Source organism: Pelobates fuscus, chromosome 1 (genome assembly GCF_036172605.1).
Source record: "Pelobates fuscus isolate aPelFus1 chromosome 1, aPelFus1.pri, whole genome shotgun sequence".
NCBI lineage: Eukaryota > Metazoa > Chordata > Amphibia > Anura > Pelobatidae > Pelobates > Pelobates fuscus.
The window spans coordinates 4,444,139-4,588,317 of NC_086317.1; the positions used below are offsets into that span (position 1 = coordinate 4,444,139).

The window sequence follows — 144,179 nt, forward strand, 5'->3', positions numbered from 1 at the left end:
TGGACTGGGGGTGAGTGCTGCGAGTTGTGAGCAGCCTCCCCTACTAGCCGCCCGCGGACCCCTGACACGGTGCACCTCCAGGTGGCTCAGAGGCACCGGCGTGTGTGGTAAGATAAGGGAGCCAGGAGCTGTAGCACAAACAGAGGCAGTTAGCAACGGGTGTCATTCTGGGGGGGACATTGTGGCTGGGAGTCACAGAAGGGGAAAACTTTCCTGCACTGAGACTCCCAGGTACAGAGGCTCATGGGATAAAGATCCCCTGGTCACCAGTTGGTGGGAAACCTCTTATAAAGCCTAGTGTGGCCAATAAAGTTGTTGTACCCCCAGGACTGTGTTTCGTCCACTTACTGGGTGGGAAATGGGTCTCTTCATACTATAATTGATTCCATTCCAGGGACAAGACGTGGTTGAACCAAGGCAACCAATTGGGTTGCTAGCAGGCACACTACATATATGACTTACTGTATAACTTATCTCACCGTGACATCCACACTGCCAAATGAGCCCTAGAAGTGCCCAACATGGGATTTGAACCTGGGCGTTTTATGGTTCTCAGACTGTGTTCCTGACTCTGAGCCACTTCGGTTCTTGGCTTGGCCAGAAACTTATCCTTGGCAAGTCTCCAGCACTGGGGGCTGGACTTAACCTGTGACTGCTCCTGTCAATCATGGTCCAGCTGTCAAGTATTACTGATTAGAAATGTATAAAACACTGCCTCTCCCTGAGGGCAGTGTCAGTTCATTGACTCTGGTTCCTGTGTTTGTACTCGTGATCCAGTGTTTTCCAGTTGGCTCCTGTAACGGATCACCTTCCGTTGATGGATGCTCCTAGCGCTTCCTGAGGACTCCACGCACTGCAGACGACACCACAACCACCGCAGACTCCACAACCGCCGTAGCTTAACTGGAGCCGCGCCGTCTTCCTTCCACCCTGAATGAACCTCCAGCATTCAGGACCGCGTGGGAAACACTCTCCTCCAAGAAGAGCGTAACAGGAACAAGAACTAAGTGATTAAAGCTCCAGGGAATATGCAGAGCATAGCAATCCCCAGTGTGATTGTAACGGATCACCTGGCACCCCGACTTGGTACCTCCGTTAATGGATGCTCCTAGTGCTTCCTGAGGACTCCAAGCACTCTGGCAGACACCACAATCACCGAATCCGAGAAACCTTTTAAATTCTCCCAAGCATATGAATGCTGTAGACCATTGAATAGGAACCATACGAATAGGCTTGTACTCCTAGCAGTCAACTGGAACAGCATACAATCAATCCTTCCCCCCAATAATGAGACGACACATCACTTTGAGGGTAAAACAGGAACTCCGGACTGGCTCATCCAGCCTGGCTTTTATTACAATAATCCACATACAGGCCACACCCAGGGGGAGGCATAAAATAACCAATCACATACATGGTTCAGCCCACACATCCCCTCCCCTCAGATAACATTAAACTCAATTATCCGGTACACTTTTTCAGCCAAGTTCTGGATGTACCCCAAAACCCGGGGGTACACCTTTAAATCCAGCATCGCTGGATAGCCCTTATTCAGGGGGACAACATATCCAAACTTCAAGTAATTCGGATGAATGGTTCGTGAGATATGGGGTTCCAAAGATTTGACCGACCGCATGGGTAAAGTATCCGAAAACAGTTCCATGCATTTTGGCCCTGCGGTCGGTCACAAACAAGGGAATGAAAACAGGCGAATTGCCTGTGTTATAGAGCCTGGAGAGGGTTTGAATGAATTCCCTTGTTTATGGTGCTCTTTCTACCGAACGGCGGGTCATTCGGTAGTTTCCATACGAATTTCTGGAAGTATGGAGGTCTCAGCGGTGTTTGCCTAGTCAAGTGTCCGATTTTAGTTCCAGACACTCGACGGCAAAACACCGCTGTTCGGTAGTTTAAGATGGCCGCCGCCACGTGTTTGCTTCCCGAATGGCGGCCACCCAGAGGACAAAGACCACACTGCACTGATTGCCAATTACCTGTTTGCAACATTGTTGCAAACGGTAATTGGAGGCACACTTATTCCTGGGTGGTCTGGTTGTTCGGTAGTTTCACTCAATATACTGAATGGAGTGATTCTACCGAACAATCAGATGAATGTTGCATACAAATCACCCAGGATAAACTTAACACATCTATAAATACATATATAATATTACAGGCAGTACACTCGAATATGCTTCACAGTCTTAAAGGGACAGTAGTCCCAAAAGTCCCAATATGTCCATAGATGCTGTTAAAAGGGCCAGTAGCAGCAATATACAGTACAATATGCCCCAAATAACCCAGGGGCCATAGTCAGTAGGTAGGAGGCTAGCAAACAGGCTTCTCCAGGGCCCAGTGGCGAGGTTGGTTTCGCCACAGTGATATAGCAGTTCCCTCCAATAACGAGACAAGGCTACGTATTGAGGGTCAAGAAGAACTCTGGTTTAATTACACACACTCTGCTTTTATGCAATTCTCCCCTGAAAGGGAGACGCCCACATCCAATTAAACATCACCCAATCACACGATGGTTGCATCCCACAGATTCCCTCCCCTTAGCCTGAGAGGTAACCCAATTATAACATACAGTTTAAACATACATTTTTATACATTTCTATAACTCCAAAACTATGCATTCGATCTTCATAAAAACCACATATTAATAATCAGCATACTTTACTTACATACATATCCAAAATTCAGCTAATTCCATCCAGGGGTTAAAGAGTTAGCTGGAAGTCCTTTATGACCGACCGCAAGCACATTTCCCTGCCCAAAACAGTTCCACAGATTCAGGCTGTGCGGTCGGTCTATTTCTGCCCTGAAAAGTTACAAAGTCCCATCTGAAGGCGGCGTTCGAACCGTCGAACTCACTTCGACTTTTGTCGAAGTGTCGAAGTGAAACCGGGGTTGTTTCCGTGGTGTTCTATTGTCTACCAGAGGTCTGTTTTACACCCAGAAATGACAAAGTCCCGTTCGAACGTGTGTTTGAATCTTCGAACGGGACTTAGTCTCCAGCCGCAGTGTCGAAGGGTAGGGGAAGGTACAGCTCACCGCTGTTTGATTAAAATGGCCGCCGCCACGTGTTCGACTGTAATGGCGGCTACTTTGACGGCTTCGGCACTTCGACTGCATTTGAAGTGCCAATTCAAAAGTTGGAACACTGCTCCCAAGTATTTAAAGGGCCAGGAACAGCATACAAACATCCATTGGGCCCAAATACAAGTCTCAAAGGGCAATACCTTCCAGGGCCATAGTTGCAGGGCAGGAGGCTAGCCATAAGTCCTCTCCAATGCCCAGTGGCAAATGGCAGTTTGTCACAGCTCCTGACCTTGGCTTTCTTATCATTTTATCCTGACCTCTGGCACCCTCTGACTTTGGCTTACCATCGTTTGTCCTGACTTCTGGTATCCTCTGACCTTGGCTTTCTTATCGTTTATCCTGACCTCTGGCACCCTCTGACTTTGGCTTACCCTCGTTTATCCTGACCTCTGGCACCCTCTGACTTTGGCTTACCATCGTTTGTCCTGACTTCTGGTATCCTCTGACCTTGGCTTTCTTATCGTTTATCCTGACCTCTGGCACCCTCTGACTTTGGCTTACCCTCGATGATTCTCCTGCTTGTGTCCTTACCTGTACTGCAACTTGGAGCTATATCCTGCACAGACTCACAGGTCAGGTGAATTCTTACCTGACCACCTCGGCCTGTGTTTGATTGCAAGGGTGAGCATAAATCTCGGCCTACCGGACTCCCAACTAAGGTAAGCCGTGACAATTATGTACCACAGCAAGTACCATATAACTTACTTTATAACTTTATAACTGCTGAATCTTCAGAGCAGAGACTGGGCCCCTTAAAACAGCATTAACACCCAGCACTCCCAAGCAACCAAGTCCTGCTGAATCTTCAGAGCAGAGACTGGGCCCCTTAAAACAGCATTAACACCCAGCACTCCCAAGCAACCAAGTCCTGCTGAATCTTCAGAGCAGAGACTGGGCCCCTTAAAACAGCATTAACACCCAGCACTCCCAAGCAACCAAGTCCTGCTGAATCTTCAGAGCAGAGACTGGGCCCCTTAAAACAGCATTAACACCCAGCACTCCCAAGCAACCAAGTCCTGCTGAATCTTCAGAGCAGAGACTGGGCCCCTTAAAACAGCATTAACACCCAGCACTCCCAAGCAACCAAGTCCTGCTGAATCTTCAGAGCAGAGGTATCATCTCCCACCTTCACTTCCTTTCTATCCTTCTGCTCCTAGCTGCTGGTGATGTCTCTCCTAACCCCGGCCCCCTCGCAACAAACTCAGCACATACTAACCCAAGGATCCACACTAATCTCATACCCATCTCATGTTCCTCTAAATCCTCCTTCAATACTGCCCTCTGGAACGCACGCTCTGTTTTCAATATAACTAAATCCACTGCTGTCCATGACTTCTTCATCTCTCGTTCTATAGATTTACTAGCCATAACAGAAACCTGGCTCTCCCCCTCTGACACTGCCACCCCTGCATCTTTGTCCTTCGGTGGTCTCCAACTTACCCACAACCCAAGAAACTCTGAATGTAAAGGTGGTGGTGTTGGGTTTCTCCTCTCCCCTCACTGCTCTTTTAAACCTCTTCCCACCCCCCCTTCTCTCTCTTTCCCATCATTTGAAATACACTCAATTCGCCTTTTCAAACCCTTCTCTGCTAACATTGCTTTTATTTACCGCCCCCCTGGTTCCCCTCTTCTCTTCCTTGACCACTTTGCTGCCTGGCTATTTCCTCTCTTCTAACATTCCATCCCTAATTCTCGGGGACTTCAATATTCCTATAAACCCACCTTTGACCTCTGCAGCCACCAAACTACTTTCCATGACTTCCTCCCTCGGGCTATCGCAGTGGGCAGATTCTCCCACCCATGTAGCTGGCAATACCCTTGACCTAATCTTCACTTATGCATGTACAGTATCTAATATCTGCAACACTCCATATCCACTCTCTGATCACCACCTCTTATCATTTGCTCTCACATACCCCCTCACCCAAAAACCTCAGCCTAACCCCCCTCAACTCAGGAGGGACCTTAATTCTCTTGATCTCCAACAGTTGTCAGCTGACATTGATTCACAACTGCTGTCCATCCCTTCCCTCTCCTGTCCTTCACAGGCCATCTCCATATATAACTCTACTCTTACATCTGCCTTGAACACTGCAGCGCCACTCCAAACAAGCACCTCGAGGAGGACCCGCCCCCAACCATGGCATACTAAATCAACGCGCTACCTGCAAAGATGCTCCCGTTGTGCTGAACGCTCCTGGAGGAAGTCTCGTACACAATCAGACTTTCTCCATTATAGATTCATATTGTGTTCATACAGTGCAGCCATTGCCCTTGCCAAACAGTCCTATTTTTCCACTCTCATTAGTTCATGTTCCCGCAACCCCAGGCGTCTCTTTCACACCTTTAATTCTCTTCTTCGCCCTGCTGTGGCCACCCCCAAAACTAACCTTACTGCTGATAACTTCGCATGTTACTTCACTGACAAGATTGAACAGCTAAGGAAAGAATTCTCCCCTCCTTGCCTTTCTGTTTCTCAATCACACATAGATCATGCCTTTCCTACCCTTCAGACATTCTCCCCAGCTACTGACCAAGAGGTGGCTGCTCTTCTTTGCTCCTCTCGCCCCACCACTTGCCCGCTCGATCCTGTCCCATCTCACCTTATTAGATCTCTCTCCACTTGTCTCGTGCCTTCTCTAACACACATCTTCAACTGCTCGCTCTCCTCTGGCATCGTCCCTGCTGACCTTAAACATGCCACTGTAGTACCTATACTAAAAAAACCATCCCTCGACCCATCCACCCCCTCTAACTACCGTCCCATATCCCTGCTCCCTTTTTCCTCAAAGCTTCTGGAAAGACTTGTCTTCACCCGTGTGTCTCATTTCCTCAATTCCAACTCTCTCCTTGACCCTCTTCAATCTGGCTTCCGCCCTCTCCACTCTACAGAGACTGCGCTTATCAAAGTTACTAACGACCTAATCGCAGCTAAATCCAAAGGCCACTACTCCATACTAATTCTTCTTGACCTCTCAGCGGCCTTTGACACCGTTGATCATGCTCTCCTTCTTCAAACTCTTCAATCGCTTGGTCTCTCTGACTCTGTCCTCTCATGGTTTTCCTCTTATCTCTCCCAACGCTCATTCAGTGTCTCCTTTTCTAATGATACCTCCTCCCCTTGCCCTGTCTCGGTTGGAGTTCCCCAAGGCTCCGTCCTTGGTCCCCTTCTATTTTCTCTTTATACTGCCTCTCTTGGCAAACTTATTACCTCTTTTGGATTTCACTACCACCTGTACGCTGATGACACCCAGCTATATCTCTCCTCCCCGGACCTCTCCCCTGCCGTCCTGCAACGTGTCACTGCTTGCCTTTCTTCCATCTCTGACTGGATGTCCTCCCGCTTTCTGAAACTCAATCTCTCAAAAACTGAGCTCCTTGTCTTTCCTCCTCCTAATACTGATCCTCCTCTTTCGCTCTCCCTCCAAGTTTGTGGTACCAACATCAGTCCATCCTTGCAAGCGCGCTGTCTTGGCGTCATACTTGACTCTGGTCTCACCTTTGAGCCTCACATCCAGCATGTTGCCAAATCCTGTAGATTCCATCTTAAAAACATAGCCCGCATCCGCCCCTTTCTTGCACCAGATACTACCAAGGAGCTTGTCCATGCTCTAGTAATTTCCCGCATGGATTATTGTAACCCTCTCCTGATTGGTCTCCCCAATAGCCGTACTGCACCCTTACAGTCCGTAATGAATGCTGCTGCTAGATTGATTTTCCTCTCTAGTCGTTTCTCTCACACCTCACCCCTCTGCCAGTCCTTACATTGGCTTCCTGTATGCTATAGGAGTCAATTCAAGGTACTAACTCACACCTATAAAGCACTGAACAACTCTAGCCCCTCTTATATCTCCTCACAGATCCATAGGTATGTCCCTTCTCGGTCTCTCCGTTCTGCCCGTGACCACCTCCTGTCCGTTGTCCGCACTCGTACGGCCAACTCGCGCTTGCAGGACTTCTCGCGGGCGGCTCCCTTCCTATGGAATAGCCTGCCTACCGCCATCAGACTCTCCCCTAGTCTTGCATCTTTTAAGAAGTGCCTTAAAACCCATCTCTTTAGGAAAGCTTATGGCCTCCAAGACTAACCCTTACCTCACATACCTGTCTCTTGCCCTCTCCAAAAGGGCAGCCCACCTTATTTGATTGTAAATTCCTGTCCTAATGTGTTTTACACCCCACCTCCTATAGAATGTAAGCTCGTTTGAGCAGGGTCCTCTTCAACCTATTGTTCCTGTAAGTTTATTTGTAACTGTCCTATTTATAGTTAAATCCCCCTCTCATAATATTGTAAAGCGCTACGGAATCTGTTGGCGCTATATAAATGGCAATAATAAATAAAATAAATAACTTACAGCATCACTTACCGCATTAATTATTGCATTATTTACTGCATCACTTACCGCATTAATTATTGCATTATTTACTGCATCACTTACCGCATTAATTATTGCATTATTTACTGCATCACTTACCGCATTAATTATTGCATTATTTACTGCATCACTTACCTCCTAACTTTCTGCGTAACTGACTGCATACCTTACCACATTAATTACTGTATCACCTACTTACATCGCTTTCCATCACTCCAAGCAACGCTCCTGCAGTTCTCGTGACACCTGCCATGGAGCCCAGTGTGTGGAGGGGTATGTGCTCCCCAAAGCCTGGTCCTGATTAGTATATAGACAGAAAGCATTACACTCCCAGAGCATGTCTGTCACTTTGTCTCTGATTCCTTCTGCTAATTCCTTGCAGATTCATTAATTACAAGGAAGTGGATGTTTTGTAATATGAATGATTGTCACCCTGCCCCTCCTCCTTGCTCTGAGTGTACTGCACACTACTGATCTTCAGTGCAGCACATCCACCGAGAGACCCACAGCTTGTGAACTTTCAGGAGATGATAGTACGCAGTTTGGTGGTGGTGGCCGTCTGGATCTGTCTGAGCCCTCTCCTTTGTACAGGTAAAATCTGAAACAAACTCAGTGGAGTATATCCGTATGGAGAATATTGGCTCATGAGCTTACAATCTAGAGGCAAAAAAGAGCTTGACTCACCAGCTTACAATCTATAGAGAATGGAGAATGGGGAAACACAAGGTATGGAGAGAGCTTGGCTCACAAACTTACAATCTATAGAGAATGGGGAAACACAAGGTATAGAGAGAGCTTGGCTCACAAGCTTACAATCTATAGAGAATGGGGAAACACAAGGTATAGAGAGAGCTTGGCTCACAAGCTTACAATCTATAGAGAATGGAGAATGGGGAAACACAAGGTATAGAGAGAGCTCGGCTCACAAACTTACAATCTATAGAGAATGGGGACGGGGAAACACAAAATATAGAGAGAGCTCGGCTTACAATCTATAGAGAATGGGGACGGGGAAACAAGGTATAGAGAGAGAGAGCTCGTCTCACAAGCTTACAATCTATAGAGAATGGGGACGGGGAAACAAGGTATAGAGAGAGAGAGCTCGGCTCACAAGCTTACAATCTATAGAGAATGGGGGACGGGGAAACACAAGGTATAGAGAGAGAGAGAGAGAGAGAGAGAGAGAGCTTGGCTCACAAGCTTACAATCTATAGAGAATGGGGACGGGGAAACAAGGTATAGAGAGAGAGAGCTCGGCTCACAAGCTTACAATCTATAGTGAATGGGGGACGGGGAAACACAAGGTATAGAGAGAGCTCGGCTTACAATCTATAGAGATAGAGTAGAGGACATAAGGCACACAATGTATTCTTAGTTTGTATGAATTCTGAATGTTTTCTAAGCTCGTATCAGGACAGACAATTCAGAATTATTCTGCAGTATCTGTTGCAAACATCTGTATCTGATAAATAACCGTGAAGCAATGACTGTAGCTACAATCCTGAGCAAAATCTAAAATCATTTCGCAGTGAAAGCCGAATCAGAGAAAATGTCCCATTCCAGCCGAATCAGGAACGCAAGCGGTCAGGTATTCGCCGTTACAGATAGCGTCACTTTACCATATTGCTAATTCTACATATTCAACATATCCTGCATTGGCCGAAGACAGTATAATATATTATTTTATTGTTTTATGAAACGTAGACACAGAATTGGGAAGGAAATGCTTAAATGAAACGAAAGCTCTCTATAATATTGATACTTTAGAGAGAGTTCAGAGAAGGGCTACTGTATGTATAGCTTGGAGGAAAGACGAGACAGGGGGGCTATGATAGAAACATTTAAATACATAAAGGGAATCAACACAGTAAAGGAGGAGACTATATTTAAAAGAAGAAAAACTACCACAACAAGAGGACATAGTCTTAAATTAGAGGGACAAAGGTTTAAAAATAATATCAGGAAGTATTACTTTACAGAGAGGGTAGTGGATGCATGGAAAAGCCTTCCAGCTGAAGTGGTAGAGGTTAACACAGTAAAGGAGTTTAAGCATGCGTGGGATAGGCATAAGGCTATCCTAACTATTAGATAAGGCCAGGGACTAATGAAAGTATTTAGAAAACTGGGCAGACTAGATGGGCCGAATGGTTCTTATCTGCCGCCACATTCTATGTTTCTATAAACCATATTATAACCGGAACAGCTGTATTTATCACATACTATAGGAAAATAATATCAATTGGCTGCAATTATTGATATAGCGCCAACATTTTCCACGGCGCTGCACAGCAGGAAACAAGACAAACATGTAATTTAACAAAGCATGCTGGACAATCATACAGGAACAGTAGGAGCTTACAATCTAAAGGGAAGAGGGTCGAATACACAGAGAGATGTGGGGGGATCAAGCGATACAATGTGACCTTATGACAATCCCACATAATGGTACGGATTATGGAGCTGCTGTGTTTAGTAGATAGCTCCCTAATTTGGTAAATTTAAAATGTTGTAATCCTACAGAAGGGAGCTATCTACTAAACAGCTAAAATATCAGAATTAAGAAAAGCTCTTTTCACTATTTTGCGCTTTCGGTTCCTTAGTAGATAAATCCCTAATTTGATCCCCTTATTTATGGCAATTCAGTGTAAGGATACCAAATTGGGGCGCTATCTACGAAACAGCTGAAAGCAGACGTAAAGAAAAAAAAAATCAATTTTCTTAATTATGTAGTTTCAGTTGCCCCTAATTTGCTATCCTTCAAAAAACGAATGGACACAAAATAATTAAATTTGTTACAAATTGCTTGTTTTCGTTTTATTTAGTTTTGTAAAAAATGTGGAAATTCAGGCACTTCTGAATTGCAGAATTTGGAAATGTAATTCGAAACGAACTGCACGTCTGATTAATATAATATTGTGATGTAACACAGAATTGGCAATTCTAAAGAGAAATCCAAAATATGACACACCGTGACGGTCATCGATTAGAAAACAGCTGCTTAGAGCGTGTGATGCCTGCAGCCAATCAGATGTTGAGATTCAAATAAATGAACTATCTAGCGCCCAGAATTCCCCGTTCAGGAATGGTCAACTGACAAGAGTACCAACTGCTCCGTAAGGAAGGATGTGTCGATACATGATGTCAGGAGTTTATTAGAACACATTACTGAACACAATTAAGCAGGGCCTTCTGAAATCTCCACATTGTAAATCAGATTTCTGGACCTCGGCCGCAGTAACTGACTCCCTTTATGGCGCAGCGTCACTCCTGTAGTAATGAGAGCTTTAATACAATGCGCAGTCACTGCTACAAGAAATGGTGGCTGACCAACCTCTTCCAAGCTGTACCATGGGGGCTCGCGGGTCACAGCAGACCTAGCTCCAATAACCTAGTGTAATACAGTCACAATAAGTGAGCACTGGCAGCTCGACATGCACTCACAGGATAGACGATAACTATGTTATTGTAGCTCAGCCAGCTGTAGTCCTTTTTGTTTCTGATATTGTGGATGTTGTATAAGGGGACACATGCTGGGCTACGCCTTGGGGAAAGCTGAACAAAACGCTATTATCAGAGATGAGTGCATTTATTCCACAACTAACGCTAAGGGTGTGTCTCACAAAGAGTTGTCGCTGTAGAATTGCTGGTCCTAAACCAAGACTAACCCTCATCCCCTCCACTCGGAGACCTCCGAAAATGGCAATTACTGATAGTGTGCGCCGGCTGTGCCCCACGGTGCTAACCTGCTTCAGGAGCTTGATAGACTAACTAAATCTCCTCCTCCACCACAACAACCATCATACTGGGCCTGACCGCGACTTCCAGCTGGGTGATCGGACGGATCATCACGCCAGCACTGCCCACCGTTAGGGATCCATAGCCAGGAAACGTTTTTATCTTTACATTAATACAGACGTTACGATCTTTGTAACATTTCCATAAACTAATGAAATCAGACAGCCTCATAGAACGCGTTGGTGGCCGAACTTTTCATAGATCAACATTGGTTTCATTTCATTCAGTGTTTATAGTTCTTTCACATGCTTTGACCCAGAGCATCGCTATTCATAAAAGATAATATTCACATTTTGTTCAGATATTTTCACGCTTATTAAACAAACATTAAGCTACTGGATAGCAAGCTTTAATCCAATGCTGATAACGGTCTTAGAGCATTTAATAATCAGAATACTGGCTTTTTTCACAACTCTATGGAATGTAGCAAATTAAAATCCAAATTGCATAAAGCACAATCCTTCTGCTCCTCGACTCTCATCACAGACTGGATATTTTAGGAAAGCGTTTCCCAAACCAGTCCTCAAGACCCACCAACAGTCCAGGTTTTGTTAGTATCCCCATTGGAATAAAGCCGGGAAATACATAAATCCTGGACTGTTGGTGGGCCTTGAGGACTGTTTTGGGAAACACTGTTTTAGGTTAAACTATGCCGTTTGGATTTAAATTCATTCTAATATTAAGTTCAGTGAATAACCCTGGCTGTCATAGACTGTTTGGGAGCGGCAGATCTACGTGTATAGCTGCTGCGGACGTGTTACGGCTTTGCTATTCTATTTCCTTAGAATGCCCCATAAAGGGTTAATTGTGACTCTCTAAACCTCCTTGTATTAAGGACCTGTGGCCGTGGTTATTGGTGTCTCCACATTGCTAATTAGGACATTGACTACCTTATGTGCACGTTGGATCTTATAAAGGGTGAGATCCTAGTTCCCTGTGTTTAACCCCTGACGAGCCATTTTATGGGGCTGTCTGAATAATGACTGCTACCATACTGTGAGATTGAGACCGCAGTCGTGCATTATTCTTGTTCTGGTTAATGGGGTTTGAAGATATTCTCTCTCTCCTAGTAGCGCGAGTCCTTTATTGAGTAGAATTTAAATGTAACGGTTCAGAGTTTAATTAACACGTGTCTGGGGCACAATAATCAGACGATGGTGATAAATAGATTCTCATCTGAGATTTAAATATTTGTCTGAATTGAATATTTAGCACATTCTCTGTAAGGGAAAACTGAGGGGCCATTCTTTATTGCGGGGAATTGGATAAATGAATAAAGGGAGTTTAGTGGCATATTGGCTGTTTGTGAATAGCCGTTTTACCAAACTTCCACCGAGTCTGCTGATTTTGGTATAACAGGTAGCAAAAATCATGTTGAAATAACTAAATGTGCCTTTTGTGGACAATTCAATGGGTTATATTTAGTACAAAGATGAGAACAGATTTCTAAATACACTGAGCCACAAAGACTGGGACACGGTTACTAAAACTGTATAGATATCATGTTATGTTTTCTCTATCGTCACTTGACAGACCGAGATTCTGAGAGAATGACTTTGTACTATCTAGCCCTGGCCTTGATTTCGTTTGTTTAGATCGGCATTAGAAACTATTTCAATCAGAGGAAACGTTACAAACAATGTATCTACATACGTTACCAGTATGGGAATTTCTGTAGATACATTACTTGAAAAATGTTCTTGAACTGAATGGAATGATTTCTGTATGTTATAATTCTGAATATTTCATACCATGTGTTAAATAGATTATATGCACTTGCAGGTCAATTTATTACCCAAATCTTGTATTTTTTTTACCTGTATTTTATTCTACGTTTGTATATTCATTGTCCTACACAATTACTTCTAGTCTGGGCTGCTTGTCCTCTTCTAGTCTGGGCTGCTTGTCCTCTTCTAGTCTGGGCTGCTTGTCCTCTTCTAGTCTGGGCTGCTTGTCCTCTTCTAGTCTGGGCTGCTTGACCTCTTCTAGTCTGGGCTGCTTGACCTCTTCTAGTCTGGGCTGCTTGACCTCTTCTAGTCTGGGCTGCTTGACCTCTTCTAGTCTGGGCTGCTTGACCTCTTCTAGTCTGGGCTGCTTGACCTCTTCTAGTCTGGGCTGCTTGACCTCTTCTAGTCTGGGCTGCTTGACCTCTTCTAGTCTGGGCTGCTTGACCTCTTCTAGTCTGGGCTGCTTGACCTCTTCTAGTCTGGGCTGCTTGACCTCTTCTAGTCTGGGCTGCTTGTCCTCTTCTAGTCTGGGCTGCTTGTCCTCTTCTAGTCTGGGCTGCTTGACCTCTTCTAGTCTGGGCTGCTTGACCTCTTCTAGTCTGGGCTGCTTGACCTCTTCTAGTCTGGGCTGCTTGACCTCTTCTAGTCTGGGCTGCTTGACCTCTTCTAGTCTGGGCTGCTTGACCTCTTCTAGTCTGGGCTGCTTGACCTCTTCTAGTCTGGGCTGCTTGACCTCTTCTAGTCTGGGCTGCTTGTCCTCTTCTAGTCTGGGCTGCTTGACCTCTTCTAGTCTGGGCTGCTTGTCCTCTTCTAGTCTGGGCTGCTTGACCTCTTCTAGTCTGGGCTGCTTGTCCTCTTCTAGTCTGGGCTGCTTGACCTCTTCTAGTCTGGGCTGCTTGTCCTCTTCTAGTCTGGGCTGCTTGTCCTCTTCTAGTCTGGGCTGCTTGACCTCTTCTAGTCTGGGCTGCTTGACCTCTTCTAGTCTGGGCTGCTTGACCTCTTCTAGTCTGGGCTGCTTGACCTCTTCTAGTCTGGGCTGCTTGACCTCTTCTAGTCTGGGCTGCTTGACCTCTTCTAGTCTGGGCTGCTTGACCTCTTCTAGTCTGGGCTGCTTGACCTCTTCTAGTCTGGGCTGCTTGTCCTCTTCTAGTCTGGGCTGCTTGACCTCTTCTAGTCTGGGCTGCTTGACCTCTTCTAGTCTGGGCTGCTTGACCTCTTCTAGTCTGGGCTGCTTGACCTCTTCTAGTCTGGGCTGCTTGACCTCTTCTAGTCTGGGCTGCTTGACCTCTTCTAGTCTGGGCTGCTTGACCTCTTCTAGTCTGGGCTGCTTGACCTCTTCTAGTCTGGGCTGCTTGACCTCTTCTAGTCTGGGCTGCTTGACCTCTTCTAGTCTGGGCTGCTTGACCTCTTCTAGTCTGGGCTGCTTGACCTCTTCTAGTCTGGGCTGCTTGACCTCTTCTAGTCTGGGCTGCTTGACCTCTTCTAGTCTGGGCTGCTTGTCCTCTTCTAGTCTGGGCTGCTTGTCCTCTTCTAGTCTGGGCTGCTTGTCCTCTTCTAGTCTGGGCTGCTTGTCCTCTTCTAGTCTGGGCTGCTTGACCTCTTCTAGTCTGGGCTGCTTGACCTCTTCTAGTCTGGGCTGCTTGACCTCTTCTAGTCTGGGCTGCTTGACCTCTTCTAGTCTGGGCTGCTTGACCTCTTCTAGTCTGGGCTGCTTGACCTCTTCTAGTCTGGGCTGCTTGACCTCTTCTAGTCTGGGCTGCTTGACCTCTTCTAGTCTGGGCTGCTTGACCTCTTCTAGTCTGGGCTGCTTGACCTCTTCTAGTCTGGGCTGCTTGACCTCTTCTAGTCTGGGCTGCTTGTCCTCTTCTAGTCTGGGCTGCTTGTCCTCTTCTAGTCTGGGCTGCTTGACCTCTTCTAGTCTGGGCTGCTTGACCTCTTCTAGTCTGGGCTGCTTGACCTCTTCTAGTCTGGGCTGCTTGACCTCTTCTAGTCTGGGCTGCTTGACCTCTTCTAGTCTGGGCTGCTTGACCTCTTCTAGTCTGGGCTGCTTGACCTCTTCTAGTCTGGGCTGCTTGACCTCTTCTAGTCTGGGCTGCTTGTCCTCTTCTAGTCTGGGCTGCTTGACCTCTTCTAGTCTGGGCTGCTTGTCCTCTTCTAGTCTGGGCTGCTTGACCTCTTCTAGTCTGGGCTGCTTGTCCTCTTCTAGTCTGGGCTGCTTGACCTCTTCTAGTCTGGGCTGCTTGTCCTCTTCTAGTCTGGGCTGCTTGTCCTCTTCTAGTCTGGGCTGCTTGACCTCTTCTAGTCTGGGCTGCTTGACCTCTTCTAGTCTGGGCTGCTTGACCTCTTCTAGTCTGGGCTGCTTGACCTCTTCTAGTCTGGGCTGCTTGACCTCTTCTAGTCTGGGCTGCTTGACCTCTTCTAGTCTGGGCTGCTTGACCTCTTCTAGTCTGGGCTGCTTGACCTCTTCTAGTCTGGGCTGCTTGTCCTCTTCTAGTCTGGGCTGCTTGACCTCTTCTAGTCTGGGCTGCTTGACCTCTTCTAGTCTGGGCTGCTTGACCTCTTCTAGTCTGGGCTGCTTGACCTCTTCTAGTCTGGGCTGCTTGACCTCTTCTAGTCTGGGCTGCTTGACCTCTTCTAGTCTGGGCTGCTTGTCCTCTTCTAGTCTGGGCTGCTTGACCTCTTCTAGTCTGGGCTGCTTGACCTCTTCTAGTCTGGGCTGCTTGACCTCTTCTAGTCTGGGCTGCTTGACCTCTTCTAGTCTGGGCTGCTTGACCTCTTCTAGTCTGGGCTGCTTGACCTCTTCTAGTCTGGGCTGCTTGTCCTCTTCTAGTCTGGGCTGCTTGACCTCTTCTAGTCTGGGCTGCTTGACCTCTTCTAGTCTGGGCTGCTTGACCTCTTCTAGTCTGGGCTGCTTGACCTCTTCTAGTCTGGGCTGCTTGACCTCTTCTAGTCTGGGCTGCTTGACCTCTTCTAGTCTGGGCTGCTTGACCTCTTCTAGTCTGGGCTGCTTGACCTCTTCTAGTCTGGGCTGCTTGTCCTCTTCTAGTCTGGGCTGCTTGTCCTCTTCTAGTCTGGGCTGCTTGTCCTCTTCTAGTCTGGGCTGCTTGTCCTCTTCTAGTCTGGGCTGCTTGTCCTCCTAATTGATTGAATGCTGGAAAAATTCAAACAAGCATTACTACTTTTTAAAATTTATTTTTAAATGCATTTCATTTACATTTTATTTTGGATCAAATACATTTAACAAATGTACTTAAAAAGGATAAGTGAGCAAAGCCAGATTACCAATTAGGCAGCATTGGCCTCCTCCTAGGGCCCAGGCTCAGACAGGTGACTGTTTGCCTCTGTCTGGGCCTAGAGATACGACTCTAGATTAAGCCAGCAGGGAAATCAAAAGAACGCATTTGAGGGAGCTTGCAGTCTGCATCTGTTGTGTGTAGATCACCTAAAGAGCACCCTCGCTGTCCCACCGACGCTTTTCCATGACCTAGAGCAGCCAGCAGCACAATCTATGGTGATACCTGAAACTGTAGCGGAGCCCTAGTCCTAGCAGGGACTCTCCTCCACTGGGTACTCCAATATATACTTAGGAACTAGTAAAACAATCCAATGGAACAGCCAAACACAGTAAAATAATCCAGGAATCTCCCACCGTATCCCCAGCAACTGGACGACACTCAGCTTTGCGGGTATAATTGAATTTTTATTCACACATACACGGCTTTTATGCAATCTCCCAGGCAAGGGGTTTCACAGGCAGAAAATGCAAGGGTTTCAATCCCTTGTTTCAATTCTCTCAAGCACAAAAAAAATCCCCAAAATATCCCGTCCCCCATCCATACATAGGAACCCCACAAAATGTACATTCCCTGATAGCCCTGATCTGAGTGACCAACATATCCAAGAATCACTCAGATTGGTGGAACGGCATCGAGTGGAAGATTTGACTGGCCAGACACGAGGAGGTAGCCGAAAATAGTTTCAGGAAAATAAGTGCCCTGGCCGGTCTCTGTTCGTGAGTTTTCTGTGAAAAAAAAGTACAAGGGAATCTCTTGCTTTCATGGTATGAATGCTACCCCTGTTCGGTACTTTACATCTCCCAAACGGCGTTCAAGTAGGTGGTCGGGAACAGGAATGGGCAGCGGTCAACAGTTTACAGGTGTTCGCGCGTGCCAAGCCGAAAATAGTTCCAGTTACTTGATGACCAAGTACTGCTGCCCACATTTGGGAGACAAGATGACTGCCATTCTTCCACCCAGAGAGAGAAGCACTCATTAATTGTTTCACACTTAAGTGCTTGGTGTTAACATTCTAATGGGGTACAGGGGTGGTCCTTGTTCGGGAGACAAATTAATTCCGTTCGTATGAAGTCTCCCGAACGGCCAAAGAAGAACCACCGAAATACTGACAGCCAATATAGGGGATAAAAAGTAGCTTGCAAATGTCCATTCCGCTACACTGCTCCCCTGTAACCACAAGCCGGCAAACAGTCTGATCCTCCACGGATTGGCTTGGGGATGTCTGGGGGTACTCACAAATCATTTTTCCAATTCTGTCTGCCTAGACAGCCCGTCAGCATTTCCGTTTTGTTTCCCGGGCCGGTAATGTACAGTGAAGTCAAAAGGCTGCAGCACCAAACTCCAGCGCAGCAGCCTGGTGTTGTCTCCCACCACTCGGTTTAACCAGACCCACGGGTTGGGATCCGTATAAATAAGGTTGCTGCATTTTCAGGGCCCACACCACGGGCAGGCATTCCTTTTCAATGGCAGCATAGCCTACATTTTGAGGTAACAGCTTGCAACTGATGTAAGCCACAGGATGTTCTCTGCCATCTGCTCCGACTTGGCTCAGTACTGCCCCCAATTCAAACATAGAAGCGTCTGTATGGACAAGAAAGCATTTAGCTGGATTGGGGGCGGCCAAAACAGGGGCATTTACAAGTGCTTATTTCAACTGTTGGAATGCCTGCTCACACTCCGGGGCCAGACTACTTGGCGGGGAAGATTCTTACGTGTCAGGTCGGTAAGGGGTTTGGCTGTAATTGGGCACAAAACTTCCTATAGTACCCTGCTGTCCCTAGGAAAGCTAACACCTGCATCTTCGTCCTGGGGGTTGGCCTAGCGGGCTCAGGCTTCTGTTGCCCGGATCCCAATCAGTGACTAAGGTACTGTACTTGGCCCTGTGTGGATCCATGCAGCCCGATCTCGGTTCTGGGGGCAATCCCTGCGCATAAGACCCATTTTTTTACAGATGTGGCACTGGAGAAGCGAGGCTGTGGGGCAGTAGCATTATTAAATTGCCTGTGAGGCACTACTGGACCAGGAGGTGCTGCTGCAGCCTCCTGGTCCAGTAGTGCCTCACAGGCAATTTAATAATGCTACTGCCCCACAGCCACCCACAAAACCACATCCAGTCTCTGAAGAGAAGAGTCTCTGCTGTCGGTGGGCATCCAAATACTTGTCCGCTCGCCGTGGGGTTACGGTTTCTCTCCCACTCCTGTATGTATGGAGCAGGGGGGGGAGGGGGGAAATACATGAAGGGCCTGGGAATGAGACATCGAGGGGCTGGAGGAGGGGGGTCCCAGGGCAATTTTGGCACAAGGGCCCGTGGTTTCTATTTACGCCTCCTACTATGGTGATACCTGATACTTTATTGTCAATGTGTGCCATTTTGTAGATCATGGCTGCTCACCACATGTGAATGCAGGCATGGGCTGTGGGTTTGGTGAGATGAGCAGAGGATGTGGGTTACTGTATTTCTGAGTATTGAGGACAAACACAATTCTCTCGTTTATCATTCCGCAACAAATGTTTTCCGTACGAAACATTTAACAACCTGTTACTTTCCGACTGCTGGAGTTTATTAACGTCTCCCCAGACCCACCTCAGGGTCGACATGGCGTCCTCATCACACACGACAGACATCCCAAGTCTCCCTGACAAACTCAAGTCTCATACAATATCCCGGAAATCACACACACTATCTGACATACAATATCCCGGAAATCACAAACACTATCTGACATACAATATCCCGGAAATCACACACACTATCTGACATACAATATCCCGGAAATCACAAACACTATCTGACATACAATATCCCGGAAATCCCAAACACTATCTGACATACAATATCCTGAAAATCCCAAACACTATCTGACATACAATATCCCAAACACTATCTGACATACAATATCCCGAAAATCCCAAACACTATCTGACATACAATATCCCGGAAATCACAAACACTATCTGACATACAATATCCCGAAAATCCCAAACACTATCTGACATACAATATCCCGGAAATCACAAACACTATCTGACATACAATATCCCGAAAATCCCAAACACTATCTGACATACAATATCCCGGAAATCACAAACACTGTCTGACATACAATATCCCGAAAATCCCAAACACTATCTGACATACAATATCCCGGAAATCACAAACACTATCTGACATACAATATCCCGAAAATCCCAAACACTATCTGACATACAATATCCCGAAAATCCCAAACACTATCTGACATACAATATCCCGAAAATCCCAAACACTATCTGACATACAATATCCCGAAAATCACAAACACTATCTGACATACAATATCCCGAAAATCACAAACACTATCTGACATACAATATCCCGGAAATCACAAACACTATCTGACATACAATATCCCGAAAATCACACACACAATCTGACATACAATATCCCAGAAATCACAAACACTATCTGACATACAATATCCCGGAAATCACACACACAATCTGACATACAATATCCAGGAAATCACACACACTATCTGACATACAATATCCCGGAAATCACACACAATATCCTGGAAATCGCACACACAATCTGACATACAATATCCAGGAAATCACAAACACAATCTGACATACAATATCCCGGAAATCACAAACACTATCTGACATACAATATCCCGGAAATCACAAACACTATCTGACATACAATATCCCGGAAATCACACACACAGTCTGACATACAATATCCAGGAAATCACGAACACAATCTGACATACAATATCCCGGAAATCACACACACAATCTGACATACAATATCCCGGAAATCACAAACACTATCTGACATACAATATCCAGGAAATCACAAACACAATCTGACATACAATATCCCGGAAATCACAAACACAATCTGACATACAATATCCTGGAAATCACACACACAATCTGACATACAATATCCTGGAAATCACAAACACTATCTGACATACAATATCCAGGAAATCACAAACACAATCTGACATACAATATCCCGGAAATCACACACACAATCTGACATACAATATCCCAGAAATCACAAACACTATCTGACATACAATATCCCGGAAATCACACACACTATCTGACACACAATATCCCGGAAATCACACACACAATCTGACATACAATATCCCGGAAATCACACACAATATCCCGGAAATCGCACACACAATCTGACATACAATATCCCGGAAATCGCATAATGAACAGGGGCCCGGTGGGGTGACTGACCCTTTAAGAGCCTTACACGACCCCTGCAGTACCTGCCAGCGGGGAGGAAGTGATAAACAGCCTGTCACTTCCTCCCAGCTAAAAAAAGAACCACGTGGGAGGGAGGAGGAGGGGGGAGCACACAGACAGCATGGAGACAGAGGCTCACTCCCATCAGCCTCAGCCAGGACACAAGGTAAGCTGTAGGTCAAATTATTATACCATGTGTCTAAGTATGTACATTTGTGTGTGTGTGTGCGCCAGTGTGTATCTACGTGTGTTTCTACGTGTGTATTTGAGTGTGTGTATCTGTATGTCCGTGTGTATCTACGTGTTTCTACGTGTGTATCTGTATGTTCATGTATATCTGAGTATGTATCTGTGTGTATTTCTGTGTATGTGCTAGTGTTTGTGTATGTATCTGTATGTCCATATGTATCTGAGTGTGTGTCAATGTGTATCTGAGTGCATGTGGTAGTGTGTGTATCTGTATGTATCTAAGTGTGTATGTGCCAGTGTGTATCTAAGTGTGTGTGTGTGTGTGTGTGGCGGAGCTCCAATACCCCAACTAGATATCTCCGCCGATACTTCCTCGAAGTTGTAAGAAGTGCTGTTGTGATTATAACCGTTATCCCCCAGCAACTGGGTGACACATAGTCCTGGGAGTCAACTCAGGTTTTTTGAGCCGCACTCTGCCTTTTATGCACAGAGCCCAGCATGGGGTCTCTATAGAATAGAATGCAAACCCCTCCCAGGCGTCTCTGAGAGATAATTGAGTCAAGGAAAGGATAACTCCATAATATCTCAGCTACACGAAACAATACAGAAATGCACAAAACACCCCAAAAACATATTCATAATATACAGGAACTCAACAAATGGTTATATCCCCAAATAGCCCAAATTAACTGAAGGGATCTGAGCGCTATTTGGACAACTTGGGTGCTGAGATCCGTTCGATAATACGGAATCGTCATATGGGCAAAGTTCTGACCGGCCAGCAACGAGGAACTAGCCCAAAATAGTTCCTCAGAAAAAGGTACATTGGATGATTTATTTTCAGGGGTTCCTGTGCGAACATCGACTAATGCTCCCACTGGCTTTCAGGGAGCGAATGCACCCCCCACGATCGTTTCTTCCGAACACCATTCTTCTAACTTGTCTAGAAGCTGAAGGGTACAGTTTTCTCTGGCGTTCGCAGGATCACGTAGCCGTCACAGAATTCCAAAAACTCGACGACCATGTACTGCTACCTGTGTTCTGGATACAAAATGCCCACCATTCACTGGAGCACATGTTTTAGGGTAGACAAATGGTGGACACCAAGGAAAAGCACTTGAGCTAATTACTCATTTGCAGTTAACAGCCAGGGGTGTTTGGTGTTCGGGGGGTATAAAAGGTGGTACCACACACTCTTCTGTTCGGGACCCGTAAGAGGGAGTACGCACAGCCAAACAAAGGGAAATAAATCTTGTAGCATGACCACATTTTGCTACAGTGTGCATCTGTATGTCCATATGTATCTGAGTGTGTGTATCTAAGTGAGTGTATGCAAAACTGTGTGTATTTGAGAATGTGTATCTGAGTGTGTGCCAATGTGTGTATCTGTGTTTGTGCAAGCGTGTATCTGTATGTGACAGTGTGTGTGTCGGTGTCCGTATCTGTGTATCAGTGTGTGCATGTGTCCGTGTGTAAATAGTTGTTATATGTAAATAGTTGTGTTCTGTCATAATAAAATATAATATCCTTCTTCATACATGTTTGGTGGCTGTTTGTATGTTTATGTTTTGGTGTGAGTGTGGGAGCGCGTACGTGGGGGGTGCAGTTGCTAGTGAAGCCACCTCCCTGAAATCAGCTTTTGCATGTTGGGATGTCTGCACACAGCATTAATGAGGAATCCTACAGCTCCAGTTAGACTGCTTTCATTTTATAACAGTAAATGTAACTGCTATATAAGTAATAATAATAATAATAATAATTGAATAATTTCTGTAGCGGTACCCCCGCTAAACTGGCAATTACCACTGTTATCCTGCAATGTGTGTTACTTTCCTGACATCCCATGTGTGTGTTTTCCCTATCTTGACCCTGTCTTCCATTCTTTGTGTATGTATAACTGACTGCTCCTCATTTTGGAGTGCCACCATTAAAGGACTCCATTCACCTCCCAGTGTCGAGGTTATCACAGTGGTGGCAGCGGTGGGATGGCGGCCTGGTGTGAGGAGAAGCAGCTCAGAGACACCGGTAACGGGTGGAGTTACAAATAGAGGGATAGAGCTAGCTACCGTGCAGCGTCCCTATCTACAACAGCATGGAGCGAGCAAGACCCTGGATAGAACCCTGTGAAGAGCACCTCAAACTGATACGTCGCTACGAGGGCGACGCTTACCTTGAGGAGGTAAAGAGGCGGTTGGTCTGCTATGGCCCAGACCTTTCGAATGAGGTGGTCTCCCAAGTAATGTGCCAGTTGAGTGCTGAGAACCATGCGGCAATGGACTTTGAGCAAAAACTGTGGAGGTTGAGGATATGGACACCCAATCTCCAGCGACAGTGTGCGCCCCAGGGAGCTGAAGGTGTCGTTCTTCCTCCCCAGCGGCGGTGTGAATCCCAGGGAGCCGAAGGTGTGGTCCTTCCTCCCCAGCGGCAGTGTGAATCCCAGGGAGCCAAAGGTGTCGTCCTTCCTCCCCAGCGGCAGTTTGAATCCCAGGGAGCCGAAGGTGTCGTCCTTCCTCCCCAGCAGCAGTGTGAATCCCAGGGAGCCGAAGGTGTCATCCTTCCTCCCCAGCGGCAGTGTGAGTCCCAGGGAGCCAAAGGTGTTGTCCTTCCTCCCCAGCGGCAGTGTGAGTCCCAGGGAGCCGAAGGTGTCGTCCTTCCTCCCCAGCGGCAGTGTGAGTCCCAGGGAGCCGAAGGTGTCGTCCTTCCTCCCCAGCGGCAGTGTGAGTTCCAGGCGTTCTCACCCCCCCCCCCCCCCAGCAGCAGTGTGTCCTACAGGGAGCAGAGACAGTTGGTCTCTTTCCCCAGCAGCAGGACAATGTTACGGGAGTGTAGACAGTCAGTCTCCATCTCCAGCGGCAGCCTGTGTTTCAGGGAGAGGAGCACAGCGCCCTCTCTCCCCAGCAGCAGCTTTCCCTACCAAGAGGAGACACCAATCTTCCAGACGGCGCAGATGGGACCGTGGCCTATGTGCCTGACCCACAAGGATGCTGGACAGCCTGTCCAGATCCTCCAACTACCCTCACAGGGACACCAGGAGGAGGGGGTAAGTACTATTTCCCTTCCCCAGCCAAGGCCTAACCCATTTGCCACAGCAGAAGCACTGGCATCCCAAACCCTCACAGCATGTTGCCCAGTGACCATAGAGGAATACCCAGGTGCAGTAACTGTTTGTTGTGGGTGGGCTGCTCTTGCACTTTGCTGTTGTGGGTGGGTTGTTCGACTAACTCAGGCACCGACCGACAGAAGGTCAGGTACCTGGATAGTCTACCCCCCAAAGGGGAGGTATGTGGCGAAAGTAACCTTGCCACTGGTTTTTGGAGGGGTCTGTTTGCCAGCCTCCTGCCCTGCGATTATGCCCTTCTAGGAACTGATTTGGGCATAATTGATTCTTATATTGCTGTTTCTGGCCCTTTAATTCCCAGAGAAAGGATTTGTACTTTTTTAAACTGGCACTTCGGATGCAGCCGAAGTCGTCAAAGTGGCCGCCATTCGAAAACCGAACATGTGGCAGCAGCCATTTTAACTCATTCAAACTCGGTCAGCTGTGTGTGCAGCAAAATCTATGGAACTGTTTTCGGCTACCCAATTGCACGATCCCGTACCTTCTACTCTACTTCGACACTGCGGCTGGAGACTAAGTCCTGTTCGAAGATTCGAACGCTTGTTTGAATGGGACCTGGTCATTTTCTCAGTGTAAAATAGACCGACCGCACAACCCAAATCCGTGGAACTGTTTAGGGCAGGAAAATGTGCTTGCGGTCGGTCAAAAGTGACTTATACCTATCTCCCGAACGGCTGAACGGATTTGAATGATTTTTGGGTATGTTTGTATTTGAAATGTGCTGATTAATAATATGTGACTTTTATTAATATTGGATGTATAGTGTTAGAGTTATGAAAGTTAGGTAAAAAGTGTGTTTTTAAACTGTACGGCTTATTGTGTTACCTCTCAGGTTGAGGGGAGGAAATCTGTGGGTTGTAATCATTGTTTGATTGGCTATTGTATAATTGTCTGTGGGCGTCTCCCTTGCATGGGAGAATTGCATAAAAGTAGAGTGTGTGTCATTAAACTAGAGTTCTTCTTTACCCTTAATCTAGAGTCCTGTCTCTTATTGGGGGAATTGCTATATCACTACAAGGGATTGCTATGCTCTGCATGCACTTCTAAGCTCTTGTAAGAGCTTGTTCCTGCTTCCCTCTCTTGGAGGAGAGGTTTGTGGCGGAACCAACCTCGCCACTGTGCACTGGAGAAGCCTGGTTGCTCGCCTGCTCCCTTTAGACTATGGCCCCTGTTCTTTTTCCCTGCAGAAAGGCTGGTTTGTGCCTTTCTGCAGACTGTTAAAGCCATGCTACCCCAGATAGCTATGCCATGGAGCCCAGCCGTACAGGGCCGGTGCAAGGATTTTTGCCGCCCTAGGCAAAAGTAAAGTTTGCCGCCCCCCCCTCCCCTCCCCTATGACATCACAATGCCCCATGTTAACTAACGCAAGTGCTGCAGTGCCGCCGTGTTTACATTAAAAGGCCTGCAGGGACAGGCTATAGACACCAGAACCACTACATTAAGCTGCAGTGGTTCTGGGGACTAAAGTGTCCCTTTAATGTGAGGTAAATTAGAGATTAGTGCCACGAATAATATACTAGATTGCCTACTTACAATCAGATGAGGATGGTGATGGGCTCTAGCTGCAGTCTGGCTCCACTCGTCTGGTGTAGAACAGGCTCTCTGGAGGCTGTTTGTGTTCTGGGAGAACGGAAAGCAGCTCCATTTTTTTAAAGGCCCTTTACACAGCTCATGGTCTGGGCCCCAGGGTCCACCTTCATGTTCCACCAAATAGTTTGTTCACAGGAGTAGGGGATGTCCTGATATGTGTGTAAGGAATGCATTGTGTGAATCTGTGTTTGTATGTGTAAGGGCTGCAATGTGTGTTTCTGTGTATGTACGGGATGCAGTGTGTGCGTCTGTAAGGGGTGCATTGAGTGTGTGTAAGGAATGCATTGTGTTTCTGTGTATGTAAGGGATGCATTGTATGTAAGGGTTGAATTGCTTGTGTGTGTGTGTCTGTGTGTGTAATGCATTGTGTGTTTTTTCTGTGTGCAAGGGGTGCATTGTGTGTGTGTGATGGATGTCAATCTCTCCCTCCTCCCTTGTCACTCTCTTCTCCCCCTCTCCCTCCCTCGTCACTCTCTTCTCTCCCCCCCTTGTCCCTCTCTTCTCTCCCCCCCTTGTCCCTCTCTTCTCTCCCCCCCTTGTCCCTCTCTTCTCTCCCCCATTGTCCCTCTCTTCTCTCCCCCCCTTGTCCCTCTCTTCTCTCCCCCCCTTGTCCCTCTCTTCTCTCCCCCCCTTGTCCCTCTCTTCTCCCCCCTCTTGTCCCTCTCTTCTCTTCCCTCTTGTCCCTCTCTTCTCTTCCCTCTTGTCCCTCTCTTCTCCCCCTCTTGTCCCTCTCTTCTCCCCCCTCTTGTCCCTCTCTTCTCCCCCCTCCCTTGTCACTCTCTTCTCCCCTGCGTGTCCCTCTCTTCTCCCCCCTCCCTTGTCACTCTCTTCTCCCCTCCCCACTCTCATTCCCCCTCCTAACCCCGTCAATTCCACTCCCTGTCAATTACTTCCCCCCACCTTGTCAATTTATTCCCCCCACCCTTTCAATTTATTCCCCCCCACCCTGCCTGTCCATTTATTCCCCCACCCTCCCTGTCCATTTACCCCCCTCCCTGTCCACTTATTCCCCCCCCCTGACCATTTATCCCCCCCCTCCCTGTCCATTTATCCCCCCCTCCCTGTCCATTTATTCTCCCTGTCCATTTATTCTCCCTGTCCATTTATTCCCCCCCCTTTCCATTTATTTCTCCCCCCCCTCTCTCTCCATTTATTTCTCCTCCCCCACTCCCTCTCCATTTATTTCCCCCCTCCCTCCCTCCCTCTCCATTTATTTCTCCTGCCCCCCCCTCCCCTCCCCCTCCCTCTCCATTTATTCCAGCCCCCTCCATTTATTTCTCCCCCCCTCCCCTCCCCCCTCCCCTCCCCCCTCCCTCTCCATTTATTCCACCCCCCTCCATTTATTTCTCCCCCCTCTATTTCTCCCCCCCCCCTCTATTTCTCCCTCCCCCCTCTCCATTTATTTCTCCCCCCCGCCCCCCTACCTGTGTTGTAGCGTGGCCGAGCTCTGTACTGTCCGCGGGTACAGGGAGTTTTTGTTTCCTGTACCCGGCCGGACTAAAAGGAAGTGAACACTCAGTGTTCACTTCCGGTTAGTCCGTCCGGGTACAGGAGACAAATGCTCCCTGTACCGGCGGACTATACAGGGCTCGGCCACGCTACAGTGAGGGAGTGACAGGAGGGAGCGCTGAGCGCTTCCCTCCTGTCAGCCCCTCTCCTCATGCTGCGCCCGGGCGGTGCGCCCTCATGGACGCACCAGCCCGGGCGAAGCTGCAGCCGCCTGAGGCGCTCTACAGAGCGCTCGGGTGGCTGCAGCATTAGGGGGGCCGGCGCTCCTGGCGGCGCCCCTTCTCAAGGGGCGCCCTAGGCGGCTGCCTAGTCCGCCTTAATGGTAGCGCCGGCCCTGCAGCCGTATACTGAAAGACTGTATGAAAGACTTTGGCTCCATGGCGATTGAACTGTATGTATGTGATCTGAGCGCCATCCGGTAATAATGTGCGCTCAGATCTAAGCTATCTGGGGATAGGTAGAATGTCTGTATTTTATGTAATAAATGTAACCTTGTGTATTTTATTGTATTTTACTGTCTTTTTACTGCCATGTGCTTAATGGAGTTTTGCCTCTGTCCTTGGAGATAATTGGATTACTTCTCAATTATCTCCAGGATAGAAGACTCTGTGGAACTGGTTTTGGACAGAAAAGCCATGTTGCATTTGGTCACAAAGGACTACGATCTATCTTTTGAACCAATGGACCAATTTGGATGATTTTGACATATGTTTGTATTTGGAGTATGCTGATTCGGAAAATGTAAGTGTGAATTATGTGAATGTGATGCATACTTTCAAAGTTATGAATAATGTGGAAAAACTGTATTTCTCTGCCTGTGATAATTATATCACCCATTGTGTTCAGTAATCATATCACAGGCAGAGGGTAGGATTTTGTGTGGGAGTGTCTGAGTGTATTGTACGGATTGATTGGTTGTTCTGTAAAACCCTGTGGGCAGTACTATGTTTCTGGATTGGGAATAAAAGAGGCTGTATGTGCCAGTACAGTCAGACCACTGCTTGACCCTCAAAACGAAGTGTCGTCTTGTTATTGGGGGAATTGGATTGTATGCTGACTGCCAGGAGTGTAAACCTTTCATATGTTTTTTCCTGTTTGGCTGTTTCCAGGATTCGTGAAGTTTGCAGTTCGGGAGATTGGTGCTTACAGTAGCTGCCTGTGCATCTGGAAAGGGGAATATCACCTAAACGGTTTTAACCTCTTGTGTGCAAAACGGTCCGTTACAAGGTTCATCCACTGGAACCTGGAGCCTTGTCGGAGGTCCAGGGTGGGAAGGAGACGGCGAGACCCCAACCAAGCTGCGGCGGTTTGTGGGATCTGCGGTGGTAATGTTGTCTGCTGGAGCGCTTGGAGCCCTCAGGAAGCGCTAGGAGCATCCTTCAACGGAGGTACCCAGTCGTGGTGCCAGGTGATCCGTTACACTGCCAAACTGGTACCACCACGAAATTTAATTTAGAATGTTGATATAGAACGTTCACACCTCGCAATGAGGTTTTAAAAGCGCAAACCGCAAGGGAAGCCTCTGCGCGTGCATCCCCTGTGTGGCAGCCCATTCATTACACAAACGCCATCCAGAGGGAACATTCGCGGATTGCTTCCCACCTTGTTCGGTACCTGAACGAGGACGTCCCCAGCGCCCTTTGGAATGTTCACACCAATCAATTAGAATGTTGGCAGCTCACAACATAGCGTAAAACTGCATGGGAAACAATGAGTGATTCCCTGTTCGTATAGACGGACGCTGGCCAGGGGGAGCATTCGCGTCCAAAAGTAGATGCTTCCTGTTGGGGATAAAATCAGCCCGGACCCTTTGTGGATGATGGATATTTGCCAACTCATTCAGAGCTCTGGAAATTGGAAATGAATAGCAGAGACTTGTTCAATAACCAATTCAAAGTTTATTATACAGTCATATGCATTTATACCCCATTTTCATGTCGGTGGGGGCCATGAGCATTAGTGACATCATTTGTTTTTCACAAGTTATAAACAGCTGTTTCTAGTTATAATCTTTCGTCATATAACGTATCACATATTTGATTAAAACCAGATATTTACAAATACCGATATATTGGACAATTAACAAGAACATTTCGAAATCAGTATTTTTCCAGCAAAAAGGATTTTATACAAATCCTTTTTCCGAGAAATAAAGATGAAATGCCAAATTCATTCTTTGTTCAAATTAACTCTTATATGGACAGCTAGGATAGATATCAAAATGGATATTTGCATCTACAGTTCCCCTCTTAGATCATATCATGATCTATCTTACGGTAAATATCCATGGGAGGCCTGCGGCAGAGAAACAAGAGGAGGTATATTCAGACGTGCTAATCACGTCTGCGGGACTTTCATTATTTCTTCACCTCGATTTCCCCCATTTGCTCTGTGCCATAGGTTTTCCCTTAAAGAGGAGTTCAAGCTGTTGATTTCAGCTTTTTCAATTATCTGCTGATCTTTTAAGTGTACATCATGTTATCTGTATCTTGAGTCTTGGGTCAATATAGGCAAAGTGTATTTGTGAAGGCAAAGTGTTATTCCCAACAACGGGAATATTATTATTATTACAATTCAAAATGTAAGCTCGTATAGTCAAAACGGGAATAAGATCCATCCCCTCTTTGGACCAGGGTCCTGGATTACCATTCCACCCGGTGATCTGGGGCCAGGTCAAAAAACCCAGTGGCAAAAACTCATATTTGAGGAAAAAAGCACATCTGGGGAAACTCTGAGTGAGGGCCATCGCCTCACGTTGACAGCATTAGTGACTTATAAAACCCTGCATTTGTAAGTAAATAGCTGGGTATCGGGATTGGGAAACATTTCTTGATTAGTTTCAAAAGGCCCATTTACATATTAAATCATGAGATAACTTATAATCAGTTTGTAATTCTAACAATAATCCCAATCATGACCTTGCATCCTATGTCTCCTAATTACATCCCTATTTCGATGGTCCAGTCATATCCACACTTAATAAATAGGAATCCATCCTTGGTACACTCAACATACATCAATGACACACATAGTACATCCATGCCTGAATAAGTTAACACTTCCTCTCTCTCCGGCTAACTCTACAAAAATAAAAATAACAAAATAGTTCAATAGTCCAGCATAGTCCAGCATAGTCCTAAAAAATAGAATAAGTCTTTCAAGGAGAATAAAGAATGTTAGACACCATAAACATTGTTCCATAATCTTAGACACCATAACATAGCTAAGGGTAGCAATATGGCTGACAACAAGACAATGTCAGCTTCCACATAGTTCTTAATTCTTCTGTTTGCTGGATGTTCACCACAATGCTCTGTGCAACACCCCAATTGTTGAAAGGGTTAATACAGACATAGCGGCATTAGACAGCACTGCACCTTCAGGACTTTCCAAGTCAGTCTATGTACTCATAAGTAAGCATCTTAGTTTCTTCGGCCAGCATGGATTTTGACCAAACAGATTTAATTGCAAAAAAAGGTAGGTAGGCAGGCAGGTAGGTCAGCCAGAGAGATTGGTGTGTAGTCCCAAATATCAGGCGGCACAAATACTCCAGTATGGTCTCTATAATCATACAAACACAAGGATCAGTACGACATCAATAAATTAATTATCTAGGCTAAACTCAAATTAGAGACTAATGTTAAACCCTTAACTTGTGTAACATGTACTTCTCTTAGCTTTGCTTATATTTCATTGCATTGTCCTTTATACAATTGTAATACATAATTTCCCTTTAGAGATGAGAGAAGCACTCATTCTATATAAATGCTTGTTGAGTACTAAAACACTAGCATATACATATTGGAATAATTCCTAATAATTCCTAATAAAATACTGTTCTTAAACTTAAACCTTAATTTGATAATCCCAATTAATTACTTTAATAGAATTGGAATGCTGAATTCTGTCAAAAATGTTGTGGACCCAGGTAACATTTTTTTAAACCAAAGCCTTTTATAGATCCCGATGTCCAAAAAGCCACCAGTTCTGTATGTGTGTGATCATGTTTAATACATGGTGGAACCTCCATAGAGTTATCCCACTTAAACAATATTTATTTTTTCAGAACAACTAGGAATGAAATAGGAGAAACAAAATGAATTACTGTTGTTGCAAAGTGCCTTGTTTAATACAGAGTTGTCTTGCTTTGCTAAAATTGCAAGTGGTCTCTGATAAGGAAGGGGCAGCAAACTGTAGACATATGTTATATGAAGTTGCCCTCACTTGTCAGGTCTTGTAAACTCACTTATTTTATTGCAGATGCCTCTATGATACCACGTTACAAATTGACTAAGCATACTTATTATTATCCTATTTTATTTTAGTTATTTCACATTGTGCAGCCTTTTGCAAACAATGTCTACATCTCAACTTCAGCTTATACTTTCCCTAAGAGCCAGCATTAATACTGTTTTATCTATATATAAAACATTAAGAACATGAACCATCTGTGTACTAGGCTGAGGTTATTGGGTGTGGGTATAGGTTGGAAGCTGTGGTTGGTATTGAGGAACCTGCCAGGGTGGGTCCAGGAGCACCACAGGCACCAGGGAAGCCAGGGGCACCAGCAATACCAGGAGTACCAGTGGGGCCAGCTTGACCGGGTTCACCACGAGTACCTTGGGGTGAACCCCTGCTCTCCACAATTAAAACAATTAAAACAGTGCTGAAGTTGCCACCTCTACAAAAGTTAGACCCTTTGATAAAATTCTCTACCTCTGCCTCCAAAACTTGTCTGATTCAATCTCCTATCACCTCCCAAATGTCCTTGTCTCGTCTGCTTAAGATCACAATCCTTTGTGACCGATACAACATACTTTTCCCTCTTTCTTTATATCAAAACAACTTGCCGTATCTTTCTCATGAAGCATAACAAAACAACCTGCCGTATCTTTCTCATGAAGCATAACAAAACAACCTGCTGTATCTTTCTCATGAAGCATATTCCATATGCAGGTCGAGATTACCTAACTCACCTAACTCACACCCCCTCTTTGTGTACACTTCTTAGTGTACCACACAGATATAATATTAATAAGCTTTTGAAGAATTAGTACATAAACAGTGAAAGCAGAGTCTTCCTACAGGGTTTGCAATACTGACAGTCTGGGTCATAGGTGTAATGCAGTTAGTTACTTTTCTATTGTTAGAATACATTGAAAACATATATTGCAAATATTAAAATCATATTGCATATCAAATATATTGCAAATATTGCAAATATTAAAATCATATTGCAGCCGTTTCCTACACCTATAAGGTTATGGTTGTTATACTTCAATTGAGTTCAAATTGAGTATCAAAAGACTAACCACAAAAACTAAACTTTATATGCTTATCAAAAATGAGTTTAACCCCTTAGAGAGTTAATAGGGTGACCTCTTCCCATAGTATGGTTCCTTTTAGAATTATTATATTATTTATTCTCTTCTGGGTCTGCAAAATGCTTTCAATATACCAATACAAATATAAGTAGTTTAGAATTGCCTCAAAATAAATTGTCTGATCTCTATTAAAAATACCATTTCATCATTTTGCTATAATCAATGAGGCATATTAGATGAATCTTAATCTGGGAAAAAACGTATCCACTTCTGGTCATCCATTAATTTTGTACTTGTTAAATATATAATATAACAATTGTTTATGTTAAAGATAACGCTAAATACTCCCCTAATAATATGAAGAATGAGAGATCCACGATTTTGAAAAGCAGATTTTTTCCAGGGGCCCCTTTTTCGTGAGCTGATCAGCATTTAATCTGTTGTAAAAAGACACTAAAAGCTTGCGTTAATGACATGCAAATATTCTTTAAATAGTCTTCATACTCATTGTAATATCACACATGTCCTCTTATAACACAGAACACAACGAATGTAGCAGATATCCAGCAGACATCCCAACACAAAAACCCATTAATGGACAGGCAATTAACTCAATCCAAAATAAATTATTAAATGTCACACCCAAAAGAAACACAGACATAATGTAGGTTTCCCTTGTTTGTGCATTCTGCAACTATGCAAGCAGTACTGCTTTAAGATCAGAAAACCTGGCAGCTGGACTAGAAAGTCGAATTTTGGCAAGAAGTCCATTATTACAACAGAATTTTGGAAAACAGCTAAAACTTAGCGTGTTTTTTTTTTTTTTTCTTTAAGGATTACAACTCCTATTGCTCTTGGACTAGTATTCAATAATAAATCAGTTATTTAATAGATTATTAGATTATTACGCTACCATTTCCAGCTGTATCAATACTGAGACAAATTTATTCAAATATAATTTAGAATAGCACAGCAAATTACCCATTAACATACATGACAATCAAACTGCATACTTTAAAATGAGTAACCAAAACACATTTATCACAATCACCATTTACACAGAATAAACTTTTAACAGCTGTATTCAGAACATATTATTGTATATTTTCTTTATTTTTATTTGATTTTATTATTTAGGAGTTCTGGTACCAATGGTTTTCTTATTAAAGAAGGGATCCCGTATGGCCATATAACGCGTTTAACTTAAACATTTGTATAACACTTGCATTAACCAGTTGCAACATATGTACCTTATCAATAGAATTTCTCTCCTATACGCTTATAGAACATTTGGACCAGATTACACAGACATGGTATCACCTGCATTTGTCAGAACTCTCAAACACTCAAAATATTTATACTACTCCATGTTAAAAGCATGGGAAATTTTGACCGGTCAATTTGAGTTCCCAAAAGTCATAAAAACACAGGTAAAAACCTTTGTCCATGGTTTCTGATCCTACATTCTATGACCAAAATTTCAAACCCACTTCTGCACAGGGGGTCCACCATTTGGGTCACAATCAATAAAATCTCTGCATCCCCAGACAACAATTTACAGATTTTCACAATTCTACAGAATACATACAATTTAAAGCATTTACAACATGTCAGGTACCTGTAGCAAGCAAGTTAGTTTACAGCACGAAATGAAGCATGTGCTGAAAATATACATTTCATATTAATTTATAATCATCTACATTTACAACATGAATTTGTAGACCCCCTTAATGAACCTCTATTTTTTTCTTTTATTTATCATCACCTTTACATGTACTTTTGACATTCCCTCAATTATTTTATTCCCTTAATTCTTATACCTGGTTTAGACACCCTCAGGGCTTCAGAGGAGCTGCCAATCCTTTCTTCCTGGGCAGGTGGTAAAAGGGAGCTTTATGGAGCAGTGGGAACCCCTTGTTCCTGCTTGGGTAGGTCTAACTTATCACAGCAAGGATAGCACCCAAATCATTATTGTCTTTAGGGGACAGGCTGGGTATAATCAGGAGGGAGTAATGGTTTGGAGTTGTTAAAAACAGCCTCATTCCCATTTTATTTATCTTAACCCCCTTATCACAGACTTCATGCTTAAAATCAAAGTTGCACAGTCAAATAAAACAGCACATAAAGTAGCAAGCTTGAGTAATGCCAAACATCCATCATACAGGGTTAAAACCACTTTTTTTTTTTTTTCGTTAATAAACTTTCTTTGCAAAAGTGACATGTACATAAACATGTACATAAACTGTTTGCAAAAGTTACATGTACATATACAACAACTCAGTCTGCCAAGACTGAAAACCAGTTTTACAACCTACAAAAGGCAACCCTTACAAAGAGGGACCATGGGACGTCTCCCATACACACTTTTACCACCTGCCAAAGGTGAACCCCTAACAAAGAGGAAAAGTCCAGATAATTGTGCACAAAACCGCCTGCCAAAGGCACTCCTCCTACCAAAGGAGTTAAACAAGTCTACCTGAGACTTAAAAAAACCATGTCTACTAAAGACATTATGCATTGAAAATCCCCTTTAAAAAATTAAAATAGTAAGAAACCCCAATAAATAACAAAGCAATGTGTGGGTGATAGGAGATGCAGGTAAAGAAGGTCTTCAAAGAACCCCTTACCTGACATCTCCACTCCGACCAATTGCCCCCAAAACTTCTGACACCAGTTTGTTGGGGATAAAATCAGCCCGGACCCTATGTGGATGATGGATATTTGCCAACTCATTCAGAGCTCTGGAAATTGGAAATGAATAGCAGAGACTTGTTCAATAACCAATTCAAAGTTTATTATACAGTCATATGCATTTATACCCCATTTTCATGTCGGTGGGGGCCATGAGCATTAGTGACATCATTTGTTTTTCACAAGTTATAAACAGCTGTTTCTAGTTATAATCTTTCGTCATATAACGTATCACATATTTGATTAAAACCAGATATTTACAAATACCGATATATTGGACAATTAACAAGAACATTTCGAAATCAGTATTTTTCCAGCAAAAAGGATTTTATACAAATCCTTTTTCCGAGAAATAAAGATGAAATGCCAAATTCATTCTTTGTTCAAATTAACTCTTATATGGACAGCTAGGATAGATATCAAAATGGATATTTGCATCTACACTTCCCTTGCCAGGTCTCACCCAGGGACTCGTGAATGGAGGCCATTCATGGCAGTTACCATTCTGGGAGTCCCTGAGGCTGGGATATCCTTTGAGGACAATGGTGGAGGTTGGCAGGCACTCTGTCATTGGGAGGTGAAGTGAGGGAAGTTTCCAGTGCTATGACCCCCAGATACAGGGACTTCTGGAAAAAAGACCATGGGTGGGGGGGGAGGGCCCTGGGAGGGGACACTAAGTGGCGGAAACAGATGACAAAGGGACTGGAGTTCCGTTTCCATCAGGGGACTCCTGGGAGTGGGAGGGGCCTGGGAGGGGACATGGAGTGTCGGGAACAGGGGACAAAGGGTTCCGTTATACGACCCTTGGATGGGGAGGATCGGGGGGGACATTATCGTCATGTATGTTCCACCCCTTGCATGGGGAAAGTATAAAGCCGAGTGTGGCCAGTAAAGTTGTTGTTGTACCCCTGGAACGGTGTGTTGTCCAGTTACTGGGGGGGAAATGGGTCTCTTCATTTAGTAATAGTGGAGGCAACCAGTTAGGTTACCCAGTGTTCGCTACAACTGGTGGCATGCAGCGGGATCCTACGTCCCTGCCAACAGACCCATGGCCTATCATTCTATAAAAAGACAAACCCTACAAGATTTGCTGGAAGCGAGAGGGAAATCCGCCGGCAAACGTAACTAAGCCGACCTGATTGCTGATCTAAAGGAGGATGACCAGCGAAGAAATAAGGCAGCTGCCCCACAGCTGGAGGGTGAAGAAGAGGCCTTCGACAAGGCAATCAGAGGGCGCTTGGCCTTATACAAAGAGCCTCCCCCAGCGGAACTCCTGACCAAGCTCATCGCTGGCACCCAAGCCTTGGGCTCAGAAGCAGGTGGTGGTAACCACACTACCCGAGGAACAGCGGACAAGAGAGGGGCCGGCTACCCCTGCACACAAACCGAAGCTGCCCTATATGGCCTTCAAGGAAGCAGAAGAGGGCATTGAAGACTTCCTGCAGGACTTTGAGTGGCAGTGCCTCTTGCTAGAAGTCAACCATGCAGACTGGGTCGCCATTCTGGGCAGTAAGCTGACAGGAAGGGCGGCGGAGGCGTATCAAGCAGTAGAAGAGGTCCTACTGGCCAGGTATGTCATAACTACGGAGGCATACCGGCGGAAGTTCAGTGGGACAAGAAAAGGGGAGAAGGACTCCCATACAGATTGGGCATGCCGCGTGCACAGAGCTGCCCAGAACTGGGTGGACTCGGAGCAAGCGAAGTCCCCAGAGGAGGTTCTCCAGTTGTTCATGCTGGAACACTTCTATAATGGACTATCCACCGAAGCCCAGGAATGGGTGAGGGATAGACAGCAAGACCCTTGCCGAAGCTGCCAAGCGGACAAGTAGAGGCATCAAGAAACATAACTTTGCCATAAACACAATACACAAAGGCTACAGGCAGACCCCTATACACACTTCAAGCAGCTACCCCATACACATACGGTCCCCGACAAAAATGCATACATGCTCACAGAGACATACATTCACACAAGGATACTCTATGTTCCACCTCTTGCATGGGAAAAGTATAAAGCCGAGTGTGGCCAGTAAAGTTGTTGTTGTACCCCTGGAACGGTGTGTCGTCCAGTCACTGGGGGGGGGGGTTCGAATGGGACTTAGTCATTTTCTCAGTGTAAAATAGACCGACCGCACAGCCCAAATCCATGGAACTGTTTTGTGCATGAAAAATGTGCTTGCGGTCGGTCAAAAGAGACCTATATCTATCTCCCGAACGGCTGAAGGGAATCAAATGATTTTTGGGTATGTTTGTATTTGAAATGTGCGGATTAATAATATGTGACTTTTATTAATATTGGATGTATAGTTTTAGAGTTATGAAAGTTAGGTAAAAAGTATGTTTTAAACTGTACGGCTAATTGTGTTAGTCTCCAATCGCAGTGTTGAAGTGGAGTAGAAGGTACGGGTCAGCAGTGTTCGTGTAATTGGGTAGCCGAAAACAGTTCCATAGATTTGGCTGCACACACCACTGACCGCGTTCGAATGAGTTAAAATGGCCGCCGCCACGTGTTCGTTTGTCGAATGGCGACCACTTTGACTACTTAGGCACTTCGACTGCATCCGAAGTGCCAGTTTAAAAGTATAAATCCTTTCTCTGGGAATTAAAGGGCCAGAAACAGCATTATAAAAATCCATTATGCCCAAATCAGTTCCTAGAAGGGCAATACATCCCAGGGCCATAGTCGCAGGGCAGGAGGCTGGCAAACAGGCCCCTCCAAAAAACTGTGGCGAGGTTACTTTCGCCACAACAGGTAAACAGTGCATCAATGTGTGTATGTGACAGTGTGCATGTATTGCAACTCTATTTTTTTCACTTTGGTGTTAGTGGGGCCTCATGTTTGAGTTTCGTCTAAGGCCTCGTAAAGTCTAGAGTTGCCTCTGGATGAATGCATACACAGACTGCTTAACCCCTTCCCGACCGAAGATGGAAATTTTCCGTCAACCTTGTCCTTGCGTTAAGGACTGTTGACGGAAAATTTCCGTCATTTACTAAAGTTAACCCCAGATTGCGGGGTTAACGCTCATCCGGTGAGGCAGACCGGGAGCACCCGATCACGCTGCCCCTGCAGCAGTGATCGCTCTGACAGGCTGTCAGAGCGAGCACATGTGCTGCAGGGACTCACCATCCGCCTACCTGCTCTTCCGCCGTCTGTTTGAAGTGCAGGGAGACGGATCAGTGCTGATCCTCTTCATCCTGTGTAAAAAAAAAATTACAGTTAAATCCACCCGCCACCCCTTTTCCCCTGCTTTAATAAAATTAGCTACTTCCCTGCCAATTGATCACTGACTACAGTGATCAATTGGCAGGGATTACATTTTACTGTCATCTGATTTTTATTTTTTTAACCCTCAAAGGTTACATTTATTTTATGAATTAATTTAAATATTTTAAAATTATATATTTAGCTAGATGGGATAGGTGGAAGTTAGTGGGGAATTGGGGGATTTGGTGTTGGGCTTGCTAGGGGTTAACGTTAAAAAAAAGTTTTAAAACAAGCTTTAAAAAGTAAAAAAAAAGCTTTAGTAACATTTAAGCAAAAAAAAATATACCACCCCCTCCCCCCTTACTCAGTCCAAATTAAAATTAACCCCTTCCTTGCCAGTCGATCACTGCCTACAGTGATCAAAATACAGATCACAGTATTATACTGTGATCTAATTTTTATTTTTTTAACCCCTGAGGATTAACTTTTTTTTTTTTTTTTTAACCCACAGGGTTAACTTTATTTAATTAATTTAAATATTTTATAATTATATATTTTGCTAGCTGGGGTGGGTGGGAGTTATGGGAAAGTGGGGAGTTTACCGTTAGTGCTGCTTACTGCTAGTTAGGGGTTAACTGTAAAAAAAGGTTTATAACATTTTTTTAAAGTGTAAAAAAGTTAAAGTTTAAAACATTTAATAAGTAAAAAAAAAATTTAAAACTAGTTTTACAAAGTAAAAAAATACATTTAAAAATGCTCATTACCACTACACTCGGGAAATACTAGCGAAAAAATGATCCCACGCTAAGGTTCAAAATATGCCTTTTGAAATACCCTGTGATGTCTTATTTAAGAAATGGTATGCCTTTATGGTGTAGTTGTAATATGTAGCCTGCTCAAGTGCTCCAAAGTGGGACACGGACGCATCAAAACCCTCCATGAAAATTCACACTTAAAAACCTGAACTTGTCACGTCTCTTTTACAGCACTGTAACTTCACAAAATACACCACAAACATTGACATAAATTGGTGGAAAAAATGGTGACCTGTTAAGACACAATATACACCAAATAAGATACCTGGGGTGTCTGCTTTATCAAATGAAAGCCCTTTGTGGGTTATTTGAACAGTCACACTGCTATAACACCCTAAAATGAGACATAGGCCCGTCAAATCCATCTATGAAAATTCTAACTATAGAAACTGAAATAGCCTTGTCTCCTATATGGCACTGTAGCTTCACAGAATAGTGCCAAAGGCATACAATGGGGGCATCGTTATACTCAGCAGATGTAGCTGAACACAATATGGGGTTCTGTACAGGGATAGCACACACCAGCTTTACGAAATACACATTACAAAAATCTTGTTATATGTGTATATGCAAAATTAAAGAAAAAACTAATTTTTACTCCAATATTTAGCAGAGATTGGCTAATATATATCACTGTTACTGCTCCCACTGGAAGGCTATTCCTGGTATCTACTACCCTTTCTATATCACTGTTATTGCTCCCACTGGAAGGCTATTCCTGGTATCTACCACCCTTTCTATATCACTGTTATTGCTTCCACTGGAAGGCTATTCCAGGTGTCTACTACCCTTTCTATATCACTGTTACTGCTCCCACTGGAAGGCTATTCCAGGTATCTACTACCCTTTCTATATCACTGTTACTGCTCCCACTGAAAGGCTATTCCAGGTATCTACTACCCTTTCTATATCACAGTTACTGCTTCCACTGGAAGGTCATACCATGTATCTACTACCCTTTCAATATCACTGTTACTGCTCCCACTGGAAGGCTATTCCAGGTATCTACTACCCTTTCTATATCACTGTTACTGCTCCCACTGGAAGGCTATTCCAGGTATCTACTACCCTTTCTATATCACTGTTACTGCTCCCACTGGAAGGCTATTCCAGGTATCTACTACCCTTTCTATATCACTGTTACTGCTCCCACTGGGATGCTATGCCAGGTATCTACTACCCTTTCTATATCACTGTTGGCTTTTTTCCATCATTGTGCTTGCTGCTCCATAAAGGGGCTCATAGTATTACGTTTTTTCAGATTGAGTATTTAAATTCTGTCAAGTTACTAATGAGATAATTTCATATCCCACAGCATCCAGTGAAGTGAGATATGTGGCCATCAACCAATCCGAACTTCTTAATATCTCAATGAAGGGCACTGACCATGTAGAGTGGAAGACTGATGACAACGTTTTAAGTAACAAAATGAAAAATTTTTGTGGCCCTATAATAAAATGTCAACTCTACCCAAATGGGTCCCTGCTGGTGACAGACGTGGAGAGCTTCGGAGAGAGGACCTACACATATACAACATATACGGACCGTGGAGAGAAGAGCTTGCAAGGGGAGTTCAAAGTCATCGTGATTGGTAAGAACATTCACATGGTAATGATATAAAGTAACACCGCGTTAAAAAAATATATCAAAAGAAATTCAATGCTGTTTAAAAAAAAAAATCCAATAACTTTAAAATAAATATTGAGTGTCCGAACTTTTCTTTTTTTATTTATTTTTTTTTTTTTTACATATAATAGGGATTCCAGTTTGCTAAAATATCAAGAAATACAATTAGCTAAAAGAAAGTGGAGGGGGTGATTACTTTCATATAAGGACATGGATTGGATATGTATTACACCAAGTGTATATACTAATTGGTTCTCTAAATGAACTTGCATTCATCGCTTTATGTATATAGTAGCAGGACGGATTATCCTCTTATCGCTGGACCGATGGTTTTTATTTCATTATATTTTGCCCGGCTTTGGTATATATGTTTGTAATTGGTTATTATGAGAATGATTTAGAATTGTTTTGAATTTAGAAATTGCACTGTTTTTGGATTGATACTGTTTAATTGATTATTGTAAAAAGTAAGCGTGTATATCTTTAAGCAGACCTTCCCTATAAATACAGAAATACAGGAAACGGTTTGCAGCGCGCTCAACTTGGTAAATCCAAATGTATCGGGCGAAATGCGTTAAAGTGAGCAGCATTGTGATACATCCTCTGTACTAAGGGACTTAATCAAATTATTCATATCTCCGATCCCCAGACACCGGATAACATCTCCCTTAATTTATAGCTTGGATTCCCAGACACTGACACGGGATATCATCTCACTAAATTCATAGCTCAGATCCCCATACACAGACACCCGGTGTAGTGGACCCCGGGTAACCCAACAGGCATGGGCGTCCGCAGGAATTTTTCCAGGGGGGGGGGGGCATAATTGTAATGACATCCATGCTTGGTCACTTTTTGACAGTGTCACGAAGGGGAGGAGCATAGTCATTATCACATAAAGCCAGGGTGAATAGCGTTTTCACAACTATGGTGTTAGGTATACATGTTTGTATTCCTGACACTATAGCAGTGATGGCGAACCTTTTTGAGCCCGAGTGCCCAAACCGCAATACATGCCAACTTTTTTTTCCTTAAAGTGCCAACACGGCAATTGCGTGTGGGGGGGGTGCGTGTGTGTGTGGGGGGGGTGCGTGTGTGGGGGGGGGGTGTTGTATGTGAGGGGTGCTGTGTGTGTGTATGAGGGGTGCTGTGTAAGTGTATGAGGGGTGCTGTGTAAGTGTATGAGGGGTGCTGTGCAAGTGTACGAGGGGTGCTGTGTAAGTGTGTGAGGGGTGTTGTGTGTGTGTGTGTGAGGGGTGTTGTGTGTGTGTGTGTGAGGGGTGTTGTGTGTGTGTGAGGGGTGTTGTGTGTGAGGGGGGTGCTGTGTGTGTGTGTGAGATGGGTGCTGTGCGTGCTGTGTGTTTGGGGGGGTGCAAGTGCTGTGTAAGTGTGGGGGGGGGGTGCTGTGTGTGTGTTTGGGGGGGTGCTGTGTGTGTGTGTTTGGGGGGGTGCTGTGTGTGTGTGTTTGGGGGGGTGCTGGGTGTGTGTGTGTTTGGGGGGGGGTGCTGTGTGTGTGTGTTTGGGGGGGGGGTGCTGTGTGTGTGTGTTTGGGGGGGGTGCTGTGTGTGTGTTTGGGGGGGGTGCTGTGTGTGTGTTTGGGGGGGTGCTGTGTGTGTTTGGGGGGTGCTGTGTGTGTGAGGGGGGTGCTGTGTGTGTGAGGGGGGTGCTGTGTGTGTGTGTGAGGGGGGGTGCTGTGCGTGGGGTAGGGGTGGTGTGTGTGAGACGGGTGCTGTGCTGTGTGGGTGTGAGACGGGTGCTGTGCGTGGGGTAGGGGTGCTGTATGTGTGTGTGAGACGGGTGCTGTGCTGTGTGGGAGGTAGGGGCACTGCTGGGGGGTATGGATACTGCTGGCGGGGTATGGGTACTGCTGTGGGGGGTAGGGATACTGTGTGTGGGGGTAGGGGTGCTGTAGGGGGTAGGGGTGCTGTGTGTGGGTAGGGGTGCTGTGTGCGGGGGGTAGGGGTACTGCTGGGAAGTAGGGGTACTGCTGAGGGGTAGGGGTACTGTGTGGGGGGGTAGGGGTACTGTGTGGGGGGGTAGGGGTACTGTGTGGGGGGGTAGGGGTACTGTGTGGGGGGTAGGCGTACTGTGTGGAGGGGTAGGGGTACTGTGTGGAGGGGTAGGGGTACTGTGTGGAGGGGTAGGGGTACTGTGTGGGGGGTAGGGGTACTGCGTGGGGGGTAGGGGTACTGCTGGGGGGTTATAGGGGTGCTGTGTGTGGGTAGGGGTGCTGTGTGTGGGTAGGGGTACTGTGTGTGGGGGGTAGGAGTACTGCTGGGGGTGGTAGGGGTACTGCTGGGGGGTAGGGGTACTGCTGAGGGGGGGTAGGGGTACTGCTGAGGGGGGTAGGGGTGCTGGGGGGGTAGGGGTACTGTTGTGGGGGAGGAGAGGTACTGCTGGGATGGTAGGGGTACTGCTGGGATGGTAGGGGTACTGCTGGGATGGTAGGGGTACTTCTGGGGGGGTGGGGTGGTGCTGTGGGGGGTAGGGGTGGTGCTGTGGGGGGTAGGGGTGGTGCTGGGGAGATAGGGGTGGTGCTGTGGGGGGTAAGGGTACTTCTGGGGGGGTAGGGTGCTGCTGGGGGTGGTAGGGGTACTGCTGATGGTGGTAGGGGTACTGCTGGGGGGGGTAGGGGTGCTGGGGGGTAGGGGTACTGTTGTGGGGGAGGAGGGGTACTGCTGGGGTGGTAGGGGTACTTCTGGGGGGGTAGGGTGGTGCTGTGGGGGGTAGGGGTGGTGCTGGGGAGATAGTGGTGGTGCTGTGGGGGTAAGGGTACTGCTGGGGGGGTGGGGTGGTGCTGTGGGGGGTAGGGGTGGTGCTGGGGAGATAGGGGTGGTGCTGTGGGGGTAAGGGTACTTCTGGGGGGGTAGGGTGCTGCTGGGGGGGTGCTGTGGGGGGTAGGGGTGGTGCGGGGGAGATAGGGGTGGTGCTGTGGGGGTAAGGGTACTTCTGGGGGGGTAGGGGTGGTGCTGGGGAGATAGGGGTGGTGCTGGGGGGTAAGGGTACTTCTGGAGGGGTGGTGCTGGGGGGTAAGGGTACTTCTGGAGGGGTGGGGGGTGCTGTGGGGGGTAAGGGTACTTCTGGGGGGTGGGGGGTGCTGTGGGGGGTAAGGGTACTTCTGGGGGGTGGGGTGGTGCTGTGGGGGCTAGGGGTGGTAAGGGTACTTCTGGGGGGTAGGGGTGCTGTGTGTCAGTATCCCCCCCTCCCTCCTTCTTACCTTTAATGAAGTGGGGGGGGGGGGACACACAGCCATCCCTGGTGGTCTGGTGGTGGCAGGCAGTGCTTCCGGTTCGGGAGGCAGGGGAGGGATCTGTGATGCTGAACCCTCTGTCTTCCCGCGCGATGCTGTGTGGAGCGTTGCCATGGTAACGCTCGGCAACGCTCCACACAGCATCGCGCGGGAGGACAGGGATCAGCATCACAGATCCCTCCCCTGCCTCCCGAACCGGAAGCAGAGTAGGCGCCTGCCGTTTCGGGCAGGCAGGTGCCTACTCTGCAGTGATGGCGGACCTGTGGCCGCGTGCCCACAGAAAGGGCCCGGCGTGCCACCTGTGGCACGCGTGCCATAGGTTCGCCATCACTGCACTATAGCGTTCCTTTAAGCAAATTAAAGGAACATTCAGGTCACCATAACAACTTCATCTAAATGAAAATGCTATGATGCCAGGAAGCCCCTGGGTGCTCTCTTTCCTTTAAGGGGTTAAACCGCTCTCAAATGGTTTAACCCCAAAGGCTTCCTCCAGCTCCAGATTTCCAGGTCCCTCAGTGGTATTTGGCTTCTGAAATGGAGTGTCAGAAAGTGCAGATTGACGTCAGGCATGGGTGCTGCAGATTGGCTAGAGTGGTCAGCTGACGCTCTAAGCAAATCGCTAGTTCCCGGTTCATAAAAATGTTTTACTTTTTTATGAATGGGGAGCTACTGATTGGCTTAGAGTGCCAGCTGACCGCTCTAGCCAATCAGCGACACCCCTACTCAGCGGCACTCTGTGCTTCCTGACACTCAGTAAATAAAAGTGAACACATTAACACTGATATTTTTTTTTACCTGGGGAGATGAGAAGGTCCAGAGATTCCCTGCCAGGCCCAGGTACCAAAGCCTTATGATGTAGTGTCCAGAATAAAGTGGAGGGATCACTTCATTTGTCTTTCCTGCTCCAATCTCCTTTTCTTCTCCTTCATTTGACAGTCTTCTTTTTCTTCTGACACTGTCTTCTCTCCTCCTTGGCTCCTTTTGCTCCTTTACCTTTCTGCTACTTTCTGCTTATTGTGCTGCCCCTTCTGCTCCTGTCTCTCTCTGATCTTTCTGCTCCTTCTCCTACTTTACCTTTGTGCTCCTTGCTGTCCCTTTTCTGCTCCTTCTCCTCCTTTATCTTTGTGCTTCTTCTGATTCTTTCCGCTCCTTTACCTTTGTGCTCCTTCTGTCCCTTTCTGCTCTTTGCAGACCCTTCCTTCTCCTTGCTGCGCCTTGCAGACCCTTCCTGCTCATTTCTGTTCCTTCGCCTACTTCACCTTTGTGCTCCTTCTGTCCCTTCCTTCTCATTTGTGTTCCTTTGTGCTCCTTCTCCTTCTTTACCTGTTGTGGTCCTTGCTGTCCCTTCCAGATCCTTGCTGCCCCTTTTTGCTAATTTCTATTCCTTCTCCTTTCTGCTCCTTCCTTCTCCATCCCTTACTTCCCTGATCTGTAGGCTATCTCTGCCCCCCCCCCCCATGCCTCACTTCCCTGATCTGTAGGCTATCTCTGCCCCCCCCCCCATGCCTCACTTCCCTGATCTGTAGGCTATCTCTGCCCCCCTCCCCCCATGCCTCACTTCCCTGATCTGTAGGCTCTCTCTCCCCCCATGCCTCACTTCCCTGATCTGTAGGCTCTCTCTCCCCCCATGCCTCACTTCCCTGATCTGTAGGCTCTCTCTCCCCCCATGCCTCACTTCCCTGATCTGTAGGCTCTCTCTCCCCCCATGCCTCACTTCCCTGATCTGTAGGCTCTCTCTCCCCCCATGCCTCACTTCCCTGATCTGTATGCTCTCTCTCCCCCCATGCCTCACTTCCCTGATCTGTAGGCTCTCTCTCCCCCCATGCCTCACTTCCCTGATCTGTAGGCTTTCTCTCCCCCCATGCTTCACTTCCCTGATCTGTTGGCTCTCTCTCCCCCCATGCCTCACTTCCCTGATCTGTAGGCTCTCTCTCCCCCCATGCCTCACTTCCCTGATCTGTAGGCTCTCTCTCCCCCCCATGCCTCACTTCCCTGATCTGTAGGCTCTCTCTCCCCCCCATGCCTCACTTCCCTGATCTGTAGGCTCTCTCTCCCCCCCATGCCTCACTTCCCTGATCTGTAGGCTCTCTCTCCCCCCATGCCTCACTTCCCTGATCTGTAGGCTCTCTCTCCCCCCATGCCTCACTTCCCTGATCTGTAGGCTCTCTCTCCCCCCATGCCTCACTTCCCTGATCTGTAGGCTCTCTCTCCCCCCATGCCTCACTTCCCTGATCTGTAGGCTCTCTCTCCCCCCATGCCTCACTTCCCTGATCTGTAGGCTCTCTCTCCCCCCATGCCTCACTTCCCTGATCTGTAGGCTCTCTCTCCCCCCATGCCTCACTTCCCTGATCTGTAGGCTCTCTCTCCCCCCATGCCTCACTTCCCTGATCTGTAGGCTCTCTCTCCCCCCATGCCTCACTTCCCTGATCTGTAGGCTCTCTCTCCCCCCATGCCTCACTTCCCTGATCTGTAGGCTCTCTCTCCCCCCATGCCTCACTTCCCTGATCTGTAGGCTCTCTCTCCCCCCATGCCTCACTTCCCTGATCTGTAGGCTCTCTCTCCCCCCATGCCTCACTTCCCTGATCTGTAGGCTCTCTCTCCCCCCATGCCTCACTTCCCTGATCTGTAGGCTCTCTCTCCCCCCATGCCTCACTTCCCTGATCTGTAGGCTCTCTCTCCCCCCATGCCTCACTTCCCTGATCTGTAGGCTCTCTCTCCCCCCATGCCTCACTTCCCTGATCTGTAGGCTATCTCTGCCCCCCCATCCCTCACTTCCCTGATCTGTAGGCTCTCTCTCCCCCCATGCCTCACTTCCCTGATCTGTAGGCTCTCTCTCCCCCCATGCCTCACTTCCCTGATCTGTAGGCTCTCTCTCCCCCCATGCCTCACTTCCCTGATCTGTAGGCTCTCTCTCCCCCCATGCCTCACTTCCCTGATCTGTAGGCTCTCTCTCCCCCCATGCCTCACTTCCCTGATCTGTAGGCTCTCTCTCCCCCCATGCCTCACTTCCCTGATCTGTAGGCTCTCTCTCCCCCCATGCCTCACTTCCCTGATCTGTAGGCTCTCTCTCCCCCCATGCCTCACTTCCCTGATCTGTAGGCTCTCTCTCCCCCCATGCCTCACTTCCCTGATCTGTAGGCTCTCTTTCCCCCCATGCCTCACTTCCCTGATCTGTAGGCTCTCTCTCCCCCCATGCCTCACTTCCCTGATCTGTAGGCTCTCTCTCCCCCCATGCCTCACTTCCCTGATCTGTAGGCTCTCTCTCCCCCCATGCCTCACTTCCCTGATCTGTAGGCTCTCTCTCCCCCCATGCCTCACTTCCCTGATATGTAGGCTCTCTCTCCCCCCATGCCTCACTTCCCTGATATGTAGGCTCTCTCTCCCCCCATGCCTCACTTCCCTGATATGTAGGCTATCTCAGCCCCCGATTTGCCTCACTTCACTGATCTCTAGGCTATCTCTGCCCCCTCATGCCTCACTTCACTGATCTCTAGGCTATCTCTGCCCCCTCATGCCTCACTTCACTGATCTCTAGGCTATCTCAGCCCCCGATTTGCCTCACTTCCCTCATCTGTCCCCCCCCCCCCATCCCTCACTTCCCTGATCTGTAGGCTGTCTCTGGCTGCATGTGCTGCTCCCCTGCGGATTCAGTCAGAGAGAAGCAGGGATAAGATGTAGCTTCCTATCCCTGTCTGTCTATGCACATCACCACCTACTGGCCGGTGCCGGTATTGCACTGTATTTTCAAACTCACATGAAAATTAGCAGAACAAGCTGAAAAGTGCCCCCCAACGCCCCCCCTGTGGACGCCCATGCCAAAAGGTTACCTCCGCTAATTCCTTCCCTCAGCCACACTGGAATCATTGACACAGGCGAACATCCCTCCCCTCTCCCCCCCCCAACACACAGCCCGCCCCACGCGTCTACTATCAGTGGACGTGTAAATGGCAGAGATTTTTAATTGTGGAATCACCTCCCCTTTTTAGGCCAAGGTGGGAAGATGCTTAGACCACTGGTATATTGGTGCCATCTTGGAGGATTTTTTTTGGGTTTGGTTTTTGAAGCCACAGTGCTGCACCAGTGGGCCTAAAAATTAGGCATGTACACATGCCTGAAAAATTTGGTATTGTTGCAGCCGCTGCTGTAGCAGCGGCCAGAAAAATTGATGTTTGTTTCACAGGCAGAAAGTGCCCTAAAACATGGCGGCTTGAACCCTAGTTGGTGGCGGATAAGTCACGCAAGTCAACCGGCATTCAGAGCTAAAATACAGCAGCGTGCGGACCATTTTTAGCCCAAGGCAGCTCATCTCATCAGGCCTTTTTTAAGCGAATGTATTGCCCACTGTCAGTCCCTTCGGGATCCATCCCTCATTCATCTTAATAAAGGTGAGGTAATCTAGACTTTTTTGACCTAGGCGACTTCTCTTCTCAGTGACAATACCTCCTGCTGCACTGAAGGTCCTTTCTGACAGGACACTTGAAGCGGGGCAGGCCAGAAGTTCTATCGCAAATTGGGATAGCTCATGCCACAGGTCAAGCCTGCACACCCAGTAGTCAAGGGGTTCATCGCTCCTCAGAGTGTCGATATCTGCAGTTAAGGCGAGGTAGTCTGCTACCTGTCGGTCGAGTCGCTCTCTGAGGGTGGATCCCGAAGGGCTGTGGCGATGCATAGGACTTAAAAAGGTCCGCATGTCCTCCATCAACAACACGTCTTTAAAGCGTCCTGTCCTTGCCGGCATGGTCGTGGGAGGAGGAGGAGGAGGATGACTTCCACCTCTCCCCCTGTTAGATTCCCGTTGTGCTGTGACATCACCCTTATACGCTGTGTAAAGCATACTTTTTAATTTATTTTGCAAATGCTGCATCCTTTCCGACTTGTAATTCGGTAACATTTCCGCCACTTTCTGCTTATACCGGGGGTCTAGTAGCTTAAACCAATTGTTAAAACAGATATGAGTGGTGGCACTGGGCAAGTAGGCACAGTATCCAATGTGAACCTCACACAGAAGCTGGCAGGCAGGCAACTGCTCTTCTATTACAATAAAAAACAAATTATTTATTTAAAATCTAAAGCTTAACCAATTGTTAAAACAGATATGAGTGGTGGCACTGACTGTGCAAATGGGCAAGGCATCCAACCTGACACAGAAGCTGACAGGCAGGCAACTGCTCTTCTATTACAGTGAAAACAAATTATTTATTTTAAATCTAAAGCTTAACCAATTGTTAAAACAGATATGAGTGGTGGCACTGGGCAAGTAGGCACAGTATCCAATGTGAACCTCACACAGAAGCTGGCAGGCAGGCAACTGCTCTTCTATTACAGTGGAAACAAAATTTTGGTTGTAAAAGCATGCTATAGAGACACCAGATATGAGTGGCAACTGTCAAAGCACGCTGGCAGGGTTGTGCAGGGCACACGCTGAAGGAAGGCCTGACAGAGCCGCTTGAAGGACACTGACTGGCTGCTATTAGCTTACACTGGAAACCTTTTTTCTTTGTAAAAGCACGCTAAAGAGACACCAGATATGATTGGCAACTGTCAAAGCACGCTGGCACAGGTCTGCAGAGCACACGCTGAAGTAGGCCTGACACCCAGACGCTTGCAGACAACTAACTGATCTTCTATTACAGTGAAAAAAAAAGGATTTCTTTAAAATCTAAAGCTTAAGCTATTGTTAAAACAGATATGAGTGGTGGCACTGACTGTGCAAATGGGCAAGGCATCCAACCTGACACAGAAGCTGGCAGGCAGGCAACTGCTCTTCTATTACAGTGAAAAAAAATGATTTCTTTAAAATCTAATGCTTAAGCTATTGTTAAAACAGATATGAGTGGTGGCACTGACTGTGCAAATGGGCAAGGCATCCAACCTGACACAGAAGCTGGCAGGCAGGCAACTGCTCTTCTATTACAGGGAAAAAAAAAGGATTTCTTTAAAATCTAAAGCTTAAGCTATTGTTAAAACAGATATGAGTGGTGGCACTGACTGTGCAAATGGGCAAGGCATCCAACCTGACACAGAAGCTGGCAGGCAGGCAACTGCTCTTCTATTACAGTGAAAAAAAATGATTTCTTTAAAATCTAATGCTTAAGCTATTGTTAAAACAGATATGAGTGGTGGCACTGACTGTGCAAATGGGCAAGGCATCCAACCTGACACAGAAGCTGGCAGGCAGGCAACTGCTCTTCTATTACAGTGAAAAAAATTATTTATTTTAAATCTAAAGCTTAACCAATTGTTAAAACAGATATGAGTGGTGGCACTGGGCAAGTAGGCACAGTATCCAATGTGAACCTCACACAGAAGCTGGCAGGCAGGCAACTGCTCTTCTATTACAGTGAAAACAAATTATTTATTTTAAATCTAAAGCTTAACCAATTGTTAAAACAGATATGAGTGGTGGCACTGGGCAAGTGGGCACAGTATCCAATGTGAACCTCACACAGAAGCTGGCAGGCAGGCAACTGCTCTTCTATTACAGTGGGAAAAAAATATTTATTTTAAATGTAAAGCTTAACCTATTGTTAAAACAGATATGAGTGGTGGCACTGGGCAAGTAGGCACAGTATCCAATGTGAACCTCACACAGAAGCTGGCAGGCAGGCACCTGCAATTACATTACACAGGAAAAAAAAACAAAAAAAGCAGCCTGATGTTATAGCCCTAAAAAGGGCTTTTTGGGTTGCTGTCCTTACAGCAGAGATCAGATGAGTCCTTCAGGATTGTAGTGGACACTGAATACCCTAGCCTAGCTATCAATTTCCCTATCTAATCATCAGCAGCTAAACTTTCCCTCCTCTCACTAAGCATGCAGCTTCAGAATGAATCGAAAATGGATGCTGGGAGGGAGGTTGGAGGGTGTGGAAGGGAGGGAGTGCTGCTGATTGGCTGGAATGTGTCTGCTGACCGAGAGGCACAGGGTCAAAGTTTGCCCAATGATCACGAATAGGGGGCGGATCGAACTGCGCATGTGTCCGCCCGCCGCGGTGAACGCGAACACGCTAAGTTCACCGGGAACTGTTCGCCGGCGGACAGTTCGGTACATCACTACTCCGTACGTTTGCAGTGACTCGAAAGGATTTGGAGAGATACCTGCCACACCTCCTGTTCCGCTTATCGGGAGGTGTCCAGAATCTACTGGGTTTTTCAAACTAATATTCGGGGGGAAAGTAAAGAGACCCCTAGACCAAGTCAGGGAGCACTAGGAATGGGCGTGAGAACAGGAAGGGATCCCCATAGTTCCTATGTGCTGGAATTTAGAGACCGGCTGGAGGAACTCACCCATCTGGTGTGGGAGAACCTCCAGGCGGCCCATAGGTACCAGGGCACTTGGTATGATCGGGCGCCAGGAGCCATAGATTCAAGTCAGGCAGAAGGTTTTGGTGCTGAAACCCATCCAACGCTGCAGGCGACCTAGCTGGGTCCATACCCGGTAGTGGAACAGAAATGTGACACTACCTATGTGATCGGCTCGGGTACTGGAGTCCGACGTCTGTTGCATGTCAACATGCTTAAGCCCTACCATGACCAGAGGATGTAGCCGCTATATGCGCTCCCGCCATGGAGGATTACGATATTCTTCCCCTGCCTGACCTCCTGGAGGAGGGAGCTCAGTCAGGGTCCATAGAGGAGGTCCACTTAGGGGACTGACTAACTGAGAGGGAATGCAGAGAGGCACAGCAGATGCTGTCTGCAAAGAGAGCAATGGTCTCCAATCTGCCGGAATATACCCCCTTGGCCACCCACAGAGTGGAGACCCCCGGGCAACAGCCTCTGCTGCAAGCCACATATCGGGTACCAGAAGCTGTACAGGGGAGTATGCAGCAGGAGATCCAAAAGATTCTACGGTTAGGGGTCATCTAACTGTATTTGGCCTCCCCGGTCGTCCAGGTCCCGAAGTGAGACGGTACTTCCTGTTTCTGCTTCGACTACAGGAGGCTCAACGACAAGACGGTCACCGATGCGTACCCTGTGGCGGGCCTGCTAGCAACCTGACTGGTTGCTCTGGTTCAGCCACGTCTTGTCAAATCCGTTATACACCCTGTTCCAAATTATTATGCAAATAATATTCAAGTGTCAAAGATTAAATATTTTGTTTTTCAGTTTAACTCATGGATGGCATTGTGTCTCAGGGCTCTTTTGATCACTGAAAACAATCTCGGACACCTGTGATAATTAGATTGCCAGGTGAGCCCAATTTAAGGAAAAACTACTAAAGGACACCCTCCACATTATTAAGCAGAGAACCATTTTCATGCAATATAGGGAAGAAAAATTATCTCTCTGCTGCCGAAGAGAGTGAAATAGTTCAGTGCCTCGGACGAGATATGAAAAAAATTGATATTTCACGAAAACTTAAGCGTGATCATCCCACTATTAAGAGATTTGTGGCTGATTCAGAGCACAGACAGGTTTGTGCAGATAAAGGCACATTGAGGAAGATTTCTGCCAGATCCATGCATCGGATCAAGAGAGCAGCTGCTAAAATACCATTACATAGCAGCAAACAGATATTTGAAGCTACTGGTGCCTCTGGAGTCCCACGGACATCAAGGTGTAGAGTCCTCCAGAGTCTTGCAACTGTGCATAAACCTTCTATTCGGCCACCAATGCTCACAAGGAGAAACGGCTGCATTAGGCAGAAAAATACATGGAGACTAATTGTCAAACAGTCCTGTTCACTGATGAGTGCCGTGCAACCCTGGATGGTCCAGATGGATTGAGTAGTGGATGGTTGGTGATCGCCACCCTGTTGCAACAAGGCTGCAACGTCATCAAGGCGGTGGTGGAGTTATGTTTTGGTCCAGAATCATGGGAAGAGAGCTGTTTGGCCTCTTTAGGGTCCCCGAAGGTGTAAAGATGACCTCCACAAAGTATGTGGAGTTTCTGACTGACCACTTTCTTCCCTGGTACAGAAGGAAGAACTATGCTTTCCGTAATAAAATCATCTTCATGCATGACAATGCACCATCTCATGCTGCAAAGAATACCTCTGCATCAATGGCTGCTATGGGGATAAAAGGAGAGAAAGTCATGGTGTGGCCTCCATCCTCCCCTGACCTCAATCCTATTGAGAACCTTTGGAGCATCCTCAAGCAAAAGATCTATGAGGGTGGGAGGCAGTTTACATCCAAACAGCAGCTCTGGGAGGCTCTTCTGACATCTTGCAACCAAATTCAAGCAGAAACTGTCCAAAAACTCACAAGTTCAATGTATGCAAGACTTGTGAAGCTGCTATCAAATAAGGGGTCCTATGTTAAAATGTAACGTGACCTGTTAAAATGTTTAAAAAGTTAAAATGTTGTTATAATATTGATTGAAATAGCTTTTGATTTCAGTAAATATGCTGCAAACACAACAAATGACAATTTTCAGTTCTTTACAACCTATAAAGTGTTTTGAAACTTACTGTGCGTAATAATTTGGAACAGTGCATTGTAAGTTAATGTTTATAAAAAATACTGTTATCATTAGGAGGTTTGTTCAATAAAATATGAATTCTACTCTTAATAGTTGATAAACATGAGAATTATGCTGACTGTTATTTACATCAATTATTTAGGTAAATGAGAACCCCCCCCCCCCCCCCCGGGGTCATATAACGGAACTGGAACCCCAATCCCTATGTACTCTGTTCCCGCCTCTCCATGCCCCCTGTGGCAGAAACAGCCCCGCCACTTGTGCCTGGAGAAGACTGCTTGCCAGCCTCTTGCCATGTGATTATGATCCCTGGGAGGTTTGGCCCTTGAAATAACAGATTTGGGCATATTGTATTTTATTATGCTGCTGCTGGCCCTTTAAGAACCATCTGGGGACATACTGTGGAGTTACTGGGTGGCCACCATTTCATGTATCAGAGGCACATGGTGAGAACAATGGATGAAGCACATGGTGAGAACAATGGATGGCGGACATTTTAACTCACAGACACTGTTTGGACTTTTCTACACGGTGCCATCTCGCCGGTATTTGGTGCACAAAGACATCGTGCAGTAGTTTTAAACTATACAACAGGGGCACATTATACAGTAATTATTTTTTATATAATCTGTATATGTTCTGCGGAATCTGCATTAAACTGTATCTTCCAAACTACTGAACGGATCTGGGTGAATTTTGGATATGTGGTTCACCCAGATCCCCCGGTTCCGAGGATATACTTTTTTTATGGGGTTATTGCATGTTTTGGGGTCTCTGTGATATGTTTTATAATACTGTATCTTTATGCCTGTGATAATTATATTACCCATTGTGTTCAGTAACATATCACAGGCAGAGGGGAGGATTTTGTGTGGGAGTGTGTAACGAAAGTATACCCCAACACGCAGGATTCAACTCAACAGAAGACAACACAGAGGGGAGATACGTCTACCAGACCTTAGAATGGCCGGACTCGACGTATATGAGAGGAGTACAGAGTCAGGAGCGATCCGAGGTCAAGGGCACAAAGAGACAGCGTAAACTAAGACTAGCCGGGGTCTGGTACACAGTAAACAGCAAGCCGACAAAAAGAACAGATAAGGATAAAGAGATAACGTAGTCAGAAACAAAGCCAAGGTCAATACGAAGGAACACAACTGAACACAACAAGCGCTAAAGGGAACTGAAACAGAAACCACGATACGGCAAGGAACTAAGGGAAAAAGGTGAGTATATATACCTTAACATCTTTTTTGATTGGCCCCTGTCATATCCACGCCCCCAAAAGGTAAGTGTATGGGGAGTGTTGCATGACAGGGACCAATGGGAGGCCTTTGCCAATTTAGGCTCCCACTGTCCCTTTAAGAGCTCCCATCGCATTTAAAGGACACCATTCACACTCTACAGGTACTTAACAATATAAAATGGGACGCGAATTTCCAACTAGTCACCAGTGATGTGACATCCCTATCCACTATTATTCCCCACCACATAGGAATTAAAGCAGTACAATATTTTCTAAATAAAGCCAATTTCCACGAAGATCAAATTCAATTTATTTTGGAAGGTATTTACCTGATTCTTACCAATAACTTCTTTTGGTATAACGATACGTTCTATCTCCAAATAAGAGGTACGGCGATGGGCACCAAATTCGCACCCAGTTATGCTAATTTATTTATGGCATACTGGGAAGAACACGTCATATTCTCTGAACATCCCTGGGTGTCGAATTTGGTGTGCTATCGCCGTTACATCGACGATATACTCTTCATTTGGAATGGCCTGAATTCTTTCCTGAGTGACAATGACTGGGGCATCGCACTAACTACACCACACAGCCAAACAGAAATTCACTTCTTAGATCTCCATATATTTATACAGAATAACTCCATTACCACCAAAAATTTCTTTAAAACGCTAATGGATATATCTAAAAAAATAGCTGCCACCACAAACCGTGGCTACAGAACGCACCAAAAAGCCAATTCTTAAGGATCAGACGAAACTGCACTAACAGTGACGATTATGTACAACAAGCCACAAAAATAAAAGAACTATTTGTTGAGAAAGGATATAAGGAGGAACAACTAACTTTAGAATTAGAAGAAGTCCAAAAGAAGTCACGCTCAGAACTTTTAACATATAAAAGAAAAAATACACAGACCAAAAAAATCCCTTTTATATGCAATTTTAATGGCCAAAATGGAAAAATTTGAAAAATTATTAATAAATATTGGCACCTTTTACAGGAAGACCCTATTTTAAAAGAAATGTTACCTATACGACCACAAATCACATACAGAGGAGCGCCGAATTTAAAAAGATCTTTAGTACTAAGTAGCAAAAACCCAACAACTACCAAACACAATTTTACACAGGGAAAAGGTTTCTACGGCTGCGGTACCTGCCTAGCGTGCAGGTCTACAAAAAGTAAAAAGAGACACCTCACCAATATACAACAACACATTAATAAAGAATTTACCACCAGAGACCAACTCACCTGTTTCTCAAAAGGTGTGATATATGTTTTAAAGTGCCCGTGTAACCTACTGTACGTAGGCCGTACCATTAGATGTATCCATGTACGTATTTCAGAACACATTCGAAATATAAGGAATGGGTTGGAGACCCATAGTGTTTCCAACCATTTCAAAAAATACCACAATCAGAACCCAGAGAACCTTTTTTTCTGTCCTTTGAAGTTTGTCAAAAAGACTGGAGGGGAGGCAACTATATCAAAAAAATAGGGTCAGAAGAAATGAAATTTATATTTGAATTCAACACTTTAATACCAAATGGTCTGAATTCAGATTTTGAATTGTGTCACTTTTTTAATCATATTCTCTATTTTAAATCACCTAAAACACTTTCAAGCACTTAAACACGGCACTTTAATTAAGTCACTGAAAGTAAGATTAAAGAATGCACATACAGCTGGTGAATATGTAAAACTTTTTATAATACTGCATTCTTATGAAGTTATAGTTTTATTACCTTTATTTTTAATAGATCCTGCATATATTTTATTCTTGTGTGATATTTTACTACATATGTTTAAATTATGAGAATATGAAAATAACTGTACAAATAGTCTTGTACAATACCTTGAAAGCATTCTTACTTCGGTATTGAACTAATATTGACAAACATTCTGTATACACAATATTGTATTATGATCTTCTTTCCTCCAAAAGAATTCCCACTTAAATATGTTTTAAATATACTATTTGCCGATTTTTATGCTTCTTCCCTTCTACTTCCGCATATCCACGAGTGTGGAACGCACGTGCGTTCCACCGCGCGTCTTAATGATGTCACAAAAGTGCCGAAACGGAAACCCGGAAGTGACGTCGCTGACTCATGGAACGCAACGTGCGTTCCAAATGCCAACATCAGAACCCGGAAGTAACCGCAGAAAGCGGTATAAAAGACCACCAACGACCATACAAGCCATCACAGACTGAGGAAGCCCCACACTAGGGGCGAAACGCGTATCAGGACCCTTGAGGACATTTGTGCCTACTCTACACCAGACTTACAAGGTGATTTACACCTGTTCCAGTTGCACTTTATATTCTAGTGCCTTTTATGGACTTGGATAGCCATCTGGCTATTGGACTTTGCTTCTTTTTTTAACCTTCTTTTTTATTAAGAGCAGTCCTGTACATATATATATATATATTTTGCATCAATAAAGAAAGAATTTCCTTCTCTGTCAGTCCTGTTACCTCCAGAACGACCAAAGGAAGGACAGGGACGTCCTATTAAGTGTCCCACTTCAAAACCCATGGGAGCCATATGATTCTATTTGGCTCCCGGCTTGAAGCCCTAAGAAGTGTGATCCACCATTGTATGTATAGTATTAGTAAATTTGGCTAAGAAACCAATTTAGGTCTTTCAGCCTTTTGGTAGATAGCTTCTGTAACTTCACCCCGGGCATAAAGGGGTTAAACCGCCGTTTAGAAGATCTTCCCCTTCCAGAGATACAGGCACAGCTACTGCAGAACACCATCCTCCCGAACTGAATACAAGGGAATGCTCCAAACTCCCGAACTGCATACAAAACTCCCGAACCGGAACCACACATATAGCTGCTAGCAGGAAAAGCACCCAAGCGGCTTACACTCCTGGCAATCAGCCTCTATCAGCATAAAGTAAATCCCCCCCCCCCAAGAACGAGACAAGGCTCCGTGTTGAGGGTCAAGCAGTGGTCTGACTGTACTGGCACATACAGCCTCTTTTATTCCCAATCCACAAACATAGTACTGCCCACAGGGTTTTACAGAACAACCAATCAATCTGTACAATACACACAGACACTCCCACACAAAATCCTCCCCTCTGCCTGTGATATGATTACTGAACACAATGGGTAATATAATTATCACAGGCAGAGGAATACAGTTTTTACAAAATATTAATAACTTCTAAAATATACATGTCACAAACATACATTTTCATAATCAGCATGCGAGAAATAAACACATACTCAAAAATCAGGGCAATCGGTTCAGGGGTTAAAAAGTTAAGGGAAAGTCTTATATATATATTTGGGCTGTGCAGTCGGTCAATTCCACACAGAAAAATGTCTAAGTCCCATTCGAATGCACGAACGGGACCATTCGTGCAAATAGCCCAGTCTAACAGTGCGTTTGAATTGTCGAACGCACTTCGATTCCAGTCGAAGCGCTGAAGTTCCTGAGAAGGTAACGGTTGGCGGTGTTCGTGCAAAGGTGTAACCGATTTTAGTTCCATAGATTCAACGGCACGCACCCGCGGCAAATTCAAACTTCGCGTCTAAACCAATCAGCTGAAAGGCACAAAACCAAATGGCGCCAATCAGCTCGCAGGGAGGAGAGGAGTTTTGCCACCCCATCATGAGAGGGCGCAAAGCCCTGTTTCAATGGGTGCTCCTTCTCTGATTGGTCGTCTGTGCCCCGCAGCAACCAATCAGCGCTCACCCGTTCCGACCAACCAGGAAAATGGCACAAACCCAGTTTGAATGGGTGCTCCTTCTCCCATTGGTCGGCATGGACCAACCTGGCCTTGTAGCTCCCAGGTAGGGGAAATAGTGATTATAGCTCCATTAGGAGCAGGTAGGGCGATCCCCGACTTAGTGACCTGAAACCATGTGTCAGGACCGTTCAGGAAACTAATGCTTTCCCTGGTTGGCGTTCGGTTATACGAACCGGCGGTCACCCTGGGGAAGCACGCACCATTTCTTTCCCTTGCAGTTTGTTGTTTTCACACCTTGTTGCCAGGTGTGAACTTTCTATACCAACATTCTAACTGAGGTATCGGGGTGGTCCCCGTTCGGGAGACTAACGGCTTCCGTTCGTATGAGCTCTCCCGAACAGGGAGCAGGTAAAACACACAAATACATCACAATTATATCGGAAACCCAGAATACAATATAAAATTGTGGGAATAAGCATTGGGAACACAAAAAACAAGGGCAAAACATATGAATATTTAGTGGGCAGTGGCGTACATACCAGGATCGATGCTGCGCCATGGCCCGGCCCACCAGGGGGCCCGGCCGCCCTGCAACCCGATATGTATGCCACTATAGCCAGCCTCTTCTCATGGGGGGCCCAGGAGCTGGCCACCTCAGGGCCCCCCCAAGGCTGGCCCTGGTGTCACCTGGCGGGCGTGCGAGGGAGCACTCTCCCCTGAGTGCTTCCTCTTCAGCTCCCTCGCGTGCCGCACTGATACCGGAGCCGGAATATGACGTCAGCTTCCGGCATCAGTACGTGGCGCGCGAGGGAGCTGAAGAGGGAGCACTCTGGGGATAGTGCTCCCTCGCACGCCCGCCAGACAGACAGCCCGCCCGCCCAGCAGCACCACCACTGGACCCCAGGGAATCCCCTCAGCACTCCCTAAGGTAGGGAGGCTGGGGGATGATTTTTTTTTTTTTAATTGTGTTAGTGTGTGTGTTAGTGTTAGTTTTTGTGTCAGTGTGTGTGTGTGTTACAGTGTTTGTTAGTGTGTGTTAGTGTTAGAGTGTGTGTGTGTTACTGAGTGTTAGTTTGTGTGTGTCTGTTAGTGAGTTTGTTTGGTGTCTGTTAGTGAGTGTGTGTTTTGTAAGTGAGTGTGTATGTGTCTGTCTGTCAGTGAGTGTGTATGTATGTCTGTCACGGAATGTGCGTCTGTCAGTAAATGTGTGTCTGTTAGCTAGTGTGTATGCGTCTGTTCGTGAGAGTGTGTGTCTTCAGCACTTACCTTTCTCCAGCACCGGACTCCCTTGGCACTTCATTGAGCTGATGTGATCCAGGTGTCTGTAGTGGTCCTTTAAGTGTATGTGTATCTCCATGCACAGGCGTTCATACCGCGGTCGCAGGGGTCGTAGCCCTGCGACCCCTGCGACCAGGTTCCCGCCGCCATGTGTTGCGGCCCCGGCCAGCGCAGAGTAAACGCGCGGGGGGGGCCACGGATCAGTTTTTGCACCGGGGCCCCATTGGTTGTGTGTCAGTTGGCATGGTACTTAGTGACGGTGGCCTGCCACAACTTCTCCCTTTACAAGCAAGCATTCTGCTAGCATTTCCTGCTGCTTTATTACATTGTCTGCCTACCTTTAAGTCATCAGAAATAATCACCCCTAAATCCCTTTCCTCAGATGTTGAGGTTAGGATTCTATCAAATATTCTGTACTCTGTAATTGTAGATTATGCTAGCTTTAGTGTACCTATAATCTTAATTTTATTAATGACAGGAGGCGAGTATTTGCTTAAGTCTCTCTTTACTAGAACTCCACAGCAGCACAGAAAACAACCAATCAGAAAAAAGTTAGGTACTATAAAACTCCCCTCCCCATGCAACATTTCCTCTTTCAAGCTGCGACAAAAACAGAATAAAAGGCAGAGAACATCATGGGGAAGAAACGAAGTCCTAGATACGATGAATATAACGATGTCCACCATCCAAGTGTAACCGTCAAACTAGATAGTGTAGATGGACTGTAAACTGAAACGAGAGAAAAACAGAATCGAACAGGTTGATTATCCAATGAAATGTACTCTGAATAAACATGTAGGTACTCAACGTAGCAACCAAAATTACCGTAACCTGCATAGATCCCAACCCGACTTATGAAAAAACACAGACATAAGGAACAAGCGACAGGTAGCAGAGACAACAAACAGTTGCATATGTACCTGATAATCTAAACTATAACATTAAACAAGGGAGGGACAAGAATGGGTGGGAAATACTCGCCTCCTGTCATTAATAAAATTAAGATTATAGGTACACTAAAGCTAGCATAATCTACAATTTTATAACATGACAGGAGGCTTCGTATTTGCTGTTTCAACACTCAGTTCACCAATCCAACGCTGTTTGTGTCGCTGGTAATTATTCCAGGAAATATCAGAGTAATCCTAATTGGACATTCCAAATACGATAAATGACAGCCGACGGGTCAAAGGAGATGCCAACCGACGAAGTCTCTCAAATACGGAAAAAAGCACCCTCCGCCGGTAAATCCATTGTACCTGGTGTAGCAACCTGTTTCCTAGAAGTCGGTCCATGAGCTGGCAAGCTGACCTATTAGCCACATTCCTGTAGTTGTATAACTTCGAAATCCGAACTAGGACTTAGGGTCGCGAGAAGAAAACTGACACCAAGTCTCAACTCATGACCCGTAAGGCGGCTCCTCCGATCGTGCCAGGGCCATTCGGTGATGCGGCCTTGCAGGGAGATCTCCAATCTCAAGGAATGCACCGAAGACCACCACCAAAATCGCAATAGAAACCGAGGAGGATCTTTCGTACCTTCCTGTCCTACCCGGTGGGATGTCTCATCCGAGCATAAATTCATAACGCACACAATGAGAGTGTGTCCAAACCAGCCGTATACTAAGTGATTCCAATAGTCCAAACGGACTGTGTAAAACCTCGGACGCCGTAGAGAAAGGGCTCCAAAGGACGTCCATTCAGGGTTCCGAACTGAACTTGAGTGGAGGAACGGAGGTCGACTATTCTGGGAATAGGGAATCCCAGAAATCTTCAAAGGAATGGGAAGTGCAAACAGGAACGCAGATTTCCATCCAGAAATGCCCTCGTCCAAGAGTGAAAGATGTCTGTGTAGAAGTCTGGGTATACCAGGTACCACCCTAAGGTCCCGTAGGTCTCCTCGACGATAGTTGAAAAGTAGGGTAGCGTGAATCCAACAAAATGGCTCCCGTGAGGAATAACTAGAGTATAGATGGAGGGTCCTCCATCTCCGAACCCTGATCACCAGGTATGCGTTTCGAGGAGACAGGGCAGTCCTGCCATCGTATCCCAAGATCTGAGGACCGGGGAGGTCAAGACAAACCGGGGTTTCCGGTCTTACCATGTGAACCATACGTACGTTTTTTTACCTTCAGAGCGGGTAATAGGCCCTCCTTAATCCTGTTACCCGAGCAAGGCAGAGCCCGCATGCTCCATGAAGGTCCCCGTATCACCTGCCACCTAAATATGGGAGAAAAACTGTCTGAGCAGTTGTTCACAATGGTCTGGATATCCAAAAACAGAAAGCAATCCTCTGTTCTTTATGGTGCAGAATATACCCAAACCTGCACTCACATAATACCTGGGTTCCATCCGATGGCCGTACCATCTCCAGGAATGTGTATAAATAAATGGGAGTCACCCCTCGTTATACCCCTGTGAGAATATCCCTCCATTACAGGAGATAGACTAGAGGGATCCAGTCTAAGTATGGATATCTTGCATGACCAGGCAGTCCTCTACATCGAAATCAGTAGCACGGACGTCAGATCTACTTGAATGCAGGAGGGACGCCCCTCCATGTAGTCATCGATGTCTTGCACAGGTACAAGTCTGTGTGATGAACAAATGGATGGCACCGTAGAGCGTCGAGTGTACGAGAGAGCCGCGCTCTCTACTAATGAGATCAAATATCGTGCTAACGTCCGGCTGATAGCCTGAGCGGGCCGCACCCGCAAATAACCAAACAGTAGAGTCTGCATCCGTGCCCGTTCCTCTCTAGGAGAATGCTTCCTCCAAACATGACCCCTGTATCCAGCTCAGTCTCTGGCTGAGGTTGAGGGAGGGCTGCGCCCTCTAATAACAAATCAGTGTCCGGTTCCGTATCTGAGAGGGGTACGCTCACTGTTCCAGAAGATAAAATATTCTCGGATCGAAGAGGTGGAGGGCCGCACCCTCCTGTGATCCAAGCTAGAGTCCCTAGAGACTCAGGGTGACCAACTATAGGGTACACCAAATACGAGTATCAGCCTAAGGCTGAGGGTAATCTACGGGAAAACGATGGAAAACTATCAACTGACCGTCCGGATCCCGTGTGCGCGCGCGGGGTCCAGGTGGATCGTTGGTAGTCTGAGGAAAGCTGGAGACGTTCTCCGCAATCCACGAGCACCCGGGAGGTCGGAGGAGGTCAAGTCAGGCCTCTCGACGACCCGAGCGAAAGGAAAAGGAAGTCACGAAAACTAAAAAGACAACAATAACGTAGAACGAGTAAAAACGCAAATCCTATCTCAGCTAGAAGGCAAAAGCAGGCCGGAAGGCAAGACAAGTAAGCCCCACCGAACAGGGCCAGGAGCTAACCTTACGCAGGAATAACTACCGATAGCTATATGGATACCGGGAGGCAGATACGGAGTTAGTTGTTAAAGACAAGGAAAACACCGCGTTCTCCTGTAGGTGTCTGAGTACCGGTCCTCACCAGTGCAAAGTTCTCCTTGGAGATGTGCCGTCGCCGGTCTGGCGCAAACCGCGGATGTGTGTCCGGGGTCTTCATAGGAAAAACTTGCCCTTCAGGTCTGAGGTTTAGGGCCTTCACCCTACCTACCATATCCAGATGGCCGTATATTGGCGTCCTCTTGGATAGTATGGCAACGGTGCTTGTCCGGACACCTGCCTATTTCCATGTCACTGGTGGGCACTGGCTTCTCCTCAGTGATATAGCCCCAGGCCTGCGGCCAAAGGGGGTTCGGCACCAATAGAGCAGGCCCAGCAGGCCAAACTAACGGACACAGAATAGTTGGTCAAGCAAATAGGCACCGACATAGGAGGACCAATAAAAGGGCACCGACATAGCAGGCCGTGCTTATGGGCACAGACATAGCAGGCCGTTCTTATGGGCACAGACATAGCAGGCCGTTCTTATGGGCACAGACATAGCAGGCCGTTCTTATGGGCACAGACATAGCAGGCCAATCTTATGGGCACAGACATAGCAGGCCATTCTTATGGGCACAGACATAGCAGGCCATTCTTATGGGCACAGACATAGCAGGCCATTCTTATGGGCACAGACATAGCGGGCCAATCTTATGGGCACAGACATAGCAGGCCAATCTTATGGGCACAGACCTAGCAGGCCATTCTTATGGGCACAGACATAGCAGGCTATTCTTATGGGGCACAGACAGAGCAGGCCATTCTTATGGGGCACAGACAGAGCAGGCCATTCTTATGGGGCACAGACAGAGCAGGCCTATCAATGGGGCACAGACATAGCAGGCCAATCAATGGGGCACGGACATATCAGGCCAATCCTGGGTCGTGTATATAGTTATATTATTATAACACGTTATTTATATAGCGCCATCCAATTCCGTAGCGCCTACGAGGGGTACTGAGTGAAAGTGGGGACCTCTGAGTTTGGATAGAGGCCCCTAAAAATAGTGGATCCTCAAAGCATCCTGTGACGTAGGACCCCTAGACACCAACCCTTTTAGACAGCGTAATGCCGTTGTAATAACCTGAACCTGGACTGGCGGTCCCCCAAGTGCCCAGCAGGGAAAAGTGGTATTCCAGCTGTATTGGGTAAAACGGAGGTAGTCCAGCGACCATCATGCCCGTGAATGGAAGATACACTGAGTGAAACTGTCCTTGAACTGTGAATAGGTAAGCATATGCTCTCACAGATCTGTAGGAATTCTAGCGTATTATATATTACCACCATCATACCACCTGCAGGGGTTGTGAAATCACGGACACTGCGAGGAGAGGGGCTAAACCATAGCCGGATTAATGAATTCCCCCGAGAACCTGATAAAATTGTATCGCATCAGCGTAGACTGGCCTCCCATACCAGTTTGAGACAGAGCCAGGACTGATAGCCATACTATACATGCCACGGACAGATAATTCATACCCGAGCAGTCCCATCTGAGACCTCATAGCTGGACCAGAAAAAATATATACTGAGAAGCAAACGAATCCGAGAGCTAACTGGCACTGTCTACACATGAACAGAGCCTGTACAAGCTGAGTACATACACACCTGTAACTCGCAGAACTCCGTGATACGCGCAGAAATAGGCGACATGCACTGTCCAAAATTCTCAGTGATCTGAGAAATACACTGCCAGCAAACTCACAGCGATCTGTGATTCACACTGACAGCAAACACACAGCAACTGAGACATACGCTGTCAGAAACGAAATCTAGAAATACACTGTCAGTCAAACGCGCAGCAACGGCGACATACACGGTCAGAAAAAAACAAATCCTGAAATACACTGTCAGTAAACACAGCGGTCTGAGAGATGCACTGTCAGCAAAAACCCAAAGCATCTGTCATAATTACTGTCAGAAAAACGAAGTCTGAGATATACAGCGTCAGTCAGACACACAGCAAACTGCATACACACGGTAGAAAAACTAAATCTAGAAATACACTGTCAGTAAAACATACAGTGATCTGTGAATTACACTGTCAGCAAAAAAAAAAAAAAAAACACAGTAATCTGTGCCATACACCTGGCAGCAAAATTCACAGCATCTGTGTATATGTGCCAAACAAACACACATCACTCTCAGATAGAAAATGCCACTAAGGCCCATGTAACATAAACACAGTAATTTCTGAGATATACATAGAAAGGAGAGCTAACAATCAGGTTAGACGAGAAACCGGAATGACCGTGAGGAGAGGGGTCGGGGGGGGCGAGCGGGTTGTAATTGCTCTCTCCTCCCCCGGCGGACACATGCGGCCGCGTATTGAGCCGGCCAGGGCAGGCAACCACATGCCGAGACTCCGGTCGGCGGCATCATAACACCGCGACCGGACCTGCAAACCGGCGGCCACGTGTAAAGCCTCCGGTCGGCGGTACCCTAACACCGCGACCGGAGGAGGAGAAAAACCGCAGGTGGGGCAGCGAATGCCCCCTCTTCCCCTTGCGGACCTGCAAGCAGGCGGCCATGTGCAAAGCCTCCGGTCGGCGGTACCACAACACCGCGACCGGAGAAGAAGAAAACTACAGGTGGGGTAGGACAAAGTCCCCTCTTCCCCCTGCGGCCATGCGGTCCGCAGACAAGGCAGGCAGCAGGCGGTCACGGGAAAGCCTCCGGCCGGCGGGTGTGAGCAATAACACAGAACCCCGCCGACCAGAGGAATGAGGTCCAGGGGAACAGAGAAGGGAAATTTAAAGGGGACAGAGAGGGAAAGAATCCCCAGGGAGATGAAAATGAAGCCAAAATAAACAAACTCCCCACAAGCCCCAGAGCAATATGCAGAGGAGAATAAAGTGAAAACACATAAACAAGTGAAACACTGAAAATATAATAAAAACCATACAGCCACCCACTAATATTAGCAGGAGGCAGAGGTACTCTGACCTGTACTGGTGCGGAGCAGCAAAGAAAGAGGCAATGATGCATAGGGAGGGGAGTTTTATAGTACCTAACTTTTTTCTGATTGGTTGTTTTTCTGTGCTGCTGTGGAGTTCTAGTAAAGAGAGACTTAAGCAAATACGAAGCCTCCTGTCATGTTATAAAATTGGGTTTTTACGTCCAAGATGCATGTTCTTGCAATGTTTGTAGAAACTATTAAAATTTTTAATATAACTAAAAATATTTATATTTTTAAAAATATTTTGTTACTTTGTAATATAGTGATATATTTTACTGATGGTTGAAAATGTTGCTAAAAATTATTTTAAAAAGTTTCCCACTTGGAAAGCTTATCCAACAATATTGAATAGAGGACAAGGTTTAGTCCTTGAGGGACCTGGCACCCAGACCACTTCATTAAGAGTGGTCCTTTAAATGTGTAATTAACATTCTCCCCTGTTTAAATCTGCAAATCAAACAGCAGTAACTGTGGGTTCAGGGGATACCCCTAATGTAGAGGGGACTTCCTCCATCAATTCTCTGCGTTTTTCATGTTGGGCCGAGTAATCGCACTGTAGCAATATTCCAGAACAGTTTGTAGTTTAGTGAAACATTGAATGCCCTCACAATAACCTCTTTCAGTCTGTCCCAACTCTGTCTTACAGAAATGGTGAAAACTCCAGAAATCTCCTATGAATGTTCCACCAGAAAACTCCAATGTGTTGTGCCCAGCGGAAATGTCTCTAACATTACCATTACCTGGAATGGGCAAAAGAAACCTTCTTTTAATGAACATCAAACTTTAATTCAACTAGAAATTTCTACAAAAAAAGCCATAAATGTGAGCTGCGTGGCCAAAGGCAAACTCAATCAAATGGAGAAAACAGTGTGGATCGACTGCACAAACTGTGAGTTATATCTCAACACCCTTCCCATAAAATAATAGACTAAAAAGAAAGGCCACTGTAGCAGGACCGCCGATAAACTGAATTGACCGGGTTGTTCTGTGATGTGTGTTACAGTCTAAGCATCCCTTTCGTGTATTTTCTCAATCTTAGTCATGTATTTCACCCTATGTGTTCAGGAGTGCAGCCACGAAGGGGGACCACCACAAAACCTCATTTAGAATGTTGATACAGAACATTCACACCTCATAACCAGGTGTCAAAACCACAAACCGCACGGTAAACCTTGGCGAGTGCGAACCCCATCCAGGGGTACAGACGAACGCCGGCCAGGGGGAGCATTGGCGTCCCAAAAGGAGACGTTTCACACAGACCCCGCGAATGGTGGCTGTTGGTGATGGTTACCGTTCTGGGGGTCCCTGAGATTGGTGAGGACATCCTTTGGGGATAATGGAGGTTGGGGGTTGGGGGTTCTCTGCCACTGGGAGGTAAAGAGGCGGGAAGTGTCCCGCGTTATGACCTCCAGATACAGAGACTTCTGGGAAGAAGACCCCGGTAGGGGGAGAGCACTGGGAAAAGGGGGCAATGGGACTGGGGTTCTGGTTCTGTTACAGGGCCCCTTTGAGGGGGAGGACCCTGGGAACGGATATTGTCATTATATGTGATCCTCCGCTTGCATGGGGAAAGTATAAAGCTGAGTGTGGCCAATAAAGTTCTTGTTGTGCCCCTGGAACAGTGTGTCATCCAGTTACTGGGTGGGAAATGGGTCTGGTCATTCATTAATAGCTGAGGTAACAAGCCGGATTACTCAGGGTCCGCTACAGCCACTATGAAAGATAATATTGTTGGTAGAAGGAACAAGGTGAGAAATTATATTGAAGAAAATAAATATATTACAAGAGAAGAAGCACAAGTAGTCACAGGGAGAGCTAGATCTAAACAAATTCTTAAAGAAAGTAAAATTGCAAAGTCTTCCAGGTAGCAGAACCAGCAGTAACCAGCAGTGGGAGCTATGTATAGTGTGATTAGTAGGGAAGGTAAGACATGTATTATAGGGAGCAGTACCAGCAGTAACCAGCAGTGGGCGCTATGTATAGTGTGATTAGTAGGGAAGGTAAGACATGTATTATAGGGAGCAGTACCAGTAGTAACCAGCAGTGGGCGCTATGTATAGTGTGATTAGTAGGGAAGGTAAGACATGTATTATAGGGAGCAGTACCAGTAGTAACCAGCAGTGGGAGCTATGTATAGTGTGATTAGTAGGGAAGGTAAGACATGTATTATAGGGAGCAGTACCAGCAGTAACCAGCAGTGGGAGCTATGTATAGTGTGATTAGTAGGGAAGGTAAGACATGTATTATAGGGAGCAGTACCAGCAGTAACCAGCAGTGGGCGCTATGTATAGTGTGATTAGTAGGGAAGGTAAGACATGTATTATAGGGAGCAGTACCAGTAGTAACCAGCAGTGGGAGCTATGTATAGTGTGATTAGTAGGGAAGGTAAGACATGTATTATAGGGAGCAGTACCAGCAGTAACCAGCAGTGGGAGCTATGTATAGTGTGATTAGTATGGAAGGTAAGACATGTATTATAGGGAGCAGTACCAGCAGTAACCAGCAGTGGGAGCTATGTATAGTGTGATTAGTAGGGAAGGTATGACATGTATTATAGGGAGCAGTACCAGCAGTAACCAGCAGTGGGAGCTATGTATAGTGTGATTAGTAGGGAAGGTAAGACATGTATTATAGAGAGCAGTACCAGCAGTAACCAGCAGTGGGAGCTATGTATAGTGTGATTAGTAGGGAAGGTAAGACATGTATTATAGGGAGCAGTACCAGCAGTAACCAGCAGTGGGAGCTATGTATAGTGTGATTAGTAGGGAAGGTAAGACATGTATTATAGGGAGCAGTACCAGTAGTAACCAGCAGTGGGAGCTATGTATAGTGTGATTAGTAGGGAAGGTAAGACATGTATTATAGAGAGCAGTACCAGCAGTAACCAGCAGTGGGAGCTATGTATAGTGTGATTAGTAGGGAAGGTAAGACATGTATTATAGGGAGCAGTACCAGCAGTAACCAGCAGTGGGAGCTATGTATAGTGTGATTAGTATGGAAGGTTAGACATGTATTATAGGGAGCAGTACCAGCAGTAACCAGCAGTGGGCGCTATGTATAGTGTGATTAGTAGGGAAGGTAAGACATGTATTATAGGGAGCAGTACCAGCAGAAACCAGCAGTGGGCGCTATGTATTGTGTGATTAGTAGGGAAGGTAAGACATGTATTATAGGGAGCAGTACCAGCAGTAACCAGCAGTGGGAGCTATGTATAGTGTGATTAGTAGGGAAGGTAAGACATGTATTATAGGGAGCAGTACCAGTAGTAACCAGCAGTGGGAGCTATGTATAGTGTGATTAGTAGGGAAGGTAAGACATGTATTATAGGGAGCAGTACCAGCAGTAACCAGCAGTGGGAGCTATGTATAGTGTGATTAGTAGGGAAGGTAAGACATGTATTATAGGGAGCAGTACCAGCAGTAACCAGCAGTGGGCGCTATGTATAGTGTGATTAGTAGGGAAGGTAAGACATGTATTACAGGGAGCAGTACCAGCAGTAACCAGCAGTGGGAGCTATGTATAGTGTGATTAGTAGGGAAGGTAAGACATGTATTATAGGGAGCAGTACCAGCAGTAACCAGCAGTGGGCGCTATGTATTGTGTGATTAGTAGGGAAGGTAAGACATGTATTATAGGGAGCAGTACCAGCAGTAACCAGCAGTGGGAGCTATGTATAGTGTGATTAGTATGGAAGGTAAGACATGTATTTTTAGGGAGCAGTACCAGTAGTAACCAGCAGTGGGCGCTATGTATAGTGTGATTAGTAGGGAAGGTAAGACATGTATTATAGGGAGCAGTACCAGCAGTAACCAGCAGTGGGCGCTATGTATAGTGTGATTAGTAGGGAAGGTAAGACATGTATTACAGGGAGCAGTACCAGTAGTAACCAGCAGTGGGAGCTATGTATAGTGTGATTAGTAGGGAAGGTAAGACATGTATTATAGGGAGCAGTACCAGCAGTAACCAGCAGTGGGAGCTATGTATAGTGTGATTAGTAGGGAAGGTAAGACATGTATTATAGGGAGCAGTACCAGCAGTAACCAGCAGTGGGAGCTATGTATAGTGTGATTAGTAGGGAAGGTAAGACATGTATTATAGAGAGCAGTACCAGCAGTAATCAGCAGTGGGCGCTATGTATTGTGTGATTAGTAGGGAAGGTAAGACATGTATTACAGGGAGCAGTACCAGTAGTAACCAGCAGTGGGAGCTATGTATAGTGTGATTAGTAGGGAAGGTAAGACATGTATTATAGGGAGCAGTACCAGCAGTAACCAGCAGTGGGAGCTATGTATAGTGTGATTAGTAGGGAAGGTAAGACATGTATTATAGGGAGCAGTACCAGCAGTAACCAGCAGTGGGAGCTATGTATAGTGTGATTAGTAGGGAAGGTAAGACATGTATTATAGAGAGCAGTACCAGCAGTAATCAGCAGTGGGCGCTATGTATTGTGTGATTAGTAGGGTAGGTAAGACATGTATTATAGGGAGCAGTACCAGCAGTAACCAGCAGTGGGCGCTATGTATAGTGTGATTAGTAGGGAAGGTAAGACATGTATTATAGGTAGCAGTACCAGCAGTAACCAGCAGTGGGCGCTATGTATAGTGTGATTAGTAGGGAAGGTAAGACATGTATTATAGAGAGCAGTACCAGCAGTAACCAGCAGTGGGCGCTATGTATAGTGTGATTAGTAGGGAAGGTAAGACATGTATTATAGGGAGCAGTACCAGTAGTAACCAGCAGTGGGAGCTATGTATAGTGTGATTAGTAGGGAAGGTATGACATGTATTATAGGGAGCAGTACCAGCAGTAACCAGCAGTGGGCGCTATGTATAGTGTGATTAGTAGGGAAGGTAAGACATGTATTATAAGGAGCAGTACCAGCAGTAACCAGCAGTGGGAGCTATGTATAGTGTGATTAGTAGGGAAGGTAAGACATGTATTATAGGGAGCAGTACCAGCAGTAACCAGCAGTGGGAGCTATGTATAGTGTGATTAGTAGGGAAGGTAAGACATGTATTATAGGGAGCAGTACCAGCAGTAACCAGCAGTGGGAGCTATGTATAGTGTGATTAGTAGGGAAGGTAAGACATGTATTATAGGGAGCAGTACCAGTAGTAACCAGCAGTGGGCGCTATGTATAGTGTGATTAGTAGGGAAGGTAAGACATGTATTATAGGGAGCAGTACCAGCAGTAACCAGCAGTGGGAGCTATGTATAGTGTGATTAGTATGGAAGGTAAGACATGTATTATAGGGAGCAGAACCAGCAGTAACCAGCAGTGGGAGCTATGTGTAGTGTGATTAGTAGGGAATGTAAGACATGTATTATAGAGAGCAGTACCAGCAGTAATCAGCAGTGGGCGCTATGTATAGTGTGATTAGTAGGGAAGGTAAGACATGTATTATAGGGAGCAGTACCAGCAGTAACCAGCAGTGGGAGCTATGTATAGTGTGATTAGTAGGGAAGGTATGACATGTATTATAGGGAGCAGTACCAGCAGTAACCAGCAGTGGGCGCTATGTATTGTGTGATTAGTAGGGAAGGTATGACATGTATTATAGGGAGCAGTACCAGCAGTAACCAGCAGTGGGAGCTATGTATAGTGTGATTGGTAGGGAAGGTAAGACATGTATTATAGGGAGCAGTACCAGCAGTAATCAGCAGTGGGAGCTATGTATAGTGTGATTAGTAGGGAAGGTAAGACATGTATTATAGGGAGCAGTACCAGCAGAAACCAGCAGTGGGCGCTATGTATTGTGTGATTAGTAGGGAAGATAAGACATGTATTATAGGGAGCAGTACCAGCAGTGGGAGCTATGTATAGTGTGATTAGTAGGGAAGGTAAGACATGTATTATAGGGAGCAGTACCAGCAGTAACCAGCAGTGGGAGCTATGTATAGTGTGATTAGTAGGGAAGGTAAGACATGTATTATAGGGAGCAGTACCAGCAGTAACCAGCAGTGGGCGCTATGTATAGTGTGATTAGTAGGGAAGGTAAGACATGTATTATAGGGAGCAGTACCAGCAGTAACCAGCAGTGGGAGCTATGTATAGTGTGATTAGTAGGGAAGGTAAGACATGTATTATAGGGAGCAGTACCAGCAGTAACCAGCAGTGGGAGCTATGTATAGTGTGATTAGTAGGGAAGGTAAGACATGTATTATAGGGAGCAGTACCAGTAGTGGGAGCTATGTATAGTGTGATTAGTAGGGAAGGTATGACATGTATTATAGGGAGCAGTACCAGTAGTAACCAGCAGTGGGCGCTATGTATAGTGTGATTAGTAGGGAAGGTAAGACATGTATTATAGGGAGCAGTACCAGCAGTAACCAGCAGTGGGCGCTATGTATAGTGTGATTAGTAGGGAAGGTAAGACATGTATTATAGGGAGCAGTACCAGCAGTAACCAGCAGTGGGCGCTATGTATAGTGTGATTAGTAGGGAAGGTAAGACATGTATTATAGGGAGCAGTACCAGTAGTAACCAGCAGTGGGAGCTATGTATAGTGTGATTAGTATGGAAGGTAAGACATGTATTTTTAGGGAGCAGTACCAGTAGTAACCAGCAGTGGGCGCTATGTATAGTGTGATTAGTAGGGAAGGTAAGACATGTATTATAGGGAGCAGTACCAGCAGTAACCAGCAGTGGGAGCTATGTATAGTGTGATTAGTATGGAAGGTAAGACATGTATTTTTAGGGAGCAGTACCAGTAGTAACCAGCAGTGGGAGCTATGTATAGTGTGATTAGTAGGGAAGGTAAGACATGTATTATAGGGAGCAGTACCAGCAGTAACCAGCAGTGGGAGCTATGTATAGTGTGATTAGTAGGGAAGGTAAGACATGTATTATAGGGAGCAGTACCAGTAGTAACCAGCAGTGGGAGCTATGTATAGTGTGATTAGTATGGAAGGTAAGACATGTATTTTTAGGGAGCAGTACCAGTCGTAACCAGCAGTGGGCGCTATGTATTGTGTGATTAGTAGGGAAGGTAAGACATGTATTATAGGGAGCAGTACCAGCAGTAACCAGCAGTGGGCGCTATGTATAGTGTGATTAGTAGGGAAGGTAAGACATGTATTATAGGGAGCAGTACCAGCAGTAACCAGCAGTGGGAGCTATGTATAGTGTGATTAGTAGGGAAGGTAAGACATGTATTATAGAGAGCAGTACCAGTAGTAACCAGCAGTGGGCGCTATGTATAGTGTGATTAGTAGGGAAGGTAAGACATGTATTATAGGGAGCAGTACCAGCAGTAACCAGCAGTGGGCGCTATGTATAGTGTGATTAGTAGGGAAGGTAAGACATGTATTATAGGGAGCAGTACCAGCAGTAACCAGCAGTGGGCGCTATGTATAGTGTGATTAGTAGGGAAGGTAAGACATGTATTATAGGGAGCAGTACCAGCAGTAACCAGCAGTGGGAGCTATGTATAGTGTGATTAGTAGGGAAGGTAAGACATGTATTATAGAGAGCAGTACCAGTAGTAACCAGCAGTGGGAGCTATGTATAGTGTGATTAGTAGGGAAGGTAAGACATGTATTATAGAGAGCAGTACCAGCAGTAATCAGCAGTGGGCGCTATGTATTGTGTGATTAGTAGGGAAGGTAAGACATGTATTATATTGAGCAGTACCAGCAGTAACCAGCAGTGGGCGCTATGTATTGTGTGATTAGTAGGGAAGGTATGACATGTATTATAGGGAGCAGTACCAGTAGTAACCAGCAGTGGGCGCTATGTATAGTGTGATTAGTAGGGAAGGTAAGACATGTATTATAGGGAGCAGTACCAGCAGTAACCAGCAGTGGGAGCTATGTATAGTGTGATTAGTATGGAAGGTAAGACATGTATTATAGGGAGCAGTACCAGCAGTAACCAGCAGTGGGAGCTATGTATAGTGTGATTAGTAGGGAAGGTAAGACATGTATTATAGGGAGCAGTACCAGTAGTAACCAGCAGTGGGAGCTATGTATAGTGTGATTAGTAGGGAAGGTAAGACATGTATTATAGGGAGCAGAACCAGCAGTAACCAGCAGTGGGAGCTATGTATAGTGTGATTGGTAGGGAAGGTAAGACATGTATTATAGGGAGCAGTACCAGCAGTAACCAGCAGTGGGAGCTATGTATAGTGTGATTAGTAGGGAAGGTAAGACATGTATTATAGGGAGCAGTACCAGCAGTAACCAGCAGTGGGAGCTATGTATAGTGTGATTAGTAGGGAAGGTATGACATGTATTATAGGGAGCAGTACCAGCAGTAACCAGCAGTGGGCGCTATGTATTGTGTGATTAGTAGGGAAGGTATGACATGTATTATAGGGAGCAGTACCAGCAGTAACCAGCAGTGGGAGCTATGTATAGTGTGATTAGTAGGGAATGTAAGACATGTATTATAGGGAGCAGTACCAGCAGTAACCAGCAGTGGGAGCTATGTATAGTGTGATTGGTAGGGAAGGTAAGACATGTATTATAGGGAGCAGTACCAGCAGTAATCAGCAGTGGGAGCTATGTATAGTGTGATTAGTAGGGAAGGTAAGACATGTATTATAGGGAGCAGTACCAGCAGTAATCAGCAGTGGGCGCTATGTATAGTGTGATTAGTAGGGAAGGTAAGACATGTATTACAGGGAGCAGTACCAGCAGTAACCAGCAGTGGGAGCTATGTACAGTGTGATTAGTAGGGAAGGTAAGACATGTATTATAGGGAGCAGTACCAGTAGTAACCAGCAGTGGGAGCTATGTATAGTGTGATTAGTAGGGAAGGTAAGACATGTATTATAGGGAGCAGAACCAGCAGTAACCAGCAGTGGGAGCTATGTATAGTGTGATTGGTAGGGAAGGTAAGACATGTATTATAGGGAGCAGTACCAGCAGTAACCAGCAGTGGGCGCTATGTATTGTGTGATTAGTAGGGAAGGTATGACATGTATTATAGGGAGCAGTACCAGCAGTAACCAGCAGTGGGAGCTATGTATAGTGTGATTAGTAGGGAAGGTAAGACATGTATTATAGGGAGCAGTACCAGCAGTAATCAGCAGTGGGACCTATGTATAGTGTGATTAGTAGGGAAGGTAAGACATGTATTATAGGGAGCAGTCCCAGCAGTAATCAGCAGTGGGAGCTATGTATAGTGTGATTAGTATGGAAGGTTAGACATGTATTATAGGGAGCAGTACCAGCAGTAACCAGCAGTGGGCGCTATGTATAGTGTGATTAGTAGGGAAGGTAAGACATGTATTACAGGGAGCAGTACCAGCAGTAACCAGCAGTGGGAGCTATGTATAGTGTGATTAGTAGGGAAGGTAAGACATGTATTATAGGGAGCAGTACCAGCAGTAACCAGCAGTGGGAGCTATGTATAGTGTGATTAGTAGGGAAGGTAAGACATGTATTATAGGGAGCAGTACCAGCAGTAACCAGCAGTGGGCGCTATGTATAGTGTGATTAGTAGGGAAGGTAAGACATGTATTATAGGGAGCAGTACCAGCAGTAACCAGCAGTGGGAGCTATGTATAGTGTGATTAGTAGGGAAGGTAAGACATGTATTATAGGGAGCAGTACCAGCAGTAACCAGCAGTGGGAGCTATGTATAGTGTGATTAGTAGGGAAGGTAAGACATGTATTATAGGGAGCAGTACCAGTAGTAACCAGCAGTGGGAGCTATGTATAGTGTGATTAGTAGGGAAGGTATGACATGTATTATAGGGAGCAGTACCAGCAGTAACCAGCAGTGGGAGCTATGTATAGTGTGATTAGTAGGGAAGGTAAGACATGTATTATAGGGAGCAGTACCAGTAGTAACCAGCAGTGGGAGCTATGTATAGTGTGATTAGTAGGGAAGGTAAGACATGTATTATAGGGAGCAGTACCAGTAGTAACCAGCAGTGGGAGCTATGTATAGTGTGATTAGTATGGAAGGTAAGACATGTATTTTTAGGGAGCAGTACCAGTAGTAACCAGCAGTGGGCGCTATGTATAGTGTGATTAGTAGGGAAGGTAAGACATGTATTATAGGGAGCAGTACCAGCAGTAACCAGCAGTGGGCGCTATGTATAGTGTGATTAGTAGGGAAGGTAAGACATGTATTATAGGGAGCAGTACCAGTAGTAACCAGCAGTGGGCGCTATGTATAGTGTGATTAGTAGGGAAGGTAAGACATGTATTATAGGGAGCAGTACCAGCAGTAACCAGCAGTGGGAGCTATGTATAGTGTGATTAGTAGGGAAGGTAAGACATGTATTATAGAGAGCAGTACCAGCAGTAATCAGCAGTGGGCGCTATGTATTGTGTGATTAGTAGGGAAGGTAAGACATGTATTATAGGGAGCAGTACCAGCAGTAACCAGCAGTGGGAGCTATGTATAGTGTGATTAGTAGGGAAGGTAAGACATGTATTATAGGGAGCAGTACCAGTAGTAACCAGCAGTGGGAGCTATGTATAGTGTGATTAGTATGGAAGGTAAGACATGTATTTTTAGGGAGCAGTACCAGTAGTAACCAGCAGTGGGCGCTATGTATAGTGTGATTAGTAGGGAAGGTAAGACATGTATTATAGGGAGCAGTACCAGTAGTAACCAGCAGTGGGAGCTGTGGCAAATCTAGCCACTTCTGGACTATATGCAGTATAGGTTGTCCGTAGGCTGACTGTATGATGTGTTCCGTTAAATGTGTATGTATTGTGCTATGGCCGTTCGCACGCTGGCAGCCGTACGCTGCCAGCGTACCAGCATTCGTACGACGAAAAACACGGCTATCCTGGCCATTCGCCGTACGAATACGGGCTCCCCAGGTCGACCACACACTCCCAAGTCGTGTGGTACCAAGTAACCGATTGCAACATTGTTGCAATCGGTAATTAAGGGCTCTCCTAGGTGGCCGTCGATCCACTACCGACCATGCGGCGGTCGGCCATCTTGGATCCTTTGTCTCTGCAGCGGTGTTCGGTCGTCGAGAGCCTGGACTTGAAAACGGCTACTCGATGATCCGAGCCCCGCTGGAGTTCCAGAGCGTTCGGGAGTCCCGCGTTCGGTACATTATATGTCCCGTACTTATTCGGTACTTTTAAACCAACGTTCCTGTTTAAATGTATTATGTGCGGCGTTCGGTCAATTCAGCTGGGATCGGAGCGGTATTCTCACAAAGTGTGCGCTCCGACCCCAGCTATCTACCGAACGTTCGATTATTCCAAAGTACCGAATATTATGTGAATTATGGATTTTAGAGTCAATTGTCGGTTTTGCTACACGAGGGGATAATCCACTTAGTCGTCCATTTTAGTGGGAGTATCCCTCTCGTGTCGCAATGCCTGTTGGGAAAGTCACAATGCATGTTGGGAGAAATCCCCTGGATGATCTGTGTGGAAACCCCTTGCATGGGGAACTGTATAAATACGCTGCTTGTGAATAAACCGAGTTAGTTGACTCCCAAACTGTGTTTCGTCCGGTTATTGGGAGGATTGGGAATATTGCCTTGCTTCCTACTCTGACTGTGGATTTCCTGAAGATACCAACGGATGTCGTGGACGATTATACCGCATACCGTTACAATTGGTGGCAAGCGACGGGATCCGAACCTTACAGCCGAAAAAGCAGCGTTCGTGTAAACTGGAACTACCGAACAAGGAAAGCAAGGGCAATTCGTATGGAGATTGACTACACCATACTGAAACGACAGACTTTAAAAGAGCTACTGGAAGCCAGGGGCAAGATAGCCAGCAACAAATCTAAGGCTGTGCTGATCGCGGAACTAATGGAGGGAGACAGAGCCCGCAGCGCTACACCTCCACCAGCCAAGGAAGAGACCCCATTCCAAAAAGAGCTACGAACCAGGTTGGAGTTTCTGCCGCAACCAGTATCGTTGGAAATGCTGACCGTGATGATATCGGATGTACAAGACTATCTGCTGGCAACCAACCCACCAGCAACCCCACCTAGGGCAGAGTCTGTTACTGCCTCCACCTATGGACAAATAAAGCCCAAAGTCCCACATCACGCCTTTAAAGCGTTTTGTGAAGAAAAGGACGAAATCGATGGGTACTTACAGGATTTTGAGCGGCTGTGCGATTTGCACGATCTGGAACCCGCAGTATGGGTACCGCTGCTGGCCGGTAAATTATCGGGTAGGGCAGCTGAAGCCTACCGTGCTGTACCTCGAGAGGACAGCAAAGATTACCCTAAAGTAAAGAGGGCGATCTTGGAGAGGTATGCTATCACCCCAGAAGCATACCGGCGCAAGTTCAGGGGCTTGCGCAAACCGGAGAAAGATTCTCACGCAGAGTGGGCACACAAGCTGGATCAAGCATCGCAAGGATGGATACAGGCCAGCAACGCCACTAATATGGAGGAGTTACGACAGCTTATGCTACTGGAGCAGTTTTTTAATGGCTTGTCCCCAGACGCACAAGAATGGGTGAGAGACCGTAAACCCCTCACCCTACCCGAAGCCGCTAGATTGGCGGATCAGCATTTTGATGCCCGGAGGCATCACGGATCACAGAATAAGGCCCTCCCTCGGATTACCGGGCCACCCCATAATTTTACTCCTACCGGCCCCACTGTACCCCTGCACAGGCCAGCACTGAATACTCCACCACCCCCCTCCCGATACAACGGCCGGGCTAACATTCAGTGTCACACCTGCAAGCAGTGGGGACACATTTCTCGGGAGTGCACCCAAAACCGGAGCCGGCAGGCTTGGAATCAGGTGCGACAAAATTTGGCACCAAGGGCTGCTGCACACCATTACCAGGTAGCCCCCGTCACCCAAGAATTGCTGAGCGCTCAAGTTGAGGAGCCGCTAGGGGTGCTCCACGAAGTAATGTCGGTCCGAGCCACCGACAACCGACAACATCATCGGCAGCTAGTAACCCTAGAGGGCAAGGAGGTACAAGGGCTCAGGGATTCGGGAGCCACTTTGACTTTGGTTGCACCACATTTGGTCCCGGGCGCAACCCACACTGGCGGGTCAGTGGCAGTACGGGTGGCCGGGGGAGCAGTATACCGGCTACCGACTGCCAAAGTACACTTGGATTGGGGTGTGGGAGAGGGGACTGTGGAAGTAGGGCTTATGCAAAATTTACCTGCAGATGTTGTGCTGGGGAATGACTTAGGCCAAATGACTTCCGCTTTTATTCCCCAGACTCCCTATCAGGAGGCACACCCCGTAACCACCCGGCAGCAGGCTCGCACCACGGCTACACCGATACACTCTGAGGCTCAGGTAAGAGACCATGCTCCCCAACCGACCCCCATGTCCTGGGATACCCCGACTACATTTGCGACCGAAGTCCAGACCGACCCCACCCTCCAAGTATATAGAGACCGGGCACAAACAGACCAAACCGGGCTAGAGGGGGAGCGGTACATCTGGGAGAAGGAGTTGTTATACCGTGTCACGACTAAAGATGTGGGGGGGTCTGTCACCCTGACTAACAAGCAGCTAGTGGTACCGCAAAAGTATAGACAGGAGCTGCTTAGAATTGCTCATGACATTCCCTTGTCAGGACACCTAGGGATGACCCGTACCCGGTACCGCTTAACGCATGCCTTCTTCTGGCCCGGCATCTCGCAGGATGTGCGCCAGTATTGCACCTCTTGCGACGTATGTCAGAGAGTAGGTAAACGAGGGGATCGCCACAAGGCCAAGCTATGTCCCCTACCCATTATCGCAGAGCCCTTCAGCCGCGTAGCGGTAGATATCGTAGGGCCCCTGCCAAAACCCAGTCCCTCTGGCAAAAGGTACATTCTGACTGTAGTGGATTACGCCACCAGGTACCCCGAAGCTGTGGCCCTCACTAATATACATGCCGAGACCGTAGCGGAGGCATTAATGAAAGTGTTTTCCCGGGTAGGGTTCCCCCAAGAGATAATCTCGGACCGAGGTACCCAGTTTACGGCCGAAGTTACTCAACATATGTGGAAGGTATGTGGCATTAAGCCAATAGTTAATTCCGCCTACCACCCCCAGTCCAATGGGTTATGTGAGAGGTTCAACGGGACACTGAAGCAGATGCTTCGGACGTTCGGGGAGACCCACAAAGACTGGGAGAGGTTTCTACCTCACCTACTCTTTGCTTATAGAGAGGTTCCCCAGGAGTCGACCGGATTCTCCCCGTTTGAATTACTATTTGGGAGGAGGGTGCGGGGACCCTTGAACTTAATTAGGGAACATTGGGAGGGAGAGAGTACTACCAACGAGACCCCTATCATATCATACGTCCTGGAATTCAGGGACCGTCTGGAGGCGCTCACTCAGGCTGTACACACCAACCTCCAGGCGGCCCAGCAACGACAGCGACGCTGGTACGATAGAGGAGCCCGAGACCGCAGCTTTCAGGTGGGACAGAAGGTTTTAATTTTAAAACCTGTCCGCACAGACAAGCTGCAGGCCATCTGGCAAGGCCCATACCAGGTAGTGGAGCAGCGATGCGACACTACCTATGTGATCGGCCCCTGCTCAGGGGTAGGGAAGAGACGCATGCTCCACGTGAACCTGCTCAAACCCTACCATGAGAGGATCGAGGATGTGACGGCCATCTGCGCCTCCTCCTTAGAGGATCAGGAGAACCTACCCTTACCTGACCTACTAGAACCCGAGGCACCGATAGAGCCCTCCCAGGGAGTTCAGCTGGGGGAGCGGCTAAGCGCCCATGAGCGTGCCCAGGTACAAGCGCTGATCGAAGCCAAAGGGGCTACCTTCTCCAATTTACCTGGTTACACTCCGCTAGCCACTCACCGAGTAGACACCCTGGGACAGCTACCTATGAGACAGGCTCCATATAGGGTTCCGGAATCCGTCCGTACCCATATGAAAGCCGAGCTAGATGAGATGTTACAGCTAGGGGTTATCGAACCCTCCGATAGCCCCTGGGCATCGCCGGTAGTCCTAGTACCGAAAAAGGATGGCACCACTCGGTTCTGTGTCGACTACCGGAGGCTAAATGACAAAACGGTGTCTGATGCCTACCCGATGCCCCGGATAGACGAGCTGTTAGATAAGATGGCACGGGGCCAGTATCTCACTACCATTGATTTGTGTAAGGGATACTGGCAAATTCCACTAGCCGATGACGCCGTCCCCAAGTCGGCGTTTGTCACTCCGTTTGGCCTGTACCATTTCAAGGTCATGCCCTTCGGAATGAAAAACGCTCCGGCTACCTTTCAGCGGATGGTAGATCGGCTACTGGACGGGTTCCAAGAGTATGCCTGTGCCTATCTAGATGACATAGCCATCTTTAGCCAGACCTGGGAGGACCACCTACACCACATAGGGGCGATCCTAGATCGTATTGGGGAGGCTGGGTTAACGTTAAAGCCTAGCAAGTGCCACATAGGTATGGCTGAGGTGCAGTATCTGGGACACCGAGTAGGGTGTGGGCAGCAGAGACCCGAGCCAGCCAAGATTGAGGCCGTAGCAAAGTGGCCTACCCCCAGGACTAAGACTCAGGTGCTGGCGTTTTTAGGGACGGCCGGCTACTACCGGAAGTTTGTTCCAGACTATAGCACCCTGGCCAAACCCCTGACGGACTTGACTAAAAAGAACCTTCCCCGACAGGTTGTCTGGGCCCCAGAGTGTGAGCAGGCATTCCAGCAACTCAAAACGGCTCTAACTAATGCTCCTGTGTTGACGGCTCCTGATCCAACTAAAAGATTTCTTGTTCACACAGACGCTTCAATGTTTGGATTGGGAGCAGTACTGAGCCAAGTGGGAGCCGATGGCGGAGAACACCCCGTAGCTTACCTAAGCCGCAAGTTACTACCGCGTGAAGTGAGCTACGCTGCCATCGAGAAAGAATGCCTGGCCGTGGTGTGGGCCCTCAAAAAGTTACAGCCATATTTGTACGGACAACCTTTTTCCTTACTCACAGATCACAACCCGTTAGTGTGGCTGAACCGTGTATCTGGGGACAATGCCCGGCTGCTGCGCTGGAGTTTGGCGCTGCAGCCCTTTGACTTTACCATTCACTATCGGCCCGGAAAACAAAACGGTAACGCTGACGGGTTATCCAGACAGACTGAACTCGAGAAGTGATCTGTGAGTACTCTCCCGGACATCCCCAAGCCGATCCGTTGGGATCAGACTGTGTATGCCGGCTTGGTTCTGGGGGAGCATTGTGGCAAATCTAGCCACTTCTGGACTATATGCAGTATAGGTTGTCCGTAGGCTGACTGTATGATGTGTTCCGTTAAATGTGTATGTATTGTGCTATGGCCGTTCGCACGCTGGCAGCCGTACGCTGCCAGCGTACCAGCATTCGTACGACGAAAAACACGGCTATCCTGGCCATTCGCCGTACGAATACGGGCTCCCCAGGTCGACCACACACTCCCAAGTCGTGTGGTACCAAGTAACCGATTGCAACATTGTTGCAATCGGTAATTAAGGGCTCTCCTAGGTGGCCGTCGATCCACTACCGACCATGCGGCGGTCGGCCATCTTGGATCCTTTGTCTCTGCAGCGGTGTTCGGTCGTCGAGAGCCTGGACTTGAAAACGGCTACTCGATGATCCGAGCCCCGCTGGAGTTCCAGAGCGTTCGGGAGTCCCGCGTTCGGTACATTATATGTCCCGTACTTATTCGGTACTTTTAAACCAACGTTCCTGTTTAAATGTATTATGTGCGGCGTTCGGTCAATTCAGCTGGGATCGGAGCGGTATTCTCACAAAGTGTGCGCTCCGACCCCAGCTATCTACCGAACGTTCGATTATTCCAAAGTACCGAATATTATGTGAATTATGGATTTTAGAGTCAATTGTCGGTTTTGCTACACGAGGGGATAATCCACTTAGTCGTCCATTTTAGTGGGAGTATCCCTCTCGTGTCGCAATGCCTGTTGGGAAAGTCACAATGCATGTTGGGAGAAATCCCCTGGATGATCTGTGTGGAAACCCCTTGCATGGGGAACTGTATAAATACGCTGCTTGTGAATAAACCGAGTTAGTTGACTCCCAAACTGTGTTTCGTCCGGTTATTGGGAGGATTGGGAATATTGCCTTGCTTCCTACTCTGACTGTGGATTTCCTGAAGATACCAACGGATGTCGTGGACGATTATACCGCATACCGTTACAGGAGCTATGTATAGTGTGATTAGTAGGGAAGGTAAGACATGTATTATAGGGAGCAGTACCAGCAGTAACCAGCAGTGGGCGCTATGTATAGTGTGATTAGTAGGGAAGGTAAGACATGTATTACAGGGAGCAGTACCAGCAGTAACCAGCAGTGGGAGCTATGTATAGTGTGATTAGTAGGGAAGGTAAGACATGTATTATAGGGAGCAGTACCAGCAGTAACCAGCAGTGGGAGCTATATATAGTGTGATTAGTAGGGAAGGTAAGACATGTATTATAGGGAGCAGTACCAGCAGTAACCAGCAGTGGGAGCTATGTATAGTGTGATTAGTAGGGAAGGTAAGACATGTATTATAGGGAGCAGTACCAGCAGTAACCAGCAGTGGGAGCTATGTATAGTGTGATTAGTAGGGAAGGTAAGACATGTATTATAGGGAGCAGTACCAGTAGTAACCAGCAGTGGGAGCTATGTATAGTGTGATTAGTATGGAAGGTAAGACATGTATTTTTAGGGAGCAGTACCAGTAGTAACCAGCAGTGGGCGCTATGTATAGTGTGATTAGTAGGGAAGGTAAGACATGTATTATAGGGAGCAGTACCAGCAGTAACCAGCAGTGGGCGCTATGTATAGTGTGATTAGTAGGGAAGGTAAGACATGTATTACAGGGAGCAGTACCAGCAGTAACCAGCAGTGGGAGCTATGTATAGTGTGATTAGTAGGGAAGGTAAGACATGTATTATATGGAGCAGTACCAGCAGTAACCAGCAGTGGGAGCTATGTATAGTGTGATTAGTAGGGAAGGTAAGACATGTATTATAGGGAGCAGTACCAGAAGTAACCAGCAGTGGGAGCTATGTATAGTGTGATTAGTAAGGAAGGTAAGACATGTATTATAGGGAGCAGTACCAGTAGTAACCAGCAGTGGGAGCTATGTATAGTGTGATTAGTAGGGAAGGTAAGACATGTATTATAAGGAGCAGTACCAGCAGTAACCAGCAGTGGGCGCTATGTATAGTGTGATTAGTATGGAAGGTTAGACATGTATTATAAGGAGCAGTACCAGCAGTAACCAGCAGTGGGAGCTATGTATAGTGTGATTAGTAGGGAAGGTAAGACATGTATTATAGGGAGCAGTACCAGCAGTAACCAGCAGTGGGAGCTATGTATAGTGTGATTAGTAGGGAAGGTAAGACATGTATTATAGAGAGCAGTACCAGCAGTAATCAGCAGTGGGCGCTATGTATAGTGTGATTAGTAGGGAAGGTAAGACATGTATTATAGGGAGCAGTACCAGCAGTAACCAGCAGTGGGAGCTATGTATAGTGTGATTAGTAGGGAAGGTAAGACATGTATTATAGAGAGCAGTACCAGCAGTAATCAGCAGTGGGCGCTATGTATTGTGTGATTAGTAGGGAAGGTAAGACATGTATTATAGGGAGCAGTACCAGCAGTAACCAGCAGTGGGCGCTATGTATAGTGTGATTAGTAGGGAAGGTAAGACATGTATTATAGGTAGCAGTACCAGCAGTAACCAGCAGTGAGCGCTATGTATAGTGTGATTAGTAGGGAAGGTAAGACATGTATTATAGAGAGCAGTACCAGCAGTAACCAGCAGTGGGCGCTATGTATAGTGTGATTAGTAGGGAAGGTAAGACATGTATTATAGGGAGCAGTACCAGTACTAACCAGCAGTGGGAGCTATGTATAGTGTGATTAGTAGGGAAGGTATGACATGTATTATAGGGAGCAGTACCAGCAGTAACCAGCAGTGGGCGCTATGTATAGTGTGATTAGTAGGGAAGGTAAGACATGTATTATAAGGAGCAGTACCAGCAGTAACCAGCAGTGGGAGCTATGTATAGTGTGATTAGTAGGGAAGGTAAGACATGTATTATAGGGAGCAGTACCAGCAGTAACCAGCAGTGGGAGCTATGTATAGTGTGATTAGTATGGAAGGTAAGACATGTATTATAGGGAGCAGAACCAGCAGTAACCAGCAGTGGGAGCTATGTATAGTGTGATTGGTAGGGAAGGTAAGACATGTATTATAGGGAGCAGTACCAGCAGTAACCAGCAGTGGGAGCTATGTATAGTGTGATTAGTAGGGAAGGTATGACATGTATTATAGGGAGCAGTACCAGCAGTAACCAGCAGTGGGCGCTATGTATTGTGTGATTAGTAGGGAAGGTAAGACATGTATTATAGGGAGCAGTACCAGCAGTAACCAGCAGTGGGAGCTATGTATAGTGTGATTGGTAGGGAAGGTAAGACATGTATTATAGGGAGCAGTACCAGCAGTAATCAGCAGTGGGAGCTATGTATAGTGTGATTAGTAGGGAAGGTAAGACATGTATTATAGGGAGTAGTACCAGCAGTAATCAGCAGTGGGAGCTATGTATAGTGTGATTAGTATGGAAGGTTAGACATGTATTATAGGGAGCAGTACCAGCAGTAACCAGCAGTGGGCGCTATGTATAGTGTGATTAGTAGGGAAGGTAAGACATGTATTACAGGGAGCAGTACCAGCAGTAACCAGCAGTGGGAGCTATGTATAGTGTGATTAGTAGGGAAGGTAAGACATGTATTATAGGGAGCAGTACCAGCAGTAACCAGCAGTGGGAGCTATGTATAGTGTGATTAGTAGGGAAGGTAAGACATGTATTATAGGGAGCAGTACCAGCAGTAACCAGCAGTGGGCGCTATGTATAGTGTGATTAGTAGGGAAGGTAAGACATGTATTATAGGGAGCAGTACCAGCAGTAACCAGCAGTGGGAGCTATGTATAGTGTGATTAGTAGGGAAGGTAAGACATGTATTATAGGGAGCAGTACCAGCAGTAACCAGCAGTGGGAGCTATGTATAGTGTGATTAGTAGGGAAGGTAAGACATGTATTATAGGGAGCAGTACCAGTAGTAACCAGCAGTGGGAGCTATGTATAGTGTGATTAGTAGGGAAGGTATGACATGTATTATAGGGAGCAGTACCAGCAGTAACCAGCAGTGGGAGCTATGTATAGTGTGATTAGTAGGGAAGGTAAGACATGTATTATAGGGAGCAGTACCAGTAGTAACCAGCAGTGGGAGCTATGTATAGTGTGATTAGTAGGGAAGGTAAGACATGTATTATAGGGAGCAGTACCAGTAGCAACCAGCAGTGGGAGCTATGTATAGTGTGATTAGTATGGAAGGTAAGACATGTATTTTTAGGGAGCAGTACCAGTAGTAACCAGCAGTGGGCGCTATGTATAGTGTGATTAGTAGGGAAGGTAAGACATGTATTATAGGGAGCAGTACCAGCAGTAACCAGCAGTGGGCGCTATGTATAGTGTGATTAGTAGGGAAGGTAAGACATGTATTACAGGGAGCAGTACCAGCAGTAACCAGCAGTGGGAGCTATGTATAGTGTGATTAGTAGGGAAGGTAAGACATGTATTATAGGGAGCAGTACCAGCAGTAACCAGCAGTGGGAGCTATGTATAGTGTGATTAGTAGGGAAGGTAAGACATGTATTATAGGGAGCAGTACCAGCAGTAACCAGCAGTGGGAGCTATGTATAGTGTGATTAGTAGGGAAGGTAAGACATGTATTATAGGGAGCAGTACCAGCAGTAACCAGCAGTGGGAGCTATGTATAGTGTGATTAGTAGGGAAGGTAAGACATGTATTATAGGGAGCAGTACCAGTAGTAACCAGCAGTGGGAGCTATGTATAGTGTGATTAGTATGGAAGGTAAGACATGTATTTTTAGGGAGCAGTACCAGTAGTAACCAGCAGTGGGCGCTATGTATAGTGTGATTAGTAGGGAAGGTAAGACATGTATTATAGGGAGCAGTACCAGCAGTAACCAGCAGTGGGCGCTATGTATAGTGTGATTAGTAGGGAAGGTAAGACATGTATTACAGGGAGCAGTACCAGCAGTAACCAGCAGTGGGAGCTATGTATAGTGTGATTAGTAGGGAAGGTAAGACATGTATTATAGGGAGCAGTACCAGCAGTAACCAGCAGTGGGAGCTATGTATAGTGTGATTAGTAGGGAAGGTAAGACATGTATTATAGGGAGCAGTACCAGCAGTAACCAGCAGTGGGAGCTATGTATAGTGTGATTAGTAGGGAAGGTATGACATGTATTATAGGGAGCAGTACCAGCAGTAACCAGCAGTGGGAGCTATGTATAGTGTGATTAGTAAGGAAGGTAAGACATGTATTATAGGGAGCAGTACCAGCAGTAACCAGCAGTGGGCGCTATGTATAGTGTGATTAGTAGGGAAGGTAAGACATGTATTATAGGGAGCAGTACCAGCAGTAACCAGCAGTGGGCGCTATGTATAGTGTGATTAGTAGGGAAGGTAAGACATGTATTATAGGGAGCAGTACCAGCAGTAACCAGCAGTGGGAGCTATGTATAGTGTGATTAGTAGGGAAGGTAAGACATGTATTATAGGGAGCAGTACCAGTAGTAACCAGCAGTGGGCGCTATGTATAGTGTGATTAGTAGGGAAGGTAAGACATGTATTATAGGGAGCAGTACCAGTAGTAACCAGCAGTGGGAGCTATGTATAGTGTGATTAGTAGGGAAGGTAAGACGTATTATAGGGAGCAGTACCAGCAGTAACCAGCAGTGGGAGCTATGTATAGTGTGATTAGTAGGGAAGGTAAGACATGTATTATAGGGAGCAGTACCAGCAGTAACCAGCAGTGGGAGCTATGTATAGTGTGATTAGTAGGGAAGGTAAGACATGTATTATAGGGAGCAGTACCAGCAGTAACCAGCAGTGGGAGCTATGTATAGTGTGATTAGTAGGGAAGGTAAGACATGTATTATAGGGAGCAGTACCAACAGTAACCAGCAGTGGGAGCTATGTATAATGTGATTAGTAGGGAAGGTAAGACATGTATTATAGGGAGCAGTACCAGCAGTAACCAGCAGTGGGAGCTATGTATAGTGTGATTAGTAGGGAAGGTAAGACATGTATTATAGGGAGCAGTACCAGCAGTAACCAGCAGTGGGCGCTATGTATAGTGTGATTAGTAGGGAAGGTAAGACATGTATTATAGGGAGCAGTACCAGCAGTAACCAGCAGTGGGCGCTATGTATAGTGTGATTAGTAGGGAAGGTAAGACATGTATTATAAGGAGCAGTACCAGCAGTAACCAGCAGTGGGAGCTATGTATAGTGTGATTAGTAGGGAAGGTAAGACATGTATTATAGGGAGCAGTACCAACAGTAACCAGCAGTGGGCGCTATGTATAGTGTGATTAGTAGGGAAGGTAAGACATGTATTATAGGGAGCAGTACCAGCAGTAACCAGCAGTGGGAGCTATGTGTAGTGTGATTAGTAGGGAAGGTAAGACATGTATTATAAGGAGCAGTACCAGCAGTAATCAGCAGTGGGCGCTATGTGTATTGTGATTAGATCAGGGGTAGTCAACCTTTTTCTACCTACCGCCCACGATGTTCTCGAATTTTAAACCCGTTAGTACACCCGAGATTTTGATCATCCTCAAGTCTCTCAGGGCATCGTCCTCATCGCTGGATCCCTGCACTGCTCAGCTGGTGAAGGATGCCGCTGATGTTTTGGCCCCCTATATTGCAGACATTGTTAGTATGTCATTTGCCACCGGAGTGTTTCCCGGCATTCTGAAGCAGGCTGTGGTTATCCCCCTGCTGAAGACTCCAACTGTGCCACGCTCCGAGTTGAGCAACAATCGACCTATTTCCACCTTGCCTTTTTTGGCCAAGATCATCGAGAGAGCGGCGGTATGGCAGATTCAGCCTCACCTGGAATCTAATTACATTCTGGATGACTTCCAATCGGGATTTCGACCTGGTAGAGGGACAGAGACTGCCCTGGTTAAAGTCCACGACGATCTCCTGTGGGCCTTGGACAGAGGGGAGGAAATTGCCCTGGTACTCCTGGATTTATCGGCGGCCTTCGATACCATCGATCATGATAGATTGACAGAGAGGCTACTTACTGTGGCTGGTGTGGATGACAGGGCGCTGGCTTGGGTGACCTCGTTTCTCCACGACAGGGTTCAAAGGGTAAAATTGGGAACATTTTACTCCTCTAACATCGCCCTGACGTGTGGAGTCCCCCAGGGTTCGGCTTTATCTCCAATCATGTTTAACATCTATATGAGGCCACTGACCCATATCATCCGCCGCCACATGCTTCCCTATCATATCTATGCCGACGATACCCAGTTGTACTTTCGCCTGGCCAAGAAAAAGGAGGATCAAATCAATCTTTCTTCCTGCCTACAGGATATCCAGTCGTGGATGGGAGCCAATTATTTAAAACTTAATGGCTCCAAAACTGAATGCATCATCTTCAGTAACCAGGAGGTGAATAGTATCTTTCCCTCATGGCCGGACTCGTTTTCTCCATCTCCGAGTCCTGCCACCAAGGTCAGAGATCTGGGAGTCATTTTCGACTCTAGGTTGACACTGAAGCCCCAGATCAATCAGGTGGTAAGCTCTTGCCACTACCACCTGAAGCTTCTGAGGTCTATTTTTAGATTTATTGCCCCCTCCGATCAAATCTCGGTGGTCAACGCCATCATCGGTAGCCGATTGAACTACTGCAATGTCCTGTACCTTGGACTGCCTCAGAACATCATACACAAGCTACAGTTGATACAGAACGCAGCTGCAAGGCTACTTACGGGTGTGGCCCGCAATGACCATATCACTCCATCTTTAAAAGCCCTGCACTGGCTGCCCGTTCGTGAACGGGTTCTGTTTAAAAATGGTTGTTTGGTATATAAGGCAATCCACGGTATGGGACCAGACTATCTGAAGGATAAATTCACACGCTATGCTCCCAGTCGATCCTTGAGATCGGCTGATTTAGCCTTATTGAAGATTCCAAATTTTAAAAAGAAAAAGTGCGGAGGGAGGACGAGTGATGTTCAGGGAGCGCAATTTTGGAACTCCCTGCCTCTGACATTAAGACTTGAGAATGATCTACTGAAGTTCCGCCGGAGCTTAAAAACAGTTTTATTTGCTCAGGCATACGGGATTACATGACATTTTTAACCTGGTTCAAATGCATGTGATTATAATGCTGTTGTGTGCTGGATATTGTTTTGCTTGTTTTTGATTGCTGGTATGCGCATCGAGACCCTATGGGTAATAAGACTGCGTTTCTTAAGAATTTTAATAAATAAATAAATAAATAATAATGCATCTTTCTTGATGGAAACATTTCCTTACCGCCCACCAGGTTTCGCGCAAGTGCAGAATATTTTTTAGAAAGGAGGGTGTTTAACCCCTTAACGCCATTACGGCGTTCTATGCCGTCGCGGTTTTAAAGGGCTTTAAAGCCGTTGCGGCAGCATAGAACGCCGTAACGGCTTGCAGCCCCTGGAGGTCCGGCATACTCACCTCCGCCGCAATCCTCTTCTGGGGGGCTGCCTGAGAGCCCAGGCAGCCCCCCTCCGGCAAATGAGGCCCCCGGGGGCCATGTGATCGCTCTCAAAGAGCGATCACATGGTCCCCATAGGTGGCTATGGATCTGCCAGCAGGGGTCTGTCTAAAATATTAGACAGTCCCCCTGCTGGCAGGTAGTGTAAAAAAATAAAAAATTAACATGTTTAAAAATAAATTAAATGCATTTTTATATATATAATATATGTATATATATTATATGTATAATATATATAAATATTATATATATGTAACGTCATACGTAATGTATTTTAATATTAATATTAGTATTAAAATACACTTAGAATGACGTTACATATATATAATATGTATATATATTATATATATAATAGATATATACACATATTAAATATATATATATAAATACGTATAATTACAATAATAAATAAATAAAATAAATAAATAAATAAAATATTGAAACAAAATGTAAAATAAATTATATATTCATATGTAATTTCATTCTAACTGTATTTTGTTATTAATATATATATATATTGGTAACAGAATACACTTAGAATGACATTCTATATATATCTATCTATATATAAAATGCAAATAACCGCAAATATATATATATAGAGATAAATACATATAATTACATAAAAGATTACATTAGTATACACGTAGAATTTAAATACCTTTAAATGCATATATATTAAAAAATTCTACGTGTAGATTTAAGTAATTTTTTAACATAATTATGTCATTTGATTAATTACAATTTGATTGACATGCCTGACAACACAGGGAGAAAGTGCAGAGAATTTAATTCGCAAGCACTATATTTGTCCCTGTAACTCTACAAGACACCCTAAAACCTGTACATAGGGGGTACTGTTTTACTCGGGAGACTTCGCTGAACTCAAATATTAGTGTTTAAAACTGGTAAATTGTATTACAAAAATGATATTTTAAGTAAAAGTGAAGTTTTTTGCATTTTTTACAAACAAACGGCACTTTTATGGACTATATTATTGTTGTAATATGTTTTACTGTTTTAAAACACTAATATTTGTGTTTAGTGAAATCTCCCGAGAATAACAGTACCCCCCATGTACAGGTTTTATGGTGTTTTGGAAAGTTAGAGAGTCACATATAAGGCTTGCATTTCATTTTTTTGACATTGAAATTTGCTAGATTAGTTATGTTGCCTTTGAGACCGTATGGTAGCCCAGGAATAAGAATTACCCCCATGATGGCATACCATTTGCAAAAGTAGACAACCCAAGGTATTGCAAATGGGGTATGTCCAGTCATTTTTAGTAGCCACTTTGTCACAAACACTGGCCAAATATTAGTTTTTTGCTTTTTTCACACAAAAACAAATATGAACGCTAACTTTGGCCAGTGTTTGTGACTAAGTGGCTACTAAAAAAGACTAAACATACCCCACGTTCAATACCTTGGGTTGTCTACTTTTTCAAATGGTATGTCATTATGGGGGTAATTCTCATTCCTGGGCTACCACACCGTCTCAAAGGTAACATTACTAATCTGGCAAATTTCAATTTTAAAAGGGAACGTTCTATATTTGACCCTGTAACTTTCCAAAACACCATAAAACCTGTTAATGGGGGGTACTGTTGTACTCGTGAGACATCGCTGATTACAAATATGGGCATTTTGTTGCAGTAAAACCTAACAGTATTATGACATTTACAGCTAAAATGTGAGGCGGAACTAAAAATGTAAAAACAGAAATTAAAATTTCTCACAGTTTTTTTTAATTTTATTCATAATAAATTGTTTCATATATAAATATTTTATATGAAACGAAAGCCCTGTTTCTCCTGAACAAAATGATATATAATAAGTGTGGGTGCATTTAATATGAAAGAGGTGAATTACGGTTGAACAGACATGTAGCGCAAATTCCAGTTTTTGTTTACGTTTTGTTTTGATCAGAACGTGTACTAATGACTCCGTCCTGAAGGGGTTAAAAAACAAAACAAAAAAAAAGCGTACATTTATCTTTTTATTTCTCCCTTAATATCGATAGACACAGACTTGCTTTAAGTGTCTTATTTTGGCTAATCTTGATTTTCTGTGTTTTTTGTCAATCCCAGTTTGGACGATTTACATGATTCTTGGTGTTACCGGAGGGGGAATCGCTTTCATCATTTTCCTTATTTTATTGATTTACTGTATAAAGCTCCGATGTGACAAGACACACGGGAGAGATGGTAAGACTTCAATCGATTCTGGAAATAAAACTCACAAATACTCACCCGACGTCTCATTATACTGCCCTCCCAGCCTCCACACTACCCATATATCTGCCCTCCCAGCCTCCACACTACCCATATATCTGCCCACCCAGCCTCCACACTACCCATATATCTGCCTTCCCAGCCTCCACACTACCCATATATCTGCCTCCCAGCCTCCACACTACCCATATCTCTGCCCTCCCAGCGCCCACACTACCCATATATCTGCCCTCCCAGCCTCCACACTACCCATATATCTGCCTCCCAGCCTCCACACTACCCATATCTCTGCCCTCCCAGCACCCACACTACCCATATATCTGCCCTCCCAGCCTCCACACTACCCATATATCTGCCCTCCCAGCCTCCACACTACCCATATATCTGCCTTCCCAGCCTCCACACTACCCATATATCTGCCTCCCAGCCTCCACACTACCCATATCTCTGCCCTCCCAGCGCCCACACTACCCATATATCTGCCCTCCCAGCCTCCACACTACCCATATATCTGCCTCCCAGCCTCCACACTACCCATATCTCTGCCCTCCCAGCGCCCACACTACCCATATATCTGCCCTCCCAGTCCCCACACTACCCATATATCTGCCCTCCCAGCCTCCACACTACCCATATATCTGCCCTCCCAGCCTCCACACTACCCATATATCTGTCCTCCCAGCGCCCACACTACCCATATATCTGCCCTCCCAGCCTCCACACTACCCATATATCTGTCCTCCCAGCGCCCACACTACCCATATATCTGCCCTCCCAGCGCCCACACTACCCATATATCTGCCCTCCCAGTGCCCACACTACCCATATATCTGCCCTCCCAGCCTCCACACTACCCATATATCTGCCTCCCAGCCTCCACACTACCCATATATCTGTCCTCCCAGCCTCCACACTACCCATATATCTGTCCTCCCAGCGCCCACACTACCCATATATCTGCCTCCCAGCTTCCACACTACCCATATATCTGCCCTCCCAGCGCCCACACTACCCATATATCTGTATTCCCAGCCTCCACACTACCCATATAGCTGCCCTCCCAGCCTCCACACTACCCATATCTCTGCCCTCCCAGTCCCCACACTACCCATATATCTGCCCTCCCAGTGCCCACACTACCCATATATCTGCCCTCCCAGTCCCCACACTACCCATATATCTGCCCTCCCAGCCTCCACACTACCCATATATCTGCCCTCCCAGCCTCCACACTACCCATATATCTGCCCTCCCAGCCCCCACACTACCCATATATCTGCCCTCCCAGCCTCCACACTACCCATATATCTGCCCTCCCAGCCTCCACACTACCCATATATCTGCCCTCCCAGCCTCCACACTACCCATATATCTGCCCGCCCAGCCTCCACACTACCCATATATCTGCCCTCCCAGCCTCCACACTACCCATATATCTGCCCTCCCAGTCCCCACACTACCCATATATCTGCCCTCCCAGCCTCCACACTACCCATATATCTGCACTCCCAGCCCCCACACTACCCATATATCTGCCCTCCCAGCCCCCACACTACCCATATATCTGCCCTCCCCGCCTCCACACTACCCATATATCTGCCCTCCCTATCCCCACACTACCCATATATCTGCCCTCCCAGCCTCCACACTACCCATATATCTGCCCTACAAGTCCCCACACTACCCATATATCTGCCCTCCCAGCCTCCACACTACCCATATATCTGCCCTCCCAGCCTCCACACTACCCATATATCTGCCCTCCCAGCCTCCACACTACCCGTATATCTGCCCTCCCAGCCTCCACACTACCCATATATCTACCCTCCCAGCCCCCACACTACCCATATATCTGCCCTCCCAGCCCACACACTACCCATATATCTGCCCTCCCAGCCCACACACTACCCATATATCTGCCCTCCCAGCCTCCACACTACCCATATATCTGCCCTCCCAGTCCCCACACTACCCATATATCTGCCCTCCCAGTCCCCACACTACCCATATATCTCCCCTCCCAGTCCCCACACTACCTATATATCTGCCCTCCCAGCCTCCACACTACCCATATATCTGCCCTCCCAGCGCCCACACTACCCATATATCTGCCCTCCCAGCGCCCACACTACCCATATATCTCTCCTCCCAGCCTCCACACTACCCATATACCTGCCCTTCTGGTCCCCACACTACACATATCTGCCCTCCCAGTCCCCACACTACCCACATATCTGCCCTCCCAGCGCCCACACTACCCATATATCTGCCCTCCCAGTCCCCACACTACCCATATATCTGCCCTCCCAGCGCCCACACTACCCATATATCTCTCCTCCCAGCCTCCACACTACCCATATATCTGCCCTACCAGTCATCACACTACCCATATATCTGCCCTCCCAGCGCCCACACTACCCATATATCTGCCCTCCCAGCGCCCACACTACCCATATATCTGCCTCCCAGTCTCCACACTACTCATATATCTGCCCTCCCAGCGCCCACACTACCCATATATGTGCCCTCCCAGTACCCACACTACCCATATATCTGCCCTCCCAGTCCCCACGCTACCCATATATCTGCCCTCCCAGCCTCCACACTAACCATATATCTGTCCTCCCAGCGCCCACACTACCCATATATCTGCCCTCCCAGCCTCCACACTACCCATATATCTGCCCTCCCAGTCCCCACACTACCCATATATCTGCCCTCCCAGTCCCCACAGTAACCATATATCTGCCCTCCCAGTCCCCACAGTAACCATATATCTGCCCTCCCAGTCTCCACACTACCAATATATCTGCCCTCCCAGCCTCCACACTACCAATATATCTGCCCTCCCAGCACTCACACTAACCATATATCTACCCTCCCAGCCTCCACACTACCCACATATCTGCCCTCCCAGCCTCCACGCTACCATATCTCAATATCTGCCCTCCCAGCCTCCACGCTACCCATATAACTGCCCTCCCAGCCTCCACACTAACCATATATCTGCCCCCCAGCCCCTACTCTATCTATAACTCAATAACTGCCCTCCTCAGCTCCCACACTATCCATATATCTGCCCTCCCACCCCCGACATAACCCAAATCTCTGCCCTCCCAGCCCCCACACTACCCAAATCTCTGCCCTCCCAGCCCCCACACTACCCAAGTCTCTGCCCTCCCAGCCTCCACACTACCCATATATCTGCCCTCTCAGCGCCCACACTACCCATATCTTCCCTCCCAGACCCAACACTACCCATATATCTGCCCTCCAAGCCTCCACACTACCCATATATCTGCTCTCCCAGCCCACAAACTACCCACAGCTCTGCCCTCCCAGCCCACAAACTACCCATATACCTTCCCTCCCAGCCCACAAACTACCCATATACCTTCCCTCCCAGCCCACAAACTACCCATATATCTGCCATCCCAGCCCCCACACTACCCATATATCAATATTTGCCCTCCCAGCCCCCACATTACCCATATTTCAATAACTGCTTTCCCCAGTCCCCCCACACTACCCAAATCTCTGCCCTCCCAGCGCCCACACTACCCATATATCTGCCCTCCCAGCCCACAAACTACCCATGTCTCCATCTCTGTCCACACTACCCATAGCTTAGTAACTGCCCTCCCTACATGGTTTATTAAAGCAATCCGCTATAATGTAGACATTATTATAATGTAATTGGTATGATATGTGGAAACCGATGACATAGAATATAAATAGCAGCATTATGCAGTAATTATCGTCTATCATTAATGGATCTTTAAATCAAATAGCAGTTAGTTATGTTGAGATGGCAGATCAGCAATGCGACGTTGAAGGATCGCTCTGCCGGTTACCAAAACGGATTTAGCAATTCACGATAAAAGCGGACGCTGAAACGGGGCTCATGGAAGAGTTGGTACCAGTTACTGCGCTTTCCAAATCATGAAATAGTTACAATGTAACTAAACAAACCCGTTCCAGCCAAGTTGTTGGGATATATTATTCTGCATGAATACATTCCATTCCCTGTCAGCGCTGACTCTATGTGTAGCCGGTATTTCTAAAACCAGGAAACAAAAACAATTCCGTGTACCAGCGTACCAAGTATATGACTTTACTTTATAAGTCAAAAAGCTGTACAAAGTATGACACAAATATACCTGAAAAGTGTACCTTTACATCAGAGTAATGGATATTTTAACTTAAATGGACTGTGTACCTTTAAGACCAATATATACAATAGTATAATATAATAATAATATATATAATATATAATAATATAACCGTGTAATGGTGTTATATAATGATCTTAAGACAATTGAACACTCACACGTTAATGAGCTAGACACTTAGCTCTAGTGGGAACAGCTTCGGAGCCCATAGAGGCGACCCTTCCCTTCTTCGTAGCACAATCCCTCTTAGCTGGTCCTAAATGTTGGCTCAGAAGAAACTCGAACATAGAGTAGTATAGCAATAATGAGTATCTGCTATAATTATAAAGTGGATACTCACAAAGGTGGAGCCAAACATAGGCTCTATAGGAACGCAATGTGTGATTTGGGACCACACTTCTTCTTTAGGAAAAGTTACCAAACATATATATATATATAGTGGGATTTATTTAAAGAATATGAAAATCAGTAAAAAAAAAAAAAAATAATAGTACTTAATGGCAAACTAAGGACACATTTAGCCACTCACATATAGGGCTTCATCAGCTGGGAAGTTCGATAGTGAGAGCTTATATTCTCCATCCCGCTTATATTCCTCTATATCTCTAAAAAGGGGATTATATAAATTAAAGGAACACTAACGTGTTCCAGAGCCCATAGTGCTAAACCCACCATTTAGGTGGCTTGCCTCCCCCTTAAAAGGAATTAAAACTCACCTTTTATTTTCAGCGCTGCACAGGTCTGCCGGCACTGGCCCTGCCCCCTTGGTGACATCATCATAATTGCCGATTTTTAGCAAATCCAAAGCATTGGATTGGCTAAAATCCACAAGGGGGCAGAGCCAAATGCTGTTTTGGCCAATCAGCACCTCCTGTGCAGCACTGAGCCAGGAAGCACCTCCAGTGGCCATCTGAGGTGTGGCCACTTGGAGGTGTCCCTAAGGGCAATGTAAATACTGCATTTTCTCTGAAAAGCCAGTATATGCATTAAAATGCCTGAAGGCAATGATTATACTCACCGGAACAACTACATTAAGCTATAGTTTAACCCCTTAAGGCCACATGACATGTGTAACATGTCATGATTCCCTTTTATTCCAGAAGTTTGGTCCTTAAGGGGTTAAAGAGACACTATAGTCACCTGAACAACTTTAGCTTAATGAAGCAGTTTTGGTGTATAGAACATGCCCCTGCAGCCTCACTGCTCAATCCTCTGCGATTTAGGAGTTAAATCCCTTTGTTTATGAACCCTAGTCACACCTCCCTGCATGTGACTTGCACAGCCTTCCATAAACACTTCCTGTAAAGAGAGCCCTATTTATGCTTTCTTTATTGCAAGTTCTGTTTAATTAAGATTTTCTTATCCCCTGCTATGTTAATAGCTTGCTAGACCCTGCAAGAGCCTCCTGTATGTGATTAAAGTTCAATTTAGAGATTGAGATACAATTATTTAAGGTAAATTACATCTGTTTGAAAGTGAAACCAGTTTTTTTTTTCATGCAGGCTGTCAATCATAGCCAGGGGAGGTGTGGCTAGGGCTGCATAAACAGAAACAAAGTGATTTAACTCCTAAATGACAGTGAATTGAGCAGTGAAATTGCAGGGGAATGATCTATACCATGGGTCGTCAACCTGGTCCCTACCGCCCACTAGTGGGCGTTTCAGGATTCCAGGTGGGCGGTAGGGATTTTCAATTTTTTTTTTATAAATTGGGCAGGCGGGCGGGCGCGAGCCGGCGGTACCACTGTGACTGGGTACCGCCATCACCACTTGCGGCCCCGGCGGCAAACCGCCGGGGCCGCATATGGAGGGGTCCATCGGGTGGCCCATGCTGTCAGGGCCACCCGATGGATGTGGATTGTGAGGGGGCCCGGTCAGCGCTGGGCGCTTTAACAGCGCGACCGGGCCCCCTGTGATGACATCAAATCTGCTGGGAGGAAGTGATTCCCCGGTCACTCCTCCCAGCATACAGAGAGCCGCGCGGGAGGAAGGAGGAGGAGGGAGTCAGAGTGGGAACTCTGACTCCCATGCACCTGAGCCACCACTGGACCCCAGGGAAAGTCACCCTCCTGCACCTTAAAGGTAGGAAACAGGAGGGTGACTTAAATATAATGTGTGTTTTTTTGTGTATGTGTCTTTGTATGTATGTCTTGTGTGTGTCTGTATGTATGTCTTGTGTGTGTCTTATGTAAGTGTCTTGTGTGTGTATGTCTGTATACATGTGTCTTGTCTTTGTATGTATGTCTTGTGTGTGTCTTATGTGTGTGTGTGTATGTCTGTATACATGTGTCTTGTGTTTGTATGTATGTCTTGTGTGTGTGTGTCTGTATGTGTGTCTTATGTATGTGTCTTGTGTGTATGTCTGTATACATGTGTCTTGTGTTTGTATGTATGTCTTGTGTGTGTGTCTGTATGTGTGTCTTATGTATGTGTCGTGTGTGTGTATGTCTGTATACATGTGTCTTGTCTTTGTATGTATGTCTTGTTTGTGTCTGTGTGTATGTCTGTATATATGTGTGTCTTGTCTTTGTATGTATGTCGTGTGTGTGTCTTTGTATGCATGTTTTGTGTGTGTGTGTTTGTATGTATGTTTTGTGTGTGTGTGTGTGTGTGTGTCTTTGTATGTATGTCTTGTGTGTGTGTGTCTTTGTATGTATGTCTTGTGTGTGTGTGTCTTTGTATGTATGTCTTGTGTGTGTGTGTGTGTCTTTGTATGTATGTCTTGTGTGTGTGTGTGTGTGTCTTTGTATGTATGTCTTGTGTGTGTGTGTGTGTCTTTGTATGTATGTCTTTGTATGTGTCGTGTGTGTGTGTCTGTCTGTATATCTATATATATGTGTGTGTATGTATGTCTTGTCTTTGTATGTATATGTTTCTTGTGTCTGTATATATGTGTGTATGTATGTGTGTCTTGTCTTTGTATGTATATGTTTCTTGTGTCTGTCTGTATGTGTGTGTGTCTTTGTATGTGTGCCTGTGTGTGTGTGTCTGTATGTATGTGTGCCTGTCTGTATGTTTGTTTGTGTGTCTGCATGTGTGCCTGTCTGTATGTGTGTCTTGTGTGTCTGTATGTATGTGTGCCAGCAGGGCCGCCATCAGCTCAAGGTCTGGGCCCCCCTTCAAGCCCGCCCACAGGGCAAGCCTCCAAATCCTGCCCACAGGAATACACACACACACACTAACAGATACAAATACTAAAACAGACATACACACATGCATACACACAGTGCACAAACACTGGCATACACACAATGGCATACACACAATGGCATACACACACAGGCATACATACGTAGGCATACACAAGCACACACATACACTGACATACACATACACACACATACACACACACATACACCTCATTTTCAGCCACCCTCCTCTCTTCCTTACCATTTCGTCGCAGGAGGGTGGCTGGGGATGATGTGAGTCGGCTGCCTCTCCTCGCGGCCTCTCTCTCCTCCTTCCCGCGCGGAGTAAACTGGGAGGAAGTGACGAGCTGCATTTTTTTTTTTTAAAGGGGCCCGGTCGCGCTATTACAGCGCTGACCGGGCCCCTGAAGATAATAGGGCCCATTGGGTGGCCCTAAATGCTTGGGCCACCTGATGGGCCCCATAAGCGTGTGGGCCCTGGTGCAGATGCACCGGTGGCAGTTCCGCTGATACACGTGGGGCCAGGGCCCCCCAGGGCCGCCGGGCCCGTGACAATTGTCACGGTTGTCATGTCCTGATGGCGGCCCTGTGTGCCAGTCTGTTATAGTGGGATACCTAGCTCAGCCTTCCTACTGGGCATTGCTATAAGGAAGGTTAAAAAAAAGGGAAAAAAAAAAAGGTGGGGAGGGGAATTGAGGAGGGAGAAGAGGGGAGATGACGCACAGATGAGAAATCCTATTATGCGCAAACAGAGAAGTCGTCTGAATATCACCGAAAGAGGAGACCTTCGTTTGTTCCTTACGAAAATCGAACCAGATATCAAATATTTAGTCTTGCAGCATCAACCTCAAGGATCTCATTAATCACTAGTAAAGGTAATTTCAATTTACTTTGTTTTCGCATTAAACTTTATAAAGTTAAAAACATTATAAACATGCATTAATTGGAAATAAAAAGATAAATGAACGTACATTTATATTTTTTTAAAACACCCTCCTTTCGAAAAAAATATTCCGCACTTGCGCGAAAACTGGTGGGCGGTAAGGAAAATTTTTCAACCAAAAAGATGCATTAGTGGGTGGTAGTTAGAAAAAGGTTGACTACCACTGATCTATACACTAAAACTGCTTCATTAAGCTAAAGTAATTTAGGGGACTATAGTGTTCCTTTAAGTTAATAAATAACGCGTTTCAAAGTCCTGATTTAAATTGTGGGGTTTAAGAGTATTGTAGCGCACCGTAGTTAACCCGCGGCGCCTGGTTACCTCCGCTATGAATAAATGAAGAGACCCATTTTCCCCCAGTAACACACAGTTCCAACGGTACAACAATATTTTATTGACCACACTCTGCTTTATACTTTCCTCATGCAAGGGGTCGAACACACAACAACAATGTCCCCTCCCAAGGTCCTCCCCTTCCTGAGGGTCACATAACGGAACCAAAACCTCAGTACCTTTGTCCCCTGTTCCCGCCATCCAGTGTGTAGCAGAATGGACCATGCTACCGTACTCTCATACCGGCTCCAGGCTGTCCGTGCCCCTTTTCCCCCTTCCCGTTGTCCCCTATGTTTGGGACGTACAATACATGTGCGAGACATTCTCCCCTTTGTTTGAAAACCTAGCTTTTCCCCTGTTTCACCTGGCCGTTCATCTAATTCCGTTCCCTTAAGTGGTTCGACAACCGAACAAACTACCGAACGGTAGACCACCATATGGAGTGTGCCTCTCATTAACACCGTTCACACCTCCATAAACCTCAATTACACGAACATTCTAAGCGGTCGGGTGGTCGCAATTCATATAGGCGAGCATGTGGCGTGGCCATCTTGGAAACCGAACAAAGACAGCGGTGTGTGGTCATCGAGTGTGTGGAACTAAAATCAGACAGCACTAACACCACTGGGACTTCCACCTTCAGTTACTTCATGAGAAAGCATACAAACAGAGCGGCATTCAGGGGGAGCAACCTCCTGAGCTAGAGATTCATACGAACGGACGCACAAACAGATTTCCATGTTCCAAATACATGAACAGCAGACGAAATAAAAGGATCGTGAGATTCACCAAAACAGGGGTTTTGTCACCCATCCCTCCCCCACAACAGTTTTCAGTGCGAACCTCCTCCGTTCGTGAACTCCCTGTGTTAAACCAGGCAAGGGAAGCGTCTCATTTCGGGATACAAATGCTCCCCCTGATCAGCATTTTCCCATACGAACGGCAGCCACCCAGGGGAAGCACTCGTTATTTACTTCCTGTGATGAAAGCACCTTCGTCACTGGGTTTTGGAGAGGCCTGCTTGCCAGCCTCTTGCCCTGTAATTTATTTTGGTGGAGAGACCCTTTCGAAGTAGTCAAAGTGGCACTTCGGATACAGACGAAGTGTCGAAGTAGTCGAAGTGGCCAACATTCAACATTCCAACATGTGGCGGCAGCTATTTTATTTAGTCGAACGGGTTCAGCAGTATTTTGTCGAGTTCATGGAACTCAAATCGGACACGCGACGGCACGAACACCACTGAAAAGTTACCTTCCAGGAAACTTCGACAATTCGAACGGGAGTCGAACGGCGTTCGGTGAGTTGAAGCCCACGAACAAGGGACACAAATTGACTATGCTCATTCACCATTCCGTTCGGTAATTCGAACGGTACTTTAACTGTTTAAAATAGACCAGCACAGCTTAATTCTTTGTAACTGTTTTGGGCATGCTTGCGGTCGGTCAAAGAGACTTCCAGGAATTTCCTGAACCCCTGCTCTGATCTGGGTGATGTTTGGATATGTTGTTCACCCTGAGCAGGGCTATCAGGGGAGGTGTATTTTGGGGTACTTGTTACATTTTATAAAAATGTGTGTTTTTTCTGCCTGGGAATAATTAAGTTAAAGCATTATCTACCTTAATTGTATCAGAGGTGGGGGGGGGTTGAGGGGGGAAGGGGAGATTGTGTGCAGTATGTGGGAATGTCAGGCATTGTTACAGTGTTTCTATTGGTCTGTACAATTTGTGTCCTGTGCTCCATCAGGTCCAGTGGGTGTTCCTCTGGCCTGAAGAATTGTATAAAAGCCAACCTGAACCATTAACCCCTTCAGGACCGCTGACGGTTCAGGACCGTCAGCGGTAAAACGTGCGTTTGGACCGCTGACGGTCCTGAACCGTCATAACGGTCTGGGGCTACTTACCTGATCGCCGTCGGTCCCACGGCGGCGATCAGTGCTCCACCCGGTCCAGGGGGACTGCCTGTCTGCCCGGGCAGTCCCCCCTCGGCAGATCAGGACCCCACGGCCATGTGATCACTCGATCACATGACCGCAATAGGGGTCTTTGTATCTGCCTGCAGGGGGACTGTCTGTGCTGACAGGCAGTCTCCCTGCAAGTAAAAAATCCAAAAAATAAAGTAAAAAAAAAACCAGTGTAAAATCAGTGTAAAAATAAATAAATAATATGTGTATATATATATGATATATATACATGTATTATATCTATATATAATATATGTATATGTATCATATATATATATAATGTCATATTAAGTGTATTTTTATATTTATATATACGTATATTAATATAAAAATACACTTATATTTAAATTACACACGAATATATACAATATATATATAATTGCTATATATATGGTATATATATTATTATAAAATACAAATAATATGTTAATAAAAATAAATAACAAAAAATAAAAATAATTTTTAATAATTATAAAAAAATATTTATATATGCAATTTTATTCTAACAGTATTTTGATATATATATATATATATTTATATCAAAATATACTTAGAATGTAATGATATATATATCTATGTATAAATAAATAAATAAAAACAATACGAAATATACATATGTCCATATACATAATTACATAAATAATTTCATAAATATACACATAGACGTCAAATATATAAATATGTATATATATAAAAATTCTACATGTGTATTTATGTAATATTTTTACCTAATTAAGTAATTTTAATGACTGCAATTTGAGGGACCTGCCTGCCAACCCAGGCCGAAAGTCCAGATAATTTAATTTGCTAGCACTGTGTTTAACCCTGTAACTTTCTATGACACCCTAAAACCTGTACATGGGGGTACTGTTTTACTCGGGAGACTTCGCTGAACACAAATATTAGTGTTTCAAAACAGTAAAACATATCACAGCGATGATATTGTCAGTGAAAGTGAATTTTTTTGCATTTTTCACACACAAACAGCACTTTCACTGAGGATATTATTGCTGTGATACATTTTACTGTTCTGATACACTAATATTTGTGTTCAGCGAAGTCTCCTGAGTATAACAGTACCCCACATGTAGAGGTTTTATAGTGTTTGTGAAAATTACAGGGTCAAATATAAGGCTTGATTTTACTTTTTTTTTTTATTGAAATTTGTCGGATTGGTTAGGTTGCCTTTGAGAGCGTATGGTAGCCAAGGAATGAGAATTAGCCCCATGATGGCATACCATTTGCAAAAGAAGACAACCCAAGGTATTGCAAATGGGGTATGTTCAGCCTTTTTTAGTAGCCACTTAGTCACAAACACCGGCCAAAGTTAGCGTTTCTTGCATTTTTAACACACAAACAAATATAAATGCTAACTTTGGCCAGTGTTTGTGACTAAGTGGCTACTAAAAAAAACTGGACATACCCAATTTTGAATACCCTGGGTTGTCTACTTTAAAAAAAATATGTACATGTTAGGTGTGTTTCGGGGATTTATGACAGATAACGGTGTTACAAGGTCACTATTGATACATTTAAAATATATATATATTGAAACAGCAATTTCCTACTTGTATTTATAGGCCTATAACTTGCAAAAAAAAGCAATAAAGCATGTAAACACTGGGTGTTTTTAAACTCGGGACAAAATTTTGAATCTATTTAGCTGTTTTTTTCATTAGCTTTTGTAGATAAGTAAAAGATTTTTCAAGTAAAAGTCCAAAAACATGTTTTTTTTTTAAATTTTTCACCATATTTTATTATTTTTTTTAAATACAATATTGGACATAATACAAATAATGGTATGTAAAGAAAGCCCCTTTTGTCCTGAAAAAAACAATATATAACTTGTATGGGAACCGTAAATGAGAGAGCGGAAAATTACAGCTAAACACAAACACCACAAAAGTGTTAAAACTGCTCTGGTCCTTAACGTACAAACATCGCAAAAACAGGCCGGTCCTGAAGGGGTTAAATGACCACTATAGGCACCCAGACCACTCCATCTAGGATTTAGGTCCATCTAGGATTAACCCTTTCTGCTGTAAACAAAGCAGTTTCAGAGAAACTGCTATGTTTACCTATGGGTTAATCCAGCCTCTAGTGGCTGTCTCATTGACAGCCACTAGAGGCGCTTCCGCTCTTCTCACTGTGATTTTCACAGTGAGAAGACGCCAGCGTCCATAGGAAAGCATTGAGAATGCCGCGCATGCGCATTCAGCCGATGACGGGAAAGGAGGTGGAGAGTCCCCAGCGCCGAGGGAGCTCGGCGGTGAAGAAAAGGCCAATGTTTTACCCCTTGCTGCCCCTAGAGCCAGGCAGGGGGGGGGGACCCTAAGGGTGGGGGGGACCTAGAGACCCTATAGTGCCAGGAAAACTAGTATGTTTTCCTGGCACTATAGAGGTCCTTTAAAGCTCAGATGATCTTGCACCTTCATGAAGATTTGGCACATGTTTGGGGGATTGGAGAACTACATACACTCTGGGGATTGCTACAATCATTATACTCCTCAGTGTCAGGGTACCTGAAGTCTCTACCTCGGAGGAGGTTAGACTTTCAGACGGCCGTCCTCTCAGGGGGGCTGACTCACCCAATCCTCACAGCTCTCATAGCCGTTTACACGCCGGCCGCGATAGCCCCGCCTCCTTTTATGACGCGGCGCTCAGGAGCTGACGTCATGACGGCAATCACGTCCCGACCTGTCAATCTAGTTCCGAACAACGAATCAGGGCTCGGCAGGGGCGGAGTCATCAATTAAAGAGCCAAGGTATAAAATAGGGATGTGTGTAATGGTTCATTGCCCTGTCGTGGTTCTAGCTTGTCTGGTCACTCAGTGCTCTTATTACTGTTTGTCTTTTTGGTTCTGACTCGGCTTGTATTTTCGTTCCTGCTTACCTCTCGTGTCCTTTGACCTCGGCTCGTCTCTCGCTTACCTGTTCTCTCATTCCCTCGACCTCGGCTTGTCTCTGACCATTCTTTGCTTTCTCCTTACGTTAGTCCGGCCATTCTAAGGTCCGGTATACGTACCTAGCGCCTGTTTGTATTCTGCGTGTTGGATCCCTGTCCCGATCCTGACACTCAGAGTATAATCACTGAACTCTTGTAAGAGCAGTTCCTGCTACGCTCTCGGGACTAAGAGAGGCCTTCCCACTGGAAGCTGGATCCTGGTCTTGAGTCCAAGGTGGGTGTAGGACGGCGAGACCCCAACCAAGCTGCGGCAGTTCGTGGGGTTTGCAGTGGTTATGGTGCTCCAGCGCAGTGCTTATGATACTCGTCAGTACTAGGAAGCAGCAATTGACGGAGGCATCTGGTCGGGGTACCAGGCGGTCCGTCACACTTCTCTTGCGGTTTCACACTTATGTTGCAAGATGCGAACTTTCTAATTGATTGGTGCGAACACCAGGGGCACTGGGGAGGTCCCCGTTCAGGAACCAAACTGGGTGGGAAGCAATCTGCGAATGCTCCCCCTGGATGGCGTTCGTCTAACAAACAGGCCGCCACCCAGGGTTGGCACGCACTGAGGCTTCCGTTGCGGTTTGCGTCGCTAACTAGGTGCGAACATTCTAACGAGGTGTGAACATTCCAAACAAATATTCTAAATGGGGTATCGAAGTGGTCCCCATTCAGGAGGCGAACAGAACTCATTCGTATGGGGACTCCCGAATGGGAAGTAGGTAAAACATAAAAATACACAAATATGCCGAGGCTTCTCTTGTGGTTTGCGGCTATTCATACACTCGACGAAAAAACACTGCTGGACAATTTAAGATGGCCGCCGCCACATGTTTGAAAGGGGCATTGTGCTAAGTCCCAATATGCACAAATAGTGTTTTTAGAAGGCAATACACCCCAGGGGCCATAGTCACAGGGCAAGAGGCTGGCAAGCAGGCCTCTCCAAAACCCAGTGGCGAGGTTACTTTTGCCACAGTTTTGATCTCTGTTCTTGATTCCTCCAGGTTAGTTTCATTATAACCCTTTTAAAAAAATATCCTGTTTGATGCTTAAATATTGTTCCTCCTATGTATCGGTATCTGTACAATTGCATCTTATCCTCAAAGTGTCCTTTTGGGGCATTTTCTAACCACGGAGAAACGTGGCAACTTTCCCTTGCTAAAAAGCTGTCAGCGTCTACCGACTTGTAATGATTTTTTTGTCTTAATCGATCCATTCTCAATAAAAATATATAAATCTAAAACACTTGCTTCTTGTTGACTCCATATACGGAATCTATTACCCCAAGTATCATTTAGAATGGATAAAAAGTGTATTAGGTCTTCTTCACTGCCTTTTCAAATGAGCAAAATATCATCTATATATCGACCATAGGTTACCAGCGATGATTGCCATCTAACATTTTATTAATTTTTTTCCCATCTATAATTTATCTTTATTTTTCTACCAATCCAGGTAGTAAAATAAAATCACTTACCGTGTCTCACCTCTAAATAGGCTCTCATAAGTGTTGCCTTTTTGGAGGTGAAACGCGTTAATTGATTTTTACTACCTGTATTGATTTTATATATACCTATTTTGTCAAATAAAGTAGTTGTTTATTTCTAAACATCTTCTGGACTGACCCCTGATCTTCTCTGCTGGAGCCCGGATACATTTTTCCTTGGTGGGGAACATACCACCTAAGTGCTGTGGATTAAGCAAAACTATATATTTGCTCTCTCTCTGAGTACCCCTTTTATCTTGTTTTAATATTTTATCATTTTTAGCAGTGTGCACTATGTTTTTATTTGTATCTGCATAAACCATCACGGTAATTGATTGCAAGTACATAAGGTCTTCCGCTGGAACATATATAATCTTAAGCTAACCTGCCTACCTGAGGTCACCATGTACCTTGGCACCTTATTGAAGAAGAGACCAGTAATCCGTAGGCAGGGATCATACAGCTCAGACACTACTCAAGCTCTATACTTAGTAAGTGCACTTCTTCTTACTCTTAACCGTTTTATACAGATTACAAAATATACTACACTATATTTTGTTGTATTCTTTCTCTTATATAATTACCATCCAGACTACTTCTACCTCTGGGATCACACCACGCTTATGACAACCCTTTCTCGCATGGCCGTCCAACTGTAATTGTGAGATCGAAGCGCTTTTCGGACATATTGAGCGCTCAGATCCAAGCTATCTGGGGATAGGTTGGACATATGGGTTAAACATTGTATTATAAGAGTTATGTATTTTTATGTGGTTTTTGGACTTAGAGATATTTCCTGTACCTGGAGATAATTAAGTTACCACAGCCACTTAAGCCAATTATCTCCAGGATAGAGGAGAAGATAGACCGGCCGCACAGCCTAAATCTGTGGAACTATTTTGGGCATGAAAACCATGCTTGCGGTCAGTCAAATGTGACTTCCATAAAACTTTTGAACCCCTGTTCTGATCTGGGTGACATTTGGATATGTTGTTCACCCAGGTCAGGGCAATCAAGGGATGTGTGGGGATATGTTGTTGTTTTGGAGTGTTTCTGGACTTTGGGTAAAGCTGGATATTTTCTGCCTGTGGTAATTGAGTTAGTCCATTGTGTTTGGTAATTGTATCACAGGCCGAGGGGATGGTTTGTGTACATTATCTGGGAGTGTCTATTTGTACAATACTGTGTTGATTGGCTGTTGTGACTTTGTGTCCTGTGCTCCACGTGGAGAAAGGTGTCATATGGTGTGTATATATATATATATATATATATATATATATATTATTGAATTCTGTTCAATGCAGTCCTAAAATTGTTGTGGCATAGAGAAGGGGGGAACCCCCACACAAAATTATATATATATATGGGGGGTCACCCAGCGTAGGGAGGTCACACCTGTAGTATTCCTGCCACCGAAAGGCCTGGGCAGGTCTCGCTTGGGGGTCACCTAGCGTAGGGGGGTCACCCCTGTAGTATGTTTGCACCGAAAGGCCTGGGCAGGTCTCGCTTGGGGGTCACCCAGCGTAGGGGGGTCACCCCTGTAGTATGTTTGCCACCAAAAGGCCTGGGCAGGTCTCGCTTGGGGGTCACCCCTGTAATATATTCACTTATGTGCCCACACAAATGGTATTTGAATACTGTTGCCCCAATGGAGAGGGTTTATATCTTTGAAGGTGAACACTAGTGAGTGTAGGAGAGAGCTGTATTAAACCAACAGAAGGGGTAAAGCAGGGAGAAGGGGAGCAGGGGATAGATAACAATAAACAAATGTTCAAATAAAGTGCAAATAGCCATTACAATAAATGAACAGTGTGTAGCAAATTACTCTGACCTGTGCCTTGGCTGGAGCAGCAAAGAAAGAGGGAGTGATACAGGGGGAGGGGCCTTTTATAACCTGTTGCAATGTTTGTTTTTTTCCCCCACTAAACTTTATTGTTGAATCTGTGCTGCTGGAGTTTTAGTAAAGCGAGATTATGCAAAATACGAAGCCTCCTGTCATGTTATAAAATTCAGTGTCACTGCCGCTGCGCATAGAGTGCAATTTTCTTGTTTTTGCTGCTTTTTTTTCAAAATGGACTCAAATGCCTTCACTTCCTTTATATCCTATAGAATGTAAGCTCGTTTGAGCAGGGTCCTCTTCAACCTATTGTTCCTGTAAGTTTATTTGTAATTGTCCTATTTATAGTTAAATCCCCCTCTCATAATATTGTAAAGCGCTACGGAATCTGTTGGCGCTATATAAATGGCAATAATAAATAATAAATAAATAAATGAATGCAAAAGCATTATATCTCCATGGTAAGGTGAGGATTAGGGTGGTGGTGAGGATTAGGGGGATGGTGAGGATTAGGGGGATGGTGAGGATTGGGGAGTAAGGTGAGGATTAGGGGGGAAGGTGAGGATTAGGGGGGAAGGTGAGGATTGGGGAGGAAGGTGAGGATTGGGGAGTAAGGTGAGGATTAGGGGGATGTGAGGATTGGGGAGTAAGGTGAGGATTGGGGAGTAAGGTGAGGATTAGGGGGATGGTGAGGATTGGGGAGTAAGGTGAGGATTAGGGGGATGGTGAGGATTGGGGAGTAAGGTGAGGATTAGGGGGATGGTGAGGATTGGGGAGTAAGGTGAGGATTAGGGGGATGGTGAGGATTAGAGGAGGAAGGTGAGGATTAGGGAGTAAGGTGAGGATTAGGGGGATGGTGAGGATTGGGGAGTAAGGTGAGGATTAGGGGGATGGTGAGGATTAGGGGAGGAAGGGGAGGATTAGGGGGATGGTGAGGATTAGGGGGATGGTGAGGATTGGGGAGTAAGGTGAGGATTAGGGGGGATGGTGAGGATTGGGGAGGAAGGTGAGGATTAGGGGGGGATGGTGAGGATTAGGGGGATGGTGAGGATTGGGGGGTGGTGAGGATTGGGTGGGATGGTGAGGATTGGGTGGGATGGTGAGGATTGGGGGGGTGGTGAGGATTGGGGAGGAAGGTGAGGATTGGGGGGAGGTGAGGATTGGGGAGGAAGGTGAGGATTAGGGGGGGTGGTGAGGATTGGGGAGGAAGGTGAGGATTGGGGGAGGTGAGGATTAGGGGGATGGTGAGGATTGGGGGGGAGGTGAGGATTGGGGGGGAGGTGAGGATTAGGGGTGGTGGTGAGGATTAGGTGGTTAGGGAATTTTTGGTGAGAGGGGTCTTTAGCATTATGTGTATTTGAATGAGCTGATGCTTAGCATTGGGGAAGCTAAGGTTTAGGATTAGGATCTCTTTAGCCGTAGACTATAACTCTCATAACTTTCAGTCTGAGTATTTCTTTAAAACACACTCCACACAATCAATGCAGGCCATTGCAGTATGGGTGGCACCTCGGCATTGGCTCCCGTCTATCCGGTGCTGTCTCTGAGCCTCCTCTCCCAACCCCCTCCCGCCTTGATTTTACACCTCTGTGATTTGCAATATTCAGTGATATGCCTTCTTCGATAATGGTCACTTTATTAGTGTCTGATCTGGTGATAATGAATTGCAGTGATTAGTAATTTGATGGTAAAATAAGCACCTACTGGTCTCTAGCAAGCTGTAATCAATATGCCGTGATTCATATTACATCCTGCGTTAATAATTCCAATTTTACTGCCCTTGAGTAACTGAACCTAGCGTCATTAAGTAGCCCCTATTTCACCTAATATTAACCCTTTGTGTTTCATGCAGATGTCGAGATCAGCTACCAGCAGCCGAATCAAGTCATTCAGCAGCGCCAATTACCGCAGCCGCCATTGCAATCCAACACGCAGTCCAACACGCAGTCCTTGACACGGCCTGGGGTAAACCCTCCAGAGCACAGCCCGGGCCAGAGACAGCAGGCAACGAACAGACAGGTTCCACCGATTCCCCCAACCCAGACCAAGAAAGGAACTCATTCCAAACAGAAAGGGGCCAAGCCACCAAAAAAACAAGCTCAGAGACCCAGCCTTCCATCAAACCACCCAGCTGAACAACCTCCACGACCACAGCCTCGCAACCCACCCAAGCAATCCCATCAGCCACGGAAAAAGCAATAACCGTGGCCGAACTGGCTGCCTACAAAACAGACTTTACCGAGAAAGAAACCAACTCTGAATACAGAGAGATCTGAATATAGAGAGACTGAAACCAGAGCAGGGACTGCCTGAACCAGAGAGTGACCATATATAGAGAGAGACTGTCTGACTGCAAAGAAAGAGTTGTTCAATGTCCATCTTTACAAGGGACAGTCCTGTTAGAACAGTGTGTATCGCAGAGCTCCACAGTAATAAAATCCCAGCAATGTGCAGTGCGTATGAATGTATCACAGAGCTCCACAGTAATAAAACTCACAGTAATGTGCAGTGTGTATGAATGTATCACAGAGCTCCACAGCAATAAAACTCACAGTAACGCGCAGTGTATGTGTGTATCACAGAGCTCCACAGTAATAAAATTGCAGCAATGTGCAGTGTGTATGAGTGTATCACAGAGCTCCACAGTAATAAAACTCACAGTATCGCGCAGTGTGTATGAGTGTATCACAGAGCTCCACAGCAATAAAACTCACAGTAATGTGCAGTGTATGTGTGTATCGCAGAGCTCCACAGCAATAAAATCGCAGCAATGTGCAGTGTGTAATATTAATATGTAGATGAATATTCTGTAATATTAAATGTAATATTTTATTTTTACATAGTGAGCTGCATTATTTAACTGAGAGGGGTCCTGGGTCCCTATATAGCATTTAAATGACCACTATAGTGCCAGGAAAACAAACTTTTTCCTGGCTCTATAGGCTCTTTGGGTCCCCCCCACCCTCATGGCCCCCCTCCCGCCGGGCTGAAGGGGGAGGAAGGGGTTAAACGCTTACCTTTCTCCAGCGCGGGACTCTCCTCCCTCTTCCGGCATCATCTGCCGAATGCGCATGCGCGGCAAGAGTACGCGCGCGCATTCAGTCAGTCTCAATGCTTTCCTATGGACGCTGGCATCTTCTCACTGTGATTTTCACAGGAAGCGCCTCTAGCAGCTGTCAATGAGAGAGCCGCTAGAGGCTGGATTAACCCATAGGTTTCTCTGAAACTGCCATGTTTACAGCAGGCAGGGTTAACCCTAGATGGACCTGGCACCCAGACCACTTCATTAGGCCGAGGTGGTCTGGGTGCCTATAGCGGTCCGTTAAAGGCTCCCAGATACTTTGTTCTCAGCCTGTCATTGAATAAAGTAATTTGCAAAAAAACGAGTAAAATGCAGCAATACTTCCTGCAAGGAGCTCCAGAAAGGGAGGCCAATCCCTGAAAACATCAAATGGAAGAAAAGAAATATCCAGACACACCTGAGGTTTCTTCTGAAAGGCAGTCTTAATTTGTAACAACGTTTTGGCTCCTCTCTGGGCCTTTATCAGACTTGTTGTTTATTAAAGTTATGATGTATAAATATATATTTTTTTCTGCTCCCGCTATTTCCCTCTTTGCTCTCTTCTCTTGAAAATCTCTGAATAAAATCAGCTTTTAGTGACTGTCCATCAATCTTTGTTTTTGTCGCTACGAAGCTCCGAATCATGAATCAAACAAAACAATTTTGTCCATTGCCCATTTCATTTGTGTCATGATTCGGCCATTTGGAATTCGGAAATTCAGACAACTCGCTGTTCGAAAAAAATAGCACAAGAATAATTTGTTAAGAGCATGAAGACTGACACAGCCTGACCCAGCCTGACACGGACTGACACGGACTGACACGGACGTCACAGACTGACCCAGATGGACATAGACACAGACTATCTCAGACTTACCCAGACAGACACACACAGACACAGACTGACACAGCCTGACACAGACTGACACGGACTGACACAGACTATCTCAGACTGACCCAGACAGACACACACAGACACAGACTGACACAGCCTGACACAGACTGACACGGACTGACACAGACTGACCCAGATGGACATAGACACAGACTATCTCAGACTTACCCAGACAGACACACACAGACACAGACTGACCCAGACAGACACACACAGACACAGACTGACACAGACTGACCCAGATGGACATAGACACAGACTATCTCAGACTGACCCAGACAGACACACACAGACACAGACTGACCCAGACGGACACAGACTGTCATGATGCTGCTCAGGTCAGACTCAATTTAATATTTTCAGATGATCACAATCTGTTAGAAAAACTTTTGAAGTGCTTTATCTACAGAAGACACTGTGGGATTTTGAAGAGTTTTTCTAACCAATTTTGACCATTTGAAAAGCTTATCCAGAGGCCATGGTGTTACCAGCAGACCGAGGACATCGCAGTAAGTAAGAGCTCAAATATCATTAATAATGCGTATCCTTCTGGCGACTGAATTGAATTCTCCTTAATATTACGCTCTTGGGTTACGGGGAATTAAATTCAATTGGAAGAAAAATTGTTAATAATTGCACCCTATAAATGATTTGAATGGCTATAAATGTCGGGGGCAGGAGCCTCTGTTGCCAAATGCTGTGGACAATCTTGCCTAAGAGGTTGAACCTGCTAAATCACATAGATCAACACAAGCACCCACGGTACAGCAGTCAGAAGGTCCGATCACTTGGATCAACACAAGCACCCACGGTACAGCAGTCAGAAGGTCCGATCACTTGGATCAACACAAGCACCCACCGTACAACAGTCAGAAAGTCCCATTACATAGATCAACACAAACATCCAAGGTACAGCAGTCAGAAGGTCCCATCACATAGATCAACACAAACATCCAAGGTACAGCAGTCAGAAGGTCCCATTACATGGATCAACACAAATACCCACCATTCAGCAGTCAGAAGGTCCCATCACATAGATCAACACAAAACACCCAATGTACAGCAGTCAGAAAGTCCCATCACATAGATCAACACAAGCACACACGGTACAGCAGTCAGAAGGTCCCATCACATAGATCAACTCAAGCACCCACCGTACTGCAGTCATAAGGTCCCATCACGTAGATCAACACAAGCACCCACCGTAGAGCAGCCAGAAGGTCCCATCACACAGATCAACACAAACACCCACGGTACAGCAGTCAGAAGGTCCCATCACATAGATCAACACAAACACCCACGGTACAGCAGTCAGAAGGTCCCATCACAGAGATCAACACAAGCACCCACCGTACAGCAGTCAGAAGGTCCCATCACATGGATCAAGACAAGCACCCACCGTACAGCAGTCAGAAGGTCCCATCACTTAAATCGACACAAACACGCACGGTACAGCAGTCAGAATGTCCCATCACTTATAACGCCAAGCCCCTAGTTAAATTAAAACACATGTTGTCATGGGAGACGGAGTTGGGTGCCCAGTACGATCTAGAAGAATGGTTCGGTTTTTTTAAAGCTTTAAAAGGTATTTCGTATTGCACCGACCACTTTGAAAATCATTATAAAATTTTATATCGTTGGTACCTGGCCCCGTCTAGATTGCACAACATGAACAATATGTATTCTGACCGGTGTTGGAGGGATTGTGGGGGTGTGGGCAATATGGCCCATATTTGGTGGTTCTGTCCTAAATTAACTAAGTATTGGAAATTGATTCACGACCTAATTATTAAAGTGGACAGGACCATTAGCATTTTAACCTCGGAACTAGCCTTATTTAAAAAAACTCCCGGAGTCCATTAATAGAACAGACAAAATAATCATAGGTCACATTTTGATCGCTGCTACATCCTGTTTACCTAGACATTGGAAGTCCCAAGATGTGCCATCTCTCAGGGAAGTTTTTAATTTGATTCTAGAAAACAAGGCACACGAATTATCACATAGAGCTAATATGCGTGGTTTCCCAATATTAAAATACAATTGGGATAAGTGGGAAAAAAAAATCAAAACTGCATATGGTCTTTGACATATTTGTTATTAAAGTGCATTGATGTAAAAACATATTATTATTATTATTTATTTATTTTTGCCATATACACTGTTATGCCTATTTTAATACTGGATGGTTATTCTTTTCCATTTCCAGGTTCCCCTTCCCTTCCTACCCCCAATACAAGGTTTATATTCTTGTTGTTATACAAATATGTAAAACTTTAATAAAAATTATTTGAAAAAGAATGTCCCATCACATAGATCAACACAAACACCCACGGTACAGCAGTCAGAAGGTCCCACCACATAGATCAACACAAACACCCACCGTACAGCAGTCAGAAGGTCCCACCACATAGATCAACACAAGCGCCCACCGTACAGCAGTCAGAAGGTCCCACCACATAGATCAACACAAGCGCCCACCGTACAGCAGTCAGAAGGTCCCACCACATAGATCAACACAAGCGCCCACCGTACAGCAGTCAAAAGGTCCCATCACATAGATCAACACAAGCACCCACCGTACAGCAGTCAGAAGGTCCCACCACATAGATCAACACAAGCGCCCACCGTACAGCAGTCAAAAGGTCCCATCACATAGATCAACACAAACACCCACCGTACAGCAGTCAGAAGGTCCTCTTGGAGAATCCAGAATCTCCAGATTCACTGATTGCCACAAGGATGTATGTAATTAGCAAGCTGCTATCAGATGAGAACTTTATTTATAAAACAATTGTCTGTATTTAAACATAGGCATGGTTATGAAAGCACCTTTGTCACTGGGATTTGCAGTGGCCTGCTTGCCAGCCTCATGCCCTGTGACTATGGCCCCTGGGATATATGGCCCTTTAAAAACTCTATTTGGGCATATTGGATTTTAAAATACTGTTTCTGCCCCTTTAATTTATATTGGAGCAGTTCTGCAGCTTTAAAGTGGCACTTCGGATACAGCCATTCGACATACGAACAAGTGGCGGCGGCCATTTTAATTCAGTCAAACGCGTTCAGTGTTTGGTCGTCGAGTTCATGGAACTCTAATCGGAAAACACGAACACCGCTGAACTTTCTCCAGACTTCGACGCTTCAATTGAGTCGAATACTGTTCGACAATTTGAACGGCACTTTAACATTGACGGTTTGCATGAATGGTTGCCGTTCGTCTGCATTTAACATTGGAAATAGACCAGTGTTCTATCAAAATTCCCTACCCGTGTAAATCCCCTTCCCTCGTCACTTCCGGTGAGGGAAATCAGCTGGATCCTGTGCTGCACATGCTGCTAGCACTCCTGCCTCCTGCTACTTCTCCACAGCCAGGTCCTGGAAGGTAAGTAACACAGCCGGGTCCTGGAAGGTAAGTAACACAGCCAGTAACCCAGCCAGGTCCTGGAAGGTAACACAGCCCGGTCCTGGAAGGTAAGTAACACAGCCAGGTCCTGGAAGGTAAGTAACACAGCCGGGTCCTGGAAGGTAAGCAACACAGCCAGTAACCCAGCCAGGTCCTGGAAGGTAAGTAACACAGCCAGGTCCTGTAAGGTAAGTAACACAGCCAGTAACACAGCCAGGTCCTGGAAGGTAAGTAACTCCTTCACAGCCAGGTCCTGGAAGGTAAGTAACACAGCCAGGTCCTAGAAGGTAAGTAACACAGCCAGTAACACAGCCAGGTCCTGGAAGGTAAGTAACACAGCCAGGTCCTGGAAGGTAAGTAACACAGCCAGTAACACAGCCAGGTCCTGGAAGGTAAGTAACACAGCCAGTAACACAGCCAGGTCCTGGAAGGTAAGTAACTCCTTCACAGCCAGGTCCTGGAAGGTAAGTAACACAGCCAGGTCCTGGAAGGTAAGTAACACAGCCAGTAACACAGCCAGGTCCTGGAAGGTAAGTAACACAGCCAGGTCCTGGAAGGTAAGTAACACAGCCAGTAACACAGCCAGGTCCTGGAAGGTAAGTAACACAGCCAGTAACACAGCCAGGTCCTGGAAGGTAAGTAACACAGCCAGGTCCTGGAAGGTAAGTAACACAGCCAGGTCCTGGAAGGTAAGTAACACAGCCAGTAACACAGCCAGGTCCTGGAAGGTAAGTAACACAGCCAGTAACACAGCCAGGTCCTGGAAGGTAAGTAACTCCTTCACAGCCAGGTCCTAGAAGGTAAGTAACACAGCCAGGTCCTAGAAGGTAAGTAAAACTAGTTTTACACTTTCATTTGTTAGTGCATTCACTAAGCTTAGGACATGGGACATTTAGGGTTAATGTTAGGGTTAGGATTAGGGACTTGTTCACATTTAGTGATATTTCACATTAGGGGAATATCCCTATATTGTGCTTTTTCACACCAAGGGTTGGGGTAAGAATAGAGTGTGAGAGAGGTTAGAATCACTTACCTAACCCTAGTTTTAACCCTAAATGTCCCGTGTGCCTAAGCTTAGTGAATGCACTAACTATAATGAAAGTGTAAAACTAGTTGTACTCTAATGCCGCGCATGCGCATTAGGTCTCCCCATAGGAAAGCATTGAAAATGCTTTTCAATGCTCTCCTATGGGGAAATGAGCGACGCTGGAGGTCCTCACACAGCGTGAGGACGTCCAGCGACGCTCTAGCACAGATAATCTGTGCTATGAGTTAGGAAGTGGCTGTCTAATAGACAGCCACTAGAGGTGGAGTTAACCCTTTATAAAAACTGCAATAATTACACTTGCAGGGTTAAGAGTAGTGGGAGTCGGCACCCAGACCACTCCAATGGGTAGAAGTGGTCTGGGTGCCTGGCGTGTCCCTTTAACTAATTAGGAGGCCTGATAAGTCTACTCCCGGCGCACAACAGGGCCTGGACATTGAAGTCCACGCTCTGATAAATAATCTCTGCTCCTGGTAATATCCTGTATTATATCTACATTATTGCATTCTGTAGAGAACTTACCTGCATTTCCTCATACTGAAAGGCACTAACCTGCATTATTTCATCCTGAACTTGCCTGAAAGACTTTCCTTATCAGCTTCCAAGAATCCTGATTTGTGGCGTATTGCCTTCATTGAAGAATCTTAACTGCTCCAATTGCTGCATCACTGTATGATCTCGTAAGCAACCTGCATTATGTTATTTTGGAATATACCTACCTGTTTCAACCTCTGCAACTCTGCATGATCCTGTATTGCCTTATCCTAAAAGGTATTTACCTAGAACTAGCTGCATTGCAAAGTATCCTGGAAATCCTTAACTACTTGGTATAACTTCAAGCCTGCTTGTATACAAAAGGCTTTATTCATTTACTTTCTAAAGATCTTGTTTGGGGCATATCGCCTAAACCCTGTTTTTCTCACAAAGTATCCTGTTTGTGGCAGACTGCCCTTTATTCTTTATTTTCAGTAAATTTGTTATGTCTAATACGACAAATAAAGTTTTAACCAATAATCCTTGCAATCGTCTCCTCTCTGACCTGCTCGGGAGCATGACAATACCACTACAATGCTCTGTCGTGGGTGTTGTGCTTACAGTATCCCATTCAATATACAGATTAGCACATACTGGTAATATACATGAAAAAATATGGTTCCATATTGAATTCAGAAACCACGCATGCTGCACCTCACATGCTACGCTCTCCGTCGAACAGAGGATCCTGGGAGAGTGTCAGGAACCCCTGAATAATGGCGCAATAATCTGCTAGGGTCTTAGTATGTTGAACCCTCAGCCATGCCTACACTACGGTTACAGGAGCCGTGACATTGTTATCACACCAGTTACTGGGAGCCTCCATTGTCTGCAATACAATCCCCATTCTCTATCACAGTTAGAGCATGATCATCCAATCAGGGAGATATCTGTAGAATGATTAGTCAATCACTGGCCATTGTCTGCAGTGTGATGATATCAGGGCTTCCATTAGTAAGGGGTAATGGGGCAGGATGTGGGGCAGATACAGGACTTTCAGATTCTCTGGAAATGAATGATGACAAGTCAAACGTTGCAAATGAGGAGAAACATTACCAACTTCACGTTCACTCCTGCGCCAGTTTTGTGTGAACGCGCCATTTTGTTATGTATAAAACTGTTACTCCATCTTTAGAACCAGGAAATTGGACATTTTCTCCTCACTTTCCTTTAATGTGACTAAATAATACGTCATTCTGTCACATTTTATTCCTCTTCAGTTCTTTTTTTCCCTAACAATATTACCATTGGTCTTATTCACAAATTAAGGGAACAAACGAGCGATGTTACGGGGGGATACGAACATTCGCAGTTTGAAGAATTTTTATTCCTTATAAAAAAGGAAAATCCACCACTTTTTGTCAAAAGAAATCTGTGCTTTCTTGCACCTCGTTTTTTATATATTACGAGCATCACTATTTATAAAACTATTGCAAAACTGTTGTAAGACGCAAACAGAAAACGTGCTGAGAACATCCATTCTATCCGGCCTGTCTGTTCCATGTCTCCTCCTCTCTGCATGCTCTCTATACCAGGGGTTCCCAATTTTTACAGTACAGTCCTGTGACATAGTGTTTCGACATCCTGGAACCCCACCAAAAAAAATGTTGCACTGTAGCATAAACCTTTCAATTAGAGAATAATATTTTATTTTTTGGCAAATTTCGTTTTTTGCTATATATACACTAATTTCCACAGATAGTAATCAGATTGCAGTACTTAGGAACAGGTGTGTATCTGTGTGTAGAGCTGGTGTTTGTATAGAAGTTTAGGAATGTGCTTGTAATCCTTCCGAATTTGGGCAGATCGTCTCCGAATAAGTCGAAAAGAGACTGAATCAATAAATAAACTAAATGTAACCCATTCATAAAATAAAATAAATGTAACCAATTCAATAAATAAACTAAATGTAACCGATTCAATAAATAAACTAAATGTAACCGATTCAATAAATAAAATAAATGTAACAGAATTAATAAATAAAATAAATGTAACAGAATTAATAAATAAAATAAATGTAACCGATTCAATAAATAAAATAAATGTAACCGAATCACAAATAAGACGAATCGCGCAATGATCAAACATCATTCCGTCTGCGGCAGCAAAGCTAGACGTGATTGGTGGTTCTGGGATGGCAGTAAATGTTGACAGCGCTACGGAATTTGCTGCCGTTTTATAAAAAAAATAAAATAATAATCTTCACAGAGTGAGATCTAAACATATTTTATTAAATAGAGATTTCTTACTCCTGCTTACATCTATTGGTAACAGTGTATCGCACAATATATACGTAACACACTCATCTTATTTCACACAAAATACATTTTGGTGCCATACACAATTGTGGTAAATTTACCAATTTTACTTTATGAGGAATGCTAAAGCTGCGGAGCTCTGTGATACTCTTACACACTGCACATTACTGCCTGTGGAGCTTGTGAGTTTTACTGCTGTGGAGCTCTGTGATACACTCATACACTGCACATTACTGCCTGTGGAGCTTGTGAGTTTTACTGCTGTGGAGCTCTGTGATACTCGTGCACACTGCACATTACTGCCTGTGGAGCTTGTGAGTTTTACTGCTGTGGAGCTCTGTGATACACTCACACACTGCACATTACTGCCTGTGGAGCTTGTGAGTTTTACTGCTGTGGAGCTCTGTGATACACTCATACACTGCACATTACTGCCTGTGGAGCTTGTGAGTTTTACTGCTGTGGAGCTCTGTGATACTCGTACACACTGCACATTACTGCCTGTGGAGCTTGTGAGTTTTACTGCTGTGGAGCTCTGTGATACACTCATACACTGCACATTACTGCCTGTGGAGCTTGTGAGTTTTACTGCTGTGGAGCTCTGTGATACTCGTACACACTGCACATTACTGCCTGTGGAGCTTGTGAGTTTTACTGCTGTGGAGCTCTGTGATACACTCACACACTGCACATTACTGCCTGTGGAGCTTGTGAGTTTTACTGCTGTGGAGCTCTGTGATACACTCATACACTGCACATTACTGCCTGTGGAGCTTGTGAGTTTTACTGCTGTGGAGCTCTGTGATGCATTCATACACTGCACATTACTGCCTGTGGAGCTTGTGAGTTTTATTGCTGTGGAGCTCTGTGATACACTCATACACTGCACATTACTGCCTGTGGAGCTTGTGAGTTTTACTGCTGTGGAGCTCTGTGATACACTCATACACTGCACATTACTGCCTGTGGAGCTTGTGAGTTTTACTGCTGTGGAGCTCTGTGATGCATTCATACACTGCACATTACTGCCTGTGGAGCTTGTGAGTTTTATTGCTGTGGAGCTCCGTGATACTCGTACACACTGCACATTACTGCCCGTGGAGCTTGTGAGTTTTACTGCTGTGGAGCTCTGTGATACACTCATACACTACACATTACTGTCTGTGGAGCTTGTGACTTTTACTGCTGTGGAGCTCTGTGATACACTTATACACTGCACATTACTGCCTGTGGAGCTTGTGAGTTTCACAGCTATAGAGCTCTGTGATACACTTACAGTTAAGTAGCTATAAAAAGGGGAATCCATTAAGAAAGAGAGGTCTGGCAGGTAGGTACCCTCTCCTGGTCATGCAGTTCCTTATCACATACACATGTGGTGTGTTTATCATTCAGTTTCAGGTGAGCTCATCCCAGACCCCCATAATCCTATCACTGGTTTCTGTCCCATGATATGATTAGCTCTGTATAAAGGGACTGAGCTGGGCTCTGCCAGAACATGAAACATGATGGGTCCCCTCATTCAATTCACCTTCCAGCTCACCCTGCTGCTCACAGGTCAGTCTTATTATCCACAGTGTTATTATCCACCTTGTTTTTATCCACAGTGTTATTATCCACCTTGTTATTATCCACTGCATTGTTATCCACAGTTGTATACACCTTGTTATTATCCACCTTGTTATTATCCACCTTGTTATTATCCACCTTGTTATTATCCACAGTGTTATTATCCACCTTGTTATTATCCACAGTTGTATACACCTTGTTATTATCCACTGCCTTTTTATCCACAGTGTTATTATCCACTGCCTTATTAGCCACAGTATTATTACCCACCCTGCTATTATCCACAGTGTTATTATACACAGTCTTATTAAACACTGCCTTAATATCCACAGTCTTAGTATCTACAGGGTTATTATCCACCTTGTTATAATACATAGTGTTTTCATCCACAGTGTTATTATCCACAGTGTTATTATCCACTGCATTATTATCCAGTCTTATCCACCTTATTATTATACACAGTGTTATTATCCACTGTCTTATACATAGTGCTTTCATACACAGTCTTATTAAATGTGTGTAAATAGAGGTCCATTGAGGGATAGTCTGCAGGCTGTGGCATGGAATGTGTTAATAGAGATCCAGGGAGGGATAGTCTGCAGGCTGTGGCATGGAATGCGTTAATAGAGATGCAGGGAGGGATAGTCTGCAGGCTGTGGCATGAAATGAGTTAATAGAGATCCAGGCAGGGATAGTCTGCAGGCTGTGGCATGGAATGCGTTAATAGAGCAGGGAGGGATAGTCTGCAGGCTGTGGCATGGAATGCGTTAATAGAGATGCAGGGAGGGATAGTCTGCAGGCTGTGGCATGGAAAGCGTTAATAGAGATGCAGGGAGGGATAGTCTGCAGGCTGTGGCATCGAATGCGTTAATAGAGATGCAGGGAGGGATAGTCTGCAGGCTGTGGCATGGAATGCGTAATAGAGATGCAGGGAGGGATAGTCTGCAGGCTGTGGCATGGAATGTGTTAATAGAGATCCAGGGAGGGATAGTATGCAGGATGTGGCATGGAATGTGTTAATAGAGATGCAGGGAGGGATAGTCTGCAGGCTGTGGCATGGAAAGCGTTAATAGAGATGCAGGGAGGGATAGTCTGCAGGCTGTGGCATGGAAAGCGTTAATAGAGCAGGGAGGGATAGTCTGCAGGCTGTGGCATGGAATGCGATTATAGAGATGCAGGGAGGGATAGTCTGCAGGCTGTGGCATGGAAAGCGTTAATAGAGATCCAGGGAGGGATAGTCTGCAGGCTGTGGCGTGGAATGCGTTAATAGAGATGCAGGGAGGGATAGTCTGCAGGCTGTGGCATGAAATTAGTTAATAGAGATCCAGGGAGGGATAGTCTGCAGGCTGTGGCATGAAATGCGTTAATAGAGATGCAGGGAGGGATAGTCTGCAGATTGTAGCATGGAATGCGTTAATAGAGATGCAGGGAGGGATAGTCTGCAGGCTGTGGCATGGAATGCGTTAATAGAGATGCAGGGAGGGATAGTCTGCAGGCTGTGGCATGAAATTAGTTAATAGAGATCCAGGGAGGGATAGTCTGCAGGCTGTGGCATGGAAAGCTTTAATAGAGATGCAGGGAGGGATAGTCTGCAGGCTGTGGCATGGAATGCGTTAATAGAGATGAAGGGAGGGATAGTCTGCAGACTGTGGCATGAAATTAGTTAATAGAGATCCAGGGAGGGATAGTCTGCAGGCTGTGGCATGGAAAGCGTTAATAGAGATGCAGGGAGGGATAGTCTGCAGGCTGTGGCATGAAATTAGTTAATAGAGATCCAGGGAGGGATAGTCTGCAGGCTGTGGCATGGAATGCGATTATAGAGATGCAGGGAGGGATAGTCTGCAGGCTGTGGCATCGAATGCGTTAATAGAGATCCAGGGAGGGATAGTCTGCAGGCTGTGGCGTGGAATGCGTTAATAGAGATGCAGGGAGGGATAGTCTGCAGATTGTAGCATGGAATGCGTTAATAGAGATGCAGGGAGGGATAGTCTGCAGGCTGTGGCATGGAATGCGTTAATAGAGATGCAGGGAGGGATAGTCTGCAGGCTGTGGCATGAAATTAGTTAATAGAGATCCAGGGAGGGATAGTCTGCAGGCTGTGGCATGGAAAGCGTTAATAGAGATGCAGGGAGGGATAGTCTGCAGGCTGTGGCATGGAAAGCGTTAATAGAGCAGGGAGGGATAGTCTGCTGGCTGTGGCATGGAATGCGATTATAGAGATGCAGGGAGGGATAGTCTGCAGGCTGTGGCATCGAATGCGTTAACAGAGATGCAGGGAGGGATAGTCTGCAGGCTGTGGCATGGAATGCGTTAATAGAGATGCAGGGAGGGATAGTCTGCAGGCTGTGGCATGGAATGTGTTAATAGAGATGCAGGGAGGGATAGTCTGCAGGCTGTGGCATGGAAAGCGTTAATAGAGATCCAGGGAGGGATAGTCTGCAGGCTGTGGCGTGGAATGCGTTAATAGAGATGCAGGGAGGGATAGTCTGCAGGCTGTGGCATGAAATTAGTTAATAGAGATCCAGGGAGGGATAGTCTGCAGGCTGTGGCATGAAATGCGTTAATAGAGATGCAGGGAGGGATAGTCTGCAGATTGTAGCATGGAATGCGTTAATAGAGATGCAGGGAGGGATAGTCTGCAGGCTGTGGCATGGAATGCGTTAATAGAGATGCAGGGAGGGATAGTCTGCAGGCTGTGGCATGAAATTAGTTAATAGAGATCCAGGGAGGGATAGTCTGCAGGCTGTGGCATGGAAAGCTTTAATAGAGATGCAGGGAGGGATAGTCTGCAGGCTGTGGCATGGAATGCGTTAATAGAGATGAAGGGAGGGATAGTCTGCAGACTGTGGCATGAAATTAGTTAATAGAGATCCAGGGAGGGATAGTCTGCAGGCTGTGGCATGGAAAGCGTTAATAGAGATGCAGGGAGGGATAGTCTGCAGGCTGTGGCATGAAATTAGTTAATAGAGATCCAGGGAGGGATAGTCTGCAGGCTGTGGCATGGAATGCGATTATAGAGATGCAGGGAGGGATAGTCTGCAGGCTGTGGCATCGAATGCGTTAATAGAGATCCAGGGAGGGATAGTCTGCAGGCTGTGGCGTGGAATGCGTTAATAGAGATGCAGGGAGGGATAGTCTGCAGATTGTAGCATGGAATGCGTTAATAGAGATGCAGGGAGGGATAGTCTGCAGGCTGTGGCATGGAATGCGTTAATAGAGATGCAGGGAGGGATAGTCTGCAGGCTGTGGCATGAAATTAGTTAATAGAGATCCAGGGAGGGATAGTCTGCAGGCTGTGGCATGGAATGCGTTAATAGAGATGAAGGGAGGGATAGTCTGCAGGCTGTGGTGTGAAATTAGTTAATAGAGATCCAGGGAGGGATAGTCTGCAGGCTGTGGCATGGAAAGCGTTAATAGAGATGCAGGGAGGGATAGTCTGCAGGCTGTGGCATGAAATTAGTTAATAGAGATCCAGGGAGGGATAGTCTGCAGGCTGTGGCATGAAATTAGTTAATAGAGATCCAGGGAGGGATAGTCTGCAGGCTGTGGCATGGAATGTGTTAATAGAGATGCAGGGAGGGATAGTCTGCAGGCTGTGGCATGAAATGCGTTAATAGAGATGCAGGGAGGGATAGTCTGCAGGCTGTGGCATGAAATTAGTTAATAGAGATCCAGGGAGGGATAGTCTGCAGGCTGTGGCATGGAATGCGTTAATAGAGATGCAGGGAGGGATAGTCTGCAGGCTGTGGCATGAAATTAGTTAATAGAGATCCAGGGAGGGATAGTCTGCAGGCTGTGGCATGGAATGTGTTAATAGAGATGCAGGGAGGGATAGTCTGCAGGCTGTGGCATGAAATTAGTTAATAGAGATCCAGGGAGGGATAGTCTGCAGGCCGTGGCATGGAATGCGTTAATAGAGATGCAGGGAGGGATAGTCTGCAGGCTGTGGCATGGAATGCGTTAAAAGAGCAGGGAGGAATAGTCTGCAGGCTGTGGCATGAAATTAGTTAATAGAGATCCAGGGAGGGATAGTCTGCAGGCTGTGGCATGAAATTAGTTAATAGAGATCCAGACAGGGATAGTCTGCAGGCTGTGGCGTGGAATGCGTTAATAGAGCAGGGAGGGATAGTCTGCAGGCTGTGGCATGGAATGCGTTAATAGAGATGCAGGGAGGGATAGTCTGCAGGCTGTGGCATGGAAAGCGTTAATAGAGATGCAGGGAGGGATAGCCTGCAGGCTGTGGCATGGAAAGCGTTAATAGAGCAGGGAGGGATAGTCTGCAGGCTGTGGCATGGAATGCGTTAATAGAGCAGGGAGGGATAGTCTGCAGGCTGTGGCATGGAATGCGTTAATAGAGATCCAGGGAGGGATAGTCTGCAGGCTGTGGCATGAAATTAGTTAATAGAGATCCAGGGAGGGATAGTCTGCAGGCTGTGGCATGGAATGCGTTAATAGAGATGCAGGGAGGGATAGTCTGCAGGCTGTGGCATGAAATTAGTTAATAGAGATCCAGGGAGGGATAGTCTGCAGGCTGTGGCATGAAATTAGTTAATCGAGATCCAGGGAGGGATAGTCTGCCGGCTGTGGCATGGAAAGCGTTAATAGAGATGCAGGGAGGGATAGTCTGCAGGCTGTGGCATGGAATGCGTTAATAGAGAAGCAGGGAGGGATAGTCTGCAGGCTGTGGCATGAAATTAGTTAATAGAGATCCAGGGAGGGATAGTCTGCAGGCTGTGGCATGGAATGCGTTAATAGAGATGCAGGGAGGGATAGTCTGCAGGCTGTGGCATGGAATTAGTTAATAGAGATCCAGGGAGGGATAGTCTGCAGGCTGTGGCATGGAATGCGTTAATATAGCAGGGAGGGATAGTCTGCAGGCTGTGGCATGGAATGCGTTAATAGAGATGCAGGGAGGGATAGTCTGCAGGCTGTGGCATGAAATTAGTTAATAGAGATCCAGGGAGGGATAGTCTGCAGGCTGTGGCATGGAATGCGTTAATAGAGATGCAGGGAGGGATAGTCTGCAGGCTGTGGCATGGAATGCGTTAATAGAGATGCAGGGAGGGATAGTCTGCAGGCTGTGGCATGAAATTAGTTAATAGAGATCCAGGGAGGGATAGTCTGCAGGCTGTGGCATGGAATGCGTTAATAGAGATGCAGGGAGGGATAGTCTGCAGGCTGTGGCATGGAATGCGTTAATAGAGATGCAGGGAGGGATAGTCTGCAGGCTGTGGCATGAAATTAGTTAATAGAGATCCAGGGAGGGATAGTCTGCAGGCTGTGGCATGGAATGCGTTAATAGAGATGCAGGGAGGGATAGTCTGCAGGCTGTGGCATGGAATGCGTTAATAGAGATGCAGGGAGGGATAGTCTGCAGGCTGTGGCATGGAATGTGTTAATAGAGATGCAGGGAGGGATAGTCTGCAGGCTGTGGCATGGAAAGCGTTAATAGAGATCCAGGGAGGGATAGTCTGCAGGCTGTGGCGTGGAATGCGTTAATAGAGATGCAGGGAGGGATAGTCTGCAGGCTGTGGCATGAAATGCGTTAATAGAGATGCAGGGAGGGATAGTCTGCAGGCTGTGGCATGGAAAGCGTTAATAGAGATGCAGGGAGGGATAGTCTGCAGGCTGTGGCATGAAATTAGTTAATAGAGATCCAGGGAGGGATAGTCTGCAGGCTGTGGCATGGAATGCGTTAATAGAGATGCAGGGAGGGATAGTCTGCAGGCTGTGGCATGGAATGCGTTAATAGAGATGCAGGGAGGGATAGTCTGCAGGCTGTGGCATGAAATTAGTTAATAGAGATCCAGGGAGGGATAGTCTGCAGGCTGTGGCATGGAATGCGTTAATAGAGATGCAGGGAGGGATAGTCTGCAGGCTGTGGCATGGAATGCGTTAATAGAGATGCAGGGAGGGATAGTCTGCAGGCTGTGGCATGAAATTAGTTAATAGAGATCCAGGGAGGGATAGTCTGCAGGCTGTGGCATGGAATGCGTTAATAGAGATGCAGGGAGGGATAGTCTGCAGGCTGTGGCATGGAATGCGTTAATAGAGATGCAGGGAGGGATAGTCTGCAGGCTGTGGCATGGAATGCGTTAATAGAGATGCAGGGAGGGATAGTCTGCAGGCTGTGGCATGAAATTAGTTAATAGAGATCCAGGGAGGGATAGTCTGCATGCTGTGGCATGGAATGCGTTAATATAGCAGGGAGGGATAGTCTGCAGGCTGTGGCATGGAATGCGTTAATAGAGATCCAGGGAGGGATAGTCTGCAGGCTGTGGCATGGAAAGCGTTAATAGAGATGCAGGGAGGGATAGTCTGCAGGCTGTGGCATGGAATGCGTTAATAGAGATGCAGGGAGGGATAGTCTGCAGGCTGTGGCATGAAATTAGTTAATAGAGATCCAGGGAGGGATAGTCTGCAGGCTGTGGCATGGAATGCGTTAATAGAGCAGGGAGGGATAGTCTGCAGGCTGTGGCATGGAATGCGTTAATAGAGCAGGGAGGGATAGTCTGCAGGCTGTGGCATGGAATGCGTTAATAGAGATGCAGGGAGGGATAGTCTGCAGGCTGTGGCATGGAAAGTGTTAATAAAAATGCAGGGAGGGATAGTCTGCAGGCTGTGTCATGAAATGAGTTAATAGAGATCCAGGGAGGGATAGTCTGCAGGCTGTGGCATGGAATGCGTTAATAGAGATCCAGGGAGGGATAGTCTGCAGGCTGTGGCATGGAATGTGTTAATAGAGATCCAGGGAGGGATAGTCTGCAGGCTGTGGCATGGAATGCGTTAATAGAGATCCAGGGAGGGATAGTCTGCAGGCTGTGGCATGGAATGCGTTAATAGAGATCCAGGGAGGGATAGTCTGCAGGCTGTGGCATGGAATGTGTTAATAGAGATCCAGGGAGGGATAGTCTGCAGGCTGTGGCATGGAATGTGTTAATAGAGATCCAGGGAGGGATAGTCTGCAGGCTGTGGCATGGAATGCGTTAATAGAGATCCAGGGAGGGATAGTCTGCAGGCTGTGGCATGGAATGCGTTAATAGAGATGCAGGGAGGGATAGTCTGCAGGCTGTGGCATGGAATGTGTTAATAGAGATCCAGGGAGGGATAGTCTGCAGGCTGTGGCATGGAATGCGTTAATAGAGATCCAGGGAGGGATAGTCTGCAGGCTGTGGCATGGAATGTGTTAATAGAGATCCAGAGAGGGATAGTCTGCAGGCTGTGGCATGGAATGCGTTAATAGAGATCTAGGGAGCGATAGTCTGCAGGCTGTGGCATGGAATGTGTTAATAGAGATCCAGAGAGGGATAGTCTGCAGGCTGTGGCATGGAATGCGTTAATAGAGATCCAGGGAGCGATAGTCTGCAGGCTGTGGCATGGAATGCGTTAATAGAGATCCAGGGAGCGATAGTCTGCAGGCTGTGGCATGGAATGTGTTAATAGAGATCCAGAGAGGGATAGTCTGCAGGCTGTGGCATGGAATGCGTTAATAGAGATCCAGGGAGCGATAGTCTGCAGGCTGTGGCATGGAATGTGTTAATAGTTAGGTCTGTGATTTGATCCTGATACAATATAACTTGCTGATAATCTGTCTGTAGAATTCTGTCTGCGTGATATTCTGGTGCAAAAACCAACAGAGTGTCTCTCAACATTTAGCACTTTTCACTAATAGTAATTAATCTCCCAATATACGCAATCTGTCTGATTTTTTATATTTCACAGTCAGCGCAGGGACTCTCGATGAAACGGGAGCAAACCTCCCTAAAGTCTAATTCCACAGCTCCACTCTAATCGTGGAACAATCAGTTTTGGTTTCCATGGTAACAGCTCCACTATTAGAACTGTCTATATATCGCTCTCAATTTATTCCACATTCCTTGTCTACTAACAGACAGAAGGAGATAAAGTGAATGTAAAGAGACACAGCAGACAGAGTGAGAGACAGACGGGTAGAGTGAGAGACAGACGGGTAGAGTGAGAGACAGACGGGTAGAGTGAGAGACAGACGGGTAGAGTGAGAGACAGACGGTTTAGGATAGCAGTAGCCTAGTGCGGTGCCAAGGTACTAGGGACAGAGAATTCTTGTGGGGTATGGTGGGTACCTGTTTTTGACTTTTTAGCATTTGGCTTTTGTTACAATATTTGTATTAGGGTTACGCTGCTCACCTTATACCCAGATCGGTTGATATCCATTGGATGAGCCGGTTCATTATTTCTCAGTGAGATGCAGACTATCTCCTTGTGTCCCCATCTACCCTGTATTAATGTCTAACTAGAGTTTATTCATTCCTGCGCTTCTCATCTGTCCGATAGGGTTACACCCCGTACCCGGCATTTGGACACTATTTTTCCTATTTAGGACCCTTTGCTAGAGATAGTGGCTCTACTTTTTAGTAATATGAGTACATCCAGGTGGCCTCTCCTTTTTAACTAGGGAATGTCGTTAGATGACTACCCTAGCCTAATTTGCTTTGGCTGGCGTAGTATCACTTGACCTATCCCAGTATCATTTTGTATATTTGTATCTGTTTTGTGAGGTATGTGGGCAACCTTGATACCAGCACCATTTTTTCAGGATCGTGCCAGCTTGCAATTATGTTTTTGTATTACAGACAGACAGATAGACAGGGTAAGAAAGAAGCAGACAGACAGACCGTGATGCTTTCTCGAGATACGCATGGTTAAAATTTGGGTGTCTCTCTTCCTACCATTATACAGGTGGTCTTGCTCAGCACCAGGTTGGGGTGCCCCCGGGGCCCTTGGTTCGCATGGAGGGTTCCGCTATCTTTATCTGGTGTAATGCAAGTGGTGTGTCACGAACAGAGTTTGAGTGGTCGCTCTTCCCCTCTCACTCACCCTCATGGAAGCTGCAGGTAATCAGTTCCTCTGATCCCCACTTCACCTACGCACTATACAGCGAGCGAGTTCAACAGCGACGGGAAATCTACCTGGAGAGAGGGGGAGAAAACACAGCCCGGCTTCATATCACTCACCTGAGGGCATGGGACTCTGGCGATTATGAATGTCATACTCCAAACACCGCTCAGACTTTTTATGGGAGTTACAGTGCAAACGTTTACCTGAAGGGTGAGAAATCCAGCAATAAAACTCACAAAAACCAACTGGAGTATGGAGCTAATAACTCCTCCCACTGCGCCATAACACTCTCTATAACTCCTCCCACTAGTCCATATAACACTCTATGTAACTCCTCCCACTGTGCCATATAACACTCTATGTAACCCCTCCTACTGCACCATAGAACACTCGCTGTAACTCCTCCCACTGCGCCATATAACACTTTCTATTACTCCTCCCACTGCGCCATATAACACTCTATGTAACTCCTCCTACTGCACCATAGAACATTCATTGTAACTCCTCCCACTGCGCCATAACACTCTATGTAACTCCTCCCACTGCACCATATGTAACTCTATATTACTCCTCCTATTACTCTATATAACCTCCCTATAACTCCTCCTATTACTCCATATAACCCACTCTATAACTCCTCCTATTACTCCATATAACCCTCCCTATAACTCCTCCTATTACTCCATATAACCCTCCCTATAACCCTCCCTATAACCCCTCCTATTACTCCATATAACCTCCCTATAACTCCTCCTATTACTCCATATAACCCTCTCTATAACTCCTCCTATTACTCCATATAACCTCCCTATAACTCCTCCTATTACTCCATATAACCTCCCTATAACCCCTCCTATTACTCCATATAACCTCCCTATAACTCCTCCTATTACTCCATATAACCCTCCCTATAACTCCTCCTATTGCTCTATATAACCTCCCTATAACCCCTCCTATTACTCCATATAACCTCTCTATAACTCCTCCTATTACTCCATATAACCTCCCTATAACTCTTCCTATTACTCCATATAACCTCCCTATAACTCCTCCTATTACTCCATATAACCCTCCCTATAACTCCTCCTATTACTCCATATAACCCTCCCTATAACTCCTCCTATTACTCCATATAACCTTCCTATAACTCCTCCTATTACTCCATATAACCCACTCTATAACCCCTCCTATTACTCCATATAACCCTCTCTATAACTCCTCCTATTACTCCATATAACCCACTCTATAACCCCTCCTATTACTCCATATAACCCTCCCTACAACCCCGACTATTACTCCATATAACTCTCCCTATAACTCCTCCTATTACTCCATATAACCTCCCTATAACCCCTCCTATTACTCCATATAACCCTCCCTACAACCCCGACTATTGCTCCATATAACCCTCCCTATAACCCCTCCTATTACTCCATATAACCCACTCTATAACCCCTCCTATTACTCCATATAACCCTCCCTATAACCCCTCCTATTACTCCATATAACCCCTCCATATAACCCTTCCTATTACTCCATATATCCTTCCTATAAATCCCTCCCTATAACTCCTCCTATTACTCCATATAACCTCCCTATAACTCCTCCTATTACTCCATATAACCTCCCTATAACCCCTCCTATTACTCCATATAACCCTCCCTATAACCCCTCCTATTACTCCATATAACCCTCCCTACAACCCCTCCTATTACTCCATATAACCCTCCCTATAACCCCTCCTATTACTCAATATAACCCTCCCTATAACCCCTCCTATTACTCAATATAACCCTCCCTATAACCCCTCCTATTACTCCATATAACTCTCCCTATAACTCCTCCTATTACTCCATATAACTCTCCCTATAACTGTCAGGGTACCTGTTGTCTCTACCTCAGAGGAGGTGAGACACTTAGAATTCCGCCCTCTCAGAGGGGCTGACTCACTCGTTCCTCGCAGTCCTCTCGGCCGTTTACACGCCGGACGCCTCTGATCCGCCTCCTTTTATGACGCGGCTCTAGTAGCCGACGTCATGACGACTATCCGTTCCGACCTGTCAATCAAGTCCTGAGCACGAATCAGGACTCGTCGGGGGCGTGATCATCTATTTAGAACCAGGGTATAAAATAAGGTTTTGTGTATTGGTTCATTGCCCTGTCGTGGTTCTAGCTAGTCTAGTCACTCAGCGCTCTTATTTCTATTTGTCTCTTTGGTTCTGACCCGGCTTGTATTATTCTACTCTGCTTACCTCTATTACCATTTTGACCCGGCTTGTCTCTCGTTTACCTGCTCTCTCGTTCCCTCGACCTCGGCTTGTCTCTAGACCATTCTTTGCTTACTCCTTACGTTAGTCCGGCCATTCTAAGGTCCGGTATACGTAACTTCTCCTGTTTTTACTCTGCGTGTTGGATCTCTGTCCCGATCCTGACAATAACCCCTCCTATTACTCCATATAACCTCCCTATAACCCCTCCTATTACTCCATATAACCCTCCCTATAACCCCTCCTATTACTCCATATAACCTCCCTATAACTCCTCCTATTACTCCATATAACCTCTCTATAATCCCTCCTATTACTCCATATAACCTCCCTATAACTCCTCCTATTACTCCCTATAACCTCCCTACAACCCCTCCTATTACTCCATATACCCTCCCTATAACCCCTCCTATTACTCCATATAACCCTCCCTACAACCCCTCCTATTACTCCATATAACCCTCCCTATAACCCCTCCTATTACTCCATATAACCCACTCTATAACCCCTCCTATTACTCCATATTACCCTCCCTATAACCCCTCCTATTACTCCATATAACCTCCCTATAACCCCTCCTATTACTCCATATAACCTCCCTATAACCCCTCCTATTACTCCATATAACCCTCCCTACAACCCCGACTATTGCTCCATATAACCCTCCCTATAACCCCTCCAATTACTCCATATAACCCACTCTATAACCCCTCCTATTACTCCATATAACCCTCCCTATAACCCCTCCTATTACTCCATATAACCTCCCTATAACTCCTCCTATTACTCCATATAACCTCCCTATAACTCCTCCTATTACTCCATATAACCCTCCCTATAACTCCTCCTATTACTCCCTATAACCCTCCCTATAACTCCTCCTATTACTCCATATAACCCTCCCTATAACTCCTCCTATTACTCCATATAACCCTCCCTATAACTCCTCCTATTACTCCATATAACCCACTCTATAACCCCTCCTATTACTCCATATAACCTCCCTATAACTCCTCCTATTACTCCATATAACCCTCCCTATAACCCCTCCTATTACTCCATATAACCCTTCCTATTACTCCATATAACCTCTCTATAACCCCTCCTATTACTCCATTTAACCCACTCTATAACCCCTCCTATTACTCCATATAACCCTCCCTATAACTCCTCCTATTACTCCATATAACCCTCCCTATAACCCCTCCTATTACTCCATATAACCCTCCCTATAACTCCTCCTATTACTCCCTATAACCCCTCCTATTACTCCATATAACCCTCCCTATAACCCCTCCTATTACTCCCTATTACTCCATATAACCCTCCCTATAACCCCTCCTATTACTCCATATAACCCACTCTATAACCCTCCTATTACTCCATATAACCTCCCTATAACCTCTCCTATTACTCCATATAGCCTCTCCCTATAACTCCTCCTATTACTCCATATAACCCTCCCTATAACCCCTCCTATTACTCCATATAACCCTCCCTATATTACTCCTCCTATTACTGTAAAATGTTTCAAACCTTTTAATATACATGAATTAAAAAACAATGAAGAGTTAGTATAATATAAAGATTAGATGCAGATATTGACTTTTTTATGATAGTTTTCCTTTAAGGTGTTTATTTTTATTTTTATTATATTAGAAGGGAAGACCGTGAATATAAAATGGGAAAACTCTAAGTTTAGAAATATATCTTTAACAATCAGTCAGTGTCGCCATGTTGTTCTTACGAATTGTCTCAGTCTGTATTCGCAGAATATTAATATTATATCAATTATTTCCTCCTTAAAGAATATGTTCAATCACTTTCTATTTCTCCACCTAAAAGCCTGTGTTCCTCTGCAGTAATCCCAGACATGCTGAGGGTACAGAGTTTGTCACCCGATATTCTAACTGTAGAAGATGATGACCCACTGAGCCTGGTCTGCGAAGTCTTCTCTGGGACCAGTCTGCACACTCACATCTCCGTGACCTGGTATCAGATGTATGGAGACGAGTCTCGTCCGATCCTCAGCCTGTCCAAACATTCTGTGGTGTCAGCAGGACCCGGCTTTACTGTCCGCCATAGCACGGGTGAGGTCAGGCTCGAGAAAGTTTCTGCCGCCTGGTACCAGCTCACGCTGACCCGTTTGAAAATCACAGATGAAGCAGAATATTGGTGCCAGGTCACGGAATGGATCCAGGACCCAGATAACAGCTGGTACCCACTGATGACCAAAAGGAGCAGTGCCACCACCATCCAGCTGAGATCCCAAGGTACACCATTAGGGGAAGGTAATGTTTTTCATTATTTATGTTTTTGCGTAGATAGTCCAAAGGACTCTGTTTTCACAAAATTTACAACAATTTGTGAAAATAAACAAATTCCCATAAAAAAGTCTCATATTAACAAAAGCCATATCTAACCAAGATTCGGTCATTCCACCTGTTATTTCCAAATGTGAATATTATATTAAATACAGGATTTACATATTTACCAAAAACCAAATGGATTCTGGATTTCAACCAGATCTTGCCGAGAGACAGGAAAATCCAGTAATAAAAACTTGCTTGCTTTTAGCAATGACTTTATTGAAATCCAGACTATTTGTGTTAAACATTACCGAATCTAGGATTATTGTTTGCTGTTACATTTCAGCGAGATACATGAAAGTTCTCAGGGTCAATGTCCGGTAGTTCCGTGTTCGGTAGGCCCATGTCTGATATGTCCATGTCCAGTAGGTCGGTGTCCAGTAGGCCCATGTCTGATATGTCCATGTCCAGTAGGTCGGTGTCCGGTAGGCCCATGTCTGATATGTCCATGTCCAGTTGGTCCATGTCTGAAGCCTGGCCATGCACAATTTAGGCTGTTTTAATGAGGAAGGTCTATAGGGGTATCGAGAATCCCTGGACTGGACCTAAGTGAACAGACATGTAGCAGATCTTTAATGACATACTGGTGATGTCACAGAAGACATAATTAACCACTATTTCATTCCAGATATGATGTCAGCCGTTCGCAGCTCCACCACACCAATAACCACTCCCCAAATTGTAATCTGTCTGCTGGCTCTGCTGTACTGGCCAATACACTAGAACAGCCAATGAACAGCACCATTTCACCAGCATGGATCTACTGCAGCCAATCCGATGTCAGCATGGGTCTACTGCAGCCAATCAGGAGACAGCATGGATCTACTGCAGCCAATCAGGAGACAGCATGGAACTGCTGCAGCCAGTCAGCTGTCAGCATGGGTCTACCACAGCCAATCAGGTGACAGAATGGATCTTCTGCTACAACTAACATATTAAAATGAAGCAAATATCAGAAGATCATTTTACTGGCTGTAACTCTACCCCATCCTCTGACTCTCTATAAAATGCATGGGACCTCTACCTGTACCTACCTCACTCATTGAAGCCAATACCTATCTCATCATTACTCACTCTTCCCTCCTCATATTTTTCCTCGCTTTTTGAAACTCTTCTATAATAAAACCCTTTGTCACCTATTGAAACCCTTCATTACTCACTAATAACCTTTATACTCCCTAATAACCTTTGTTGCTTACTAATGCCCTTCATTACTCACTAATGCCCTTCATTACTCACTAATGCCCTTCATTACTCACTAATAACCTTTATACTCACTAATAACCTTTATACTCACTAATAACTGTGACAAAACACCTGTTTTGTGGATACCAGGGCCCTTTCTTTCGTATGCCTTTCGCAAATTTAGCACTATTTCATTCCCTTTTATTGTACCGAATAAACTACCGAACAGACAGACCACACGCAATGGGAGTGTGCAGCTTATTAACCTCCCAGAAGCTGTGGTTAACCGCAATTAATTGACAAACGGCTGGGTGATCGCCTTTCGTATGAACGAACACGTGGTGGCGGCCATCTTAAACTGTCGAACGGCCAGCGGTGTTTGGTCGTCGACCGCATGGAACTGTTTTCGCCCACTGGTTCCCACGAACACCGCTGGGACTGCCAAACTTCCATCTCTTCGTCTCAGTTTATACGAACACCGCGTCGTTTGGTACATTAATAACCCACAAACTGGACCGACTCGGATAGCTAAATCCATGCAGCTAATTCTGGACAGATTTCTGCCGAACAGTTGGTGAAAACTCCTTGGCTCCATGGCAATTCGACTGTGTTCATTGGATCTGAGTGCTGTTCGGATATATTGAGCGCTCCTATCCAAGCTATCTGAGGATATGACAAATGTGGGGGTTCAGTTTGGTGAAATATAAGTTATGTATTTTAATGTATTTTGTTACAGTTCTAAATTGGAAATATTTGTTGTACTGGAGATAATTAAGTTTACTACGGCCACTGAACCCAATTATGTCCAGGATAGAGAGGAGGGATTTTACTGTTTCTGTGGGAGTGTTTCACATTGTACTGTATGTTGATTGGTTACTGTAAATTGTGTTCCAGTCCTCCACAAGGTCCATGTGGGAGTATCCCTTGCTGGAGGACCTGCATATAAGGCCGAACTGTGGCCTCCATTAAACAGATCGTTTTACCCCTTCATGAAGTCTTGGCTCATGTTTGGGGGATTGGGAGCTATAATTCACTACACCTTCTGCTACACTTGGATTTCGGGAGACGCTGCACGGATATACTCAGCTTGAGTATAGGGGATCCGTTACAATAACCTTCATTGCTTACTAATACCCTTCCTCACTACTGAAACCTTTCATTACTCACTAATACCCTTCATTATTCCCTAATAACCTTTATACTCACTAATAACCTTTATACTCACTAACAACCTTCATTACTCACTAATACCCTTCATTATTCACTAATAACCTTTATACTCACTAATACCCTTCATACTCACTAATAACCTTCATTATTCACTAATACCCTTCATTATTCACTAATACCCTTTATTACTCACTAATACCCTTTATTACTCACTAATACCCTTCATTACTCACTAATACCCTTCATTATTCACTAATACCCTTCATTATTCACTAATACCCTTCATTATTCACTAATACCCTTCATTATTCACTAATACCCTTCATTATTCACTAATACCCTTCATTATTCACTAATACCCTTCATTATTCACTAATACCCTTCATTACTCACTAATACCCTTCATTATTCACTAATACCCTTCATTATTCACTAATAACCTTTATTACTCACTAATACCCTTCATTATTCACTAATAACCTTCATTATTCACTAATACCCTTCATTATTCACTAATAACCTTTATTACTCACTAATACCCTTCATTATTCACTAATAACCTTTATTACTCACTAATACCCTTCATTATTCACTAATAACCTTTATTACTCACTAATACCCTTCATTACTCACTAATACCCTTCATTATTCACTAATACCCTTCATTATTCACTAATACCCTTCATTATTCACTAATACCCTTCATTATTCACTAATACCCTTCATTATTCACTAATACCCTTCATTATTCACTAATACCCTTCATTATTCACTAATACCCTTCATTATTCACTAATACCCTTCATTATTCACTAATACCCTTCATTACTCACTAATACCCTTCATTATTCACTAATACCCTTCATTATTCACTAATAACCTTTATTACTCACTAATACCCTTCATTATTCACTAATAACCTTCATTATTCACTAATACCCTTCATTATTCACTAATAACCTTTATTACTCACTAATACCCTTCATTATTCACTAATAACCTTCATTATTCACTAATAACCTTCATTATTCACTAATAACCTTTATTACTCACTAATAACCTTCATTATTCACTAATAACCTTCATTATTCACTAATACCCTTCATTATTCACTAATACCCTTTATTACTCACTAATACCCTTCATTATTCACTAATAACCTTTATTACTCACTAATAACCTTCATTATTCACTAATAACCTTTATACTCACTAATACCCTTCATTATTCACTAATACCCTTCATTATTCACTAATACCCTTCATTATTCACTAATAACCTTTATTACTCACTAATACCCTTCATTATTCACTAATAACCTTTATTACTCACTAATACCCTTCATTATTCACTAATAACCTTTATTACTCACTAATACCCTTCATTATTCACTAATAACCTTTATTACTCACTAATACCCTTCATTATTCACTAATAACATTTATTACTCACTAATAACCTTTATTGGGGGGGGGGCAGTCACTCCCTCACTATCTCAATGACTGGACACATTACACTCTCATCCTTACACTGATAAGATTCTGTGGAGAGTATTGTCTGTGTCCCCTAACCTTTTATATGTAATAAAGAGAAAGCGCCTCACATTCTAAAATGAATACTATTTATTTAACTGCCTGCGTTATGTAATGCTGTAAATAACCAGCAGAGGGCGACAGATACTTTCAGTTCATTTACACCTGTAGGTAGATGTACAGATTCTGTAGGTTCTCTCCAGGAATGTCCGGGAGCTGATTTCACTGGTGTCCATGGTGATTGTGTCACTTGCTAAATCCTCCCCAAATTGTTCTATTCGTGATTATTGCTCCATTCCAAGCATGTCAAACTCAAAGGCTAGCACGGGCCACATAAACAAGGTTTACGTTTATGTGGGCCACAAAAAAAACAAAACCTTACATTTTCATAGAAACATAGGTTTGTTTTGAAAAGTACAGTATTAAAAAAACAGCACCCCCTAGGGGCGTGGCCTGGACACGGAGCGAGCTGGACGCGTCTGCCTAGAGCTCCGCTCCGACTACACCGAAGAAAGCTAATATTAGCGTGCTAAATACCCTAAGTGAACTCACAGGGAACCCACAATCATGGAGAAGAGGCCAGCCAAGAAACACCCGAAGAAGGGCCAAGAAACGGGCGCATCAGTGGCGGAGTTCTTCACGGCCCCACGTGTCGGTCCCGCGGGCCCGCAAGATGGCGCCGATACGGACTCAGAACCAGCTAACTCCCCATCTAAAGCCGCAATGGGGGGATCCCCACGAACAGCGGATACAGCACAAATACTGAACACTTTGACTGAAGTGAAGACGTACCTCGCAGGGGAAATCGAGCGCTCGGCGTGGGTCCTGCGCGGGGAAATCCAGGCCCTAGGTGATCGCACCACAAGGCTGGAATCCCGCTTGGAGGCCACGACGACGGGCCATAATGCAGCGATACTACAGGTCAACCAGTTAAACGCCAGGATGGCGACGGCAGAGCTGGCCATAGAGGACATGGCAAACAGGTCATGCCGCAACAATGTGCGCCTCATGGGCCTACCCGAAAACTCGGGAGAGGGCCTAGTTGCTGATGTGGTGACAACCATACTAAAACCCTTGCTGCCCGGCTTACCGGACCACCTGTGGCACAGAGAGGGCCCATAGAGCACTTCGCACTAGGAGGCTGGACACAAACGTCCCGCGAGACATCATTATCAGATTCCTGCACTTCCAAACCAAGGAAGCACTCCTCCGGAGAGGGAGAGATGGCCCAATCACTTATCAAGGAGCCAACCTGACTTTATACCAGGACTTAGCCCCGGCTACTTTACAGAGAAGACGTGAGTGGAACCCATCACGGAGGCCTTGAGAGTGGCAAATGTGCGGTATGCATGGGGTATGCATTGAGGAAGGTATGTAATGAGGAAGGAATTGCTGGCCTTCCTCAATGGCAAGACCCACATCTTACAGCCCGGAGACGACGCCAACGCCCTGTTTGCGGACCTGGGGATCCAGGCACCGCTGCAAGTCCCTGCAACGCTGACCGGCATAGCTGACCTCCAACCCCTACCAGGAGAGTGGCAGACCATCGGGGAATGAGGTACTGGGGGTACAATACAGGAGGGCAGACAAGGCCACCCCTCAGGCGGGTCGGCCGCTGAGCTTAAAGCCATGGGGGGGAGACCCTGAAGTTGGGGAGGGAATATGGGGGGCCCAAGCTTAATGGGGGCCTGGGATGGGTGTGCTCCACTTATCAGACCCAACGGCAATGGCATGGAAGCCATGATGGGCTGAGACCTTTTACTAACCCCGGGACACGGCTCAAGTGGGGCCGGAGGATTGGTGTCAGGCCTTAAGCCTCCCGATGTCTCCTCATGCTTCCGGGTTTGACGGAGCTTAGCCACACCCCCATTGCCGCGGTCTGCTATTTAATGCGACCGCACCAGCTGATAGACTCTGAATTATTGAAACGCGTACCGCGCCAAACTCACCGGCTCACATACCTCGCTGAGACGACCACTCGCTACTGGACCGGACTGGAGGAATATTCAAGTCCCCAACATCTCTCCTCATCACAGACAGGTACCAGCACTCTTGGCAACCATTCACTGAAGCAACCGCCTCGGAGGAGAGCTGGGGACACAATCCCTCTACTTCTAGAAGTTAAGTAACTTACAGTCTCTGAGTTAAGAGCTAACAATGCTAAAGCTTTATTTCAATTTACTAAAGTCTGCTATCAAGTTCTCCAGCAAGCCTGTTACAGCTTTCCTCAAATCAAGTATTATTCAAGATCAGCTGTACCTGTCTTGCTACAGATAATCTTATTTCTTCATACTAAAGTCTGCTATCAAGTTGTCCAGCAATCCTGCTACAGCATCCCTCAAAACAAGTACTATTTACGTTTTGCTGCACCAGTCTTGCTACTGATAATTCCAATGTATATAATCTCTTATAATTTGAACTGTTAACAAGAATAACGGACTCTAATGAATTCTGAACCTTGTCAATGCTAAATGAAACAAACCGTTTATTATTTAAAGCAACAGTAACTGTAATTCTGGAACTGAAGTCTCAGTTCCATCTAAGTGTCTTAATAAAATATCAAAGTCCTAAGAAATCTGCAGTTGTGTTCCACATCATTTACTGTGAACGTGACAATTGGGAGGGGGGATCGGGCCGCGGGAGGGGGGCCACTGGTGTGTACAATACCAATGTTTCCTCATGGGTCGAGTCATGTCATTCCGGGACTGGGCTTTGGAATCAAGCCGCGATCTGCTAACGCAAATGTGGCAGTGAAATCATCCACTACTGGGGGACACAACTATCACGCCATCACTCGGCAACTCCAGGCGATGCTACTAAGCAACCCCGAGGCCCTAGCGTCTAGAGCCATCGGGGCCTAAGTTAAGAGTTTAAAAGTTAACAGTTATATCGCAATGTTGTTCATATATCCATTTGGATGCTGCTTGTGTTACTTAGACGTGGGGTGGGGGGCACTCAGAGGAGAGGTACAGAAATAAGGGGTGTCATGGCAACCCACAAGATGTGGCTACATCTACTAAAGTTCGCCCACGACACTTAACACATGACTTATGCCAGTTCGAACCCGATGGACACTGGGGGACAGTAAAGCTAACCTACAGGGACCTCACCCGATGCTACAGGACCCACAGCCTTGACGGGGAACACCGTGACAACCATAGCGTAAACAGGGCGCAAATGCGCCATGGTAGGCCAACACAACCCTCCCTAAATACTACCCTACGATTAGCCCAGGAACAGATGAGTTGGACGGACCGGACCTGGAGATACCCTGGCCCATGACCATACACCCTAGTCCCCCACGAGACTACACCTAGGGGACAAGAGGACGGCCTAGTGACAGTACGCAGACTCAACTATTTTTGCAGGCCACAGGGACACGACAAACGCGATGGGTTGGGGGTGTAGACATGAGAAACTGTCCCCATTGTGTAATAGTGGACTGCACAAGCCTTGTTATGTACTGCTTATGTGAACAGAATGTATGGATATGTTATGCTATGTTCCTACAGTGTATGCTATATGTTAGACAGGGATTACCGCGTCCCCATTAAGGGTGCCCAGCCTTACGGTGGGGGCACCTCCATCATGATATAGTAAGGACCACTCCCATATCCCGAAGTTCACGTGAGGTGTGGCGCTCATTCCCGAGGCCTTGGGTCGGCCAGAGTGGTCCCATGGGATCCCCCCCCCCCCCTCTTCCCCGACACGCCGCTTGGGAAGCCTCTAAACACTGCAGGGCGCAATCCTACCCCTCCTTAGTCTGACAGAAATTATCACTTAGCACAATTTAGCGACCTATACATGGTGTGGTCACCCCCACGACACAGGAACCCGATTTCTACATTCCCCACCTCGGGAACATGGATCCTGGAACCGTACCCCACACCGGACTGGCGACGGGTAAGGCCAGTCAATTGTCTCTACTTTTCTTTCTCTCTTTCTCTCCCTTCCCCTCCCCCCGTTTTCCCGTATCCATACATCAGGATCGGTAAGTGGCAGAAGTCTCAGGAAGGAGACACCCGAACACGCTGACGGTAGCCCTACTAGACAGACTGGGAGACCTCTAGACACAGGTAGGCACAATACTAGAGACTTCAGGGAAATGAAGAGACTTGGCTCGGATATAGCCTTCCTACAAGAAACACACATTTCCAAAAATACAGCATTCCACCTCCGAGACCGCACATACTCCACCTCATACGAAGCTAGATCACACCGCACGGGTAACGGGGTGGCCATACTCATAAACAGCAAATGCCCGATCCATATACTGTCCTCGGAGATGGACACGGAGGGAAGGTACATAGTCCTATCCGGAACCCTATACTCGCACCCGGTCCACTTGATTAATATTTATGCCCCCAACACGCCCGACACCTCCTTCTGGGGGAACCTAACCACTAACATACGGGCCCTACCCTATGGTATGATCATAATGGGGGGAGACTTTAATGCCGTGCCGTGTCCTGCCGCAGACAGGAATTCCAGAGCGGGTCAACAGAGGTCACAGGGCAGGGGGAGCCAAGACAAATTAATCAACGACTTTATCCGAAGCACTGACTTAGTGG

The 144,179-nt window shown here is 45.8% G+C and overlaps 2 protein-coding genes across 2 annotated transcripts; both read left to right on the forward strand.

Annotated features, from left to right (window-relative positions):
• The first annotated feature begins 7,966 nt into the window (after nt 1–7,966).
• LOC134586338 (T-cell surface antigen CD2-like) lies at nt 7,967–111,679 on the forward strand. The gene is made up of 5 exons (XM_063441807.1): nt 7,967–8,063; nt 40,301–40,576; nt 66,538–66,780; nt 92,471–92,587; nt 111,296–111,679. The coding sequence occupies exons 1-5, from the start codon at nt 8,000–8,002 to the stop codon at nt 111,643–111,645; spliced, it is 1,050 nt and encodes a 349-aa protein (XP_063297877.1). The 5' UTR covers nt 7,967–7,999; the 3' UTR covers nt 111,646–111,679.
• A 19,124-nt stretch (nt 111,680–130,803) lies between these two features.
• On the forward strand, nt 130,804–137,200 carry LOC134573692 (immunoglobulin superfamily member 3-like). Its single transcript, XM_063433477.1, has 4 exons — nt 130,804–130,837; nt 130,927–131,295; nt 135,215–135,643; nt 136,350–137,200. The coding sequence occupies exons 1-4, from the start codon at nt 130,804–130,806 to the stop codon at nt 136,442–136,444; spliced, it is 927 nt and encodes a 308-aa protein (XP_063289547.1). The 3' UTR covers nt 136,445–137,200.
• Nucleotides 137,201–144,179: the final 6,979 nt, after the last annotated feature.

What these genes read in the sequence shown, in the direction of transcription:
- LOC134573692 (XM_063433477.1), top strand. Translation starts at nt 130,804, where the DNA reads ATGTTTTTGTATTACAGACAGACAGATAGACAGG. An exon ending in CAGACAGACAGATAGACAGG is followed by an intron (nt 130,838 to 130,926) that starts GTAAGAAAGAAG and finishes ACCATTATACAG; the next exon opens with GTGGTCTTGCTCAGCACCAG. An exon ending in AGGTACACCATTAGGGGAAG is followed by an intron (nt 135,644 to 136,349) that starts GTAATGTTTTTC and finishes ATTTCATTCCAG; the next exon opens with ATATGATGTCAGCCGTTCGC.
- LOC134586338 (XM_063441807.1), top strand. Translation starts at nt 8,000, where the DNA reads ATGATAGTACGCAGTTTGGTGGTGGTGGCCGTCTGGATCTGTCTGAGC. An exon ending in GTTCAAAGTCATCGTGATTG is followed by an intron (nt 40,577 to 66,537) that starts GTAAGAACATTC and finishes TCTGTCTTACAG; the next exon opens with AAATGGTGAAAACTCCAGAA. An exon ending in GTGGATCGACTGCACAAACT is followed by an intron (nt 66,781 to 92,470) that starts GTGAGTTATATC and finishes TGTCAATCCCAG; the next exon opens with TTTGGACGATTTACATGATT.